Raw genomic sequence first — 118,629 nt, forward strand, 5'->3', positions numbered from 1 at the left:
AATAAATAAATAAAAATTCCTCAACTAACTATTATTCCCTTGATTGCCTCAGCTTCATTCAAAATATCAGCAGCCAAACCCATGCATCACCAAATAAAATAGCCTTATAAAAATTTTCTATGACCACAAAAAATTCAAAACTTTATCAATAAATACGAATATAACTACTCGATTAATTAAAATACGTTTTAAAAATGTTTATTTACATACAAAAATATTAACAAACGTGGATCTCGAACTTTTGTTCTCTTAGTCACCCAGAGACGAAAGGAAGGCTTTCTCGTTTAGCCAACTCGGTGCAACGTTCACTAAGTCCACGACCAAACTCCAACAACACAAGCCCAACAAACATGCATGCGGCTCGACTCGTGTGTGTGCGACTTGTCTAGTCGACTCAACTTCACTTTTAATCGGTATGCAACATGGTTAACGATCAACAGTAAGGCACTCTCTTGTTAATGTCATATATATATATAATACTTCTAGTTAAATTGAGTTAAATAAATCTTTTAAACCAAACCAAAATTTCAAATCGATTGGGTTGGTGACTCGAATAACCCGAATAAAGTCCATATCCTATGTTGTCAAGTTGTTTTTATTTTATTAATTTTTTTAAATTTTTTTTTCTTTTTTGCTTATCCACCATATATATTATATTAATAATTAAATTTTCATAAAATTTAAATATTAAACATGTACAAGTAACAATACATTACTAAAATCCGTTACAAATGTCAAATATTCTTAATTTTTTTAAAAAAAAGTAGAGCAAGGTTGGATTTAAATGTAACTCTATTTTCCGTTAGTCAGACCCAACCAAAAAATATAAACCCAAATCAAATCCAATTTTCGATTTTCAAAAAAAAAAAAAAAAAAAAAAAAAAAAAAAAAAGTCTAACCCAACCTGTATGGTTTGAGCTACATAGTGAGTTGGTCGGGTCATCGAGTCATCTAAATACTTCTAACATTGTTATTTTTAATTACAATTATAATATAATAATTACACATGCAACGTTTATTAACGTTTTGTAGTGATTCTAAATGGTCAAAAACCGATAGTGACTGTGGTAATTTGGTTGATTACACAAATAAACAACAAATTTAATTTAAAATATAAAAGCCTTTTACGTAAAAACTAAAATTGTTTAAAATACTTAATCCAAAACATAGTATTTGGCCCAATATAAAATATAAAAGCCTTTAAACCAATTATTTTATTTTATTTTTTTAATTAAAGTTATAGTTTTAAAAAAAAATATTATCATATGAATTTCATGAATTATATAAAAGTATATTGTATAAAATTGATAGAATTTCAAATAAAAACTAACAGAGTTTTTTTTTTTTCTTTTGTTAAAATAATGAAACTAAAATTTATGATTTTTTTAAAATTTTTTTATTTTTAAAATTGGTAGTCAATTCCAAAAATTAAATAAATAAAAATTAAGTTAAATTAATACAAATATTCTTAAACTTTAAAAAAAATTAAAAGAATACTTATATCATTAATTTTGGACGGTATTATTAAAACGATAAACATTCAAATAAAAAAAATTACTTTTATATTTTCGTTTAACTAATTTCCTTTTAACTTTTGTTATAACTTTTAAATATATATATATATATTTTACACATTACATGAATTTTTTAAATCTATTCCTAAAAAAATTAAATTTATTTATTAAAGGTAAGGGTGTAATCTTATTTTTAAAATTTTATATATATATATATATTTTAAGTTAAAGGTAAAAATATTATTGAAACTTTTTTTAAACTAAAAGATATTAATAAAAAAAATTAAAATCGAAGTATTTTATAGATATTTTTTTAAAAGATAGTAATTAGAGTAAAAATATTTTAAAATATTATTAAAAGTTAAAAAATATTTTTGAAACAAAAAAATTAAAAGAGAAAGTTAAAAATATATATTTTAAAATTGGGTTTCATTTGTTTAAATTAAAAATTAAGGGAGAAAATGTATGGAATGAAAAAATAAAATTATAAAACATTATATTTGGAACTTTGCTAATGTTCGCAGCGGGATCACGAAAAGTTGTACAATTGAACTTCTATTGGACACGTGGCATGATCTTATTTGGTTTTGACTCAGCGGACAAACCGGGAAAATAAAATTTATCGCTACTTTCCATATTCCACTCTTTGACCAAACAATCATTAAAAATAAAAATAATATATAATAAATGTAATCTCAAATTTCCTTTTCTTCTCCAAAAAGGAAAAATAAAAGAAAAAAGAAAAATAAAATCTGAATTTTCTCTCTTTTTTACTTTAAAATTAAATATTTATTCTAATTTCTTATTAATTATATCAGTCAAATATTCTTATGCTAAAGTCTGCACATATTGTATTTTAGATTAGGTTATAAAAAGATCGAATAAATGTTGTAAATTTATGATGTCATAAATGATGTCACATATATTTTCTAATTTTTACACTGAGAGATATTATTAAATTGTAAAATTTAATATTAAATTATTTTAATATTTATCTTTTCCATTATTTTTTATTAATCAAACTTTTTTTTTAATCATATCAAAGTGTGAATATGAGATTGAAGAGAAAAAATAGATATATTAATAAAGGTAAATTAATAAAAAAAATATATAATTGAAGTTTGAAAAATTTTAATAATACCTTTAAATTATTCTAATACATTATTTAAAAATATCCTTTAATTTTCAAAATTTTCATTAAAAAATATTCTTACTGTTGCTATATGAATGAGCCAATGTCATATTTCAAATATAATGAACTTTAAAAAATAATATTAATATTTTTAAATATTCAAAAAAAAAAAAAGTTTAAAGACTATTTACAAGGCGTAGATAGACAATTTCAGTCGGTATATAAATTTTTTAAACTTTTTTTTATAAAGATTATTATAATTTTGTAATATTTTAAAATTTAAAAGTATTTTTTAAAAAAAATTCTTTAAAAGTAAAAGTTTTATTGAATTTAATTAGAGAAATATATTAATTTAGCCTAATAATAATAATAATAATAAAGAGAAAAAAAAAAAGGAATGGAAGGTTGAATGGTGGTTATGATGCATTTCATTTGCATTCGAGTTTCATTTTGGCAAATCCCCCTTTTCACATAAATACCATTTCCATTTCCATTTCATGAAATTTCCCCAGAAAACGAGCTGTAGCTGATGATGATGATGATGATGATGATGATGATGATGATCCCCACCTTTTGAACTTCAACCTTTCTTCTTCCTCGATTCCCCCTGTTTCTAACCTACCTTACCAATTTCCTGCCATTGATTCTCATGCTCTTGCAATCCGATTGAGAAAGCGAGGGATTCTATCTCTCTCTCTCTCTTTCTCTCTCTTTCTCTCTCTCTCTCTCTCTCTCTCTCTCTCTCTCTCTCCCGGAGCGTGGAGAGATCGGTAGCTTCTCGATCGCCTCCCGTCGCAATCTTCGATCTGTAATTGCGGATCTGAAGAGTTCGCAAACACGATGCCGTCTCACGCGGATCTGGACCGTCAGATCGAGCATCTGATGGAGTGTAAGCCGCTGTCGGAGGCTGAGGTTAAGACGCTTTGTGATCACGCGAGGACGATATTGGTGGAGGAATGGAACGTTCAGCCGGTTAAGTGCCCCGTGACCGTATGTGGGGATATTCATGGCCAGTTTTATGATCTCGTCGAACTGTTTCGGATAGGAGGGAATGCTCCTGACACTAATTATCTCTTCATGGGTGATTATGTGGGTGAGTTTTTGACACTGAATGTGCTTATTAGGTCATCTTGCACTCTTTCGTTTCAACTTGTAGTAATATCATTCTGTAGCAGACTACTTTCCCATGAAAACGTTTTCAATGCTGTTTTTATTGTTCTTCCGATATTGGATTTATGATATTTAGTTTTATAACCTTTTTTTTTTAATCTGCTTCCTAACCAATTTATGTTTGCCGATAGGTTAAGTTAACCACCACACATGGTTGATTTTGGGATTTATGTCTAGTCCTTAATTTGTTTGATTTTGTTGACCTTGTTTGTTTTAGATCCTTGGCTGTTTGTTTGACGGATATAGTCTTAGTGGAGGTTTAGTTTGATAGCAGGCTGCATTTGATAGCGCTTTATCGTAGATCATTGTTTCTAAGGTGTAAAACCTCCTTGGAGTCCTAATTGAGGCATGAGTATATGCACAGTATGCATATGTAGATAACGCAGACTCATACAAAATATTCTATTGAAGACTACTTGACTGTTAACTGTAGAACTTATTGTGCATAAAATGGCTACAAATATGAATGAAAGAGAAGGGAAATGATGTTTTCCTACACTGCAAAACATTGGGAGACTGCTTTGAACATGTGCAAGTAGCACTGTTGAACTTTGTAAAAAGGATATTTTTTTTTTATAACTTTACACTTGATGGAAAGAAGTTACAGTGAACTTTTCTTATTGGTAGAGATAGAGAAGGATATACCTCCAATTGTAAATGTGTTTAGCAAATAGAGAGTTGGGGCAGTAATGTTACCGTATAAGTTGTAATGGGGGCTCCTTTGTAACCAACTTAGATAACTGGAAGGGAGTGATCCTAACAAGTAATTGATGTTGAGGGGGAATACCTTTTTGGGTGAGTATGCTGAGAGACGGAAGTTCTCAGGTTGTTTTCCCTCTGATCAAGTGAACTCTATCAGATAATCTATACGCAAGGAGTAAAAAGAGGAAGATAGAATTTGAAAGTATTAACAATTTCTTCCAGAAATGGGGAGTGTCTTTAACCAATAGGAGAAGAAAAAATTGATAGATCAAGTGAGATATTTCTGGGCCTTAATTCTCACAGCTTCACTTTTATGGGCCTAAAGATATTGTGAAAATTCACCTTGAGGTTAGTGGTGGTTTTTTTTTTTTTTTTTTTTTTTTTGGGTGTGAAAGCTTTATTCTCTAATGTATGCGTGGTGCTTGTTGGCATCTCTGGGTTGAAAGGAACAATGGATGATCAACATAAATTTGGGAACTGTTTTGGTTTAGTTAATTTTTTACCCCAAAAACTAGATCTCTAATACGATTTTCTGTGAATATTGGGTTTTACCTTAAGAATGTCACGAGGAAGCATTAATCCTTTATTGTCTTGAGATTGGGTGGCGCCTTACCTCCCTCCCCTGTTGTACACAGTCTTTCTCGTACAAATAAAAGTTTTTCCTAGTATAAGGAAAAGATGAAGAGGGGGCATGAAAAAGATGTGTGTTGGATCAGACGTAAATGTCTATATGATTTTTCTTAGGTCAAGAACGCCACAATAGTTGAACAAGATGTAGGACTCGTCAATAATGTCTGCAAAGGAACTTTCTACCCCCCTCACTTTTTGCCTCCCAGTCCACCCAACATGATCATCTCCACCCCTCCTTTGTAGATACCAAATTTCAAGATTTAGAGAAATTGGTTATTTTTTTCAATTACTTATTTGCAAGTGGATGGATACAAGTAAAACTGTGGATTATACGTCTATCAAAGGTTTGTGGAAACATGGAGTTTCCGCACTTCGTTGGATCATGGCTTAATAAAGTAAAGTGTAACTTTTAGGATGAGTATGAAGATTGGGATACCAAATGGGTTAGGGTTGATATACCAATCTTCATACTCATCCTAAAAGTTTAGGGTTGATAGATATTTATTTCCTGTCAATCAAGGATATTAAATCATTAGCTTATGGTTCTTTTTTTGCCTTTATATATAATCATACTTGGTTGGACTTTTGTTTTATAAATTTCTTTTATCCTCTTTCTCGTATATTTTCTTTCATGTCAATGTTGACTTTGTTTTCCTTAAAAAAGGAAAGGAGATTATACAAGTGAAAATAACTGGTATATAAGTTCCTTGGTTTTCAGTAGAGTTTGTTTCCCTTTGAAGAAATGTATTCTTCACCGTCTTCTATGGAATGAAGTGGCAGGTTGTTGATTTGTTGAATTCTCTCATGCGCAATGCACTTGTATTTTTTTCTTGTTATCATGAATCATTATATAACTGGTGCAGACCGTGGATACTATTCTGTGGAGACTGTTTCACTTCTAGTCGCTCTGAAAGTTCGTTATAGAGATAGAATTACAATCTTGAGGGGAAATCATGAGAGCAGGCAGATAACTCAAGTGTAAGATTATTTATATTCCGCTACTTTCTTACATTATTTAAACTGAAGTTTTTTGTACTCATAAACAGACTGTTACGCCATGCTTGCCATGCTTCCACCAGTGCACTTATTATTTTTTTTTTTTCCATGCTTCCAACAGTCTCCCATTTTAAATGGTTCATGGCTTGCTCTCTCTGTTTCAATTGCATTATATGGACCTTCGAAATTCAAAGCCTTTCAATAGCTTGATTCAGCATGGACAATAAAAATGGTGGTCCTAGTTTCCCAAAATCTGCTTGCAAAGGTTGCACCAGTTTGGTGGTGCAAACCCCACAGCGCTCACATACCTATTATACTAAAATCCTATCAGTTTTCTGACGTCCAAATGTTGTAGGATCTGGGGTTGTGGTTGTCTTGTGAGGTGGAGATAGTGTAGATACATGGAAACTGGCCTGTATGTCCACTCTATTAAATAAGAAAAGAAAAGAAAATGGCGATATGCTCGGGTTTCTACCATATCCTCTTCTTGGAACAAAATTGTCTTATGACATCTGTGAAACCCCATCCTCTCAGTTGTTCTAGGTTGTGTTTAACACCTTTTCCTACTGGTTTCACACGTGCACATGAAAAGCTTATGAAAATTTACATATTTTAAAGTTGGAAAATTGTTATCCTTCCATTTTATATATTCTACTAAGTAACAGGTGTGGCAAGCACATAAGCAATTCTTGGTTCCTCGAGTTTTCTTTTTGTCTGTTTTTATTTATCTGATTTTGTTTCTTTTCAGTTATGGATTCTATGACGAGTGTTTGAGAAAATATGGAAATGCAAATGTCTGGAAGCACTTTACCGACCTCTTTGATTATTTACCTCTTACAGCTCTAATTGAGAGTCAGGTTTGTGTTCCTCATGTCATTAATTCCTTATTTGGATTGTTAGATGGGTTCTAATAGTGTATTATAATTATCCTAGCGTAGGTTTTTTGTTTGCATGGAGGACTTTCGCCATCTTTGGATACCTTGGATAACATCAGATCGTTGGACCGAATTCAAGAGGTATTAATGTGTAATTTTAGTAAGCACGTAAATTAATATTTGACACTCCCCATTCAAGGACTAACTACCATTGGGATATACAATTACAATATTTAAAACTTAAAAGACATGCTGTTTTTGAAAGCAAGACAAGTGTGCCTCGCTTCAATTCTTGAGGCTCACTTGGATGTGTGGCTTGGTGCCTCAAGCCCTATTTTATTTTAGTTTCAGTTTTAGTTTTATAAGTTTGTAAAGAAACAAATAAATACTTCTAAAAGATATTGATTTTTATCCCCAATTTCTAACGAAAGCTCCAAATCCTTTGTTCTTTTTTTGTGCGCCTCATTGTAAAACAACCCCTGTTGTGATTTTAGCTCGTGCTCAAGCTCTAGAGGGCTATTATGCTTTAGTGTGCTTTAAAAAACTCTGATATATTAACAAAGTGTTTACTTCTTTTGTAAATAATGACTGACGAAATAGCTATTTTTAGATTGGCTTTGCAAAATATTTTAGTCAAATGCAAGAAATTACTTGCTTAGTTTTAAAAAAGAAAGGAATGCTTGAGACTAGTATTGTTCATCTAATTCTTGGAACCACCTCGATGATCATGTATTCATCTGGATTTTGTCATTAGAAAGATAGAACCCTCTTGTCTGTTATTTTCGTGGGAGTATTATATTCTTTTTTGGTAGGAAACATAACAAAATATATTCAACAAAGGAGAAGAACAAAGTCTAAAGGCCTTATGGATAGTGGGATCTCTAAGCCTAATTCAGAGGGTTGACAAAGGAAGACCTCCAATTAAGCTAATGAGAAAATGCTGTACACTTGAAGAAGACTTATTTGAGAACACGTTGATCCTTTCTTTCCAATTCAACCCAAGGAGAGCTCTACTAACGTTGCTCCACAAAACCCTTGTCTTCCATCTTTAATACTTTTTGGAGGTCACCAAGCCGTATCAGAATGCTTAATGAGCAACATCCAAACCTTCTAGGCAAATTGACAGTGAACGAAAAGGTGGTTGGTGCTTCAGAGTTTTTTAGCTAATGTTGGAGAGAGAGCCAGCTTCGGGTGTCTTTGGATTCATCCATCATGTTTAGGCTTCCATATGCTACGGACCAAATTAAGATTTTCACCTTCTTTGGTGTGTTTTTTTCCCGTATCATCTTAGTGAGAAATTTTTGTATGGAACTTGGTTAGAAATTGATTCAAATAAGTGGTGTTCCCATGTAATAATTTTGAGGTTGACTTGCTGGAAAAAAAAAAACCCTGAATTGTCTGGAAGCCAGCAAACTTGATCTTCCTCTTCACTTGGCATTTCCCCCTCTAAATTGTGATTAGACTGTTCCATTCTTCCATATCTTCGTCAAGGAGACCCCTTCTAAGAATCCCAATCTTCACCCCCAACAGACCAACAATGGAGGATAGAAAGGCTTTTGGAGTTGGCTATTGCAAAAATGAGGGGAGCTCCTCTCAAAAAGGTCTTGTTGTAATTGATGTCTTCCAAAGAAACCTCTATTTTTACCGATGTGTTTCCAGGGCTGTACTTGGACTTCTTGATTAAATTTGGAAGCCAGCTGCTATGGGTTTGCCCATATCTACTTCTTTTAATCTTTTTCCATAGGACTGTTTCATTTTAGCAAATCTCCATAACTATTTGAGAGCAAAGTAGAATTCGTCTTTTCAAATCTCCTACCACAAACCTCCATAAATCTGTAGGGCCGTAACCTTCTTCCAGCTAACCAACTCGCTGGCTCAATCCTTATTTGCTCCTTCTGGCCTTTCCCAAAGGAAATCTCTTAATGATTTTGTCAACAGAAGAGCTAGCTTTGGAAGGGATCCTATAAATGGATAGGAAACTCGTGGGAGTATTTATGCAACAACTATTCTACGGAAACTATGATAACATCTCTTTTAACTTTGAAAGAGTCAATTGTACAGATCTATGGGCTTGGGTATCTAAGGCCTTTTGAATTATCCTATGGTTCTTATTTTGCTTGACTTGAATCCTTTTATGTTTTTGTTCGACTCTTTTTGGCGTGGACTTGCTGTTTGTATACCCCTCGTGTTCTTCCATTTTTTTTCAATGAAATTTTTGGTTTTCTCATTGAGAAATTAAAGTGCTTAGTCTAGAATAAAATCCATTTGTTTACTCTTTTTGGAATGGACTTGCTCTTTGTATACCCCTCGTGTTCTTCCATTTTTTTTTCAATGAAATTTTTGGTTTTCTCACTGAGAAATTAAAGTGCTTAGTCTAGAATAAAATCCATTTGTTCCATTCGTTTTGGCATGGACTTGCTCTTTGTATACCCCTCGTGTTCTTCTATTTTTTTTTTTCAATGAAATTTTTGGTTTTCTCATTGAAAAATTGAAGTGCTTAGTCTAGAATAAAATCCATTTGTTTACTTATTTTTGAAGTATGAAAGAATTAAAGTGCTCTATTTTTGTTTTTAATTTTTTTTTAAAAGAAACCATCTTACATTTAGTTTTATATCAACAAAATTATGATCATTCTGATAAGATATAAAAATTTAGAGAGCGACAGAAATAATAGGATGCCTGCTTACTAAAGGTATAATCAGTTTGGTTTTGGTCATTAATCAATTCATTTTGTGTTCTAAAACATTTACCAAGATATATATTCTCCTGTCAAGAACTTTCAGGAAACCACCCCACCCCTCCAAAAGAAAAAAAGAAATATTGCAGTTGAATACAGTAATATTGGGCAAATCATGAGATGCTTCTTTCTTCTTAACCCTTGAATTTTCTTTTTTGAATACATTAATAGGTTCCACATGAAGGACCAATGTGTGATCTCTTATGGTCTGATCCTGATGACCGCTGTGGTTGGGGAATATCTCCGCGTGGTGCTGGATATACTTTTGGGCAGGATATTGCCACTCAATTCAACCACACAAATGGCCTTACGCTGATATCAAGAGCCCACCAGCTTGTAATGGAGGGATACAATTGGTGTCAGGTGCGTTAATCCTGGTGGATTGTTTTGCATAATTATTTTATTTCTCTGCAAAGGATGTTGGTACATTATTTTTGCCGGTTCCTTCTTATTTCTCTTTATAGGACAAGAATGTGGTGACTGTTTTTAGTGCTCCAAATTATTGTTATCGGTGTGGGAATATGGCTGCAATCCTTGAGATTGGGGAGAATATGGATCAAAATTTTCTTCAGTTTGACCCCGCACCTAGGCAAATCGAACCAGATACCACTCGCAAGACTCCCGATTATTTTTTGTAAACGCTCTCTGTCCTTCGGCTGCTTGTAATTCCCCTTCTATCTGCCGTGTTACTGTGAATTTGACTCTAAAAGGATCACTCTTTGTTCAAGTTTTCCCCATTCTTTTGTTTCCGAGTTTGTGCTGATGCTGCTCTGTGAAGGTTTGATTGATCAAGAAAAATGACAGAAGGCATCAGAGGGCCTATAATCTTGTATATTTTTTTAAGAAGGAACACGAGCAAGCGGCAATATGACCTTTCTTGTGCTCTGTAATCTTACATTTTCAAAGTAGAGAGATGATTTTTGGAACGCTTTGTAGTATTATTTATGTTTGAGATATCCCAATGGCTAATGAAACTGCAGGAACTGAACTGGTTATTTATTTATCAAAGTTGTATATGTTTCTTGTCACGGCCTTCTTCCATTTCAAATTTATTGTTGGAATCTTCAATGTTATTATTTGGATTCAAACTTTTGTACTTCTTCTCTGGCGTGTCTCTAGAGAATGTTTTTCGGAATTTCAACGATAATTTACGACACCGAGGAATGTGTCTTTTTGACCCTGCTTGATTCAAGATTCTGCTGCTTGTATGGTATGTATCTTTCGACCAACCCCTCGACGCAATGACATGCTTTGACTCAATTAAACTATATTTGTGTCTAATCATCTGGTTGATGGATCGGTTCATTTATTAGCTTGATGTTTATCTTGGTAACACTATAAATGTAGTGTTTGTAATAGCTACAAATGATTTAATGGAGACGTGTGATTTTATATAATTTGACCTTATATGTATTTATGGTGCATAATAACACAACTCCAAATTTGAATAAGATTCAATCAAGTAAAAAGAAAAATGAATGTACTAAATATTTTGACAAAAATTCTATTCAAGTCTCAATAGAAGACTTGAGTAGAGTACCACTAAATTTTTTCTATATCCTTTATTTCAAAAAGTTTTTACCAACCTTGATCTCATATTCGAGATCCAGGGGTGCGAATTGCAGAGATCCAGGGGTGCGAATTGCCTAGGAAAGCCTAGGATTCGAGATCCAGGGGTGCGAATTGCCTAGGAAAGCCTAGGATTCGAGATCCAGGGGTGCGAATTGCCTAGGAAAGCCTAGAAACAACACTCGCACGTGTGGACCGATGGAAGTATGATGGGTCCATGGCGGTGCGAACTGCCTAGGAAACCATATTCGCCGATCAAGGGAACCACATTCGCACGTGTAGATCAAAAGGGAAGTACTACACATCCAATTTTGTCCGAACTGGAGGCCACCCCTATGTTGTTTTTAATTTTAACGTTTATTTATTCATTCACGACTTCGTTGTGTCATTTAAAAAATGTTTTCAAATACGTAAGTTCATGACAGTGTTTTAAGATGAAGTTTTAAATTTTTATTTTCACATATAAATATAGATGATGACGACGATAGCATCTCTAAGCAAGTAGAAATCTATAGTCATTACAAGTACATAGAGTATAAGTTGAATTGTGGAGAGAAGTTCTTTTTATTGTAAGTATTGAGTTGTGTTACATAAAGGTAAGTGAATATAATTGATAATAAGGAAACCTTCTTCCAAATCATATATGTGTGATACAATCTTGTAATCCATATAAATAAGGCTTAAAAACAAATGAGATAGCTTGAAATCCTATGAGTAGGGCCTTAAACAAATTATAAGGTTTTGATACCAAAAATGACTTCTCCACTCGAAGAACACATTAGATATTTACCTAAAACTAATTTTACCCGACTTAAAATTTAAATATTCCACCGACCTAAAGCGAATCTTAAAGTATGCCTTACAGCATATTAGGATGGTTGAATGTCATCTTCCACAGATAAGGCAACCTGTAAACCTATTTTGTAGGAAACCTCGTGGGCACTCACAATTCACAAAGATAATTAAAATTATACACAATCACAAGACTCAAATGAATAACATTGATTGTTCACAAGAATTTGGAAGAAACATGTAATACACAGCTTTTTTTTTTCCTCACTTATTCAAATCGTTCAACACATATACTTGTTCACACATGAAATAAATATTAGCATAAATTACAAAAAGAAAAATAGTCATATATTGGTTCTAGGCATCCTCCATTTGATAATGTGAAAAGGGATTATAATGTCAAACTTTTCAGCAATGGTGCATGGCCGGCCATTAATTATATGGGTGTGGGTGGTAGATGGTCTGCCCTACTTTTGGTTCTAGGCTGTCCAAATTCTTCCCCTTTTGGTATTTTTGACTCATAATTCTTTGGCTTCGGCTAGTAATTCAACAACCTAAAACAGAGGTATGCTTGATTTTATGTTAATACAAACAAAACCATTAGCTCTTTTTTCCAGGAGTGAGACAGAGAAGTGACAAGAAGCAGCCTCAGATTAAAAACAAAAGACGGAGTAAATAGTAAGAAGGATCTTACTGTTTCTGTCAGTTTCACGTGGCAAAGAAGACAGGCTCTGGCAATCACCCATTGTAATCGAAAAGGACCTTCGTGAAGCATGCATGTATGCTCATAAATAGCCCCAAAAGACCTTCTTTCAACCTTGAGGTTAATGCCATGTCTGAGAAGTCATACTTCGCAAGATCCGTCCATAATAACTCTGTCATTCATCGCTTTCGCCTTTCCAGGACCACCCTGATTGAGGAAAGCCTTCAGAAACGGGTAATTTTAGTTCAGAATCTGCAGTTTATTTCACAAATCAACGGTTAAATTCGAGTTCAAATACATACACATTCTTCCGTTAGAAACGATAAAAGATGGAAAGCAAGTTCATGATGTTTTAGGAAATGGGATTTAAATAGACACCATTTGAGGATTGTTGGGAAGGAGTCCCACGTTGGCGGCTAAGTAAGGAAATGATCATGGGAGTCCCACGTTGGTATGAAGACTTTTGGGAGTGGACAATATCATACCAATGTGGAGTGTCGTGATTTCTAACATGGTATCATAGCCATATCCTTAACTTAGTCATGCCAATAGAATTCTCAAATGTTAAACAAAGAAGTTGTGAGCCTCAAAGGTGTAGTCAAAAGTGACTCAAATGTTGGACAAAGGGTGTCATTTTTTCGAGGGCTTCAGAGAAGGAGTCGAGCCTCGATTAAGGGAGAGGCTGTTTGAGGGCTCCATAGGCCTCAAGGGAGGCTCTATGGTGTACTTTGTTCGAGAGGAGGATTGTTGAGAATTGTTGAGAGGGAGTACCACCCTCGTTTATAAGTAAGGAATACATCTCTATTGGAATGAGGCCTTTTGGAGAATCCCAAAACAAAGTCATGAGAGCTTATACTAAATGTGGACAATATTATACTATTGTGGAGAGTCGTGATTCTTAACCGGGGCATGCATACAAATATGCACAAAACAGACTATATTTGGAGATCAAAAATTGAACTTTCGACAATTGCAAAGAATCCAGATATTTAACTACCTGCAGACGAGGTTTGCAGCTATTTGTAAATAGGCACACTGTCATCCTCTTGGATTACAGTCTTCAGTAATCTTTTTGGATACTGTCCCAAGTTCTCTCTAAGATCATTCTCAACGTCAGCCAGCGGATTCATAACTAATCCTCCCTTAGTGTGTGTCCGGAATCTTTGGCTGTTCTGCTTAATTGATTCTTGAACGAAGCCTCTATCAAATGTATGATGCAGATCATTAGGCGATGTGGCATGTGCCATAGAACAGAACTTTGAGCTAGGATACCGTCCTTCTGCTCTCCTCCAGAACTTGGAACTTAAGAACTCTGCACCTGGCAGCTTGCAACATGAGTTCTCAGCAAAACCACTATTCAGTACCCTTCCGCTCGACAAACCCAAGTCGTGAGATATTTCATCTAATGCCATCTCGAGCCCATGTACTCGTTGCTCCAATGAATTCATCCCACTCTGAGAACTCCCAATAAAGCTCTAGATTCATTTGAAAAAGGATAATTTCAAATCAGAACGGTTTGTTTATCATCAAGAAAATATTGGCAAAACATAAGCAACACACGTTTCCCTGCATTGTTGAGTGAAATTAACATCGATGCCTTTTACATTTACGGTAATTCAAAGTCTAAGAATACTCATAAAACTTAAACCCAGACAGTAAACAAAATATGTCCCGCCAACCACCACCACCACCGCCAAACATGACCTGTAACTCACCAAATGTGACCGACAATATGACCTTCAATAAAGACATTTAGTTGAGAAGTCCGACCAACTTAGAATGATTAAATGCCAGGCTTTCAGTCTCTTTTGAGAGAAGAAGATTTGTAATTCAAAATGAAATTCGATATAGAGGAAGCATAGATTAAAACAAAAGTGTAGTTGAGGCATTCATGGTCATAATAATGGTAATTATGCTAAACTCTTGCGGACAAGTCAGTCATGTCATTGTGTATGTGGAACTTTAAAGATGAAAAGTTAAGAAACAGGGGCCAAAAAAGATGCATACCTGCAGAAGGTTTAGAAGGCTAGATTGTTGGTTCTCAATCTGCCGAAGTTGGTCACGAACCAGGGAGATATTGTCAAAATCTTTGTGGCTTCCAAAAGTTTCTTCACTTGAGCTGCCAACAGTAACATCCGAACCTCTATTCTCATGCTCCTGAATATTCTCATACTCCTCAAATGGAACAACGCGAGACCCAGATCTCAAATTGCTCGACTTGTTAACTTTCTCATCATGCACGTTATTATAAAGAACTCGTTTAGCATTGAAAAGGGAATTTCTGCTTGTACCATTTTCTTCGAAATCTATGTTTCCAGAACCACCCCCAGCAGCAGCATTGTTCTTAGAACCAAGTTTTGAAGAGGGGGAGTTTGATACTGTAATTTCAACACTCCAATTGGAAGATTTCTGGCGTTCCAACTTAGATGTGGGTGTACTTGAATTCTTATCTGTGTTCTTTGGACTCATCTTCTTATTATTAGTCACACGTGATACCTCCAATGGAGAGGACCTGCTAGTGGGGACTGTTTTCTTCAATGGTGTTCTTAAACTATGTTCAGGGTGGCATGTGGAAGTGGGAGAAAAGCATCCACCATTGCCATTATCTGGCCCATGGAAGAACAGAACAAAACATGAAAACGTGATATTTGATTAAAGCAAATTCAGCTCAAACAACTCAAAGACGAATTGGGACCATTAACCATCGAATTGGACAACTTTATCACTTTGAGCTTACAGAACTAAATCAAAGATCTTTTGAACCAGATGAACTAGTTCTTCCTTTCACGTCTTTGAATTAAAGACATAAAGCATCCAATTCTCATCATTCTTTCAAAGATGAATATGTATAAACAATGAACAATTCAAAATTGAGATTCAATCGCCATTTATCAGATTGATAATCAAACTAATGCTATGGCAGAAGAAATTACCAGTTGAAACGTCTCCGGAAGCGTCAGGAATATCTTTCCATAACTCCAAAGTTTGGTTCATTGTCTCCCGAACGACCTTGATCTGTAATATAAAGTTGTTCAAGCAGAAACAGGTAAAGAATTGACGCATAATCGTGCAATTGAGTTTCAATTTTAACATTTAAGTCTCCAATTCTTATCCCTGATTTTCCAAGCGTCCAGAAATGAATAACATGTTACCTTATCAAATCTCCGACTATCCAAAGAACTGATGCACAATGTTCTATATTCGGCCGCTAACTCCCTTTCAGCGACGGCCATTCTCCCGAGAGTTTCTGCGGCAGCCTTCCTCACAGCCCAATCGTCATTACTCAAGAATTCAACAATGCACGGCACCAGCCAGTCCATTACGCTCCGATTCATCGCACCTCCAACAGCAATAATACTCCCAATCAGCACAAGCAACGCAGCCTTCGCCTTAAACCCCTCGTTCTTCGCCAATTTCCCTAACCTAGGCAAATTCTTCCGCAGCTGCGACACATCCGGGTCAGGTGCAGCCTCAACCGCAGCCGCTAGACACAGAGCGGAACCAATCTGCGAATTGAGATCCTGCTCGAGTGTGAGCGTCTCCATCAACGGCTTGAGAAAAACCGAGAATGGCGGCTTCGTAATTTGCGACGACATTAAAGCCGTAGCGTCAATGCAAGCAGATCGGATTGTAGAATCCGAATCACGGAGGCGACGAACAACAGTGGAAATCATCTTCGATACAAAAGGAGACAACGCATCTCCATGAGACTGAGAAAGAAGACCGAGAAGGTACACACACTGCTTCCTCACCGGCGATTTCGACGACGCATCAGTATTATGAATGCAAGAGAGAAACAGCGAGAATGACTCACAAGTAAGAGCCCTAGCAATGGATTCCAACTCATTCGCCGCCATAGCAAGAGTATCGCGATCCTCAAGCTTGTTCAGACAGGCAATAACTCGTTGCTTGAGATCGTGATTCGCCGCTCCGGCCGGCTGAGGCGGACTGAGAGACGAACGCTTAGACAGAGACGACATTGCCATTAACATAAAGACAAGAACAAACTCAGCTAACTCAACAGCAACATAATAAACGGCGGCCGGAAAGCTTCGGATTCCGGCGAGAGGGAAAATTTAGCGGCAGAGCAAAGGCGCTGTTTGTCGGTAATTAAGGCGAGCTGTATTAGCGGGTAGGGGTAAATAAGGGAATTTCCTTTGCTGGCAATGAATTTTAATTTTTAATTTTTAATTTTTTTTTCGTACTTAAAAACAAATCGGAAAAATAGAAAATAATTTTGTTTAATGACCAAACATTATAATTTTTTTTTACCCATTTAACCCCTCCCTACTAAACTCTATTCGATTTGCTCGGGTCATCAATTCAACTAAAATTGGTCAGAAAAAATTCTCCAATCTAACCAATTCAACCCTGTCTTCTTCATTTAAAAATAGGTTCGTGCACGAGAGTAATACTTGAGCACGAGCTGAGTTGTCCACTTTGAATGTAAGCTCTCATGGCTTTGCTTTGAGCTCCTCAAAATGTCTCATACCAATGGAGTTAGTATTACTCACTTATAAACCCATGATCATTCCCTAAATTAGCCGATGTGGGATTTCTATCATCCAACAAGTATTTGTAAGAGATCAATGGCCCGACCACACGGTGCTGTGTGGCAACGTTTTGATTCTTTTTTTTTTTAAATATATAAGTGAAAATAATTATATAATTTTGACACTATAAAAATAAAAATGAGTTGAAAATTTATTGGATATTATTTGCATGTGAAGGATGATGAACTGCCAATAAATAAAATAAAATAATTAATTAAAAAAAAAACTGCCACTCACGTGAAACTCAAATCTTACACATCTGAATTTGGGTGGTTTTAGATTCCAAAACTAAGTTTGACCATTCATTACAATACAATGTATTTAAATCTTACCCAATACCCATAGATTATAATAATGACAAAATCATCGGTCTACCCCAATCCCCTTCGCTCGATACTCGGGATTGAGTTGATTACATTAAATTCTAGTTCGGTTTGTGATTACTGGTTGAACGTCTAATTGTCTAAATGCTAATGATACCATCTTGTACCTGAACCGATGGCTCGCTTTTTCAAAATAATGGAGAAAATGACCCGAACATGTCATTATAAGATTTTACTGAGACAAAAATAGGCCGTCAATAATGTAGGAAAATCGAGTGGAAAACTACCCTACAATAGATATTAGACATCTGAGATATATCTGTATTATTTAATATTTTTTATATAAATAACTTTTAAAATAAATTTATTTTATATATTAGGATTGAACATCTTAATTTATAAATATAAAATAAATATATTTAATGGTAAAGGATGATTGGAAATATATATTTGAGACTATAATATAAATTAAATGCTTCATTTTTATTTATATATATATATAATATGTGATGTGCTATGTGAATGATGTAATAATGATATATAAATGATACATTGGGTAATATATTATATATTAACTATATCTGACATACTTACCAAATTTTACGATGTTTCTTTTCATTCACAACAGTCGTATATACGAATATTACATGTAGAATCTGGTGTGTCAAGGTTTTGCTAATCATTCAGGCCTACAATTTTGTAAAATTCTTAATCGATCGATATCTTCTTTTCTAAAATGACCGTTGTTTTCATCATTCAAATTATTGTTCTTTTTAGGGGTGTACATGAGTCGGGTCGGGTTGAGTTATAATTTTTTTTTAGAGTAACCTAAAATTTTGAGTTGATTGAGTTAATGACTCGAGTAATTATAATAGAGTTTATAGTCCAATCCAACTCACCCAACCCACGAGTTGGATTGAGTTGGGTTGTCGAGTTACTTTTTTTAATAATTTTAAAAAAAATTATACTTATCCAAATTACAAATTACATGTTACATTAATAACTAAAATCTCATAAAATTTAAATATCAAATATTTACACGTCACAATATATTACTAATATCAATTACAAACATTAAATATTTTAATTTTTGTTTACAGAATATTTTTGAGTTGTTATGGTAAAAAAAAAAAATAATAATAATAATAATAATAATCATCGAAGTTGTGGAGCCAACTCTATTTTTACTTTTAGTAAAAAATTCATCCAACGGTAAAAATAACTTTTACCCAAAGAAAGAAAGTAAGAAATGATTAGGTACATTATTCATGGCACACCAAACAATGTCCAGCAAATCTCAGCCGTCTGATGTAATACGTTCAACATGATTTGATGGTGATGGCAATCATTTCAGGGTGCTATATGATTAGGTCAATGAGATTGGGCCCACACGAAAAAAGATGGAAAGAGAGCATCTTTGTGGGGACCACTCTTATCCATATCATTTTCCATTTCTATTATTGACTGCCAAAAATAAAAAATAAAAAATAAAAAATATATATATAGTTTTATATTTCCTTCCTTTTTTCTGTTCGCAGAATCTTTGCCTTTTTAAGCCTTGACATTCCACTATTATTTGCTTCTTTTTTAGTTATTTTAACATTCCACTAATTATAATTATTAGCTAACCCACTTATTTATTTATTTATTTTAATTAACCTCTCGACAGTTCGATACTTTACGTGTAAATAAACCGTGAGTAAGTGCGGGTATCTTAAGGTTTTGAACTAGAATTTCTAATCTTTCTCTTGAGATCGAACTCATTTAGGTTATTACTGTTGGATGATGAAGGTCCCACATCGGCTAATTTAGGGAATGATCATGGGTTTATAACCAAATAATACTCTATATTGGGTGAGGCCTTTTAGGAAGCCTAAAGCAAACCCGTGAGAGCTTATGCTCAAAGTGGATAATATCATACCATTGTGGAGAGTCGTGTTCGTCTAACAGTTCCTATAATCATCATGAAGTTGTGAAATTGACCTCAGCCTTGAATCGAGGCTCCCTTTTGGGTTTTGGCCTAAACCCATCTCTCCCGAAGTTCTTAGGTTTAATTGAACGAAACCCTAATTCCTGGTCAACCCTTGACTTATCTAGGTCTGAGCCCAATTTCATCTCTAGTGTCTTGGCTCCATTTGTACTTTGTTTTTGTGTTAGAGAATCGAACCACATTGACTACTAAGACATTTGGCTTAGATTTTATTTATTTTCTACTCGGGTGATTTCTGAATTTTTACTTTATTACACTAAGTTTTTATTGTCGTTATAATAATCGAAATGTTAACTAGACATACTCATTGAACTAAATACTAGTATTCTTTACGGTACGAGACAAGACAAGAAAGTAGACAATTAGATAACAAGAGAAGTGAGTGGACCAAAGAATTTGATAGAATGCACGAGATAAGAAACCTGATAACGTGGGCGAACAAAATTACATTTTAAAATAATATTATTTTTTTCAGCCCACCTTCATTTTGTCCGATCAATTTATTATCTGAACGCACGAGATAAAAACTATTTAGTTCAATCATTACATCAAAGAACCAAAAATATTTAAGGTTCAAGACATAATCATTAAATTTTTGTAACTTTATCGAAAGGAAAAAAATATAATTAAAAAATACTCGATAAAAGGCGAGTTCCTAATTTTATAAAATTTTAATTAAAAGAATAAAGGCAATAAAGGGATATATATATATATATATATTATAGAAAATGACAAATATAAAACAAAAAACCATGTGGGTGTTTGGTTATTATATGGGAAATTTTTTTGGCAGTTTGGAGATGTGAGGTTGCTATCTTTTCTCTCTCTCCATAGCTTTTTATAACGTAGAATTATTTCGAAAATATTCTCGAGATAAATTACAGGTTCAATCTCCGAATTTTTACGTTCGTGTTTATATATGTTCTTGAACTTAAAAAACTGTTGAATTGGACAATTAACTTTCAATTTTAGCGAAGTTTGATAATTATTTTTTTTTACATTTTTCGATTTTTTGTCTAATGAGTCGAGTTTATGTCTCGTAGGTTTCTCATATCTACACTTTACTCTTAGTTTCACAAAGTTTAAATAATATTTTTTTAATTTTTTTTTTTAATATGTTAATCTTTATCATTAGTTTCGGATAAAAACCATTAATGCGTTGTTTGGTATAAATCTTTTTAAGATTTCAAAGTTAAAAAATATTATTACAGTTAATACTGCATTTCAAAAATACCTCGAACATTTAAATAATAATAATTAATATAAATTTTTAAAAGAGGTTAGAAATAGGTCATAAATATAAATTATAATATTATGTTACATACTTTTTTCAATAATACACTTAAATTTATTTATTTTTTAAGTATTTAAAAAATATTCTTATGGAATAGAAATTATTAATATTTTTATTTAAAATACCATTCAACTTTTATTTATATATATATATATATATATATAATTAATTAAAATTTCGGAAAACTATCTATTTCATAAATTTTAACGGTACCACCCATAATAATTTTTTAAATTCTTCTTTAAAAAAATTTAAGAATATTAATATTACTTTTTCAAATTTATAAATATTTTTTAAATATGATATTAAAGTTCCGTCCACGGTAAGATTATTTTTTAATTTTTTAAAAAGTTTTAAAGATATATATTTTTATTTTTTTAAAAGTGTATTAACAAAATTGGTAAAATTTAATTCACGTGACCATAATCACAATTTACCTATGGCTGTTTATAAAACTTAGATTTAGTGTGATGAGAAGTTGTTCTCGTTCTTGGCTCGGTCTCTCGCTACACCATTTTTTGCTTCTAACCACCTTTCTCGTGTGTAGATTTATCGGTGTTAGGTTATCGAGCGCCTTCGTTCTTAGCGCTTTATTTTTCGAGTCGATAATCGTTTTTGTTTGTTGTCGTCCCACTTCCTAGCACCATTGATCTTTCTCCTTCAATCTTCAACCATAGTTTTCAGCTAACGATTCATCCCCTTACTCTTGTTCTAACTATTGCAAGATTAATATAATCGCTCTCCAACGTTTTTCTTGCAAATCTAACTCTTGGGTAGTCACAATTTTTGCCATCAATAGGTCTCCTTGCAGCCGAGGTGTCGTGCAGTTGCTAGGTTTGCGTCATGACTCTCAAAGATTGCACAATAAGGTTCCACAAACTATTGTTGTTTGGTACGGTTGGATCAGTTCTGTTTCAGGTAGGGGTGTACATTCAACCCGGCAACCCGATAATCCGGACAAACCCAACCCAAACTATAAGGGTTCGTTGGGTTAGATTAGCATTTCGGGTAGGGTTGGGTTCATTTTTCTTAACCCGAACTGAATCGGTTCGGTTTCGGGTTCATGGGCAAAACGCTCGAGTTGACCCGAGAAAAATAAAATATATAAAAGTATTAGGAAGATTCTCTTTCATATAAATGGTATGCCAAGTGGTACTAAGGTTAGAATAGATTGATTTGTGTTTGTTTGAGAACTTTTAATATATTTTATCTAAGATTGTATCCGAATTAATTATAGATTGTGGATAAATAAAACTTTAAAAAAAAAATTGACAACCCAACCCGAAAATAGAGGGTTGGGTTGGGTTGGGTTGGGTTACCAATCCAACCAACCCGAACTTTTGGGTTGGGTCAAAAAAATCCCCCAACCCGACCCAACCCAAAATTGACAACCCAACCCGAACCTAACCCGAAAATAGAGGGTTGGGTTGGGTTGGGTTGTGAAAAATTTTGGGTTGGGTCAAAAAAATCCCCCAACCAACCCAACCCGACCCAACTCGGACCATGTACACCCCTAGTTTCAGGTAGGTTTGATTCTTGAGGTTGGTTAAGCTTGATTTCCGATTTATCTACTAGAATTACTTTGCTAGTATTGATTTATGATATTTTTTAGGAATTACTTCTAATTTCATTAAGGTAAGTAATTTTAGGGTTTACGAGCGGATAACCTTAGAAATAAGTTAAATATTTATGTATTTATTTATTTTATGTCGTACGTGATTATTTGATGATTGTGCATGTAGCATTTTTGAAAATAAGACTTTTGTGGTCGTTACACACATCAGTGAATGGATGATTGTATCATTATGGTCGGTTAAATGACTTGCATATCGATTTTTGGTCATAAGTTGGATGGCCAGTGTTTCTGAAACCGAGTAGGGTCCTATGTTGGGTGTCCTTGTTTACGGGACGAATTTTTCTCACAAGCTAAATGACTTGAGTTTTGAAACATATTTTAGATTCCACAATGACACTTGCACGTTGTTATACATATGTGCATATCTAACCTCAGGATGGGCGAGCACGGGAGGGAGAAAGTTTATTTATTGGGTACTTTTAATACTCAACCTCTTTAATTAAGGGCAAGGGCATTTGGGTGCACGATGAAATAGTAGAGTTAATGCTCGTCGTGTTTTAGGTATTTATTGTATACGTACCTATAAACCACACACTTATGTATCATTTAATACAACCGTACTGTTCAAAAGCATATCAAATTTGAAGGGAATGATATTAATGTGCAAATGAGAAACCGAATCTGCTTCAAACCCTAGGAGTAGTAAATTGCTCGACTAGGCTAAGCTTGTCAGATATTTATGTCAATGTGTGTCTGCTTCTCACTCTCTCGTGTTTTATATGGTTCAAGCAAAATACAACATGATTGCGCCCGTAAACTTCCTTTTTTGATACTTATAATCGTGAGTTAAAAGTAATTAACTTTTATGATTTTAAAGATTTTGTATATATCGTGGAAAAATAAAGTTATGTTTCTAGATAATTATCTTAGAATGTTTTTGTAACGATCCGAATTTTTTTACTTAATTTAAGGTCACTGCTGCATACCTATCATAAACATGAATGCGGAAATACTTCATTTAAACTTTCATAAAACATAACATTCAGCTTAAAACCCTGCCAAATTTTGAAATCGGTCAAATTCGTGATAATTTGAAAATTTTGTCGATAACGTCCATTACGGTCGCATCTTTAGGCACATTTTTCATGTTAGCCAAACTTTAGCTAAAATTTTCCTTTTGACTCTATATATTGTCGTATCCTTGGGGGCATCGGGGGTCCTTTTACAACTGATGCACATTAAAACTATATAAATTCTTAATAAAAATAGTTAGCCTTGAGTCAACCCGTACAGCTTGAGTTGGGTTACGAACTTATTTAGATTGAGTTGAGTTTAAATACATGAAAATTTTATGAGTTATGTTGGTTCATGAATTTCCCTAAAACTAGATAGTGTTAGACTCGAACTCGAATTTATAGTTAAGTTAAAAAATACAATTTTTATTATAATACAATTATATATAAAATATTTATTTTATTTCAAAATTATTTTTTGATTATATATATTCGGGAAGGTAATTTTTAAAATATATATTTAAATTGAATTGAACAAAAATTTGAATAAACGACCTTAACCAACCCCACTAAAAAAAAAAATATATGGTTAGGTTGAGTTAAGAGTTGTTTGGGTTGAAACATAGATAACGTAAACAATTGGGTCAGGTCTAAAAATGTCTTAACCCGACCTAACTTGACTCACCAATGCTCTACTCTAACTGAGTGTTATCGACGTTTTCCAAGTAATAAAAGATATAATTCACAATTTCAAGCCTATGAACATAGTAAGTCGAATGGGCCACATTACTTATGCTTGCAAAATCCAACGTCTAAGGCGAACCCAATAGCCCTAGTTAGTTATTTTGACAAACCCAAAATTCGAGTTAAACCATCATAAGTTGAATCAAAATGCACCCAAGCTAGTTCGGTAAAGGTTGTGCACGACCAAAACACATGGATCAAGCTCTAAGGCGGAACAAACATCCCGCTTAGAATAATAAAAAGTCGAATCATGAGTCCCAAGTTGAGAATAGGGTTTCTGTTGTAGGTAAAATCAGACACAACAAAACCCAATGAGACTAGCAAAGAATTAAAAAGAAAAGGTCCAAAAGGGAAGCCGACTAGAGCTAGATCGAGCCATGGGTCGACCAATCTTAGTTCGCTAACGTTCCATTGGGCACGTAAGCTCAAAGGTTGCGTTGGATAGGGGTGTACATGGTCCGGGTTGGGTTGGGTTGAAGGATTTTTTTGACTCAATCCAAAAGTTCGAATTGGTTGGATTGGTAACCCAACCCAATCCAATACTTTTCACAACCCACCCCAACCCAATTCTCTATGGGCTGGGTTGTGATTTTTTTTTTTAAGTTTTATTAATCCATAATTTATAATTATTCGGATTCTAGATAAAATATATTAAAAGTTGACAAAGAAACACAAATTAATCTATAATTATTTATTAAAAAAAAAAACAAATTCAGTAAAAAAAACAAGGAGAGAAAATTTTAACATATTAACATAGTTCAATATTATCGTAAAACTAAATACCTGAAATCCAACTCGGGCGTGGGTCTCACTAGACCGGCCAAAGTACAACTCTAGCAAACCCATTAATACTAAAGGATTCTTAATATAGTTTATATACTTTTATTTTGCTCGGGTCGCTTGGGTCAACTCGAGGATTTTGTCCCACGAACCCAAAATCGAACCGATTCAATTTAGGTTCAGAAAAATGAACTCAACGTTACTCAAAATGCTAATCCAACCCAACCCAAACTTTATTGTTCGGGTTGGATTGATTCGAGTTATTGGGTTGTTGGGTTGAATGTACACCCCCTAATGTTGATAGAATTTAGATGAATCTTTGGCTAGAGAACCAACTAGCCTAAGATTCTAATTTTAAATGAGTTGAAATGTTTGTTATATATATATATATATATTTTTTTTTTTCTTCTATTTGGTTGAATTTTGTATGACATAATGAAAATATTAATTTTTAGTTGGAAAATTATGTAAATTTTGGTAAAGGATATTTTGGTCGCGGTGTAATTAAAGTATATTTTTTATTACTCTGGAGATGTAGGTCCCTTCTACTATTTAAAGTTTGGTTAGGTTGAATTGAGTCGGATCAAAAAAAAATCTTATAGACCAACTCTAAATTTACCCAATTCAACCGTTATTTTTTTAATTATTTAAAAAGTTATGCTTATTTTAAAATCTCAAATACTAAACATTTATCGGTTATGATGTATTATTAACGTTAGTTACAAACGTCAAATATTATGAATTTTCATCTTTTTTTAAGTAGGGTAAAACAACGTTCGATTGTAATTATATTTTCAGGTTGATTAAGTAAGTAAATCCACGCACGGACCCAAATTTTTAGTTTTCAAAAAATTCAATTGGAAACGAATTCCACGACAAAAATTTAACCCAATCAATTTTTATGGTTTGTGTTGGACCGTGAAGGTTGGTTGAGTTAACAGGTCATTTGAACACTCTTCGGTTCGGTTCGGTTCGGTTCGGTCCGGTCCGACCCAAAAAAAACACACTCGACAGAGCCGAACGGTTCGGGCAGATCGGTCCAAAATGGAACCGAATCACAAATAAAATCGCGTCAAGAAAGCGGAAAGCTACAAACGCAGGTCAGCAGCCATAAATATTATCGCGTTGGGTTTGGGTTGTGGAGGATCCATTGGTCGATAGAGAGACGGGGAAGAATCGACTTCTACCCTCTGCCCTAGGCTCCATGCTCGTCGTCCACCCACAGGTATTCCTCTACCTCAACCTCGATTCCATCATTCATTTGGGAGTAGTGGTAGTAGTAGTTAGTCACTGCTGGTTTCGACGAATTCTTGAAGATTAAGACAGATCTCCGCCTGATGCGGCTTCTTTTCTTGTTCGTGGCTGAAACGATTGAATCTTTACGCTCATCTTGGAATCATAGAAAAACTCCCTATAGATTTTAGTCGCTTGAGCAGCTCGCATTAGGGCGTTTGATGTCTGTGTTTTGCGGGATGGACTTCAGGTGGTGTCTGTGGCATTCTGTACTGAGAAGGTGCTTTTAGGATGGCACGAATATCCGCGGGAATGCTTCACTAATTAACATCAGGTGGCGGATTGGAGGATAATCCTAATAAACCTGTTCGTCCCCCTCTGCCCTAAATGCTCTCCCATTTCCTAGATTATACGCTCTTCAAAACTGTGTTGAAAAGCCTTACCATCGTCTTTTGGTGAAGTTCAACTTGGTCAAGTTGTTTTTAAGTTGCTATCTATGATTTCAAATATCTTTACCATACATATGAATCCAATATAGAACATACATTTTGGATTCTGAGGTCTGTTCTGGAGATAAGTAATGGGACTAGGGGGTGAACACCCTTACTTGAATAGGATCTGTTCTATAAGTTTTCAGCTGTGTTCTTTGAGTTCTAAAGATAAATTCTGGGAGTGAGGATGGCGTTTGAGGGTATATTGGCTTTCCAATCCCTATCATGTCGCATGCTTTCTACTTGTTCTGGGAAGCATAAAAGCTGCTTTGTATTTTAAGCCTTCATGCGAGAAATTACTCCCTTGCATTCATCTTACTTCCTATCTTGGCTTCTTTATTTTATGAACTTCATCCACATGCTTTATATCACAAGTTTGTTTTCCTTTAACTATTCATTAGGGTTTAGTTTTATCTAATGATGCATTATTTCTATTTTATTTCCATTGCAGACTTTTCATTTTTAGTCAAATTCAGGTTTCTACCCTGTATATTCTTTGGACATGGTTTCCTCCACAGGACTTCTCCATGAGTATGATGATTCCTTATTTTCACGAGAAAGGCATAAAGTGACAGAGATTCAACATCTAGATCCAGATACATTAAGCTGTGAGTGTAAATATGATTGTTTCCCCGTATCTTCACAGCTTAGCAGAGATGGACGCTCATTCTGCAGGTAATCTATAAGTTTTATCTCACCCCTTTCTCTTCAACATTTATGTAGACACACGTTTATGTTTATGTATAGCTCAAGGCATGTGAAGGCACGATAAATTTTTGTGGAGTCTTGAACATACCTGCAAGTGCAAGGTTAGGTCCATATCATGGATTTTCATATATGGTGTAGCTTTCTTTGGGTAAACAGATTTTTTACAGGATTGGGTTGGATGATCTTCACGACACGATCTATTTGGGTTGGAAATCTAATTTCCAACCTTGCTCTATTTCTACTTCATCTTCTTTCCTCTTTGTTGTTGTGGGGTTGGGATAAGGAGTCTGTAATTTCAGTAAATGAAAAATATAGAAGGGTCATGGGAAAGTAATCTGAATCATCAATAAGCCTGGGTAAGAAAATAAGGATCATATTCTCCTTCCCCAGATCTTACTGAGTATACTTCATCTTTTGATGGAAGATTGGTTTCTCATAAAAAAAAAGTAGTAAACTATGAAGGTCCACCAAGTGACGTTGAAGAGACTTCCAGTCAAAGTATCCTATGTGAAGAAGTATCATGATATCAGGTTCTAGTCTCCCGAAACAGTGCAAACATAAATGGAGTCTTTGTCTTCTTCTCTTCTCCTCCTAAAATCTTTATTTTCTTGATTTGGTCTACCACTTTTCTCCCTCAAGGTTATTAAGTTGACTATAAATTGGGTGGGTAAGTAAGCTGTGTCCGTTAAGGCAGAAGGTACATTGTGCTTTTGGGAGTAGATGTTTGTGAGGGGAGGGGAGGGGAAGGGGATATAGTATGGTCTGGAATTTCAACTTTCATGGAAATTTAAAAGGAGATTGAGGAATAGAAAACAATATACAGGTGTCAGAATATTTGTCTTTGGCAATGGAAGGATGGTAAAGATGGAAAATTAACCTTACTTCTTTCACCTGCAACTTCCTTTTAAAAAAATTTCTTTTTAGATCAGATCTTTTCAAAGACATTCCGCCACTTGTTCCTTTCTTGACAAGTTAATCAATGCCTTTGCAACCCTTTTTAGAGAAGCCCTTTTCAAAAACTTTTCTTGTGGACTTACTTGAGGTAGAAGTACAGGTGGTGAAAATACAAGGAAGGAATCTTCACGCTCCTCTGCACAAAGTAGATGAAGATTGCTAGGCATTTATTTCTTTAATGCTCATTTTGAGATTTTTTTGGGGCTGTTTAAAAATTTCTCATTCAGCTGGACTTTGCTATTGGTAAAAAACAGCTCGATGTCTCTACTTTGTGGATCTACCTTTGAAAGGAAAGATGGTCTTTTTATTTATTTATTTATTTTTATTTAACCCTGTAAGAGTTTCTGTGTGTGAGTGGTTTGGCTGGAGAAAAATAATATAGAACTTTCTAAGACAAATACAAGAAGCCCTCATATCTGTGGGAATATATATATGTTGTAGCGACTTTTTTGGAGCCTATGTTGAACATTTTTTTTGGACGAATCTGCCTACCTATAGTAACTCTAGTTGGAGCTACATCAATGAAGTTTGAGGCAGGACATCTGCTATATGTTGAGCAATATTGAACTGTTAGGATGAGAAGTTCTAGGAGGGAATTGCGGGTTTCAACAGGAGATGGTGTTTATTACTATGATTATTAATGCAGCATAGCATTTAAGCTCCAAGGTTTACAAAATGAAACTATATTCCCTTAACAAAGTATCCGTACTTTTGTAGTTCCTAGCTACGAGGAATTATTCTTCTCTATTTGTGCAGGTGGCTTAGTGATTTTGAAACCAACAAAGTATTAAAAGAAATTCTTCTGAACTAATAACTTCATAAAAAAACCAATCTCCAACTAAAACTAGTTAACTAATTTCATAAAAATGACGGGCAGCAGTTGAAGTGGTTAGAGTTTGAATGGAGATGGTGACTTGTAATAAATTTGTCCAGTAACAATGCCCTCGTAAAACTTCGAAATCATCACTGTTCTGTCTCTTTAATCAATATACCAACAATATTTTGAATCATAAACATGTTTCCAAGTAAACTTTGTATGTGAGGGTACGCCCAATGGTGTAGTAATAAGATAGATGGCTGCATAAACTATTTGGAGATGACTGTTAGAAAACAATGGTATTATAACCACAGACAATTAATGGAATAACCAACATAGAGAATAAAATTTTGCCCTCTTCAATGTGGCATGCATCTTACACAGTGCTGGGGTGGTTCCCTGTTGTCTCTCTCCCAGAGTAAGGTGCTTTGGCTTTGACAGATCTGCATGTTAGACATGCTATCTCAACGATCAGCACGTGTGATAATAGTATGCTTTGTATATTCTTGTAGAACATTTTTCAATCCTCATTTCTTACACATGTCCAACATTTTCTCATTTTCTCACTCCTTTGTTTTAACAAAAACTCAGGTGCAGGGATATTGCTTGCATATCTTCATGTTCCATTGATATTGATGAAAAAAATGGTTCATATTCATCAGTAGATATGAGCTGTCAGTTAAACGGAACTAGCCCTGATCTTCCAGAATGTTGCAGTTCAGACGGCTCCTCATTCCAAGATAAGGGTTTCTCTGGGTATTCTTTGGCTACTTGTGTAAGTGGTTGGATGTATGTTAATGAACAAGGTCAAATGTGTGGCCCTTATATTCAAGAACAGCTTCATGAAGGTTTATCTACTGGTTTCTTGCCAGATGAGCTTCTTGTATATCCTGTTTTAAATGGAGCTTTGACCAATCCTGTGCCACTCAAGTACTTTAAGCAGTTTCCTGATCATGTTGCAACTGGTTTTGCTTATTTGAGTGTGGACAACTCCAACATGGGTACTAATGGGGCTCATTCTGTTCCTTGTAAAAATGATTTAGCTATGCATAGGCAAGAGGGCTTGGTGGAGTATGCGAATTCACAGACTCTTTGTCATGAGTTACAATCTGGCCCTCTAAGTCTTGGATATGAAAATGGTGGCTGTAAACAGGCTTCAAATTCTGAAGTTTTTTGCTTTAGTACTTCAAATCATTCATCGGTAGGCTATCCTTGCATGTTGACTACAAAAAGTTATACATCTTTGCTTTCAGAAGTACTAAAAAACTATTGTACCTCTTCTCTAAACTTTTTAATTTTTTCCAGTCAGTTGAGAGATCATGTTGGTTGATTGAGGATCATACAGGGAGTAAACATGGACCCTATTCGCTTCTACAATTATATTCTTGGCATCAGCATGGATACTTGAAGGACTCAGTTATGGTAAGCTGGAGATCGAAATGGTGCCCCTTGTGCTTAGCGACTTTGCATAAATCTTTGAAACATTTGTTGTAGATTTTGATGCCATCATCCATCCACTTTTGAAAGGGTTCTCTTCTCATATTTTGGCTACAGTGCAAATCTTTTTACATCTCAGTTTAGAGTCTATAGTCTAATTATATTAAAAAATCCAGAAAGGAAAAAAGTAGTACAATGCTAGAAATCCATTCCCATCTCCAATTTCCTTTGGGCGTTGATGAATTGTGTAAGTGATGTACAATGCTAGACTTCAGTTTGATACCCATTTTCGATAACTTCATTGGATTTGCTGATCATGTTTTTTAACCAACCCCCCTCCCCCAAGATACAATAAAAATGAAAACCTAACATATTAGATTACTTATAGAATCAGTATAATTGTAGAAAGCTTTGTTTGGGGAACATTATAACTGACATTGGAACCAAGCCAAATGTGTCATATTTTCCCTATGTTTTACTTTTAGTATTACAAATCCTATTGTTTCTCTTTAGTCGTGGACTCCACGCCAACAGTTTGATTGCAAAAAAAATTTCATTGATAAATGGAGTGAAGCACTAATCAAGTTAAACGATTTCAAGACTTTTTGTGAGAGAGAGAAAAAAAAAAAAAAAAAGAGAACCTCCAACAGCTTCTACACCATTTCATGAAAGGTTTAAAAACACAATTCCAGTAAAACCAACAACCTGGCAAAAAGGGCTCCCAACTAAAGTTAATTACATATAAAGAGTAATTAGGAAAATGACCTGTAAGAGCACCAAAGAGGTTATTTTATTTTAATTTTTCCCCCTTATGTGAAATGCAACTTATTGAACCTATCTATAACTTTTTCCTTTTAGAACTCTTTGGTTCCTTCCAATCTAAATACTCAAGGATTACCTTTACTACATTATCCTTCACTACAAGTTCTTTTGTAACTACATCCTCTTGATGATTATTAGTGATTGGAAGGCTCTTTTAGTGTAGTTCTCTATTTTTGGGGTTGACCTCTACCCCCAGCCCTTGGGCTATTCTTGTTCTCTTTTGGAATATTTTCCTTTTGTTCCCTATAAAAAAATACAGTATCCATAATACACTTCGATTGCATTTAACATTAGTGTAATCATTTTTGCCTTCCTCTGAAGTTATGGCTACAAAGGAACTGTACAATGTTATATCTTTTGACAGACAACACTCATGAAACTTGCATTTGTTCATAATAACCAGCGTTTTCTGTTGTTCCAAAGCTTAGGATTTTCTGATGTTGGAAAAAAAAGTGACAGCGTTTATCTGTTTCTATGCTCATGAGATAGTCCTAAGTGCTTAATTGTTTGTATGAATTCCGTATTTGAGCTAAGTAACTTGGTCAAGAGAGCTAACGGAACTGTGTTTTGCTTCTGTCTGCAAAATTGTTTTCAAGAACTAAAATTGTGTTGCTTGTGAAAACAGTATCCAGCAGCCTGTGCTTTTAGAGGGAAAACCAACTTTTTATTCTAAAAAAGAAGCCATTGAAAATAAACTATAAGAAAATAAGATACATATTTTAAATGTAGCTACCTAAACATGTTTGAATATAACCAGTTGTTTGAATGCATATTTGAATATAACGAGTTGTTCGGTTATTTGATCAATCTTGTTGTCTGCCTTTGTTTGAAGTGTATTACTGAGTGTGATCAATTGTCCAGCATTTGGTTAATCTTGTTCTTATTGTAGATCATTGATCTTTTATGATGTAGATATACCATATTGAAAGCAAATTTAGACCCTTCACATTATTTTCTGCGGTGAATGCATGGAAAGCTGAGATACCTCCCCCTCACTTCTCATCTGATCTCAAAGCCAATGAGAGTAGCCCTTTATTGAAATTTATATCTGAAACTTCTGAAGAAGTTTCATCCCAACTGCATTCTGGAATAATGAAAGCAGCTCGCAAAGTGGTGTTTGATGAGATTGTTGGCAACATCATTGCAGATTATATCACCATGAAGAAAACTGAAAGACAAATAAAGGTTGAACAAAACAACCAAACTACGAAGGCTTGCTCTCTGGACAGCAGAATGGTAATGAATAGTAATTCAAAAAAAAAAAAAAAAAAAAAAAAAAAAAAAAAATCTAAATAAAACAGAAGAGAAGTATATTTTTGTGTTCCTATTTTGCTTTATAGGTAATTATCTTTTATTTTTGCAGTCAGAAGTTACTAGAGGAGGGGATCTTCCTGCTGATTCTATGCCAGAAGCACAAGGCTTCTTTAGTGTTCCCGAGAAAGTTTCTACTGATGCTGTTCCTGTTCAGTCTCTTAAAATGACCGGCGGTGTTGATAATTTTAGAGAGGTGCATGCAGTTATTTGCCGAATGCTTTTTGATTACTCCTTACAGGTAGTTTGGAATGCTGTTTCTTATGATATGGTGGCAGAGTATTCATCTGCATGGCGTAGCAAAAGACTTTGGTCTTATCGTCCTCACTATAATTTAGCTTCTAGTGGGCATAGTGATCGTACCAAGAAGATTGAAAAAATACCTGCTGAAGCTGTAAGTCTCCACACGGTGCCTACTTTTCTGCTATTCTGGTTGCATTTTATGAATATATTTGACACCAGGGAGTGCCTGGGATGAAGTCTAGTCCTGGTGGATATGAGTTAAATTGTTATGACCAATACCCATACAGTTTCTAAATAACTGTCATTTCTTGGGGACGTACAACCATCATGAAACTACTTTTTTGTTCTGATCATTTTCTTGTTGTACAACCTTTATCCGATCAATTCTGATTGGCTAGTTTTTTCTGAAATCTCCTTACTATACAGAGGACCATTTCTTTTTGGACATAGAAATGGAATATTTCTTCTTATCCACTATAGATTATCAAAAGGCATCCTAAATATAATTTGGAAATTTTTTGGCTGATAAATGAGGCTCTCATGGTCCTCCTTGGTTGATGGTTTTGGTGCACTAATTTTTATTTCAAGTCCTGTGGTATTCTGTTAAAGTTTAATGTAATTAGCCTTGAATCAAGCTTCAAGGAGTTCGTACAACATTGAAGTTCATATCCTGAATAGTTTTTTCTGAAGCCAATACTACTATGATGAGTGGCCATGTTATATAGTGAGAGAGTATGTTTTATAAAGAAAGAAATTTTATTCTACAAAATAGATATATATTATTATAACGTATTATTTATTTTGAAGGCTTTATCTTGGAAAACTTCTTTTCAGGGTGTCAATTGCCTATCAGTCGTGGAGTTTAAGAGAGCACCAACAGAAATCTGTGTGCACTCACCTGCTATATCTTTGTCAATTCCTTCTAGGCCAACATCTCATTCTGGTTGTCATAGGCCAAAGGAAAACTTGAAATGGATGGTGGAATGCCTCGAAAAGGAGCTTCATGCCTCTGCAAAGGTATCTTTGTTTGAGTATGTTCGGGATATTCTTGTGGAAGAAGTGATGAGCTCATGTAACTCCTCAACAGATGTCAAATTAAATAAGGTACATTTGACGCTTTAACCCAAACACATAATAAGACATGTTTTAGTTTGGCTCTTTTTGGTGGGGACATTTTTTTTTTGTATGTGGTAATTTTTAACTTCTCAATAAAAGGTTTGGTTTTCTCGTTACAAAAAAAAAAAAAAAAAAAAACCTAACACAGAATTTGGGGGATTTTGTTTGTTCATCAGTTTCCACTTCGGAATTTTTTTGATTTGAAGTTTTTTATTTTTTTGTAATTCTCTCTAGATAATATTCATGCCTATAGGGGTGGGGTATTATTTTACTCCTAAGACCTTCGTTAGAGGAGATACCCTACCTTTCCTTGATTTTATAACTCTATGTCAATGAAATTAAAGAGAATTCTTATGAGTAGAGATGAAAATGACCATCTTTTAATCTTTTCCATCCTGTATATCTAAATAGATTTCTCTTATTATTTCAGGCTGCTCTTGATATGCCTGTTCAATGTTCTAGTATTAACAATAACAAGGACTCCTTTGGTGAACTGCATTGTGATTCAAATGATACACGTGGAGATAGAAATTCATGTGAACTTAAACTATCTCCGTTGGAAGAGGACAATCCGTCCAAAGATGCAGCTCTAAATTCTGCTGCTAATTCATTAAATAGAGTGTTCAAAGAAGTCTGTACAAATGAAGGTTGTGCTTTTAGTGAAGATTTCAATGAATTACCAGCTCCTGGTCTCGAGGAAAATTCTACCTTTCTCATTCCATCTCTTGCTTGTAAATTTCGTCCTTCAAGCTCAAATAAGTGTTCTCCTAAGATTGAGGGGTACATTATGCTTGCAATATGCAGACAGAAACTGCACGATGTTGTTCTTAAGGAATGGACATCATCATACAAAGATGATCTTCTTCGCCAGTTTATTACATCATGGATTGCATCGAAGAAACATTGCAATCCTAATGGAATTGTGGTATGGTTTGATTTGATTTTTGTTCTTGCATCAATATCTCTCAAAAGAGAGCTGCGTCTTCATTTGCATGTCTAGTTAGTTTCTTTGGGTGTTCTGCTGACATATTTGAAATTCCTCTTATTTACATTAGGAAGGAGCATGTGAAGCCTCTAAAGTACCAGACAAATTAAGGGAAGGATCAAAACGCTTCTTGGAATCTTCTCTTGCAGCTGGTAATTATACTTATTACCGGAAGAAATCATCAAAGAAGAAGTTAGGATCTTCAGATTATGCTACTGAGGGTAGCTCTGTTGTACGAAATCAGCCTTCTGAAAATTCGAAGAAAGAAAAAGTTTCTGCTGATTTGTGTGAGACTACAGACACTGAGATTGCTTCTTTGTCACTGAAAAACATTACAAAAAGTAAAAGGCAGAAGGACTTGTCTCGCAATACCACCTGCAAACGGACTTCTGCAGAAGTTACGTTATCCAGTAGCCATTCTTCTGGGAAAACCATATGTGGCACCAAAAAATTAAAAATTTCACCTATAGTTAAAGGTATACCATTTCTGTTAAGATCTTACCTTGCAAATGTTTTTGATGATTCCACTTGCATGATTGCTCACTTGTCCTCTATTTAGATGATAATGTCAACAAGGATTCCATGAAACATGGGAAAGGGAGAATGATAGGTTCGCCTTTGGTGCACAAAAATGTTGATAAGGTTATGAATAAATGTGATCATGGAGTTGGTGCCCGGGAAAGGCTTTGTAAGGGTCTCTCTGAACACTTTGTTTTTATTGATATTATTTTTCTACTTTCATATTTGTTTCTTAGTATCTATTTCATTGTTATTATCTTCTTCGATTCTTTTTTTTTTTATCTCAAGTTCTTTTACTTGTTTGTTTTGTTTGCAGCTGTGAATGTGTCAAAGTTGAAAAGGAAACAGAAGGTTGACGAGTTATCATTCTCTCGTAATAAGGTCTCGGCAATAGCAGGTGATGTTAGCAAGCAAGCAGCAAGTAAGAAGGGTGTAGCTCAAAAGGAAAAGTCTGATAAATCTAGGAAGTTAAACCTCTGTATTAGATCTAATGGTTGTGCCCGCTCATCAATTAATGGATGGGAATGGCGTAGATGGACTCTAAAAGCAAGTCCTGCTGAGAGAGCTCGTAATAGGGGTATTCAATATTTCAATTCTGAGCTATTAGGACCTGATGTCACTACATCTCATTTGTTAAATGGCAAAGGCCTTTCTGCACGAACAAATAGGGTGAAGGTGCGGAATCTTCTTGCTGCTGCAGATGGTGCCGATCTTTTAAAAGCCTCTCAATTAAAGGTATCAAAGAGTTTGTTTGCCATGGAGTACTTCATTCCCCCTTTAAATATTATACCATATTCAAACTTGAAGCATGGGTCTAGCTTATTGATACGTTCTCATAAATTTAGGCAAGAAAAAAACGCCTACGCTTTCAACGTAGTAAGATTCATGACTGGGGTCTAGTTGCCCTAGAGCCAATTGAAGCAGAGGATTTTGTAATTGAATACGTTGGGGAACTAATTCGTCCTCGGGTAAATATCTCTTCTTAATCAGTTATTCTGAGATTTTTTTTTTAATTTTTATTTCTTGATTTGGAAGTGGCTTTATGCTTTGTCATTATGATGAAGTAAATGAATTGATTTGACAGATATCGGATATAAGGGAACGCCAGTATGAGAAGATGGGAATTGGAAGCAGTTATCTTTTTAGACTTGATGATGGTTATGTGGTCAGTATATAACAAATTTGCAACCTTTCCCCCACCTTTCTCCTAATTTATTTATACAGTAAAATCTATAATTATCAAAAAAAAAAAAAAAAAAAAAAAAAACTTGCATCCTGTTTCTATGCTTTTCTAGCACTATTCTACTTTTGGAATCAGTGTAGATGGTTGTTAACAACCTTACTTGAACAGGATCTATACTGTGACATTGAGTTTTGTAAGTGTAGATGTTTGATGATTTCTCTTTCAATGTGATATTCTTTTTGTTCTATGTAATCTGGCCCCTGCCCATCTGCTTTCCTGCAAATCTTGAATGGTGATTTTTCTTTCAATAAATTTTGTTAGGTTGATGCTACAAAGCGTGGGGGTGTTGCACGATTTATAAACCATTCTTGTGATGTAAGTTTGGAACTAATGTGATTTTCCTTTATCAAGAATGCTGTTTTCCTACCTCATGTAGATCTTGTTTGCAGCCTAATTGCTACACCAAAGTTATTACTGTTGAAGGCCAGAAGAAAATTTTCATCTATGCAAAACGACATATATCTGCTGGTGAAGAAATTACGTACAATTACAAATTTCCTTTGGAGGAGAAGAAAATTCCTTGTAATTGCCGTTCAAGGAGGTGGTTTAACAATATGTTTCTTTATTTAAAATTATTATACTGCTATCTGTGTAAATTTGTTGCTTCCAGATAAAAAGGCCCGTGAATTTTCCTATTATAACCTATGCAGAAGTTGTCTTTCCTCGAGTTTTGCAACCATTTTAGAAGCTTCTATTCTGGGCTTGAATGAATTCTTTTAAGTTTCTCATATCTATAATGATTCTACTATATCATGTTTTCTTCCCTTTCTTTTCAGGTGTCGTGGATCACTAAACTAGGAAATTTTGTTGCACTTTCCAGGTATACATCATGGTTATGGTTCATATGGATGTTTTTACTTGATGTCACATGACTCTTTCAATTGCACTCCACTATTTAATGATCTCTCCCTCTCATATTGAAGAAATGTGTGATGTATGTTTTTAGGGTCTTGTTTTACTCTTTTATGTTCTTATTTAGGATGTCTCCATTATAAAGATGCTACATGTTTTGGTTATAATCCTGATGCTTTCTTACTGCTACCATGAAATATTAGAAAGTGGATGTGGCATTATCACCTCCAAGATTTGAGGTCTTACATTTTGCAATTAATTATTGTCCATCAAGATGGCAGGAATGCCTGTTGAATTTCCTTTGTATTAAGTAGGAAAAAGGAGTAATACATGCTAGATTGCTGAACTGAATTGTGACCTCATTACTGGCAAACAAGGATGTTGAATTCTTGTTGTTGGTTTTTTGTCCCAAGGAATTTTGTTCCTTGGGTTTTTGAATGACCTGGCCACATAATGGCATATTTCTGATGACGTTTCTGAGTGCAAGATACATTTCTCAATTGCTTGAGGGTGAGAATTGACATGGTGACATCAACTTAGGGAAGTGAGACGTGCACAAGTAAATTATTAAAACTATATGTAGGAGTAATTTGAAAAGAAGAATCGCATGGTCATTGAACATAGAAATATTAAACATGAATATTTATCCATGAAAAGAAGTGAGGTGTACACAAATAAATTGTTAAAACTATATATTGGAGTAATTTGAAAAGAAGAATAGCATGGTCATTTGACGTAGAAATATTAAACACATATTTATACATGAAAATATATTCTCATGAAAAAAGCTTCATTATCTCTGTCCAGTAGTTGTAACTCACAACTAACATCGAGATAGTTTCTTCCCTCCACTAATCTTTTGTCTATGAAATTTGTGTCGGAGGCTTTTTTCCTTATTGTCTCGGGAGATTCTATTTCATATAACTTTAATTTCTGGTGCCCCTCTTGTATGTGGCCTCTGATTTGTTGTTACTCTATTTTCTGATAAGTTTTTATTGTTGGCTATCGAACAGAGATATGCATCTCTTTCATGCGGCTGTTTTTTTTTTTTTGTTTTTTTGTTTTTTTGTTTCTTTATGTGATTCCCTTGTGAAGGCTGGAATCGCCAAAATGATCAAATTTGTTTTTACTACCGTGTTCCTTCATGGGGATATCAATGACATTGACTGTATTTAGATACATTGAACTTCCATGTTGCTGGGTCATAGTGTTGAGTCTAATGCAAGAATACGTGCTTGATTGGGACTTATCCAAGAGATTTTTGTCATGATGTTGGCTCGTATTAGGTTGTGTCATTTGATGATACAGGGGTTCTCTTTCATCTGCCTTGGTTAAGGGAGGGGCTCTTTCGTATTCATCCTTCTGTCCTGTCTAGAATATTTGGTTTGGATCAGAAAATTTTCTGAAGCAGTGCAAGTCTTTGGAGAGGTGTGTTTTTTAGTTAGACAGCATCCCTCGTTAGGTTTTCTTCTCTGAGGAGTTTTATTACGGGCGCTTTTTGTTGTGTGATTTACTTCTTTGTTGTATGTTATTTTTAAAGAGAAACAAGGACATCTCATTAACGAATGAAGTTAGAAAAGGAGATAGGACTCCTAACCATCATTTGTGGATTGTATTGTCTATTTTGTGTTGATCCTCATTTTGGTCAACCGGCCTTCGAAGCTTTTACTCAAGGGGGTCTTTCCATCTTTCTTTAAAAACACTGACGTAATATGGCTACAACTTTGTTAGTACTTCTTTTCATTTAAATGAAAAGTTTTTTTTTTTAAAAAAAAAAAAAGAGTAGGTAAAATTTAGATGTGAACAAGAAAAAATTTCCCAATATTGAAGTCAAGATCATCGTCATTATTGTCTTAAGTTTTTGGTGGTTGACATTCTTTTTCATTCTATTAAAGTTTAAATGAGAAACTAGGATAATAAGTATTAAAACACAAGGGAGAAACCTTTTTCCCCCTTAAATTGCAAAGACAGGGTAGATTACGTGGTAACATAACAGAGTAGAATCGGAGATAGAAAAATCCTTTTTATTCATGTCTACCTTTTATCTCTGTTTTGTTTAGAAAAAAGAGAAGGATAAAAGGAACGAGTGAAAGAAAGAAGATGGAAAAGTAGGACACAACAATTAAATTAGAAAAAAAGAGAGAGAGAGAGAGAGAGAGATTTGAAAATCAAAGAGCAATGCAGAGAGAGAAATCTGAGAAAAAAAAATCAGTTATATGTCAAAACCTTCAGTTCATGTTCTTGAAGATATCAGCGTTGGTTATGGAGGATGCAAAGTTTGTATATTTGGAGGAGCATCATCTCCTGGTTATGCCTTCACTGAGTTATTTATTTTTTCTGGATGAGAAACAGAATTTAAGTCGTTTTTGTTTGAAATATCTTATCTGCACTCAGCTCATGCCGCTTTTCACAATGGTGATTGCCTCTCCATCTTCTGATCGAATATTTGTAGTATCATTTGTGCTTTCTTTTAATCTTGTGTGATATTGTTTTTTACTTGTATATTTGGTTCAGTTCTTCAGTCACGAATCAGCAATAAGTTTCTTATTCTTATGTAGTGGACATGAAGTCTTGTCAAAATTATGTGGATGAAGAAGCGTGATAAAACTTGGTCCTTTCTGAGGTCTAAATTATCTACCTTTGCCATGCGATGAAGGGTTGCATGTTGCAGCTGCATGCTTTTCAGCGCACTCTGTCATGCTACAAATCTTCCAACTAAAGTTGGTTGAGGTAATTCATTTTTTTTATCGGTACCGATGCCTTGTACTCAATCAATGGTTTTAAATATGAACGATGGATACAGACATGGTTTCTTAGCAAGTCTTTATGGGGGATATTGGAGCTGACTTAAACATCCTGATTGTAGACGACCACCCAATAAAATAAATCGAGTGAAAATATTGAGCTTCTTTATGAATGTGTTTTATATCTTTCAATTGACAAGTCAGTAAAACACTTGGTAGGGAGAGAATAGGAGTGTTATTTCTAGCTGGTCTATCCATGAGGTGGTTGGTCTTGCGATCATTGAAAACTATTTTATCCTCTTGTAAATTTCAAATTTTCATCTTTTTATAATTAAATCACCGTGGTAGAAGTATTTATATCTTTATAAAACTTGTTTGGATATTTTATGTCTCATCCTATTCAGTCACACAATTGTCGGAGTCCAAGTAGAATCCGGTCTTCATTTTTCTTACATGGCAAATTGTTAGTATTTGCTATTGGCAAATTGTTGGAGCAGTTATATCTCGAATGAAATGTACATGAAAATTCATGCTTTTCTTGTGCATATTGCTGAATATTGCTTGATGGCGCTGGGTAATATTGTGAAGAGTGAGACATCGTTGGTTTCATGAATTGTGAGCATTAATGAAATTTCTTTGTGTTTTCAGGCTATTGATTATGATTGTTGGTAGAGGCCGGATGACTGTTACACGGCAGACAATTTTGCCATTCCAGTGATGAATTTCTGACCTTGTTCATTCTTATAGATATCTCTATATTGCAGATGAGTCTCTCCTCTTAGATACTGTAAAGTCAATTTTTGTTTTGCTTACACGATCCTTGGATATTGATTTTTTGTACAAACATGTTTGATTTGTTATTCAATAAAAGATAAAATGAGTATGCTGACCAACCTTGGGAGTGATACCATCGTAAAAGTCAGAGGAAGTTGATATTTACGAAAAATAATTGCCAAGATTCATCCACCCCTCCACAAAAAAAGGAGGATAAATTCCGAGCATCTGATTTTACATTGACCACTGGTTCCATAATCGCAATATACACATTTTTGAACATTCAGAACATGCATATTGTGAGCGGGCAACGTTTTGATTTTTTTTGGCGTCTTCATTATTGTTCTTCTATCGAGACTAGTTTGAAGCTCCTTGTTGGGTTTTCCACAGAAGTTTGTTTCAAGTAAAAGAACACAAGTACTTGTCAATCTTCATGGAAAAACAGTTCTTCAGGAGTATAAAGCCTAGAACTTGTGTTATTGAGACGATTGTGCTCTTTTTGGCAAACTTTCAGATACTTGTGGACGCATGTCATGAAGCTTTGCTTCCAAACAATGATTTTTATCATTAGCAATCTTAGACACACTCGAAATAGTTGAAATTTATTAGTTTTATTTACCATGTCGGATATTAGGTTGAGAAGCATTAAGTTGCAGCTATATTTTTAGTGGATTCTTCTTTTTATGGTTTCTTACCATCGCAGGAATTGATACCCAAAGTGGAACCTTCGCTGCTGAGAGAGCTGGGGTTGGCTTTTGGCTCTCTGGTATGACTTCTCTTCCCTTCAAACCCCAACCCATTCATTTCTTTGGTCTCGGTCTGGTCCTTTTTCACATTTCATCTGTTGGGCGTTGTATCAATAATCCATCCATACCTTAATTAATTGGCATCATCATGGTCAATTTTTTTTATTAATTTATGGGAACATCAATCAACAAATTCTTGATTTATGGTAACCGTGTCATGGGAAGGGAAATTTGCTTGGACACGACCAATATTTCTGTCAATATTTTAAAAAACGGAAGGGTTAGGCATAAATATATGAGAGCAATATATTTTTCCAAAAATAATGATGAAATATGAATATTAGAATCTGACCTTACAATTGTTGGAACTAAATGTGTGTATATTAGAAATGTTAACCATACAAACAATGACCTGCAAGTTATTTTCAGCATTGCCCCTTTTTGTAATTATATGTATCTTCACATCGACATTTCCATTATTTGGGAATTCTATATTTACGGATATATAACCATCTAATCACGGTATAGCCGCCAATGTATTTGGGAGTCCGGTGATGATGAGTCTGATGTGACTTGTCAAGAAATTATAGTCAAGACACAAAAATGTTCAGAATTGTGCTCATCATGAAGCATAGTAATGGACCGACGGCCATGCAGCAATGACTTGTGGACTTGTGCAATTCTGACTACCACGATTGTCATTCACATCTCTTACCTTATTAAATTTTTAAGCATTGCAAAAGCCTGGAAACTTCAGTTACAAATGATTGCCATGGGAACTATAAACATCTGTCCCTCTCCCAATTAAATTGGAGATTATGACGTCAATTTGGTGTAAGGTGGGTTAGAAATTTGGGAAAGAATTTCATTTTCTAAGTTATATCCAAATTCTAAGCTTTGGTGAAGTCTTCATGGAACTAAAGTACATCATTTATATCTCAACGTTCTTTTCAAGTGACATTCAAGGAACCAAAATTTTAAAATTCACTAAAAACAGGGTTTTGTTGCTGTCTTATATCCACTTTCTTTTGTCTTGTTGGTTTGAATTTATTACACTATGTACTATCGCCTGTGGCCTGAAATTTTGTAGAGTTGGAAGTTAGATTATTTAGTTTATTTTCATGTTGTAAGTTAAAGAAATGGCACTCGTTTTGAAAACAAAAACCTCGATAAAACTTCTAGGCCTCCACATGGAACTCAGATCTCAAGAAATGTAAACTTGTGGTTTAGGACAGAAGCCCAAATGGTTACTCAGGCCTTTGGTTTGTTGGCACCTCTCCTTTGCTTCGTCCGAGAAATTTTTGATTTTGGTGATTACTTTCTACTTTTCGTACAGGCTTTGCGAATTGGCTCTGTGGCTGTGGCTGTGGCTGTGGCTGTGGCTGTGGCTGTGACTGTGGCTGTGGCCTTGGTTTGTGTACCTTAAGGTTGTCTCATTTCTATATCTAGTATATATGTGCTTATGTTCTTTATGAACCCTTATGCTTTATATTGTTAGGAGTTGGTATGAATACAAAACTCTTTACTTGCATTGAGATCAAGAAAAAAAAAAAAAAAAAGTAACATTTTATGTTAAGATATTTATAATTAATATAAGTAGCATTTTCCTAGATGCATTACTTTTTTTTATTATATAAAAGAAGTGTTCAATATATATGAAATTGTGATATAGTATGTGAAACTTGAATGATTTAGTAGTTAAGTTGTATTTGAACCTTTTGGTTATAAATACTTTATATTGACGTGATTGAGTGCTCTTACACCAAATTAGGAGTGTGATGAATGACTTCTAAATACTCTATATTGATATGATTGGATGTTCTTGCACAAAATTAGGAGTGTGATGAATGACTTACTTAACTCGAGTTGCAACACGACTATCCTTGGTATAAAGGACTTCGTTTGGTGAAATAAATTAGGTATTGGATTATGTTTTACGTGATTCTATTTTAAAGAATTGGTTTATGTTTTATGTGATTCTATTTTGTTGATGATAACAAGAAAAATGTTATAGGTCATTGTGATACTATGATTTATTTTGTTTGCTTTTCTCAATCGTGTTATTAAGGTAGTGAGACTTCAATGGTCATTGGCATTTGTACTATGAAATTTTACTTGGAAAAAAAAAAAGTTCGGATTCCATTCTTTAATCAAGATCTTGTAGTACTTGATCTGCTATTTATAGATAAATTTGGATTTGTGATTTCATATAAGAGATCCATTTTTATGTATAAAGCATTAACCATCAATAAATTTTAAAAAATTATTGGATTCTAGAAGATAAATTTATTTCGATTAGAGTCTAAAAGAGATCCATTATATTATCAATAAATCAATTATGTCCAAGAAAGGAAATAATATTACCCAATGTTAGAAATAGAGGTGGACAAATAACATGCCTTCTCATGAAGTTACCAAACAAAAATTATATGTAGTATTTAAACTTATATTCAAATTTAGGTTGTAATATTGAAATTTAAGCCTTTGGTTCAACATTTTAATTATATTTTTCTATATAGACAGCCAAGAATTTCTTGTAGCGGTTATATAGCCAATTTGCATTCTTGGATAGATATCCAAACGAAAGACCGACCTTGTTTAAAAGAATTTATTCTATTCGGTTCAACGTGAAAAAAGAGAGAAAGCAATTTATTCTATTCGGTTCAATGTAAAAAAAAGAAAAAAGGAGAGAAAAACGAAAAAAATTCTAAGAGTGATTAGGTGGAGGTTGTAACTTTTGAGCTTTTGGTCGAGATATATATTTGCTGATTGAACTATGCTCAAATTGACTTTATTAATCCGATTACTTTCCTACCTTCTTGATTTATATTAGATTCTTTTTGAGCATCTCAATCTCAACCTTTTATGTGGTTAGTTGGACATTCCATAGGAGCAATGGGAGCATATGCCTCCGTGTGATTCTTCTTCTTGGTTTTCGAGGAATCATGTACAGAAAAAATAAGGGTAATTGTGATTTAAATGGTTATGAAACACGGATTAATAAATATGTAAAATGAATGTGATTTACCATCTCAACCCGTAAAATAATTCAACGAGTTCATCTAACAACATGATCTATAATTTAGACAAGGGTAGTCTAGAACTTAGGAGTCATGCATACCAATGTACTACACCTTATATCTTTGTTGTCACGATCTTCTTTAACGAGAATCACAGAAATTAAACTTATTTTAAAGTTGAAAAATATGTTGAGTGAGAACTCAAACTTTCGTTCTCTTCATATACGTGTCGTCGCAAGTTGAGCTGCCGCTAACAAGTTTACTTTGTATTTCAGAGAAAGAAATATAGTTGGTTTATGAATTTTCTATATTTATGCTTCTAATTTTGATGTATTAATATAAGGGCAACTATATTTTTAAGTTTACATCATTCTAGAGTAAATACTTTTTTGTTAGCATGATGTATAACTGTTTAGTAAAGTTTTGAATATTCTCTGTTTGTAATAATTTTGTTTCTCAATCTAACAACTTTCTCGACTTATTACATTCAGACATTTAGAACTTCTAGATTATATTACGTACCAAAAATTTGTACATATGGGTTAAGGTGAATATTGCTTCTTTGACCGCCCTTTATCAACACTTGAATAAAAATATTACTTGACAGCTAAGTTGAATCACAACATATCAACTTAAAAGATTACTCGAGGCATCCAAACTTGCCCGACCTGTATAAGGAGCTTGAAGATTGAGGGTTTTTTGGAGGAGATACAGTAGAATAAGGTCGGATTTGAAAAAGAAAATAAGATTAGATAAAGCTAGTTCGATAAGAATTTTGTTGATCGACCTAAACTAATATGGACGCAGAAAGGGATAGATAGTGCTTCGAAAAAATGAGGGTTTCTATGATGACCTGTGAGATGAAAGAAGCAGCTTTCCCGAGGTTCAGGAGAAAAGCAGCTTTACCTCGTTCAAGAACTTAGTAATTAGTCTACATCTTCCCTTAAAAATGTGTCATTTTTCTTCCAAGGGCATTCTCTTGACCCTACCAAGCTAAGTGGATTAGAGTTCCACATGGAGCATCCCATTAATATAGGACACCAAAAGAAGTATCTTTTCTTATGTTTATCTCTTAAGAGTCCAAAAGTCATATCAATGTCTTAAGGGACATCTTGTGTGCACTTGTTTGTGGTGGGGAAGAAATCTTTGTCCTCATTAATTTCTCTCTTACTACGGTTGCTTCTAAGCGTTTCTTTCATCTATAAAACTCTAATCTTCTTCATACTCGTTGATGTTAGGATTGCACAACAACGCACACACTTGATCTAGATGAACACAAAGAACATGATAAAAAAAATTCAAGGAGAATATTGACTAAAGGTTTTGTATTGATGACTTCGTATATGTACTGTAAGAGAGAATACAGAGAATACACATTTTCAAACTCTGCCTGATATATATACTATACCTTTTTACTACATATAGCTATTTACTATTACGATAATTTACTCTCTCATTTATCAAATATAGTTTTTAGCTTTACTGTGTATAACCGTTGACTGAGCTATAAATAAGTAGCCGGCTCCATAACCTAACAATTGAATCATCTCTAGTTTTTTAACTCTAAGATGATGGGTTAGGAAAATTTCAACTTTTTTTTCAATATTTTTTCATTTCCATTTCCATTAGGTTCGGGTTTTGTTTAGAAAGAGAAATGTGTAAGGTATAAAAATGGATATTTTTGCTAGATTTCTCCGACGTTTCATTTAACGTCATCAGTATCTTCAAGACCTTTGACCCATTTGTTCTTTCTTTACTATCATTGGTTGGTTATCGTCTACTCTGACAGTTTGAATAAACCATCACACTTCATCGCCTATTTCACCTCAGTTGTGACCAATTTAAAGTTCTTGGTTGTTTATTTTGAGGTTATCTCTGTTAGACGAACACGACTCTCCACAATGGTTGGTTGTTTATTTTGAGGTTATCTCTGTTAGACGAACACGACTCTCCACAATGGTTGGTTGTTTATTTTGAGGTTATCTCTGTTAGACGAACACGACTCTCCACAATGGTTGGTTGTTTATTTTGAGGTTATCTCTGTTAGACGAACACGACTCTCCACAATGGTTGGTTGTTTATTTTGAGGTTATCTCTGTTAGACGAACATGACTCTCCACAATGGTATGATATTGTCCACTTCGAGCATAAGCTCTCATGGCTTTGTTTTGGGTTTCCCCAAAAGGCCTCAAACCAATGGAGTTAGTATTCCTCACTTATAAACCCATGATCATTCCCTAAATTAGTCGATGTGGGACTTTCATCATCCAATAATCTCCACTATTCCCATGGTTGCTACTAGCCAAATCATGATAAGATTTTGGGTTATCCTGTTCTTCATTTTTCGGTCGGTTACCTTTCTTCTCATCTCTGACTTACCATTGTTGGTATCGAAAGATACATGTCTAGGAGGAAGGAGAAAGCATTGTGAACAGTACGTACTAGTAAGAGTTTCGATCTGATCTAATTATGTTGGACTTAGTTTAGTTTTATCTAGCTTTAGGATTATTTTGATTTACATATTTCAAAGCGTCCAAAGTTTTCGTGAAATATAGAGAAAACGAACATGTTATTTCTACATCCTAAACTTCTTTGAAATAAGCGTGGTCCGAATGTTGAATGTGAATAAATAATGTGACACATGAACGTCTACTATTTTGCATAAGCCTGATTTATATAAATGATCGAGAATGAAATGTTATAGTATGTTATATGAGATTATTATGTATGTTGTAAGTAAAAATATGTTTAAATGATTGTATATATAATTCGTCCCTCCGTGCATATGTTATATGGTTAAGTGGCGCTTCATATTCATGTTAATTTGTAACACGGAATATTAAAAGGTCACCAACTAATTTTTAGAAGTGATATTTCTAGATTGACAGGGTCCACATTGTATCTCAGTAGCTAGCATTATTAGATTGCTATGTGCGGACTATTAGAGGGTTGCCAATTAACCTCTAGTAGTAAACTATCTCGATTGACCGAGTCTAGTGTCACAATCGCACTTTTAATGGCAGCGGACTTGCGATTGTGCGGCACTCACTTTTCAACAACAAGTGAGCTAAGCTAATTCATTCTTACGTCGCCTACGGCCAAGCGACGTATGCTCGAGCCTCTGGCCTCGGTTTTAAGAGAAGGTTTTAGAAAACGAGGGCATAGAGAGATTTTCGAAAGAGAGATTTTTGAAAGAGATGTTATATAAGCAAGCAAGAGAGAAATAACAACGGCTCACAGTATATAACCTTGAGTAGGGAGAAGTTGACAACTAGTTGTACCCCCTATAGTACATTTTGAGGCATTTCATGTCTGACAGGCCTAGACATGATATTTTTGAAACGTCATACTTTCTAGAAATACAAAAGTCAAAGACTAGAATATGAAAAGAAATGAAGGGTTGGGATCGTCCGTACAGGTCTTCCTATCTTCCTAACTCTGTCGGCTAGGATCTCCTCTATTTCTTTGCTGTCTCTTTGTTTCAGATTGATGCTCGGTCTCGTGGTTACATTTCGCTGGTCGTCGTCCAGGTCAGGATGAAAGGGCTTCAAGTTGCTCACATGAATTACTGGGTTGATTTTCATCCATGTGGGTAGCGCAACTCTGTAGGAGGTAGCCCCGATCTTTTTAAGGACTTCAACCGGGACTTCATATTTTCGAACTAGTCTCTGGTCCTTTCGACTGCGAAATCTGATCTGTTCTGGTCTCAACTTGATGAGGACTTGATCTTCTCCTTGGAATTGGAGGGGGCGACGCTTCTTGTCCGCCCACTTCTTCATATGCTTGGAAGCTTTCTCTAAATATGCCCGAGCTATATCTGTTGTCTGCTTCCATTCTCTTGTGAAGTTGTGAGCTTGAGGGTTTTTTCCTGCATAAGGATGATCAATAATATGAGGCAAGGCCAGTTGTCGTCCACTTACAATTTCAAAGGGACTCTTCCCGGTAGACGAGCTCGTTTGACAATTGAAACAGAATTGAGCGACATCTAGCAGTTATATCCAGTTCTTATGGCGAGCGTCGACGAAGTGATGTAAGTATTCTTTGAGCAAGCAGTTGAACCGTTCCGTCTGTCCATCGGTTTGAGGATGATAGCTCGAGGAGATGTTTAAAGTCGTTCCCAAGAAGGCAAATAGTTTGGTCCAGAATGTGCCAATGAATCTACCATCCCTATCACTGATGATGCTCGACGGAATGCCCTATAGCTTGACAACGTGTTTGAAAAATAGTTGGGCTATTAGTTCAGCCGAGCATAATTTGGGAGTGGGGACGAACGTGTTGCGTATTTTGAGAACCGGTCTACGATAACTAAGATGGCGTCATATTCCCCGACTTTTGGGAGGTGTGTTATGAAGTCTAGAGATACACTTTCCCAAGGCCTTGTTGGCATAGGTAGAGGTTCCAAGAGTCCCAAGACTTTGGCTTTTTCGACTTTGTCTTGTTGGCAGATGAGACACGTCTTGGTGTACTGCATGATGTCGTCCCGCATATTCAGCCAGAAGTACCCCTTTTTTATTAGGGCATATGTTCTTTGCCACCCAGGGTGTCCGGCCCATAAGGTATCATGACATTCCTGAATGAGCTTCTTTCTCAGTTCTCCCGTTCTTGGGACGTATAATTTGTTTCCTTTAGTCATTAGAAGGTCTCCCTCGACCCAAAATTGTGGTGTCTTCCCGGCTTTAGCTAGCTCAACGATGGCTTTGACCGATGGGTCTTTGTGTAAATGTTCTTTGACGATGTCGCGCATCGATCCATCGATCTTACTTGAATGAATATGGGCTAACATGCACAGGGCCGCATGTTCGCCCTTCCGACTCAGCATCGCTGCTTGATTACTCTTCCCTGCCTTGTGTTCGAATTTAAAGTCGAATTTCGCCAACGACTCCTGCTATCGGGCTTATTTTGCCGTCAATTTTGGTTGATCGAAGAAGTGGCAGATGGCGCTGTTATCCGTCTTCACTATGAACTGTGATCCCAAGAGATATTGTCTCCAGACTCGTAGGCAATGGACTACAGCCAACATTTCTTTTTCGGAGACAGTGTATCTCCGTTCGACATCATTGAGCTTTCGACTTTCATAAGCGATGGGGTGGCCTTCTTGAATAAGGACACCGCCTAGGGCAAAGTCGGAAGCATCTGTTTCTATTTCAAATGGCTTTGTAACATTTACTAACCCGAGGACAGGACCCCTCGTCATGGTTGCTTTCAGATCTTCAAAGACCATTTGACATTTATTTGACCACGACCAAGGGTGGTCTTTCTTCAGGAGCTCCGTTAAGGGGGCGGCTTGTCGTGAAAACCCTTCGACGAACCGCCTATAGTAGTTTGCTAATCCTAAGGACCGCACATTGGATACGGAAGTAGGGACTTTCCACTCTTGGATAGCTTTTATCTTATCGCTATCCATCTCGATTTGTCCACAACTGATGACATGTCCAAGGAAGTTGATGCATGTTTGTGCAAAGACACATTTTTCTTTCTTGACGTACAACTGATTCTACTGCAGCTTGTCAAATACCAGCTTCAAGTGCACCTTGTGCTCCTTTAGGGTTGTGCTGTATACAACTATGTCGTTGAGGTATACTATGACGAACTGTTCCAAGTATTCATAGAAAACCTGGTTCATTAACATGCAAAACGTAGTTGGGGCGTTTGTCAAGCCAAAAGGCATTACCAAGAACTCGAAGGCCCCATATCTAGTTACACACGTTGTCTTGGACTCGTCCCCCTCGGCGATACGTACTTGGTAGTACCCTGATCGTAAGTCCAACTACGTGAAGTATTTGATCCCGTGAAGTTGGTCGAACAAGTCGGATATTATCGGCAGTGGGTATTTATTGCGTACCGTCACCTTGTTTAAGGCTCTATAATCTATGCACAGACGGAACTTCCCATCCTTCATTTTCTTAAATAGTACGGGGGCTCCGTAAGGTGCCTTTGCCGGGCGGAAGAATCCTGCCATCAACAACTCATCTAGTTGTTTCCTCAATTCGGCAAGCTCAGGGGGAGCCATTCGGTATGCGTTCTTCGCTGGGGGTTTAACTCCGAGAAGGAGTTCAATTTCGTGATCAATGCCTCGACGAGGTGGTAATGTTTATGGTAAGCTCTCTGGCATTATGTCAGCATAACTGTTTAGTACCTCCTTGATTCGTTTGGGATAGTTTCTTCAGTGGTCACTTCTTCCATCAGTGGTATAGCCATAAATGTAGGTTCCTCTCGTGCGAGTCCTCTTTTCAATTGTATGGCCGAGATCATTCTAAGATTACTTGGCTGCTTGATGCTTGCAGGTATTACTGTGGGGTTGCGGTCGGTGATCACCAAGCATTTCGCCAGTGGCATTGGGATAACTTTGTTCTAGGAGAAACTTCATCCCAAGTACCACGTCAAAGTCGTCCAAGCAGACTACGACAAGGTCCAGCTCTTCTGTCCAAGCCCCTAATTTGAAGGGGACTCTTTTGGAAACTCCCACAATAGGCAAGGCCTCGGAGTTGACAGCTTTCATTTTTCAAGAGTCTTTTTCTATGGTGAGTCCCAATCTTCGTGGTTCTTGATCGGCGATGAAGTTGTGAGTCGCTCCTGAGTCTATCAAGATGCTCTTGCTCGATTGAGAGTTTATTGTCGCATCCACAAACATAAGCCCTTTCTCTATTATCTCCTTCGGGTCGACCTTCCGTTGGAGGGCTGACAAGAATTTGAGCGCGCCCATTCGGGGGTTGTCTTGATCTTCCTTCTTGTCTAGCATAGTCTCGACTCTTGTGTCGTTGCTCTCTTGAATGGACACTTGGAGTGCAGTGAGGGAGGCTCGATGAGGACAGTAGGACACTTTGTGGGGGCCTTTACACAATATGCATTGTAAAGGTGTCGTCGGGTGGTTCCTTTGAGGGTAAGGTCCTCGAGATGTCCCCGCTTGGTTGTTCTGAGGAGGTCTATCTGTCCACTCGCTTGGTCTGTCGTTACTTCCTTTTGGCCTGTTGGGGCTTCTATTTCGATGACCTGGCGGCTTATATGTTTTGTCCCCAGTGTTTGGGGCCTGTGTTGTTTTTCTTTGGTATCCCGCTTCGTTCCCATAGTCTAGGACTCTCTCGGTGCTGGCAATTGCGGTAGCTAGGTCTTGGACCTTTTTCTCGTGTACTTTTGTTTTGGCCCACGATTGTAACCCATTTATAAAGAAGAACACCTTGTCCTTTCTGATGTGCCCCTATCTAGCATCAGGGTCGAAAATTGTCTGACATAGTCCCTTATGCTTCCAGTTTGCTTTAGGGCTATTAGTTTTTCCATTGCTAGATGGTCTACGTTTTCGAGGAGGAATTGGTCCCTCAATTCTCTCTTGAGGTCTTTCCACGAGTCTATGGTGCACAATCCATCCTCGATGTTTTACACCTTCGTACGTCACCAAAGTTTGGCGTCGTCTATGAGATACATCGAGGCTACTATCACCTTTATGTCGTCGGTACAAGCCGGTGTGGCTTTGAAGTACTGTTCGACATCAAAGATGAAGTTCTCCAACTCTTTGGCATCCCGGTTCCCTTTGAAAGATCTAGGGTCTCGGAACTTTAGTTTGTTGGAGCCTGTATTAGTTTGCCCAGCCGAGACATTCTCCATGGCTTTCATGGTTACCTCAATTTGGGTGCTCATGGCAGACATCTTTTCTTGGATGTCATCGATCGTTGTTCTGAATTCGTCAGCTAATCCATTGAACAAACTCATCATTGTAGTTTGTAGCACGTCGAACTCTTCGCCACGTCCCTGTTTGTACACAACAGAGCTATCAGGGCTACCAAACGGTCTTGGGCTGCTCGTAGGAGTAACTTTTTCTTCGAGTGAGGTCACTCGAAACATCAGTTCTGCGATTGGCAACCCATCCAGGCGGTTACCCATTGCGTCGATCTCTACGACTTTTCCACTCAATTCTTTCACCCGTGCTTCCAGGAAGCGGATGGTGTCAGGGACTTCTTTGAGGAATAGCATTTCCTCCTCTATTAAAGTAAGTCGGTCGGCTTGTGATTTGGGTGTCGACTTTGTCGTCGACATGTTTTCGGTCTTTGCTATTTCACGGAGCTTACAAAGCTCTGATACCACTTGTCACAATCGCACTTTTAATGGCAGCGGACTCGCGATTGTGCGGCACTCACTTTCCAACGACAAGTGAGCTAAGCCAATTCGTTCTTACGTCGCCTATGGCCAAGCGACGTATGCTCGAACCTCTGACCTCAGTTTTAAGAGAAGGTTTTAGAAAACGAGGGCAGAGAGAGATTTTTGAAAGAGACGTTATATAAGCAAGTAAGAGAGAAATAACAACGGCTCACAGTATATAACCTTGGGTAGGGAGAAGTTGACAATTAGTCGTATCCCCCTATAGTACATTTTGAGGCATTTCATGTCTGACAGGTCTAGACATGATATTTCTGAAACGTCATACTTCCTAGAAATATAAAAGTAAAACACTAGAATATGCAAAGACATGAAGGGTTGGGTTTGTCATGGGCATGTGGCCATGGGCAACATGCCTTGGACGAGCATGACCGTGACATCCAGCACAGGTCACTCCCCTCATTTTAGGTTATCAGGTTACTTTGTGGAGAATATTAAAGTGTCATTAATGATTCTTCCATAGTAAATTGTTGGTTCACATTTTATCTCAATAATTCGTTGAGCTATGAGGTCACACCCCATATGTTCGGTATGATTCTCATGTGGTAACATGGTGTTACACCCATTACATGCCTAGATTGATTTAGGCTAAGTCCGATATCGGTCTAGATTGATTAGGCCAAATAAAAATCCATAATTCTGAAACTTTTAAAATTATGCATACACTCACAAAATAATTAAATAAATAAACAGTAAAGATAATTAATTATTCTCTTTAATCAATCAATTTTCATTCATCACTCCATAATAAACTTAGAGTGCACTCTTATACGTGTATAAAATAAGTTGTGTACATGGATATAATTATTATAAACAAGTTGATTTTTCACAAGTTGTTCGTAATTACATTTGGGTCAAAAGTTATTTTACGCTTGTAATTACATCTTTCACTTGAAGTACCATTAATTCTCTAATTAACCATTTGTTTGTGATCCAATCATAAACCAAGTCTTTCTCTGGTCAGGGAGAAGGTGATGACACTTAAAAGAAACTAAGTCTCTTATGGGAATGAGTGAATTTCATCTCGTGAAATTATATTATCAGCTCCCTATTTGGTCAAGTCCTAAAATGGTAGGCATATTGAATCGGCTACAAAAGTCATTCTTACACATGCAAATCAAAGAACAAACCTTCATATGTAGAAGTTTATAACTCACTCAATATTAAGACCGAGTCACGTACGATTATTAAATAATTTTATTTATATGTGAGTGGTAAGTCTTTGGTTTAAATATCCTATTTATGACATTTGTATGGGAATTTGAAATTGTTTAATTATATTGAAAAAGAATTACAAACCCATTAATTAGAGGTGTTCAGGGTTGAGTAGGGTTGAAATATTTTTAGATCAAATTCAATGGTTCGGTTTTTAATTTTTTTCAATCCAAACAACCTTATTAAATAATAAACCCGACTCTGAATTGGTTTAAGTTATTCCGATCATGTGTTCAACTTTTTTAATGAAGTAAAATGTTAATTCTTAAAATATATATTTATTTATTTTTAAATATTTAGTTGCAGTGGTCGTAAACTAACTTAATCTATAAAAATTTCATTTATTTGAACGTGACTCAACTCAAATTAGTTCGTACCTAACTCAAATTGTACAGGTTGAGTTGAGTCGGGAGGATTAGATTTTTGGATATTAGATTTTTTTCGAATACCACTAAATTAATTATATAATAATTGAAATAAAATGACACTAATTATAAAATAATTGAAACATAATGATATTAATTATAAAGTAATTCAAATAAAATATAGTAAATGAGGGAATTAAATGAGAGTTTTGCATCACAAAAATATGGTATAAAATATAAAATAATAATATATTTAATTTGTTATTGATTATTATTATTATCATTAAGAGTTACGAGACCTAGCCTTTCTGAGCTGGAGATAATGATTGGGTTCACCATGATTTAAATAATCTAGCTATCCGTGGTATATTTTTACATATATAGTGTAACGGCTCAAGCTCACCGCTAGTAGATATTGTCATTTTTAAGCTTTCCCTTTTGGGCTCCTCCTCAACCAATGTGCGATATCACAATCCACCCCTTTAGGGCCCAACGTCATCGCTGACACTTGTTTCTTTCTCCTATCAATGTGGGACCCTCACCAAATCCACCCTCTTCAAGGTCCAATGTCCTTACTAGCACACCGCCTTGTTCTACCCCCCTTTGGGGATCAGCCTCCTCGCTGGCACTCGCCCGATGTCTAGCTCTAATACCATTTGTAACGGCTCAGGCCTATCGCTAGCAGATATTGTTCTCTTTGCGCTTTCTCTTTCGGGCTTCCCCTTAAGACTTTAAAACGTGTTTGGTAGGGAAAGGTTTTCACACCCTTATAAAGGGTGTTTCGTTTTTCTCCCCAACCAATGTGGGATATCACATATAGACTCTATCACACGAGACATATCATTACAAAAAGATTAGTTACCAACTCTCTAACAATCCCCATAAAGTCATAATCGCGTTAGAGGGACTCCTATGCTCAATATTATACGGACCATTAACCCTCGATATAGGTTCATTGCTAGAGGACAGTTGAAGATCCTTTGAACAGTCTCCACATAATAACCCGATGACACTATGTATCACATGTATTTAGTGGACCTATATCATCCAATCTATTTGATATAAACGTAGACAATGTTTACCGAGAAAACTCACTATTAAAGGTTAACAAACGACCTTTAATATCCCCGACAATATATAATCGTAGTCCGAGTGACCCAGATAATTTTCTTATTAGAGATTAGTTAAATAACTCTAACAACTCCCACGTAATAACCTAATAACAAAGCTTATAAACGTGTATCATAGCTAGGATATCGTAAATTACATATCCAAACAACCTATCATACTTCCAATTGCGTAAATTCACATGGCAACGAATGAAACTCAAGCATTTTCTCGTGCTCTTAATCACTAACATGCTTCAATAAGGCGAACTTAATCCGTTCAATTACATTTCACGCATACGCTTAAAAATTAGCCAAATTAAATTCATCTTGCAAGTCAAAGTTTTAAATGAAGTTCCGAACAACTACTTGTTGTGATTATGTTATAAAACTCGTCCTTAATTATTTAATTTTTAATAATAATTTTGATTATTTTATTTACAATTTAATATTATTATGTTGTATGAAAAATCCAATGTTACTATTGTAATCTTTAACCGTATGTGGTTGACATATATGAGTATCATGTTCAAGTAATAACGTCATGTTGCAATGACTAGTCCTCCAAGACGCTCTCATATAGTAGACAGTAGCGATGTAGCGTTGTGACGGTGAAACAAAAAATGAAGATGGAACTTGAAATAAACTGAAGCGGAGATCAAAATCCAAATCTAAAAATCGAAATCAAAAGGATACTCATAGAGACATTGACTTACCTATGGACGATCCTTGGTGTTGAGTGCAGCCCCTTGTGTGCGATTGATGAGTAGATATGAACGATGATGTACGGCATGCAGTAAAAACACAAAAACGAGTGCATGAGGAAACATGGGGATAAGAAACGTTCTCAAACCCTAAATCAACCATGGTGTAACCAGATGTGAGGACCTGAAACAATCCCAAGCCCACTGCTAGCAGATATTGTCCTCTTTGTGTTTTCCTTCTTGGGTTTTCCTCCCTTTTGAGCTTCCCCTCAAGAAACGTGTCCGCTAAGGAGAAGGAGAGGTTAGGTTTTCACTTATAAAGAATGTTTTGTTTCCCTCTCCAATCTATGTGAAATCTCACAATCCACCTCCCTTTGAGAACCAGCATCCTCGCTAGCAGTTGTTCCCCTCTCCGATCGATGTGGGATCTCACAATCTACCCCCCTTCGGGGCCCAGCATCCTCGCTAGCACTTGTTCCCCTCTCCGATCGATGTGAGATCTCACAATTTACCCCTCTTCGAGGCCCAGCGTTCTCGCTGACACTCGTTCCTCTTTCTAATCGATGTGGGATCTCACAATCCACCCTCTTCGGGGCTCAGCGTCCTTGCTGGCACACCGCCCATTGTTTGGCTCTAATACCATTTGTAACAGCTCAAATCCACCGCTAGAAGATATTATCCTTTTTGGGTTTTTCCTTTCGGCCATCCCCTCAAGTTTTTTAAAACGCGTCTACTATAGAGAAGTTTCCACACCCTTATAAAGAATGTTTCGTTCCTCTCTCCTGGATTTGGGATCTCACAATCCACTCTCCTTCCCTGCCTAACATTCTCACAGACACTTCTTTCCCTCTCCAATCGATGCGGAATCTCACAAGACCCCTACTATACGTGCTACATGAACGAAATCAAAAAGCAACATACTCGAGACAAATCAATTAACGCAAATGCAAAAGCTAATGAAACTAAAAGAAATATCTAAGTAACAAAAAAAAAAAATAAATAAATAAATTAATTAAAAGAGAATCTTAATCCTCTAAACCATGAAATATTCGTTGCACCCATTTTGCTCGAGTAAAAAACGATCCAGTCCAACTAGCAGACAACTATTTTTCTGTAAATAAATAAAATTTCAACAAATATTAAAATTACACAAAAAGACAAAAAGGGCAATTTAGTCATTATCCAAGGCTTAATAAAATAGGTAGAGGATCCAAAGAATCATACAAATTTTCTTAAATTTTTTTCTTTTTGCATAATAATTTTGTCTCCAAATTTCACCCAAAACTTATTTATTATTATTACTTTTCTGTTCATTTATTTATTTAATAAATTATTCAACAAATACGTCATCCCATATGTTTTTGTTCATTTATTAATTACATATTACATAAAAATTTTAAAAATAAATAATTTAATAATCCACATTTAAAACTATATAATATAACTGTGACAGACAATAGAGTCAACAACAATGTAACATCACTAAAGATAAAGAGAATAAAATCTCCAAAAATTCAAAATTATTCAATGAGCTGTCACAATGTCGCTGTTTCTTAATAATTATTTAAGGTTGTTTTAAAATACATTTTTCTCAACCCGAATTAATTTATTTTAATAATATAAATTTGAAACATTTTTTATACGAATTTTCGATTTTTTACTATTAAAAAGTAAAATAAATATTAAAAATGAAAAATGAACATTTATTTATTTATTTTTTCTAGAAAAATCAAAATAGCTGTGAACCTACTTTTTAAAAGGTTAACTTTTGAGCTAAAAAAATAATAATTAATTAATTAATTAATTAATATAAAAAATGGCTATAAAATTCTCTTCCTCCCTGCCGTTCTGTTTGCCCTCCAGCCAAAACGCCGGCCACGATTAGTCACTTTCTCCATTTTTGTTTCCTCTATTCTCGCCGGAGAAAAGCTGCTGAATGGACCGACGGCGTTCTGCCCGACCGCCGCGTCCGACCGCCGTTCAGGGCGGACCCAGCTGTACCTTCAATCGGAACGAAGAAAACGCATCGGCGGCCGACCATCAACACTCGAAAGCCCCGTCGCCAAAAGCATCTGATGCGCTTCCCCTTCCTCTGTACCTGACCAACACAATCTTCTTCACTCTGTTCTTCTCGGTCGCTTATTATCTTCTTCACCGATGGCGCGATAAGATCCGAAACTCTACGCCTCTTCATGTCGTTACGCTTTCTGAAATCGCTGCCATTGTATCTCTCATGGCTTCCTTTATCTATCTTCTTGGATTTTTCGGTATCGACTTCGTTCAATCTTTCATAGCGCGTTCTTCTCCCGATGCGTGGGATCTTGACGATGAAATTGATCAAACCCTTCTCATCGACAATAATCGCTATGCTGCACCTCCTTGTGCTTCTGCTGTCGCTTTGACGTCCAAGGTTGCCGCCGCCGCCGCCGCCGCTGCCGCTGCCGAGCCGTTGAATACAACTCCATTGCCGGAGGAGGACGAAGAGGTTGTGAAAATGGTTGTGAATGGTTCTGTTCCGTCGTACTCTTTGGAATCGAAACTTGGGGATCCGAAAAGAGCCGCTTCCATTCGCCGTGAAGCACTGCAGAGGGTGACTGGAAGGTCGATCCAAGGGCTTCCGTTTGAAGGATTTGATTATGAGTCTATTTTAGGGCAGTGCTGTGAAATGCCGGTTGGGTATGTTCAGATTCCGGTGGGTATAGCGGGGCCTTTATTGCTGGATGGGTTCGAGTACACCATACCGATGGCTACGACCGAGGGTTGCTTGGTAGCCAGTACCAATAGAGGTTGCAAAGCGATCTATGCATCTGGTGGAGCAACGAGCATGTTGTTGAAAGATGGAATGACCAGAGCGCCTGTTGTAAGGTTTGGGAGCGCCAAAAGGGCATCTGAATTGAAGTTTTTCTTGGAGGATCCCGATAATTTCGATACCTTGGCCGTCATTTTCAATAGGTAAAACTTCGTCATATCTTGCCTTCGACCCTTTCAACTTTATCAATTGGTGATTTTCTTCATTTGGTTCCAACTTCTTATGATCCTTAAGATTCTCATTGTTTTCCCATCTTTTCTGCGTTCTTTTTGGTTTTCCCATTCAAATTTGATTCCTGAATTTGTATTTGTTTTGTCGATGAATCCAAAATTCAACTTATGGAAGAATCTGGAAAGAGTTGAGGTTTCAAAATGGCAAAGTTTCATCTTATCACGATATGCCAATACAACTGCACTTGTTTCCAATTTTGCAGGTCTAGTAGATTTGCCAGGCTTCAAAGTATCCGGTGCTCTATTGCTGGGAAGAATCTTTACGTAAGATTTTGTTGCAGCACAGGCGACGCCATGGGAATGAATATGGTATCTAAAGGGGTTCAGAATGTTCTTGATTTTCTTCAACATGATTTCTCAGATATGGAAATCATTGGTATCTCTGGTTAGTTCTTCTCGTACCCATCCATTTTTCTATTGCTATCCTTACCTTTCAATTTCAATTTCTTCTTACTTGCAATGGAATGATCGATTATAGGAGGAAACATACTGGAAATTATGTTAAATTATCTCGTTTAGGAGTATTGATTGAAATTTAAGACACATTTTGATGTGAAATAGAAGAATATGATCAGTGGTACTGTAAGCTTATGAATTAAGTTAAAGAATAAGAATCTAATGAAATAGTTTTTTCCTTCATCTCTCTGCCCTTCACATCGCAGTCCACATTTATAATTGTAGATTCAGACTAATTTGACTACACCTTCAAGCAAAGAAAAGCTTACACATTCTCCTTCTCCCCTGTCATATATACTTGTAGCTGCAAACTTACATCTTGAAGTAATGAAATGTTTACAGTACTTGCCTTGAAAGTATTAGTTCTTAAAGTACTGCGTTGGGTCGCATGGATTTGTTATTAGTTTCTATACCATCTTTCATCTGATGGGTAGCCATAGTTTTGGGAATAATTTGGTTATCTTGTCCAGATCCCACATCGATCGGAGATAATTTGGTTATCTTGTCCAGATCCCACATTGATTGGAGAGGAGAACGAAACATTCTTTATAAGGGTGTGGAAATCTCTCCCTAGCAGATGCGTTTTAAAATTTTTGAAGGGAAGTCCGAAAGGGAAAGCATAAAGAGGACAATATCTGCTAGCGGTAGGCTTTTGTGTCATGCGTTGGGGCATGGATTTCTCAACATATATGAGTTGTTTTATGCCGCTGACATGAATTTTCTTCGATTTTCTCAACTGGTTCTGGTTTTGGTTCTCGATTAAAATTCGATGAGGCTGTATATAGTTTATGCTAATTGACTGGCCTCTTCATTTGGCAGGAAACTTTTGTGCTGACAAGAAACCAGCTGCTGTAAATTGGATTGAAGGACGAGGAAAGTCTGTGGTTTGTGAGGCAATAATAAAGGAGGAGGTGGTGAGGAAGGTGTTGAAAACCAGTGTTGCGAGTCTAGTAGAGCTCAACATGCTTAAGAATCTAACTGGATCAGCAATGGCTGGCGCCCTTGGTGGTTTCAATGCTCATTCCAGTAATATTGTATCTGCAGTTTTCTTAGCAACTGGCCAAGATCCAGCACAAAATGTAGAGAGTTCTCACTGCATCACTATGATGGAAGCAGTAAACAACGGAAGAGATTTGCACGTCTCGGTCACGATGCCTTCCATTGAGGTCACTAATACATTACATTCGTCGTTTTCACATATAATCCTTATATCTCACACTCAAATCATTATACTTTCTTGCTTATTCACTTCAGGTTGGTACTGTTGGAGGTGGAACTCAACTCGCGTCTCAGTCCGCGTGTTTGAATCTTCTCGGTGTGAAGGGTGCTAACAAAGAATCTCCAGGAGCAAACTCGAGGCTTTTAGCCACCGTTGTGGCTGGTTCTGTTCTTGCAGGCGAGCTATCCCTCATGTCTGCCATAGCAGCTGGACAACTGGTAAGGAGTCATATGAAATACAATAGATCTAGCAGAGACGTATCGAAACTCGAATCTTAAACAGGGTGGTAGTAGATCAAGAAAGGGTGGGATCTAGTAGAGATAGAAATAAAAGGGGAAAAGATTTGGATCTTTCTAGTGGAAGTAGCAAAAGCAAAACACAAGGCTTCTGGTTGGTTTGCATGTGATAACCAGAGGTCGGCCTAGCTGGGAGGTCCCCATTGAGGAAGACATGTAACATGGTTGGATAAAGACTCAATTCTGTGGTTGTTCTTGAGATATGGTGTGTGCCCGTGCCCCCCCACCCCCCACGAAGATATTCGGTGTGTTGTCTGTCGTGTTTATTTAGCTTCCCGATGATTCGATTGATTCCGATTCGATGCGTTTCTGTTGGTCGACTTGTAGTAGCCGAGGGGGGGTCGGGGTAATTATGTTTGTTTTTACTTATTTATTATGTATGGTGGTGCTTATAACTTACTTGGTTGTTATGGTGTAAAAACTGGAGAATTTGATTGTGGTTCTAAATCTCAGTGTATTTCAATGCTGTATGTCTTTGTCTGTATCGATGGTGTGTTAGGACTGAAAACGATGCTGAGCCACCGGCAGCTTGCTTTCCTATTTTAACGTTTTCATTGTTTTTGTTGTCTTCTTCTTGGCACGGCACTTACCCAGTTTAGCCGCTTAACCCAACCCAACCCAACTCATCCTTACTTTTTCCGGTTGAGTTAGGTTAGATTACTCTTTTTTTTTTTAATTATTTAAAAAATTAGGGTTGAGTTAGGTTAGATTGCTCTGTTTTTTTTAAATTATTTAAAAAATTACTTTTTCGGGTTGAGTTAGGTTAGATTGCTCTTTTTGTTTTTAAATTATTTAAAAAATCATATTTAATCCCAGTACATGTTGATTTAATATCAAATATTTACCGGTCACAAGTTAAGTTTTTTTTAATTTAATCCTTTTAGAAGAATGGTAAGATTGAGTTGAATTGTAACTTTATTTTTGAACCATTTTTGGGTTGGTCCAGTTGAACCACGTGAATGGAACAATAACACTCAGACGTGATATTATTTTATCTAAAAAATGGTATAAAATATGTGGAAAAATAATTAGCTTTTAATAAATAAAAAAGAAAAATAGTTAACTTATTTTCAGGAAAAAAATAAATAAATAATTAACTTATTGGCAGATCACACGTGTTCGCACATAAATCACTTAAAAATAATAATAAAGTAAAAAAGAACTTAAAAATAAAAAAAATAAAAAAAATCACGTGATTGCACATGATTGGAATCTTAAATTATTAGAATCTATTCTGTAGAATCAATTCCTTTTACTAACAATTTTATACATAAATAAGTTCACATATACTTGATTTTTTCCCTCCAGTTACTTACTATCAAATAATTATATATATATATATATATGCTCGTGTATATATATATATATATATGAAAGCATCAAAATGACTCTATGTCGTGGCACAGATGGTTAACTCTTCAAAATTGTGGAGACTTTGATGTGCATTTAAACAGTAGGGCAGTTTGACTACGGCAGTTCGACGAGTTGATCCTTATAGTCGACTTAGAGTTCTCCCATGGTTTATGTAATCAATAATTGATACACCTTTCTATTGCTTGGAATTGGCTCCGTCAAAGCTCGAGATCGGTATACCAATTAGAAGCACTTTTTTTTTTTAATATTCGAAAAAAATTGCTTAACTAGTAGATCTCCTCTCACACCAACATTTTTGTATGTCTCGAGATTACCTTATATGGCAACCTTGGGTAGAGATGTCCATGAAACGAATCTGGGTTGGGAAGCCTTCCCCATCCCAATCCTCACCACCTATTTTATTCTTCATCTCCGCGAAATTTTCCATTTATTTTTGCGGGAATCAGGACGGAAATTTCCAGCAAAAAATTTACGAGTATCGGATTTTCCATGAATATTTTTTTTTCCATTTTTATTATTAAAATTTCCATTTTTCAATATAATTTTTATTAAAAATTGATAAAAAAAAATCATAATAAATCAATATATTTGTGAAGTAAACCTATAAACTTTAAATTTTAATATTAGAACCGAGTTATTAACCACTAAAATTTTAGTCTGTAATTATAGTCTCAAAATTAATTCATTTATTTTTTTTAATATAGCGAAAAAATATATTTATATATAATTTTTTTAATATGTATTGAAAATATATTTATATTAAACCGACGACGGAGAATATAATCCCGTCTTCAACCCATTTATTTAACTGAAGAAAATGTTCTCTAATCTCTTTCTATTCCTCGTCTAAATGGACATAAGGTGGAAAATGTGATACAGTAATTTTTTAGTGGTCTAATTAAACATACTTTATTCTATAAGCGTCTCTTGAAATTTTGAATATAATATTTCGTTTCTAGATATCACAACCCAATTGCTATAACGCTCATTTAGCTAAAAATGAAACTTATGAGTACTGAAAATACACCGTAAGACGTTCTTGTGTCGGAGTTAGATATTCATACATATATATGGTAACATATCACAGGGACAATTTTTTTTTTAAAAAATGGTCACTCGCTCGTGACTTGTCCTAGATTAGGGTCGTCTAGCTTGATCTAACCAAAACATAGAAACCCTGATCAACTAGTCTATCTGCTTGAGATCAGTTTTAAAAAGTTATGGACCATCGTTATGTAACCAAAATCAAAATTTTGATCCCCGAAACCCAGGAAATAAAATATTGTCTCACTCGGTATGGTAACATCGATCACTCTTTTCGATGACTTTAATGACTAATTACCCAATTATACCACGTGTAAGTGCCGAAAATTATTTTATGACAAGATAAATCAATCACATTATACACGTTTAACTGAAAAACCAAAAGCATTTATCACCGAACAAGATTGTTCTTTACCTAATTTCAAATACAAGCAAGCTCAAAATCTCCCTTTAGTTAGAAGTTACTTGCCAAATAGCTAAATCCATGAAATTCCCACTTTGAATAAGAGGAATGGAGACATACTAACCTTGGAAATTGAACTAAGTAAGCAAAAGCGGTTGGATGGAATCGATCTAATTGAATCCGATCAAACCGAACTAAAAAATTTGGACCGATCCAACAAACCCACTACTAAATCAAGAACCATCGAGCGTCTTGTTCTATGAACCTCTACGACAATCTCCTCTAATTTGAGTCTTGATTGCACACAAGAAATTTGGTGATGAAGTTCACATCTCTAGTGAATATAGTAAGAGACCAAAATGAGAAACGAGTTTTTCTAAACGTCTCGATGGGTGCTCGTTCAAGAAAAAAAAAAGTTACCAATGGTACCTCTATGAAAAATGGCCCGAACACAACCCAAAAGCATGATAATATATGAAGCCAGATTGATGAGACTGAGTAACCAAATCCTTATATTTTTAGGTTCGGTTGGATTGAGATGTGGAGGAAGTATATTACCCCTATACTAGGCCAAGTTATTCGGTTCAACCTTTTCTCTACTCGGGCCAAGATCTCTCATGTACAATGTCACATCTTAACTTGTCATCTTGGTTCCAAGCTAACACGACCAACATATCTTGATGTCATCCCAACTCCCTAATGTCATCAACCATTGAAGCCCACTCGGTCATGCCCCTCGAGAATGACCCCATATGTCATTCGTAATGTCGGGACATCCCAACACCTCCATCCATCCAGATTCTATCGAGACATTGGACCCTCTCGTGTCCGTGTCATATCATTTATGGATTTCATACTAGATAGCGAGTGCATATACAAACCTCTAACACATGGGCAAGGGTGCAATGCCGACACACTTGCATTGTCCGACACTGTCCTTGAAAGACTCATTTCAAAAGAAGTTATTCGAGACACTCGTCTAGTAACGATCTCCCTCACTATGACACATATATGTGCCATTAGGGTAGCTCGCTTAGGTCATACGATCCAAGGGTGGTGGAAAGCTTACACCATGTCTCCTGTAAGATACATTTTGAGACATTTTCAATCTTCTTGGAGTAGGATTGATTTTGGTGAATGGTCATACGGCCTAGTAAGAGCATCTGTCTGATATTTGATTGACACCAAATTTAGCGAGCATTCATATTTCATATATGCAAACTTAACCCTAGAGCCTCATGCCCGAATTTCCTCTAAAACTTCAACTTTCAAGGTTAAGGCCCGGGGCGCTACCCAACCCTTTATCAAGCCTATCTTTTTCCTTCTTGTATACTCGCTACCTCCATCTTACTTATGTCTCACCTTAACTTCAATGCATATTTTATATGATTTGTTGGATGGTGCACCGTCATCTTCAGCTACATCATGGTACTTAGCTACCTCGGTCTCGCTTGGTTGGTTGGACTCCACTTTCGTATTACCACCTTGTTTTTCTGCATGTGAGGATCACAACCTACTCTCTTCCTAGTATAGTTGTGACACGAGCACCCAGGGATGACTAAGCTCTCCAGGGCTTTGGCAGTGTGAACAATGTTACTAAAGTCTCCGCCCCTATCTTCTCTTGTACCCCGTAGTCTTATTAGTGACCTAGGTTGGGCCCAATTGTGTTCTTGCCAAGTAGCAGGTTTATAGGAGCGGTATCATCGAGTTAGGCTTAGGCCAAATAGGGTAGCGCATCGAGGCGACTAGACGTCATCACCTAATGGAAATGGCTAGTGAAGGGAATGAACTCTTCATCTACGTAGTGGAAGCATTGGGAACAGTTTTGATTTTATGCCCTAAAACCTCGTAATTAATTATTTAGTTTTTAACAATAATTTATATTATTTTATTTGTAATTTAATTGTTGTCCATTGTATGAAAATCCAAAGTTATTAATGTAATCTTGAACAATATGTGGTTGACATACAAAAGGATCGTGTTCAAGTAATAACCTAAAGAGTCAATAGTATATGGATAAGGTTGGGTGCCTTATCCTGGTAACACTATTGATATGGCCCATTCTGAAATTGTTACAAATGATTTGATCCAAATCATTCATGTGGAGATATGTAAGTGGGATATCCTATACAATGAGTTTGTATAAGACTGGACCAAGAAATATTTAATCTCTCTTTATACATCCGTTAATGGAGAAGATTAATATTTCACATGATGATCATATGTGACTCGATTTTAATCCTGAGTGAGTTATGAACTCGTGCTTGTGAGGGCTTGTCCTTTAATTTACATGAGTGAGAATGACTTTTTTACCCGATTCAATATACCTACTATTTTGGGGACTTAGACCAAGGAGGGAGTTGGGAACATAATATTATGAGATGGGATTCACTCATTTCCATATAAGGAGAGTAGACGAGTTGTTCTCTTTAAGTACTGATTTCGGGACTTAAACAATGGGGCCCTACCTTCTCATTGGCCCAAGCAGGACTTGGTTTATGATTGGATCGTAAACAAATTGTTCATTAGAGAATCAGTGGTACTTAAAGTGAAAGAGTTAATTATAGGGGTAAAACGAACTTTTGCCCAGCTGTAATTATGAACAACTCGTGAAGGATCGACTTGCTTGTAATGATTATATCGATGGACATAACTTGTCCTACAGTGCATAAGAGTGCAACTCTAGGTCTATGACCTATAGTTAATGAATGAAAATTGATTAATTAAAGAGTTTAATTAATTAATTTTGTATCATTGGAGCTTCTAATATGTAGGTCCATAAAGTCCCATCGCTAGCTCACAGTAACACTAAAAGGTTCAATTTATTTGAAAGGAAATTTGAAATGTTCAAATTCATATTTGATATATTAGATATATTAAATATTCAAGAAGAAAATAAATTTAATTTGAAATGTCAAATGAATATTTAATAAATAGAGAAAATATATTTAATTTAAAGGGTTCAAATTAATATTTAATATATTAGATATGTTAAATATAAATGATATTAATTTGAAGGTTCAAATTAATATTTAATGTATTAGATATATTAAAAAGGAAAAATATATTTATGGTTTTTGATACAATTAAATATTAAATCAATTAATGTATTTTGATACATTAAATAAAAATATATTTAAAATTTGAATGAGATTCAAATTAATTAAATATATATTAGAATATTTTATAATATCTAAATATGATTTATATAAGGTATAATATCTTAATATATTAAATATGCAAATATATTATTTGGTAAATATTCTCCGAGAGTCTCTATAAATAAGACCCTCGAGTTGAGCCAAAGATATATCTATCTCTCCCCCTTTCTCTCGAGAATGAAATTATATCTCCATAGAATTCTCGAAACTCTTTCCCCAATTCCTTTGGGATTTTCTTTCAAGAGGCTCCCACAAGCCTTGACCTCATGTTCGAGTTATAGTAAGGAAGATCTTGTGGAATGTTGAAGAACTTCTGCATGGTTGGAATACTCTGAGAAGTCTTGCAAGCTAAGGTTTCTACAAAGGTAGAGTTCTTACTTTTCTATTTATTGCTTTGTTTTAATTCTTAATAAAAATCAAAATGATTCCCAATGCATCCGCTACGTGGATGAAGAGTTCATTCCCTTCACTTGCCAAGTAGCAGGTTTATAGGAGCGGTATCATCGAGTTAGGCTTAGGCCAAATAGGGTAGCGCATCGAGGCGACTAGACGTCATCACCTAGTGGAAATGGCTAGTGAAGGGAATGAACTCTTCATCCACGTAGTGGAAGCATTGGGAACCGTTTCTATTTTATTATGAATTAAAAGAAAAGCAATAAATACGAGAGTAAGAACTCTATCTTTGTAGAAACCCTAACTTGCAAGACTCCTGGGAGTATTCTAACCATGCAGAAGTTCTTCAACATTCCACAAGGTCTTCCTTGCTATGACTCGAACACAAAGCCAAGGCTTGTGGGACTCTCTTGAAAGAAAATCCTAAAAGGATTGGAGAAGAAAAGAGTTTTGAGAATTCTCTCGAGATGTAATTTCATTCAGTTTCGTTCTCTATAAAAAGTGGGGGAGATTGATATATCTTTGACTCAACACGAGGATCCTATTTATAGGGACTTTTGATGAATATTTGTCAAATAATATATTTGCATATTTAATATCCAGAATATATTATAAGATATCCTAATTTATATTTAACTAATTTGAATCTCATTCAAATTTTAAATATATTTTTATTTAAATACATTAATTGATTTAATATTTAATGGTATAAATACAATAAATATATTTTTATTTAATATATCTAATATATTAAATATTAATTTAAACTCTTCAAATTAAATATATTTTCTCTATTTATTTAATGTATCTAATATATTAAATATTAATTTGATATTTTAAATTAAATTGATCTTTTCTTTATATTTAATATATCTAATATATTACCTATTAATTTGAACACTTCAAATTTTCTTTTAAATAAATTGAATCTTATTACGATGAGCGAGTAAGGGGGCCTTATGGACCTATGGATTATAAGCTCCAATGATATAAAATTCATTAATTAAACTCTTTAATTAAGCAATTTCCATTCATTAACCATAGGTCACTCCACTATAGACTTAGAGTTGCACTCTTATGCACTGTAGGATAAGTTATGTCCATTGATATAACTATTACAAGCAAGTCGGAGTTGTTCATAATTATAGCTGGGTCAAAAGTCCGTTTTACCCCTGTAATTACGTCTTTCATCTTAAGTACCACTGTTCTCTTATGAAACATTTGTCTATGATCCAATCATAAACCAAATCCCTCTCAGGCCAAGGAGAGGGTGGGCCCCATTGTTCAAGTCCCGAAATCAGTACTTAACAACTCATCTACTTTCCTTATATGGAAAGGGGTGAATTGATATTATGTTCCCAACTCTAGCCCTCACAGTCAGAAGTTCATAACTCACTCAAGATTAATATCGAGTCGCATATGATCATCATGTGAAATATTAATCTTCTCAATTAACGAATTTATAAAGAGAGATTAAATATTTCTTGGTCCAATTTTATACAAATTCATTGTATAGGATACCCCCACTTACATGTCTCCACATGAATGATTTGGATCAAATCATTTGTAACAATTACAAAGTGGGTCATATCAATAGTGTTATCAAAATAAGACATCCAACCTTATCCATATACTATAGACTCTTTAGGTTATTACTTGAACACGATCCGGTTGTATGTCAACCATATACTGTTCAATATACTGTTCAAGATTACATTACTAACCTTGGATTTTCATACAATGGATAACAATTAAATTACAAAGAAAATAATAAAAATTATTGTTAAAAACTAAATAATTAATTACGAGGATTTAGGACATAAATCCCAAGAGCTATGGGGTTTCCTAAAGAGTCTTTGTGTTATAAACTTGGTCTTGTGAGGGGTGTGAGACCACACAGGTTGACATAGTAGCTCGCCAGTACACAGGATCGCTCCCTAGATTTAGTGTGACTTTATGGTTGTGTGGAAGAGTCCGCCCGTAAATCTTCCACATGTTATGTTCAGATAAGTAGATGTCATACTGTTCTATCATAATTTATTCAGATAAAGCTTCAACCTAGAACATTAGTCCTTCACCCAAGGAAAAGCAAGCTACTTGAGTCAAAGAACAAAAAGCTTGAACAACCTGCCCAAACCCTAAGGGGTAAGTATTAGACAAGAGCACGGTTAAGAACTTCGAGACCTTCCCAAATGCTTAGATATTTATATAAATTTAGGCACGACCTTTTTAGAGCCTAGAGAACATCTCGTGATAATTTACGACGATAAAGATATAATGAGACCCTACAACTAGGTTACTTACCGAGTATTTTATACTCACCCCATTCTACATTTCTTTTTTAGGGATCGTTGACCATTGGTCAAGGGTAAGGAGTGCGTAGTCATAGAGGAGGTACAAATCATTAATTTACTTTTTTCCTATCTTGTTTCGTCACGGTCCAAGATCGAAGCCTAAAAAATCGAGTCGTAGCAATACACAAGTACATATCATCATGCATGTAATTCTCACGTTACTCTTCCACATTGACCTATATCATCAAATACGTTTTTGTATGGCGATTAGAGAAGGTTGAGTTACACTTTTACACGTGGCAAACACGACCTTGTTCCCATTAGTATACCCAATTGATCGGATAGTAATATTCATATTCTTAAATTGATACGTACATAACCTCTTTTATTTTTTTTTTATCACAAATTAAGTTAATGATTGTATTTTAACACATAGAAGTTATGTCAGTTTAGGAGTATAACATTCTCCGAAATTTAGGGTTAAAAAAACTTCAACTTTTTACCTCATAAATTTTTTAACAGAGGAGTTTCGTATTTCAAACCCTAAACCCTAAAACAGCGATCGTCGCGTTTCGTATTTCAAACCCTAAACCCTAAAACAGCGATCGTCGCGACAAACCGTGCCGGTTACGCAAGAATATTCATAAAATTCCTTAATAAATTCAGTTGAAATTTCTTCTTTAAAAAAAATGATGGAAAAAAAAAAAGAAAAAGAAATGAGGAAAATTCGAAAAGTGTGTTAAAAGGAAATGGTAACGAAATGAGATGGGCGCCACGCGTAGACCGCCTCTCGAGCTGTCCGTTGAGAACTTTCCTTTAGAATTTTTTATTTTATTTAATAAAAATTTCACCATCTGCTGATATTATTTACTTTGATTCATATTCTTTTAAGACAGTGGAAACCTCTTTCTTAATAGACATGTTTTAAAATTGGGAGGATAACGACGAAACGAAACGTATTGAGTCAAAACGGATAATATCTGTTAATAGTGAGTTTGGACTATTACAAATAAACACCAGACACGTTCGTCGTCAAATGGTAGGATTTGAACGAGATAGCGGTAGTAGTCGAGATGTGTTGTAGACTATGAGTGATGAGTGGATCCACTATGTTGATATGAAATGAGACGGGATTTTGTCTATTTTGAATAGAATGACGTAATAAAACATTTAATTTATGAAAGAAAAAAAGGGAGAAAAGTGTGGAGTATCTGAGTGGAAATCCCGTAAAGCTCGAGGAGGGTCCGTCGTCAATCAAACAAAAGAAAGCAGGAAGTACTAACAACAGCGATGAAAAAGGAAATTCTAAACCCTTTCCTTCTTCTTTCCTTTCCCTTTTCCTTGTTTTCCTCCTCCGCCGCCGCCTCCCCCTCCCCTTTCTCTCCGCGGCCGCCGTCTCCTCCTCCTCCGTCTCCACCACCCTTCAATTACTATGATCTTAATACTCCTCCTTCCAGATTCCCTTTTCCGATTCCCACTTTTTCCCACTAAAAATCCACCCTCTTCCTCTTCCAACCGTCCCTAGATCTCTTTATCTCCCCTCATCACCGACCTTCTCTTCCCCTTAGCCCTGTTCCTCGTTGGCCCATCTCATCCCCCAATTCATTTCTAGGGTTTCCCGTTCTAATTATGATCACTGTTATTGGGATTCATCATTCCTCTTCTGCCTTCTTTTCCCTTTTTCTACTTTCTCTTTATCATTCCTCTCCTACCCTTTTCTTCCCTTTCCAATCCCTTTCAATTTCCTCCTGATTTTCTCTGTAAATCCTCCCAATTCATAAGGGTTTTCCTAGGGGTTTGATTTTTCTATGTGGGTTCCTCTCTAATCCTCCTCTAATCTTCCACTTGATCGAATCTCACTTACCCTTTGTGTGTCTGTTTATATTGTATATTGGGTGTTCACTTATTTCTCTCTTCTTCCTTCGGTTCTTAAGTTTCTCCATTAATAATGGCTTATCAGCATGGTCGGGGTCCTAGTTCCATATCTGGATCAAGTTCGAGTTCTAGTTTCTTGAACTCTCCCTTTGGTGATACCACTTACTCCAAGGTCTTTGTTGGTGGGTTGGCTTGGGAGACTCAGAGTGAGACTATGAGGCGCTACTTTGAGCAGTTTGGGGAGATTCTTGAGGCTGTTGTCATAACGGATAAGAATACAGGGAGATCTAAAGGATATGGTTTCGTGAGTATTAATGGCTTTTACTTTAACGGGTTTTTGTTAACTTTGTACTTTTGTTTCTACTTTCTTAAAGTAACAGCCTTAGAACATTCGTTTTGACCATTTTTTTGTAACAGCTAGTCGAATCTAATTGCTTGCTCATTAATATCTATATTGTCCACACTTGGAATGACCTGAACGTTTGTTCCTGTTTACATGGAGGGTTTTAGGTGACTTTCCGGGATCCAGAGTCTGCTAGAAGAGCTTGCGTAGATCCTACTCCAGTTATTGATGGCAGGCGAGCTAACTGTAATCTGGCCTCACTTGGCCGGCCTCGGCCACCTATATCTTATGGTATTGTTTGCTTATTTCGTCTTTATTGTTTAGCAAATCGTGTTGTTTGTTCATGTCATGTGTATATGTATGATCAAGAGACTTTTCCTGGTTTATACAAAGGAAATGACGGTCAGAAATTCCTTGAAACGCTCGATTGATCGGTCTTTACTTCTACACTGTTGTTTCTTACAGGACGCTTAAGACCGCCTGCAGTGTATGTTGGTGGCATGCAACCCAATAGGGGGAATTATATTGGAAATTTTGGCTATCAACAACCGGTTTCTTATGCTTATCAGCAGGGACCTGCATATCCTCCTTACAGGTGTGTCCCCGAGGTTCCTCTTTGTGCATCCAAGCGTGGCGATATATCAAATTTAATTATTTTGTTAAACCTCGATATCTTCCATTTTGCTTTATCACAACCTTTACATCTTGTAGTATGACTCTGTGGGGCTTGGTTTGCTTTAAAAAAATCGAACTTATGCTTTCCGGTTTGGTATTTCATTTTAAGTACCACAACCATGCGTGTTCTTTGAATGGACCTTTAGTTTTCTTGGTTTCTTAAAATGGTTTATAGACATTACTTGCTTGGTATTCATCCTCTGCAATGCCCTCTTAACGTTAGTATGTATCTTTAAAGACACTAGAGGCATAATATCAATCACTACATGCAACATTCCTTAGGATATGCTTCTTTGTCACCTCCTAGTAACCAGGATTGATACCTGGTCAGTCATGTGGCACATTGTGATTGGTAATTTTAGGAATACCATAGAATTTATTTGAAGATATGTGCCAAGACTAATGTAATTGAGCTAGAAGAAGCATGGCTAGTATTATTGGAGAAGTTTTATTTCTTGCTTTCACTTGCATTCGTAGTTTATATGAGAAGTCAAGTTAGTAGGATTTGATCACTCTGGTCTCTAGTGAATTGGGATACCAAATACTTGTCTTCCGATATCGCAATGGACTGTGGGTTATATAGTGATTCCGCCTGCTAAGTCTGCACCGCTTCAATTTATTCTACTATCTAGATTTCTGCTTTCATATTCTTATGTTTTAGAATATTTATAATATTTTCCCTCTTTCGTTTTTTATGCAGTTATGCTACTTATGGACCGGAGTATGTCTACCCGCAGGTATAGCTATAGCTTTATGTAATTGTGTCTGCAATTCTGTGTTTGGAGGGTGGAAGTAGGGAAGGGCGATACGTAGGCTATCTTGAGAAGTTTCTTAAGGTTTTCGATTGTTTAACATTATATGCTTGTCGGTTTTGATTTTTTGTGTCTTGTATTCTTTGCATAGGGTGGATATAACCCTTTTGTGGGTCAGCAATACCTGCAGATTTATGGGGTGCCGGGGTCAGCGAGCCCTGCTATTTATCATTATGGACAATTAGGTCAAACAGTCCCCGGTGGTCATGGATATGGAGCAGTACATGGATACGCAATGCCAAGTCCTCAGATCGTGCAGTTTGGTGGACCTAATGTCAACCCGTTAACATCTTCTCCAATGCCTACTATTCAGGCACCCTATCCTTCAGGTATTTTGCGTCGTATGCATATACTCCGTGCTGTTATTATATGAAGATCACTCTTGATTGCAACATCGCGTAATATGAGTTTTGACTTGTCTTTTTAGGTATTTTTCTTTGAATTTGTATTTTTATTGTCATCAATTGGATCTTTTTTGTGTAATTGTGTAGTCTTTTCTGGATTCTCCTTCAGTTTGGTCCTTCGGTCTTTTTCTCGAGGCCATTTTTTTTGTTTCTTCATTTATTTTTCAGCAATGCCTTATCTTAAAAATCTAGAGGAAGTGTGTTCGTCAATTCGTGTTCAATCATTGCATTGACTTAGTTATGTGATGAACAACAGGACAAGGGTCCATGCGGGTCAATGAGGAGAATAAGTTTGTTTTACTATAGAACAAAGAAGATATAATGTATCGAGACGTCTTCGTTGTTTGATACTATTTAGGTCACATTTCTGTATGTTTTACTTGTACCGTGTTCTTGATCATCTGAAGAGGAATAAAGGAAAATGAAAATAATATGCTTTTGCATGTTTGATATGCTTGATTAGGAAAATGTGTTTGTTTATTTCATCAGGGATCCCAGCACCTGTTGCAGCACAACCACAGTTCATTGTCCATTCTCCTTCTCAGTTTGTACAAGGTAGCAGTTCTGACCAGACATCTGGGTGAGGAGTTGATCAGGTAAACTCCAAATTTTGCTGTTAATATTTGAAATTGCCCTTCCTATCTTTATCACCAACAGTCTCTTACGGCCTACAATTTGACTACGTTCATAGGTATCAATAGATTGCAGCAGGACTTAGAGCAGCGGAACTGCTACTTGTGTGGCAGGCTTCGGATCTAGCCTTGCAAATAATTTATCATGCATTCTAGAGGTAGTCTTATGTCGCTGCATCGCTTTTTCAACAATTTTCATATGTGATCAGGATAACAACTATTTGAAAAGCATGTGGTAAAATCTTTGCTGTCATATCTTATTTCATATAGGATTATAGCAGAATGGTATGGTGAGTTCTGGAATATGAGCCCATGACATAGGGAACAACTAATCTGTGGGGGGTTTAAGGTTGTTAGAATTGATGATGTGTTTGGATACTCATAGGGGAACGCGTGTGTAGGATGTCTAAACCGTGTAAACTGCCATGAATTGGCCTAGTGGTCGATAAAGATTATGTAAATAATAAAGGGTTCGGAGGGAATAGGTTCAAGACATTGGTGGCAACTTCGCATATAAATATCTTTGACTACTAAATGTAATAGGGTCGGGCAGTTGTCTCGTGAGAATAGTCATAGGTGCATCTTTCATTTCCACTTGCATTCGATTTTAAAAGTTCTCTTACTTAACTGCAGTTCACAGTCATGCTCACCAGAGAAGTCGGATGGTGTCGAGTCGCTCCAATTGGTGGAGAAAGCATATGGAAGAGGTGCAGGGCTGCTCTTTCTCTAATACCTTTGTTCTTCCCCAGTGTTTATAAACTCTTATACACTGCCAATGCTCTGGAGAGCGGCAGGTCGTCATGGATTAATTGATGGGTGCTCAAATCGGTTTTAAGCATCCATTTAGGAATAAAAACGTGTAAAAAAGAAGTCGAAAATAGAATCAACATATGATTCTTTTATAGTGAACTCCCAGCATTTTGGGTGTTGTATAGGAAGTGTGTCTCTGGTGGCTTTATGTGGTCATGGGTCTATCATCATCATCATCTTGGTACTCATATATGATATCCTTTAAGTTCATGTGCATATTAGTTGGGATTTCTTTTGAGACCTGACTCACTGACTGACTTCATAACAACGAAGCAGCTTCAGGTTCTATCAGGAAAAGATCAAATTGCTGATTTTTCGTTTTAATATCCATCCATCCCGCACTGCCATATGTCGGATTGGGATTGGCTGCATCTGCCTGCATCAGAGGATGTAAAGTTTCTAGTTCTTCTTCCTTCACAATGTTTAGAACATTCTGTTTATTCATTGTGTTTGTTGTGGGATCATCATTTTTTTCTTTGTTCTTTTTCCCCTAAAGGGGATTTGTCGATGGATTCGAAACATTGGATGGAAGCGTTAGGATTTATCGAACCGTTATTGTGATATGATGCCATGTTAGGTCCATAGAAATGACTTCTTTGGTGCAATGTTTTGGCATTGCTCTTGGCTTTTCATGGCGATTCGTTCTTTAATCATTCTTTTTCGGCTGTGATTCGTTAGTCTGTTCTTCCTCTTAGCACTCATTTGGATGAGGAACGAAGAACGAGTAACGAGTAACAATCATCTATCTCTTGTTTGGAACAATTTTATTTACCTCCAAAAGATGTGGGTTTTTTGGATTGATATTTTGTTTCATATATTCATTTTTCAATAATTATAATGGATTGTTTATTATCCATTAATTTATTTCTGTTAGAAATTGATTTTAATTAATTCATTGAATTATGTGCTAAATCATTTTTATGGATTTGTTAATAATTTATCATAATTATATAAGATCGTGGGTTTTTTGTATGGTCTACTTTAAGAAAAATGTTAAATTATGTTTATTATAAATTTATTAATGAATGAAGATTAAATTAGTTGAACTATTTTAATAATTAAATTAATTAACAACAATAACTATCTAAAATTAATTAATCTAGTATTCGGATTTGTCATTATCAAACAAAGATAGGACTCCTTGCGGGCACTGTTTCTATCTACTATTATCTCAAAATAATCAAGTTATTAATGACGGGACAAGACCAAGAAATAACATCTCACGTGCGAAATTATAGAAGATCTCCTTTAAGATCAAACACCTCACTTCAGCTCCTCTCTTCTCGAGAATCTATACATCCCTTATTAGTATATGGACAGCTATTCTCGACACAGGTTTAGGTTCGGCCTCAATAGAAAAATAAAATGGAGCCCTAACAATATATCTTTGCAGATCAAGAACTACAAGATCGCCCCTTTCATTCTGGGGCGACAGTGGGCTCGTATCAACATGGGAACAAATAACGTTATGTATTTAGATTTTATGATTGACAGAAAAGTGACATCTCAATAGCTTTACCTTTTGACAATGGCTTCCCGACCTGTAAATTCAAATGAATAAAGTAATGAAGAAGATACCTACACAAAATTTTCCATATTACCCTCATCTGCAACCATCTCAACCTCCAACTAACCCTACTACATGGGGGGCAGACATGACATTTCACCATGGAAAAAAAAACATTCTTACTTTGCTTTAAAGCCAAGAAGAGAAGTTGATGCAAAGTTGGAGGGTTTATTCCCACAAACATTTTCCTTTTTGACAGAAAACTCTCCCTTTTACCTACTGTTCTCTCTCACCACAAACATTCAACATTGTTGTTCTTGTCTTGGTTTTGTGGTTGAATGAGCTGAAAGTTATGGGTTCATAGTCAAAAGTGACCAAGTTTCAGAATGGCATTTCTTGTAGCAGGAGTATTAATTAAGCTTCTGCAGAGTATGAACACCAATGTGAAGGTCAGAGGAGAGCATAGATCAGTGCTATTACAACTTATCAGTATTGTACCTGCTTTAAATGGTTCAGAATTGTGGCCTAATCAAGGCTTCTTTCTAAAAGTTTCAGATTCTTCACATTCTACTTATGTCTCATTGTCCAAGCAAGATCATGAGTTGATCTTGAACAACATCTTACAACTAGGCCAATTCTTCTATGTTGATAAGATGGAAGCTGGAACTCCAGTTCCAGTTCTTGTTGGGATTCGACCGGTTCCTGGACGACAACCTTTCGTTGGGACTCCGAAGGATCTTATGCAAATGATGGAGCCATCAGTGAGCCTAGTCCAAGATTATCAGGAAGGAAAGAGTGGAGGTAAATCGAATGAGAGAATGAGACATAAATTCATGATCAAAGAGGAGAAGATAAACGTTTCGTCGCGGTATATGCAAGGTGTTTCGTCGTTGAATTCTAGAAGTGGTCAGGTACAAGTATATATCACACTAACCATGACATTCATTTTAGGCTCAATCTAAGAATTAGAATAATAATGTAACGGCCTAAGCTTCCTACGGGTAGATATTGTCCTCTTTGGCTTTTATCTTTCGGGCTTCCCCTCAAGGTTTTTAAAATACATCTGGTAGGGAAAGATTTCCCACACCTTTGTAAACGATGGTGTTTCGTTCTCCTCCCCAACCGATGTGGGATATCACAATTCACCCCTCTTTGGGGCCAGCGTCCTCGCTGACACTCATTCCTTTCTCCAATCGATGTTAGACCCCCACCAAATCCACCCCCCTTCGAGGCCCAGCGTCCTTGTTGGCACATCGCCTCATGTCCACCCCCCTTCGAGGCTCAGTCTTCTCACTAGCACATCACACAGTATCTGGCTTTGATACCATTTCTAACGGCCCAAGCCCACCGCTATCAGATATTATCCTCTTTGGGCTTTACCTTTCAGGTTTCCCCTCAAAGTTTTTAAAACGCGTCTACTAGGGAGAGGTTTCCACACTCTTGTAAAGGGTGTTTTGTTCTCCTCTCTAACCGATGTTGGATCTCACAAATAACTTCAGTCCCATTTTTTCGGTTTAAAGAATGAACTAAAAATGTGATTAGAACACCATCTTACTTGGTTGATGTGCTTTACTGATAGGTGCAAGCAGTAAACCTGCAAAGCCGGCTTGATGAGGCTTCTTCAAAGGCAGAAGCCCTTCAGTTCAGTGTCAAGGAGGCTGCTGCATCGTCTAAGAACATTCCTGCAAAAGGCACTTCAAACAAACAGGAAACTTCTAATGCAAATCGCTTACCTTACAGAAAAGATAAAACTCATTCATCAGAGACTGTCAAAGTATTATGCATTTCCTTCTCTCATTCCTTTTCTCTTCTCTTTCCATGTTCTTAGCCTTTCCATTTCTGTGTGAACTTTTGATTTTTCAAGAGGATTCTTAGAAGGAAAAACATAGCTTCTATGGTAGCAATGGAGGCTCAAAAAGAGGCAATGGCTGCAGCATCCTTGGCCAAATGTCTCAGGTAAGTTTTCAGGATATAAATTTGAGTCCATTTCTTACAAGGTAATCTTATTTCCATCATGTTTTTTTCAGTGTGTTTGCTGATCTGTGTTCATCAGCCTCACCTAAGAATCCCCAACTCCCTCTCACCAAATTCTTCACACTGCAGCAGCTAATCTCCGAAGCGAATTCGAACGATGCAGTGAAGGAAAACTCACTTCTTTTGACTATGAACTCATCTCTACCAGAAGCAAATAAGTCCACAAAAGTTTCCTCTTTATTCCTGTCAAAGAGTGCTTCACCAAAGTCTGCAAAGGCAGCTATTGAATTAAGAGAGGATGAAAAACAAGAATGGGCCAGAGGAGATGGTGCAAAGGAGATCAAATTACTAAGAGATGTTTTGCTGAAGGAATCAACATCATGGTTTTTGAATTTCTTGGAGGAAGCATTGGATGCCGGGTTTCGTGTCGGAAAACAGGACAAGAAGGGTCGGAACAATGCAGGGCAACAAACGGAGTCGGGCAACCATATTGCTGTTGCCTTATCACAGCTCAAGCAAGCCAATGAATGGTTGGAGAAGTTAAAAGGAAATTTGAGTTCAGGAGATAATGACTCAAGGGAAACCATTGACAGGATAAAGCAGAAAGTCTATTCCTGTTTGCTTGTACATGTGGAGTCTGCTGCATCAGTTCTAGAGAATAGATTTGACCGTTGTTAATCCAGAACAGCAAATTCAAACTCTGTAAATTGTTGATACAATAAATTATCAAGAGTTTGGTCATTCTTATCGACAACAGGTCAAACATATAGATGGTTAACACACTTCAGTCCTCTACATTCTAACTCAGCATGCAGATAAATTAAACCTATACTAAATCCCATCAGAAGTGTTCAAAGTTCAAACAATCTAATGAGAGTGAGATCCCACATCGGTTGGGGAGGAGAATGAAACATTCTTTATAGGGCCGTGGAAACCTCTCCCTAGTAGACGTATTTTAAAAACCTTGAGAAGAAGCCCGAAAGAGAAAGCCCAAAGAGGACAATATCTTCTCGTAGTGAGTTTGGGCTGTTACAAATGGTATAGAACCAGCACTGAGCGATGTGCCAACGAGGAGGTTGAGCCCCGAAGGGGTGTGGATTAGGGGGTTCCATATCGATTGGAGAAGGGAACGAGTGTCAGCAAGGACGACGGGCACCGAAGGGGGTGGATTGTGAGATCCCACATCGGTTGGGGAGGAGAACGAAACATTCTTTATAAAGGTGTAGAAACTTCTCCTTAGCAGACGTGTTTTAAAAACCTTGAGGGGAAGCCCGAAAGGGAAAACCCAAAGAGGACAATATCTACTAGCAATGGGCTTGAGCTGTTACAAATGATATCAGAGCCAGACACCGGGCGATGTCCCTGCGAAGAGGCTGAGCCCTAAAGGGGAGTGGATTGGGGGGTCCCACGTTGATTGGAGAAGGGAACGAGTGCCAGCAAGGACGTTGGGCCCTAAAGGGGGTGGATTGGTGGGTCCCATGTTGATTGGAGAAGGGAATGAGTGCCCGCCAGGACGCTGGGCCCCGAAGGAGGGTGGATTGTGAGATCCCACATCAGTTGGGAAGGAAAACGAGACATTCTTTATAAGGGTGTGTAATTCTCTCCCTAGTAGAGGCGTTTTAAAAACCTTAAGAAGAAGCCTAAAAGGGAAAGCCCAAAGAAGACAATATCTACTAGCGGTGTGTTTGGGCTGTTACAATTATACTAACCGAGTCATCAATTACACCGCAAACCCAACCAACGAACACAATGCAGTACCAAACCCCAATTTCCTATCTTCTAGAGAAGCAATGATTTTCAGCATGAGATATATCAAGGTGAAATAAACACTTAACCGAACACCAGCTAAAGTATTCAAGTCAAAACAAAGAAGAAATAGAACACAGTTACCCTTTATTAGAAGTAGAGGCAAGCTTAAGTTTTCAAAGTTGTTGTCAAAAGGAAGAGAATCCAAGTTGGAGAAAAAGGGCACACGCTAAGACCTCCCATCTTTCTCGTAAACAATCTAGCATGTGCCCTGCCTCTCCAACATGGCTCACTCTCCCTATCTCCTACTAGTGCCTATAGAATGGAGCTAACTCATATTCTGGTCTCCTAGGCATTTTAACAAACAGGTTATGAGCATATAAAAAGAACAGCAAGAACACACATATTTAAACACCAATGTGAGCGAACAAACAATTGGGCACCCAAGAAAAGGAGTAAATATAATATTGGGTGTTAATTTAAAACTTCTTACAGCCAACAAAAAGCATTGTTGATGAGAATGGGAAGCATGTTACGGGTAGGCGAGTGGGTCGCCTTGTTTTGTTTAGCGAATAATTCAAAACCCATGAGTGGATCTAGCTGCCAGCGACGGGTGGGGAAGAAAAGAAAAGAAATGGAGAAAGCTTCAATGGCTGCCAAACTGGCAAGTTCATGTAGATATGAATTTTTTACCAAATGCCACCAACCTTGGACTGGTAGATCTGAAAATGCCCACACTTCTTAGCTGGAAAAGGATAAATAATCCTTTCTTATAACCTTAAATTTAAAATTTTGGCTTGATTGGCATGTGTTTTTGAATGTAATGTCAATTTTTTTTCATGTATTGAACGTATTGACGAGGGTTTATATGACTTGATAACTCGAGCAATTTGAACTATTTTGATTACAGGGGTTGAAATTACTGAACTTACTTATGTTTTCGAGTGCTTTTTTAGTCGAGATTTTCTTGACTTCTTAGACATATGAGGAATTGGGCTAACATTTTTTCGATCGAAATTCCAATCAAAGACAAGTTCTACCAATGCCAAGATCTAAAAGAGAAGATTCATTCTCCGGAATTTTGAGTGAGATGATTCATTCCTTCTTCAGCTAAAGTGGAATGATTGAATGATTGAAGTCTTCTTCAAGTTCAGTCGAAGATATCGAAACGAAGTCATCAATTCAAAATATGCAATGAATTGAATAAAGAGGGCCGACAAGGTAAAGATAGAGCTCCACACATAGTTTCGAGTTCAGCTCAAAGTCCAAACCGAGTTGGGTTGAGTTAGATTTTTTTTCCAATTTGAGTTGGGTTAAATTTTTCAAAAACCAAAAGTCGGGTTCGATTTACCATTTGAAACTTTTTTGGTCACGTGAACCCAACCAATTCAAAAATATGGTTCACGACCCAATCTAACCTTACTTTAAAGATTATTGTGAAAATTAAAAATATTTGATGTTGGTAACAAACATTGTAATGTGTTATTTTATGAGATATTAGTTATTAATGTAAGTAAAATGAACGACGTGCTACCTAAGCTGACCTAAAAATGAGTTGGATTGTGAAATTTATTCGAGTCATCTAAATTACCAACCCAACAAACTCAAAATTTGTGTTGGTTCAAAAAAATTTCTCGTGTATCGAAATTTGATAACATTTTTTACAAATTTCTCGTGTATCGAAATTTGATAACATTTTTTAAAGGCTTAGGCATGTGAAATGAAATAACATTAAAATTGGTTAAATAGGAGAATAAAGTCAAATTATTTATGTTCATAATGGTTAGATACTATATTTTAGTTTAGTCTTTTAAGAAGATATAATATTTTAAATTGAGAAAGAAAACAGAATTAAATATTTAAATGAGAACAGAGCGATCCACTCATAAATAATTTTAAATATTGTCTACAAAAATATTGATAGCAAATAATAAATTTAAAAAATAGAATGACAAGTACTTAAAATCCTCAAGAAAAAAACTATGTAAAAAGTGAAATAATAATATTAATAAATCGATCATTTTTATTTCTCCAATTCTTCATTTTCACCTCTCCATAGATCTTCATGAAAATAAAAATAAGAGTAAAAGTAAAAATAAAAATAAAAATAAAAATAGAAACATAATTTTCAATACAATTTTCTACGATGAAGTAGAGTTTTAATACGACAAATTATAAATTAAAAGACATAAAAAATTGGATATTCAAATAATAATAAAGTCAAATGATAGGCTAATTCAAAAAAAAATTGGACAACTATACAGCACGATTCGATTTGGTTTGGTTTGGTTTAGTGTTTGGCAAAACCATGGACTGAATCGAACATATCCATTTTAAAAATTTATAAACTAAAAAAATTAAAATGCATCATATTTCCATATATAATAACTAATTTCATTTTACAATATAAGGTGAGATTTCTCCTAATTCTTCCTGGTATAATCATGCTCTGAACGACTTCATGTCAATATAATCCTGAACAAAGATGGTGAACTTCAAAGGTGTAGTCAAAAAGTGACTAAAGTGTCGAACAAAGGGAGTACTTTGTTCGAGGACTCCAGAGGAAGGAGTCGAGTCTCAATTAAAGGGAGGCTGTTCGAGAGCTCCATAAGCCTCAAGGGAGGCTTATAGTGTACTTTGTTCGAGGAGAGGATTGTTGGGAGTGAGTCTCAGATTGGCTAATTTAAGAAATGATCATGAGTTTATAAACAAAATGAGACCTTTTGAGAAGTCCAAAAGTCATGAGAGTTTATGGTCAAAGTGAACAATATCTTGGTGACAATTTTCTGACGAGAGTAGTGACAATTTTCTAATATGTAGAGCCCTTAGTTTAGAATTTAGCAAATTTATATTTATTAGATGGACGGTGTAGCGACACTAAGTGGAGGGTGAGGGAGAGAGAAACAAGAGGGGGAGATAAATATAATTTTTTATTTTTTATATTTATATTTATATTTTATTATTAACAACAAAAAAAAAAATGAAATTAATAATTAAAAAATATATATAAAAAATTATCCCATCAACCTTTCATAATAAAAAGTTAGAGAACAATAATTTATTTTTCTCTTAAAAAACTATTAATGAGCATAAATAATTCAAAGTTTTAAATTTATTTAAAAAAATGTGACAGGTTTATTAGCTAATTTAAATCTTGATTATAAATATTTTTATTTATATAATAGATTACAAAAAAAAATCATCGACATTAATATTTTACCGATATTTTCTTCGACATTTCTCGGGTTTTTTTTTTTTTTTTTTTTGAAGCAAATATTAAGGAAAGCAAAGAGGGAAAACTTGAACCACATAACTGTAGTGGAAGCCAGTTCTGTGGGATCATCAAATGAAAGTGAAGGAATTGACAACCTACAAAGCCAACATTCAGAGGAACTTTGAGAATAGATTATATGAAAATTAAGAGCACGAGTTTGGGATATCTCTCCCACTAACCTTCTTAATTTCGGAACTAAACTTCTCTGAATCTTCATCTCCATACTGTACAACACATCAAACCAATTATCAAAACAAAACAAAGATTTCCTACCATCTTATTTTCGTTCCTAACTTTTATATCGGTTGACTTTCGGTTTTTTTAGTCCTTCAACTTCTAAGTGTATCGTTTTAGTAGCTCGATCTAAAAACCGTTCTAGTTCTTGCTGTCAATTATCAATCTAGATAAAATTACAAATTGGATAAACAGACACAACAAAAATGTTCATCTAGCATTAGAACACTATTGCTAAATATATCAAATTTGTTATCATAAAATGGATATGTCATCACATGAAGTGTTTTAATGCTAGATGAACATTTTTTTTGTTTGTCTGTTTACCCAATTTGTAATTTTATCTAGATGGATATTATATTTAAAGTCTCATGTAGAAAAACATAAGACATTTCAATAGTTTTTGTCGAATGATTGATAATTAACCGCAAGAACTAGAACGGTTTTTAGATCAAGCTACTAAAACAATACATTTAGAAGTCGAACGAGTAAGTGTATTGATAGAGATTATGAGCAACCTACCTGTCCCGTTACGGTGTAAAGTCTGTTGTACCAACCATTGGATGCCATCCCAATTGCGGAGTATAAATGGTTGCGGCCTTCACCTGGATTCTGCAGCGTGTACTCTATGTAATATATCCCTGCCATTATTTCTTTTCAAATCAAACCTCATTGTATTGTGACGAGAAGGAACTATGTAATTTTAGAAACATACTACAGAAGGCATAGTAGATTCATCAGGAACTGCTATATAATAAAAACGATAGAACAAGATAATGATTATCAACCCTCCATATATCTCCACATTCGTATAGGACGTTGGAGGGAGTTCCACATGGACTAATTTAGGGAAGGATCATGGGCTTATAAGTAAGGAATATATCTCTATTGGTATGAGGATTTTTGAGGAAGTACAAAGCAAAGCCATAAGAGCTTATGCTCAAAGTGGACAATAGCATACCATTGTAGGAAATGGTTGTTCCTAACGTAATATTATGTATTTTGTTCATAAATTTTCATCGCTCCACTTTTGTTTTCAATCAAAAGACCTTATCCTCACTTAATATACCATGAATCTCTCCCTTCTACGACTAATGTGGAACTTTATTCACACCTAATAGAATAAAACAACCTGTGGTGGGCATAATTCTTTAAGTAAGTTCCATGTTTACAATGTTTTGTAAACAATTTTCCTTTTAAGTTTCATTTCAGCTAAGATTCTGAGTTAACTGGTTGTACATGTGCCACATACCTTTAGATGATCTACAGTCTATAAGTTTCGCCGCCACACCTGGTGGCCTTTTCCAGCTTCTGTCCAGTCCGCTCACCTGAAAGAGATATCAAGAAAAGAGGAAAATCCAGATTTAGGCTATCTATTTCCATTCAAGAACAGCAAAGAACGAGACCCCATTTTGGATTCAATTTTGGCTGTCGTTTTCTATTTAAGAAACTTCAAGAAAAGAGTACCAGTTTTGGTTTTCTTGTTTGGTTCAAAAACAGCAAAAGGAAATCCACTTTTTTCATTTCAAAAACTGCTAATTGATATGAACGTCATACCAGAGTATCAGCAAATTCTTCAACCTTGCCAAAGGATTCCATTCTCGTGAAATCAGGACCAAGCCCCGAGATTACAACACTGACTGAACCAAATTTCAGTCGATCAAGCTATTCAAAATCGAACCGAGGGAGAGAAAAGGAGAAAAGATCTAACAATACCATTGGAACTCAAAGTTTCTTTAGGAAAAAAAGCCGTAACCAACTTGAATCCATTCGGTTCACCATTACCGACTTGCCAATCTGCATAAATCACACAAGTTTCAAGTAATTAATACAGTTTAATCTCTAATTCTCAAGACAAAAAGCTCAGCCAATGGAGCCAAGCCATACACCTTGAGGAATCACCAATCTGAACTTATTCGCTTCATCTATGTACGTCCGATAATCCTCAGCAACAACTATCACCCGTAAACTGAACGCATTCAATCTTCAAATAAAAACAATACCAAAGAGGGATAATGTAATTTCAGAGAACACGCTCAAGGTAAAATCGGTACCACTCTCGGCTAGGGCAATAGAAACAACTTCTTGGAAAGAAAACGCAGTCAATCCCATTCCTAGCACAATTTCTCGTCTATTAACTCCGCTCGTCCAACAACTAAGAACCAACAGAAGGAACAAGCATTTGAATTTACGGACTCCAACGAAGCAACAATAGAATTGAAATGAATAACAAGCAAAGAGAAAGAGAGGCCAATTTACCAGGGTTTTTGATCGGGAATGTCGATGTTCTTGCCAGAGCAGAAAACACGGAGCCTTGTGCGGATAGGAATGGCGATTCCTGAAATGTCAAGAAGGAAAATGATAAGAGTTAACAATGGCGCATGAAGTGAAAGGCGAGGAAGATTACCATTGGAGAGTGATGATGGTGTGAAGCGCCATGAGCGAGGGCGCTGGATTACAGCGCTGGGTGAAGGAAGGGACGCCATGCTTTTAGTCCACTGCTGGGATTAGATATGGATTTTATTTGTTCAATGTGTGACACTTGTCCTCTTCCGATTTGTTTTCTAGTTATTTGAAGCGGTTTTTCATGTTTATTTTCACATTATCTAATAAAAAAAATTAAATATTTGTTTTGATTCCCTGGTTGGTATTTTTTTGGTCGAGTCAACTCGACTAATTCGAAAATAGGGTTACAACCTGACCCTACCTTACTTTCAAATGGATTAAAAAGTACGAATACGAACCGTGAAAGCGTGGCCTATCGATCCTTTAGACCTTCGGAATTTGAAGCTAGAGATGTTAGAAAAGTTACCACAGGGATAACTGGCTAAACGTTCATAACGACGTTGCTTTTTTATCCTTTGATATCGACTCTTTACCCACCGATAGGGAACGTGAGCTGGGTTTAGACCGTTATGAGACAGGTTAGTTTTATCCTACTGATGACAGTGTTGAACGTTTGTAATGGATATTAGTGATGTGTTGTGACCGGTAAATGTTTACTATTTGAACTTTATAAGATTTTAGTTATTAATATAATAAACACAACTCTATTCAGGTTGTTCAGGTCACCGACCCATGTTCACTCCTACTATTCAGCTCACGATTACTCGGGACTGAAAAACTTTTTCTCTTTGTGTTTCTTTACTCCAATGCTCGGAGTTCTATAGTACTTCATTTCTTCGCTCTCATACACGTTGTTTCAATTTTCGATCGTTCACTCGAGATACATGCTCTCTCTTCTCCACTTTTCCTCAACTTTTACCTCTAGGTCATGGTTTTCTCTCTCTCATGCACGACGCTTTCACTTCTCCACCTTACTCCCGAGTTTTGGGTTCGTTCTCTCTTCTCTTTCATTCTTCTGAAACCCTAACCTCTTGATTTGCTGGTTTTTGGAGCCTTCTAGTTTAACCCTTGTCGATCTCTTGTTGGATTGCCATGTCGTATTTTGTATACTTTCTTCTTCGTTGAATGTTGATAATGTTAAACAAATCATAAAACACATATAGATGAATGTTGAGGACGTAAAACTCGTCGAGTGTGTAGCGACTTAAGTTTAGGGGTGTATAGTAATTAGATAACGAGATGTTCCAGCTCGGTTATTTGCAACAACTGGAGCGATCAATGAATGAGAAAATACTAGGTTGCGATATCAAAGCGACACCCAGATAGATTATTGGGTGAAAAGCCACAAGAAAACATATACAACCATCGTAAAAGATGTTGGGACCATTTTGCAGCGATTTCGACTCGAACAAGAAATTCAAATATATCAAGGTTGAGAAGAAAATCAATCAATGCTAAAGGGGTGCGGAACAAGCCTTTTCAATATTATAATAATTTGACGTATATTTTCCAAGAGGATCGAGAAAATAGGACAAATTTCGAGATGCCTATTGACATGGCATCGAACACATAAGAGATTATTAAATTCCAAATCAGTTGGTCTTTCACACCACATAGGTGATGTTGTGAACGTGAGATCCCACATTGGTTAGAGAAGATAACAAAACATTCCTTATAAGAGTGTAAAAACCTCTCCCAAGCTGCATTTTAAAATAGTGAAGTTAACGACGATACGTAACGAGCTAAAGCAGACAATATCTGCTAGCAGTGGGCTTAGAGGAATTGATAGGTATTAGAAACAACGAACCGTCACATTTGTATGAGGCAAAAACGTTCTCACTATCACCCTAAAATGGTATACATAGTCCAAGCCAAACGAGTATACACATTGCTCGTATGGAGAAAATCGAAAAATGGGCGAAAGAGAAGTATGATGTGAAAGTACCTCGACAATAATTTAAACTAAAATTTTAGATATATATATAGTTTTATACCATGTGATTTATAGATTTTAAAAAATAATTTATTTTAAAAAGTTGAAATGTGATTTTATTATATATAAAAAATCAAGTTGAAATCCAATCAAAATTTTTAATTATATTTAAAGAATTAATAATTTAAAGTGAGTTTAATATAATTTGTGATTAAAAATTAGAAGCATTTTTAAAAAAATTAAACGTAAAATTCAGATGTATTTTTTATTTTCTACTAATTTCATGAAAAATAATAATTTCGAGACTAAATTAAAAATAAAAAAATAAAAAAATAAAAAAATAAAAAAATAAAAAAATAAAAAAGTCATTAATGGGTCCCACCTTCCCAACTACACTTTGAAATACACGACGCCTGTATTGCACTTTTTACCTGCTCCTTTTTTTTTTTTTCTTTTTCTTTTTCTTTTTCTTTTTATTTTATTTTATTTTATATTATCAGCCGTAAAAGAAAAGTAATCCCTAATTATTAAAATAAATATTTTAATAATTAAAACCACAAATCATTCCATAATTAAAAAATATATTTATTATTTTTTCCAAAAATCCCTTTTTGAACTAACCCTTCGTTTTCCCTTCCAAACCCCTAATTTTTCTCTCTTCTCATTATCACTCTCCGCTATTTTCCCTATTTTTCTGGTAAGTTTTTGGTAATTTCCCCCTTTTTTTTTCTCAATTTTTCTTCAATTTTTTTCATTAATAAAATTAATAAAATTCATTTTTTTTCTTCAATTTTCATTTTTTTTTTTTTTTTTTTTACTTTCTATTATTAGGATTTAATTTTCTCATGTTTGCGTGATCTGTTCTGTTCATTAGCTAAAATGTTCTTGGGATTTCGTTGGATTTTTTGTTTCGAAATTTGACGAACGGTTGGAGTTTTGGGATTAGGGTTTCTTTTAATTCTTGTAAACCTTAGTTAATCATCTTCTAGGTTTTGTTTTTGTTCGATCTTTGTTTGATTAAGTTGTTTACGTACTAAATACATTTCGAAATCTCTGCATTAGTGTGTTAGATCTTGTTTCCTATTGCGCTTTTGAATTTGATCGGACTAGACATTATGGCTGATGATCGAGATCAAGATTCAAAATCACGTAGATTTTCTTCGCGTATTTGCAGTTTTGATTTCCAGGCTTTAGATACAGTTTTGATTCAAGCTGTAGGAGAAAAGAGAGAAGAAAAATGTCGGGATCTGAAGCTGGTGTGATGACCAGTAGAGACTCCTTCAATGTCGCCGTTCAAAATAGTTCGTTACAGTCGCAGCCGGCGGCCCAAAATATGCGATTATCCTTCAGTGCCGATGGCACAGCCGTCTACAAACCTGTGACTGTGACTCCGACTCCGACTCCGACTCCGACACCTTCAACTTTACCGTCCTACCAATCCTCCATGGCCGGAGTTTCTGGTAATGCCGGTAAGGAGGGATCGGCTGGTGGAGGGTCGATACTGCCTCATGATTTGAATATAAACTCGGTGGGCAGTGAGCAAATAAAGAGGAAGAGGGGAAGGCCAAGGAAGTATGGACCAGATGGCTCCATGGCATTAGCTTTGGGTTCTGGGCAGCCATCAAGAAGTGGAGCTTCTGAAGGAGGATTGGGCTCACCAAATTCATTGAAAAAAAGTAAAGGCAGGCCATCTGGTTCTAAGAAAAAGCGACAATTGGAAGCTTTGGGTAACTATTATAAGCGCCTTGTCCAATACTCCTCTTCCTTGGTGAGATCCAGTTGGGTCTCTGGATTTTGTGCTTGACTTGACTGCCTAATTTCTTATGCTTTTAGCTTTAATATCATTGATTGACTAGCAGTTTCGAGTTGACTAGCTAGATTGGATTAAATATTTGCACTCTTTTGTCTTACATTTGAAACTATGAATCTTAGTTGTTATTTCCCTTCCCTTCCCTTCTTGATTTTGATCAATTTGCCATGGAAAACTAGATATTGTTAAGAACTGCATCCTATGTTGAATCATTAGCTAATCAAACATACCTTTTCTGGTGGCATAGAGATTGTTTACTTGTCTACTACAGTTCTTTCCCTTGCCTTTTTTTGTGTTCTTTTTCTGTGCAAGATAGGAATCGTAGTGTTAACTGTAAGAACAACACAGGAACAGGAGAAAAAGAAAGGGAATCTCACTTTGTTTGGTTGACTATTAGTGTCCAAGAAATGCTATTGTTTATATTCTAAACCATTGTGTTATAATTATTTTATCTTGTAGCTTTGTTGAAAACTGAGTTTCTTATAGAGGAATCAATTGCAGGACCGGCTGGTTTTGGATTCACTCCACATGTTATCGATGTGAAAGCTGGAGAGGTTCTAATTTTAAATTCTTTCACCAATGTTATTAGCATCTTGAATGATTAAACAATACATGTTCTTGCATATTCAATTGTCAAATAATAACTGTAGATTATTGTTACCTTGAATGTATTTTGGATGCGTGGGTGGCATTTAGGGGTCCTTTTTTTTTATAAAGATTATCCTCGAAGGGACTGCTTACTTCCCAAATAGATCCTCCTACCTTTATATAAACGTTGATTTATCAAGAATATGCAAGAAAAACACTTTGGATTGTTGATTCATCGCTAGAGATGGCTTAGAACCAATAGTTCATTATCTAATGGGTTTTTCCGAGAGTTCTGTTTCTTACCAAGATTATCTTTTTTCTTTTGGAATGGATATATTAACACTCTTTATAAGATCTGTACATGTGGTAGATGACCTTAAGATCTTGCTGCAACCTTCGGCGAGACATGTGCATTTATGAAATCACCCACTCCCCCTAACAAAACAATAGTAGTAATAATAACAAGAAGTAGAGAGAGAGAGAGAGAGGAATGTAGATTTTCATATGCATTCCGGACTTCCACTGTGCTTTCATTTCATTTTTACAGCCCCTTTGCTGACCAAGCAACAATAATTTGATTTGCACATGGTTTTACAGGATATATCGTCAAAAATAATGTCCTTTTCTCAGAATGGCCCCAGGGCTATTTGTATCCTTTCAGCAAATGGAGCAATATCAAATGTGACTTTACGTCAACCTGCTACATCTGGTGGAACTGTCACTTATGAGGTTTCTGATTTTTTGCCTCGTATATAGTTCTAATAGAGATAAACTGTGTGTGTTTGGTATTATTTGCATTGGTTTAAGGATAATTGTTTTACTTATAGTACAACTTTATGATGCTCTGTATTTGTCTCCATGCAGGGGCGGTTTGAAATTTTGTCACTTTCAGGTTCATTTCTCCTCTCCGACAATGGTGGTCAGAGGAGCAGAGCTGGTGGTTTGAGTGTGTCTTTGTCCGGTCCAGATGGCCGAGTTTTAGGTGGCGGAGTTGCGGGTCTTCTTACAGCTTCATCTCCTGTTCAGGTGAATTAGCTTTTTGCCCATATACCATAGACAGAATCTCGTTGGATTTATGTAATGGCTCAAAGCCCACCACTAGTCGATATTGTCCTCTTTGGGCTTTCTCTTTTGGGATTTCCCTTAAGAGTTTTAAAGATATTGTCCGCTTTGGGCTTTCTCTTCTGGGCTTTCCCTTAAGATTTTTAAAACGCATCTGCTAGGGAGGGGTTTTCACATCCTTATAAAGGGTGTTTCGTTCTCCTCCCCCACCGATGTGGCTCCCTTTGGGGCCAGCGTCCTTGCTGGCACTTATTCCTTTGTCCAATCGATGTGGGACCCCCACCAAATCTACCCCTCTTCGGGGCCCACCATCCTTGCTGTCACATCGTCTCATGTCCACCCCCTTTGGGGCTCAATCTTCTCACTGACACATTGCTCGGTGTCTGGTTCTGATACCATTTGTAACGGCCCAAGCCCACCGCTAGTAGATATTGTCCTGTTTGGACTTTCCTTGAAGGTTTTTAAAATGCCTCTGTTAGGGAGAAGTTTCCACACCCTTATAAAGAGTGTTTCGTTCTCCTCCTCAACTGATGTGGGTTCTCACAATTTCGGAAGAACTTCGAATTGGAAAAAAACTGTTTAACTTGATGACTTCTACAATAACCAATTAGAAAAGCGGTCAACTATCTGATCCGATTGCTATACTCCACAGAAAATTTTGCCAGTTTCTGATTGCTATGTCCAATTTTACAACTTTTCACTTGATACTGTTTCTCCCTTTTGTGATCAAATATACAGGTGGTAGTGGGAAGTTTCATAGCCGACAGCAATAAGGAACCAAAGCCATCCCGCCAAACTGAACCCACAACAGCCTCGCCAATGCTAAACCAAGTCGCCTTTGGTCACTTGACCGGAGGAGCCAGTAGTCCATCGCACGGGACGCTGAGCGAGTCTTCCGGTGGCGGACCTGGCAGCCCCCTCAACAACAGCTCAGGAGCCTGCAACAACAGCATCCATCCACAGACAATGTCCGGCATGCCATGGAAGTAAGTATCCTAGCAATTGAATCTTGTTTCGATCTGATGGGTCGAGTCGATAATCTAATTTCCATGACGGGTGTCTGTCTGAAGTTGTATTTCTAATGTCTTTTGATCTGTCAAGAGCAAACTAATTTTTGGTAAAAAAATGTTGTCTTGTCGTGAGTGATACTAGCAAGATCAAGTAAAGGAGAGGTTCAATTTGTAATGTTTTGTTCGTCAAAGGGCTTGGCTGATTGTTACATTGAGTGAGTCATGTGGTTTAGAAGAAGGGCTGGGTTTATAGTTAGGCTGTTAGTTTTTGTAACGACAATATTAACTTCAATCAATTGCTTTCCTGCTTTATGTACTCTCACTTAACTCCAATTACCAAGTAGTGATTATGTCTTTAATCCAATTCAAACTCGTACACACCCTAATTTTCGGCTTCGATGATATTGTCAAGATACTTCCTTATTCATCGTGACAGAATTATTAATTCTTTTTTTAGCGTTGATGCATTGAAGGTGAGAAAAATTACCATGACCACTCCTTTTGTTCCTGCCAAAATCTCTTTCTCTTTCACCTTCTCTTTCTCGAGATGATGAAGACTTTACTTGCTTACATCCTTTCTAGTATGATAGTTTCTTTTACCTCAACCGTTGCATCTTCCACCAGAGTCGCCTTTGAATGAAATTTACGTACGATGAAAAAGTTTTTCGGAAGAGTAACGTCATGTTGATATAATCTTTCATTAAGCTATTTTTAGAACATATAGATAAGACTTATTTGTTCTTCCATTGCAACAATATGCTTATTAGATAAGTTTTATTTTTATTCTTCAGGTTTCTTTCATCGGGATGGAATCAAATTCAAATCAAATATCCTGTAGTCTTGCCATATCCCACCTCTTAAGTCTGGGAAGCTGCACAAACAAATTGCTTGGTAACTATACTAAACTAATAAGGGTACGTTGTGAGCTATAGACTTAGTTATCCTTTTATCATCTTTGATATTTCTCTTAAATTATTAGTCAAGCTGCTTCGCTCCTTTACTTTAGAGTCGATCGAATCAATGAATAATAGCCGTTAAAAAAATTCTTTTAAAGATTCGTTTATAACAACTTGATAAACAAATAATAAAGCATTCTTGTATTTATTAGAGTTTTCTCTCAATTCAACAAGTTATTGATATATGAGTCCGTTTTCGATTCTCAACTTCACTGCATCGCCGGAAAATTTTCACAAATCATTTTCTTTTGAATACTTCATTGTAATTCTTCCTACTAAACTTAGGAAATTGGAGTTGCAACATGAAACTTGTTGCCATTTTTTATTCCAGCTTGATACCACTTTTTGAAAACGTGACTCTTACAATAAACTCGAGAGACAAGAGAAGAAAATTATTATCTTACTCACACTGTTTAGTTGAAACGTGTGTTTAGATTAATTCTAATCGGGAGGACTGATTGCAAAGCCCTAGGTCACCACAGGCTTCTCTTCAAATGTTCACCATCATCGACAATTTTACCTTTACTCGAAGCAGTAACATCATCGCTTGCGATCTGTAATCGACATATTAAAAAACGTATCTTAATATTTTTTTTTACTGAAAAAAAAAAACTCTTTTTGTCTATAGGTGTAACACCCGCTCATCGTCAACGCGATTCACAGGAGTTACTACTGACCTCGATAATAAACTCCGACAACCAATGATAAATTTCAAAAAAAAATGTTTCCAAAAACATCAAGTAAAACATTTAAAACGAGTGCTATTTAAACTTAAAACAACCGAAGTAGATTCTTGACAGAAAAGCATAAGTACACAAAACAGACACAGACATGGATTCCCAAATAGTTCCTAGCCCGCTGGTCTCGCCCTCGTCCTCGGTTGGCCTGCATCAACTAAATCTGGAAAGAAAAGTTAAAAATAATTTTGATGAGTAATTAAATTACCCAGTAAGTAGCCAACTTTATCTTTCATGAATTCATAACTAATCTTTCCAGGTGTTTTTAAATTTTATTCGTCATTGACTCCTAGTTTCTCTTACTAGGGTCATCTGTTCGTTAATGAGGTATCTCAGCTACCTCCAGCTAGGTTACTGACTCTCTCTCGATATGCTTATCTAGAATTTTCGGACTCGTATGTAAGACTCGCTCTCGGTCAAATACGGCCCGGCTACTAATTGCTCTGGCGGCCTGTTTATCTCATATACCAACGGTCAGGAGTACTCATGCTCCCTGACTTAGCACACAGCGCGTTGGCCAGGAACTCCGCGGGAATTAGTAGACTATCATACTCATATAAATAAGCCATAGCTCAACAACCAATAAGCATATCTTAGAGTCATAACCTTTCTATTAACATGCATAACATACTCACAGTTACTGCATGTTTTTCATACATGTATCATGTTCAACACATAGAACATTCTGACAATCATTTATATCATGCTTACATCACAGGCAAGCAGTCACAATATACAATAAACACTCAATATCACCAAAGCTCATCATAACATATTAAGCTCTTAATCAGGTAAACAACATACTCACATGTTGTAAAACAAGTTAAGAACTAGTTCAAAGGTCGATACGCTACTTACCTGGTTTCGAATCCCTTTCTCTCTTGATTGTACATTTAATAGGGTATTTCAACACAATTCCTTCCAATTAGACCTATATTTCACAATTTTCAAGGTAAGTATAGGTCAATCTAGGTAGAACAGGTCAAAACAAATCGAACGGGACAAACCGGGAACCCAAAATGATGCTTCACGCGCCCTCACGCGCCCTCACATCCTCGGTGTGTCTGTCCCACGCGCCAGGAGCACGCCCAGTCGCACACCCAGTCGCGGCCCCTCACGCGCCTGCGTGTAGTGCACGCGCTCCTTCTTCTTCCTTGCGTTTTCTGAAATTTTCCCATCTTTTCTGTTAATACCGACTATATCCGAAGCCATATCCTCCTTCTACGATTCGAATTTCATCCTGATTCCTTCTACAAATTTATAGATCTCCTTATTACGATTCTAACAAGCCCTATTTCATAACTCATTATACAATATGAACCAAGATATCGCGATTTAAAGGTTCGGTGATATGGGTTTTTCGTTACCTTTGCGACAACCGCTTAAATCAGCTTAGTTCAGAGCTTCAATGGCTGAAAAGCCTTCACAATCGTCTCCCCATCCTCAGGTTTGCACGTTGTCACAACAAACGCCAAAGAACCTTAAGGTTTTGCCGGAAAACACGGATTATAACATTCTCTGTTTTCTGTTTCCCTCTTCCTCTGTTTCTTCGATAATATTTGGTGCTTCCTCGTCGGCCTTGCCAACGCCAACCACCACCACCATCCATAACACTAACACAAAATAAAACCACCCTTCTTCATCCCACACCTCCATCTTCCTCTCTTTTCTTTCTTTTCCCTTCAATCCACCTGTCCATTCTTCCGTTCTCCATGGCAGCAGCTTCAAGCTGCTGCTGTCTTTTTCTTTTCTTTTCTTTTCTTTCTTTTTTTTTTTTTTTTTTTTTTTTTTTTTTTTTTTTTTTTTTAATTAATTAATTTATTTTTATTTTTATTTAATTTATTTATTTATTATTTTCGGGTTATTACAATTCTACCCTCCTTTTAAAAACTTTCGTCCTCGAAAGTTCCTAACTCTAGGAACAAATGTCAATATTCGAGTTTTAACTCTTCTTGTTCCCAAGTAGCTTTCCAAAATTATTGCTTCTTTCATAAAACTTTAACGGAGGTAATGTCTCTACTACACAAAAATTTCATCTCCCGTGTCAAAATCTTAATAGTCTGTTCTCCATAGCTTAGATTCTCTTCCACGGTAAATCTTTATAACGAAGAACATACATAGGATCTTCAGTATATTTACTTAACATCGAAACATAAAAAGCATTATGTACAGCTTCTAATGCTAGTATGTAGGCTACTGGCCCAACTCTTTCGAGAATCACAAAAGGTCCAATAAAACGTTGGCTAAGTTCTCCCCTCTTACCATATTAAACTCTAGATTTCAAGAATAGGTGCGATCTTCAGGAACACGTGGTCCCCCACGTCAAACTCTAGGTCCTTCCTTCTAACATCAGCATAACTCTTCTGACGACTTTGAACGATCAGAATTCTTTTCCTAATCTTCTGTATCGCCTCATGGGCCATTCGTAACAAGTTTGGACCCAACTACTATTTTCTACCTACCTCATTCAAATAAATCGGAGTTCGACACTTCCATCCATAACATGTCTAAAAAAGAATCATCGGAATGGTTGCCTGAGAACTATTGTTATGGGCAAATTCAACCAGATATAGGTAGGTGCCACAACCGCCAGCAAAATCATGTACACATGTCCTCAAGAATTTGATTTAATCTCTCAGTATGTCCATCTGTTTGAGGATGGAACGTTGTACTAAACTTCAATTGTGTACCTTTTGTCAACTGAATACGTAGACTTCCCTCATATAAAGTGAAGAGTCTTAATTAATCTAAGAGGTTTCTGTCTAGGTGCCTTAACTTGTTGACAAGGTAAACACCTACTCACACATTCAGCAACGTCTTTCTTCATCCCAGGCTACCAAAAGCATGTCTTTAGATCCTGATTTATCTTAGTGACACCGGAATGTACAGTATCGAGAGACTCATGTGCCTCACATAGAATCTTTCTCTTGATCTCTACATCGCTTGGCACACATGTTCAATTTCGCCATTTCAAACATCCATCACCTGTTATCAAGAAATCCGTGATTTGTTCAGTCTCAAGTTGCTTCACAACTTTTGAAAAATAAGGGTCCCTCTGCTGACCTTGAATAATTTGTTGCTGCAACGTCAGACAGATAGTCATAAGAGCTAGCTGAGCTGTCGCTTCCCCAACTAACACAGCTATCTGAGCTCGTTCAAACTCCATCTGAATTGTTGGGTTGGCTCATCAACATTGTAGATGAGTGAGCTGTCTTACGACTCAAGGCATCAACTACCACATTAGCTTTACCAGGGTGATGTAGGATCTCCAAATCATAATTTTTCACTATCCCAACCATCTATGCTACCCCATGTTAAGCTCTTTCTGTGTCAATAGATATTTGAGACTCTTATAATCTGTATATGCTTGTATTCACTATACAGATGATGTCTCCATATTTTTAGGGCAAACATCACAACAGCTAATTCTAAATCATGAGTTGGATATGCGTTCATCATCCCTCAACTGTCGAGAGGTATAAGCGATAGCTTTCTTGTTCTACACAAGTACGTAGAGGCATCACTAAAAATTACTAGATTCGCGATACTGTCGGGTACATTGGGCATCAGGGTTGACGCTAGTCTTTCCTTGAGTTCCTAAAAGCTATTTTCACAAGCTCGGCTTCAATTAAATTTCTTTCCCTTTCGGGTTAACTGAGTCAAAGGCGTTGTAACCTTTGCGAAGTCTTTAGTAAAGGGCCTGTAATATCCGGCTAAACCCAGGAAACTTCTCACCTCAATAACTGTAGTTGGTTGCGCCCAACCTATAACTGTCTCCACCTTTGCTGGATTGACAGCTTTACCATCCTTGGATACCACATGACCAAGGAATACTACCTTCTGAAACCAAAATTGACATTTCGAGAATTTGGCATATTGTCTTTGTTCACGTAGAACTAACAAAACTTTCCTCACATATTCTACATGTTCATCATTTGTCTTGGAATAAACTAAGATATCATCAATGAACACGATGACAAAAGAATCCAGAAAATCCTGGAATACACGATTTATCAGCTCCATAAACACTGCGGTGGCATTAATCAAGCCAAAGGACATCACGACAAACTCATAATGCCCATACCGAGTACGAAAAGCCGTCTTCGGTATGTCCTCTTCTTTGACTCTTATCTGGTGATAACCAAAACGAAGATCAAGCTTCGAAAATACCGCTGCCCCTTGAAGCTGGTCAAATAAGTCATCAATTCGCGGCAAGGGATACTTATTTTTTAATGGTCACCGTATTCAGCTCCCTATAATCAATACAGAGACGGAGTGTACCGTCCTTCTTCTTCATAAACAACACTAGAGCTCCCCATGGTGACACACTAGGTCGTATGAATCCCTGGTTCAACAATTCCTGTAATTGCAACTTCAACTCTTTCAATTCCGCGGGAGCCATCCTATAAGGAGCTTTATAGATAGGTGTCATCCCCGGGTTCAAGTTCAATGTCAAAGTTGACTTCCCACTCTGGTAGCAAACCAGGTAACTCATCAGGGAAGACATCCAGGAACTCATTCATCACAGGTACAGCTAATACATCTGTATCAACTCGTCTCACTTTTGCCACACTAGCCAGGAATGCCACAGCATCATGACTAATCAACTTCCTAGCCTTTAGAGGAATTATTGTCTAGGGAACACTTCCCGGCTTCGTAACCTGAAACCAGAAGCTCTTTCCCATCGGGAGATGAAAACTATCTTCTTCTTATAACAATCGATACTAGCATGATGAACAGATAGTCAATCCATGCCCGAAATAATGTCATAATCATAGATATCTAGCACCATTAACAACACATCTAATGGTTGACCAGATACTTCTAATTTATCTCATTTCACCTTTTCACGAGTCATCAATGATTCCTGAAGGTGTAGAGACCAGAACCTCATAACCTAAAGGCTCTACTTGAATTCGGGCTTAACGAACAACGATAACAATATAAAAGGAATGCGTTGAGCCCGAATCAAATATAGAATAAGAAAAGTAGCTATAAATAGGTAAAATACCTATCGCCACCGAGCTGGCATTCTCCGCTGCCTTGCTCGTCGTGGCAAAGGCTTTACCTCGAGACTGAGGCTATCCTCCAGCACTCGACTGACCTCCTTCTCCTCCTAGAGCGGCCTCTCGCACATACCACACTAGGATTCTTTGCATTACGACACACTCTGGCAAGATGGTCGCTCTTACCACAATTATAACATGTCTTGTTTACGGCAGTACAGGGTCCCTCATGCATCAACCCACATTTTCCACATACTGCCTTCCTATCACCTAAAGAAGACCGATGATCTACTTGTCGTAGTACTGCCTGCTGTTGCAAACTTGAGAATATCTAAGTGAATTTTTGCTTACTACTTGGTCGTTCCTTACCATTGGAACCCAAATTACTCTCCAGGGTGGCAACATTTAATTCCACAGTAGCATTATAAGCAATAACAAATGTTAAAAAGCATGGGCAGACACTAATCCTTCCATCTCTGTCCTCAAACCAAGGATAAAGAGATCTGTCTTTTCTTTCTCAGTAGCATCCATATGAGGAACAAACCTGAATAATCGTGTGAACTCCACTTCATACTCCTCTATTGACATATTACCCTGCTCCAGCTGCATAAAGACCTTTCGGTTTCATAATTTTACTAGAGCAGGATAGTATTTCTCACAAAATTCATGTTTAAATGCCGCCCATGAAATTGGGACTCCACTGGCCTCCATCTTTGGCTTCTTTGGTTTCACCAAAAATGGGCTGGTCCCTCCAACATATACATGGCGCACAGCATCTTATGACTCTCTGGGCAGTTGAAGGATATAATTTTGTTTCAGTACATTCCAGCCAACATTCAGCCGCTTACCGATCAGTCCCCTTCCTCCAAGAGTTGGAGGGATAAGTTTCATAAAATCTCATATGTATTCACTTTCCTTCATCATACATCATCGCCCATAGGTTACTACCCGCGGTGGTGCCTCTGTCACTACCGCTGTACTAGGTAGCTCCTTCGAAATTATTGGAGGTATCGCTGCCTGAACACCTTCTTGTGCTTCAGACACTAGAGTCACATGGCTAGGTACAGGTGTTGTCGGAGCCACCCACCTTCCAAAACCAGCAAAAGCTATCAGTACCGCCTAATCCACTCGGCTCTGCATCGCTTGATTCACTTAACTTTGAATCAGCGATTGCAAGGCCTCCAGAGTAATAACAACAGTCGGCTGATCTCTAGATGCCGACTGAGAAGCAGGCTCCGGAACCGCCACTGCTGGAGCAGTTCCTTCTACAGGCTGCCCCTCAATCCCCAGGTCCACATTGGACATTCTAGGGTCTAAACATTTTAACACTACCATATCTGGTACACACATAATTAAGTATTCATAATCAATTCTTTTAAACTTTCATACTATTCTTTCATACAATTTAGTCATGCATCACTTACCTGACCGAGGTGAGATACCGCTGAGCTGGACTAAAGGAATCCATACTATCTATTCTAGACTGTCTACAGAACCTATAACCTAGGCTCTGATACCAACTTGTAACACCCGCTCATCGTCAACGCGATTCACAGGAGTTACTACTGACCTCGATAATAAACTCCGACAACCAATGATAAATTTCAAAAAAAAATGTTTCCAAAAACATCAAGTAAAACATTTAAAACGAGTGCTATTTAAACTTAAAACAACCGAAGTAGATTCTTGACAGAAAAGCATAAGTACACAAAACAGACACAGACATGGATTCCCAAATAGTTCCTAGCCCGCTGGTCTCGCCCTCGTCCTCGGTTGGCCTGCATCAACTAAATCTGGAAAGAAAAGTTAAAAATAATTTTGATGAGTAATTAAATTACCCAGTAAGTAGCCAACTTTATCTTTCATGAATTCATAACTAATCTTTCCAGGTGTTTTTAAATTTTATTCGTCATTGACTCCTAGTTTCTCTTACTAGGGTCATCTGTTCGTTAATGAGGTATCTCAGCTACCTCCAGCTAGGTTACTGACTCTCTCTCGATATGCTTATCTAGAATTTTCGGACTCGTATGTAAGACTCGCTCTCGGTCAAATACGGCCCGGCTACTAATTGCTCTGGCGGCCTGTTTATCTCATATACCAACGGTCAGGAGTACTCATGCTCCCTGACTTAGCACACAGCGCGTTGGCCAGGAACTCCGCGGGAATTAGTAGACTATCATACTCATATAAATAAGCCATAGCTCAACAACCAATAAGCATATCTTAGAGTCATAACCTTTCTATTAACATGCATAACATACTCACAGTTACTGCATGTTTTTCATACATGTATCATGTTCAACACATAGAACATTCTGACAATCATTTATATCATGCTTACATCACAGGCAAGCAGTCACAATATACAATAAACACTCAATATCACCAAAGCTCATCATAACATATTAAGCTCTTAATCAGGTAAACAACATACTCACATGTTGTAAAACAAGTTAAGAACTAGTTCAAAGGTCGATACGCTACTTACCTGGTTTCGAATCCCTTTCTCTCTTGATTGTACATTTAATAGGGTATTTCAACACAATTCCTTCCAATTAGACCTATATTTCACAATTTTCAAGGTAAGTATAGGTCAATCTAGGTAGAACAGGTCAAAACAAATCGAACGGGACAAACCGGGAACCCAAAATGATGCTTCACGCGCCCTCACGCGCCCTCACATCCTCGGTGTGTCTGTCCCACGCGCCAGGAGCACGCCCAGTCGCACACCCAGTCGCGGCCCCTCACGCGCCTGCGTGTAGTGCACGCGCTCCTTCTTCTTCCTTGCGTTTTCTGAAATTTTCCCATCTTTTCTGTTAATACCGACTATATCCGAAGCCATATCCTCCTTCTACGATTCGAATTTCATCCTGATTCCTTCTACAAATTTATAGATCTCCTTATTACGATTCTAACAAGCCCTATTTCATAACTCATTATACAATATGAACCAAGATATCGCGATTTAAAGGTTCGGTGATATGGGTTTTTCGTTACCTTTGCGACAACCGCTTAAATCAGCTTAGTTCAGAGCTTCAATGGCTGAAAAGCCTTCACAATCGTCTCCCCATCCTCAGGTTTGCACGTTGTCACAACAAACGCCAAAGAACCTTAAGGTTTTGCCGGAAAACACGGATTATAACATTCTCTGTTTTCTGTTTCCCTCTTCCTCTGTTTCTTCGATAATATTTGGTGCTTCCTCGTCGGCCTTGCCAACGCCAACCACCACCACCATCCATAACACTAACACAAAATAAAACCACCCTTCTTCATCCCACACCTCCATCTTCCTCTCTTTTCTTTCTTTTCCCTTCAATCCACCTGTCCATTCTTCCGTTCTCCATGGCAGCAGCTTCAAGCTGCTGCTGTCTTTTTCTTTTCTTTTCTTTTCTTTCTTTCTTTTTTTTTTTTTTTTTTTTTTTTTTAATTAATTAATTTATTTTTATTTTTATTTAATTTATTTATTTATTATTTTCGGGTTATTACAATAGGTTTTGTGTATAATTTTCATTTGATCCACAAATTTCAAATATTACGCTTTTACTCCTAAATTTTGACTTTAATTCTATTTGATCTATAGTTTCAAAATTTATACTTTTACCCTTAGTTTTACACGAACCACTCTTTTTTTTTTGTTTTTTTTTTTATTATTTATCATTGTTGTAATTTTTTTTTTTTTAAGTTTTATTTATCCACTATTTATATTTATCTGGATACAGTCTTAGATAAAATATATTAAAAGTTCACCAACAAACAAAAATGGATATATAATTATTTACATAAAAAAATCAATAAAAAACAATTAACATAGTTCAACATTGTCATAAAACTAAAGACAGCTAATACCGACATTTCTTGAAAATGGGTTGAAACAAGAAAAATATAAGATCATCAAATTAAATAAACAATTAAAATGATTAGTTTAAAGAAGTTGTATATAAAAAAATAAAAACACTATACAATATTTTAATTGCAATATGGCCCAAACTAAACAAAATATGGGTATCCTATACATATTTTTATTTGACTCAGGTCAACCCAAGGTTTTATGCACGAACCCGAAATTGAACCGATTCCGTTCGAGTTCAGAAAAAATGAACCTAACCCTACTCAAAATGCTAATTCAACTCAATCCAACCCTTATAGTTCGGGTTGAGTTGGTCCGGATTGTCGAATTGAATATACACCTAGTTATAATTTCATTTTAAAAAATTAAATTAATTTTTCATTAATTTTCTATCGGTATTAAAGTTAATTATAAATTTAGTTATGTAAGATCCTCGCACACAAATAGTCTCAAGAAGACAGTTAAATAATAATTGATATATATTTTTATTTTTTGAATGAAAGTTAAAGAAATAATAATAATAAAAAAAAAAAAAATCTCAAGCTCATAGTGTTAGAGTTAGAGTTAGCTTAGGTTGAGAGTTCGAACCTCACTGGCTCCAAAAAGTTATTTTCAATTTTTTCATCTCCCCGCCTGCAGCTCCAGGTACTGTCTCTGGTCATTGCCGTTCGGTTTTAATTCTCTTTTGCCCATCATTTCAACACCTCCTTTTGTGATTCTCCGTCTTGGTTTCCTTTCTCGTCGCTTGAGAATGTGATCTGTAACTTTTGCTCATCATAATTTGTATGATCAATCCTTCTGTTTGATGTTCTTTATTGGATTTCTTGTTATTCGATTTTTCTCCGGTTCCAACGTTCATTTATTGTGTGCAGATTCTTCATATCGCTGGACTTGGTGGAATTACGAAATTTGTATTTTCCCGTTTTGTTTCACTGGTTCGGTGTTGTGTATGGGGGGAAAAGCATTAGGTAACGAAATTGTCATCCTCTTCTTACAAACTTTTCCATCTGGTTGATGTTCGTACTTTTGGTTGGTTGATTTGTAGATTCTAATGCTTTTCTCTTTGATTTAGAGTGCGTCTACGTGAATTTACGAACTTCAGTTTTGTCTCGTGTTTGGTTTAGAAACTCTCAATGATTTAACCCTATACTCGAATAGGCTTTGAAATTAGTGCTTCTTAGACGTATTTAGAATTGCTTGAAGGTAATTTATATAATGCATTAAGTTCAACCAAAAAACTTCCAAAATCATGTCACAGAATGTCTAAGTCCATCTATATGATTGTTTTGTTCTTCTTTTGGATATCATGGAACGTTGGGCCAATTTGCACCTGTCTCAACAATCTGATTAGATAAAAAAGTGCCCAAACTCATACCATAAGCCTGAATTGTTTTGAAATCATACAACACAACCATTGTGACTATTAGTACTGAAATAATAGCATTTTCCAGCCCAAAGTACCCACATCTGGTCATCAATCATATAAAAATGACCTCAATGCATGAAGGTATTAGTTTCTTGACTGGAGGATTTGATGAAATTTAAACGTGCACTTAATGAACTGTTCTCCAAAATCAATAAGATTACCTACTTTGATTCTTTGGTGTTTAGAAATACAAGCCTGACTAGCCAACTTTCTTTGCCTTGCCACCATAGGTTGATTTTTATGCTCTAGGTTCACAATTTATCCATGGTAATTGAAACATCTTCCTTATTTAAGAGCTTAATTTCTTCCATTAAACTAGCCAACTTTCTTTCAAATATGTCTTTGAGATCATTCTGTCCATAAGATGAGAAGAGTGTGGCGAAGACAACTTCTAGACAATATTTAATATTCAGTATCCATTTGTTTATTTTTAGTTTTACAAGTTCAGGTGGGATAATAATTTCTTCCTTGTCCCCCTCTGCTATTGGCCTTGGATTTGTTTGCTGATTCTTTTTATTAAATGCATGATTTTGCGCCTAGATATTACTGGTTATCCTATTGTGTTCAATCTTGTTGATCCATATGTTGGAAAACGTAAAATTTTGATGGCAATATCTGGGGTTTAGACACCTCTTCATCTGTCATTGAGTTGCTTTATTACTGAAAGGTTTGAACTGCAATCACCTCCTAAAGATTTATGAATATTAACACCATTAGGTTGATTAGGCTAAGTTACTTTGTTTAAAAAATATCCCCTAACCTTCAAAAGCTTCAATAATACCCTTACCATTAGTTTGGATATAAACCGTTGGTATTTTATTTAAAAAATACGTTTAAACTTTCAAAGTTTCAATAATATCCTTAAATTTTCGAAAAAAGTTAAAAATACCCTTACTGTTAATATATTAACAGAAATTGTGAACTTTCAAAAGTTGCATTAGTACCCTTTAACCTTTTTATTTTATTTTATTTATTTTTTAAAAAAGCTCTTATCATCCGTATGATAAATTTTTTTGAAGTTATCTTGAGTTGGGAAAGAATCAATTTGAAAACAAGTCATATAGATATCTACTTTTTCTTTTTCCTTACAGATATTTCAGTTAAAGCATAAAATTCCACAACATCTCACAAAGTTACAATATCAAAATCTCTCTTCAAAGCTTAGTGATAAATCACTGAATAAAAAAAGGTCGAGAAGGGAATATCATTTTCAATCATGGGGAACCTTTTTAATTGATCCCAACAAATAGACTAATTTGAACTCCAAAAAGGATCAATAATTTCTTCTTCACTACAAATTTGGTAATGTACATATTTTCTTTCTTTAACCTCCTATGGGTTGTCCTCAAAATTTTGACCAAAATTCTGAACACATCTCTTTTTATGTGTATAAACACAAACAACGTATTAACACACACTTATCTACTAACATACAATCTTGTTAAAACATTTAAGCTCTGAAGTCCCTTGGTGGTTCCATTATTCTCTTTCTTCTTGCCATAACCTATGTACCTTAATTGAAAGGGGTAAACTTAGAGATTGGAGAATGGAAGGAATAGAGTAAGAGCTTATTGAAGAAGAGAGGAAAAATAGAAAAAGAAAAAGAAAAATAAGGAAGTGTTAGGACATAAAATGAAACAGAGGAGAGAAAGGAAATGGAAGGGGGAGGTGATGGGAGTGTAGATGAACAGTTTCTGTTCATGTGCTAAAAGCAATGGAATTTTTAACCATTTTTTGAAAGGTTAAGGGTACTAATGTAACTTTTGAGAATTCAGAAGTATTTTTGAAATGTACTAATTGTTTCTGTCCATACACTAACGGTAAAAGTTTTTTTTTTTTTTTTTTTTTTTTTTTTTTTTTTTTTTTTTTTTTTTTTTTTTTTTTTTTTTTTGTAAGGTTAAAAGTATTATTGAAAATTTTGAAAGTTAAAAGGAGTATTTTTGAAACAAATTACTAATGGTATCCATCCAAACTAACAGTAAAACTATCTTTGAACTTTTTTTTTGAAAGTTTTAAGGGTATTATTATTGAAAAATTTGAAATTTTAAAGATATTTTTGGCACAAAGTACAAGTTTAGGGGTATTTTCTATCGTTTAGCAGCCTATTGATTATGTATGTGAAGAATAAGTGAAAAGTTCCTTGCATTGAGTTCAATATCTTTGTGGTGTTGTCTGCCACACAGTCATTTGACCCCAGAGTGTAGAAGGTGACATCAATATCATAGTCAAATCCCTAATTGTTGATTTGTTATTTCACCGCACAGGCATTGGGATATGGACATGACCGTTCTTTCTGAATTGAGATTATGCATCAGGTATGTAGATTCCTATTTCTGTGATTATCATATTGACACCAGCAGGTTCATAGCCTGTTTTGGTCAACTGGTATGAGTTATTCTGTGGTTGAGCTTTGATTTGCCGTTTATGTTTTCAACCAGCATACATTACCATGAAAACAGAGTTCGTTGTGCTGTTGTTCAAATCACTGTAGTGAATACAGATCTCTAATTTGATGGTAGCTTGATTTTAGGTCAATTTTGGAATAGATTCATGATCTTAGTAGCTCATCTAATGGTTCCTTGATTGTCGGGATGAGAAATTTGTTGGAAATTGTCATGTTGTTCAAATCACTGTAGTGAACACAGATCTCCACTCATCATCTTTCTTTTTAATCATCTAAACAAGGCTCGAATAGAGGCTTATGGTCAATTGTATGATGCTTGATGTCAACTTGATCTCATTTTTCTGGGCGTGTGGGTATCGATATGGTCGCACATTAACCAGGGGTATGCCCTATACCAAATGAATACGATGGTCAATATCTCTATGTTCTTAAAGGCAACCAAAAACACTTTCATACTCATTCAACTTTTGTTGTAGGATTGTAGGAATTTGTTTTGTTTGTAGGACTAGTGTCTGAGCCTCAGAATGAGTGGCTCTTCCAAAGTTCTGAGTTTGTCAAGGTACCTGATCACTTCCTATGATTTCGGATTGTAGGAAATTGTTCTGTTTGTAGGACTAGTGTCTGAGCTTGACAAAGTACCTGATCACCTCCTACGATTTCATCACCTTCTTTAAAGTGACCTTGGCTTTAGTTAAAGTGGGATCAACCTTCATGGTCACTTGAGCTTGGCCCTTGCCTACTGTCATATCGACGATTTCCAATATCTTTTCATCATGCTGGAAGTGTGGAGCTATTGTATTGCGAGTAGGACTTCAAATCTCCCCAATTCAAGTGGAAGGAAGTTCTCAATCCCCAATGTTGACTTTCTGCTTTACAGACCTCTTCCCTTTCATGGCTACCCCTGTTTTCATGATCATTCCATAATGTGTCGTATTTGTTATGGATAGTTTTAGTTCTTCAACTACTTTTTTGAGCAATAAAGTTGTGAGTTGCACCACTTTCCATCAACACTCTCATCTTTCCTTAGTCTAGCTTGCCATTAATTTTGATCGTTCTCGGTGTCGTAAATCCTATGAGTGAATTTAATGATAATTCGACGACATCCCTACTTCCATCACCGGAAGAGCAACTGGTTTTGCTATCGTTTCCATCTCTCATCAGTAATTTCCATTTCTGTATTGTTTTCGTTCACTACCAGTACTCTCATGCTCCTTAGTTCCTTACTTGCATCAGTACCCTACGGTAAATTTTTCATCACACTTGAAGCAAAGGCCTCTCTTTTCTTGTTTGGAACTCTGTGTCTGAAAGTCTTTAGCAATTGTGTCACAAGGTTTCGTTGGAGTTGGGAGATTTATCAGCATAATCATCCACATGGGGTAAGTTTAAACAGCTTGAGGTCATCTTTTTCCATTGTTGAAGTTGGCTTAGGTTTATTGCTTGGGCCGTATTTTTAAGGCTTTCTGTTTTCTTCGACCCAACACGAACGAGTTCCCTATCATGTACAAGTTGGGCTGTCTTCATCATTTATTCTAGTCCAAGTGGCCTCCAACCTCGATCTTTGTCCTAAGCACCGGATCCAACCGATTGTGAAACATATTTTCAGTACTTTGTTCGTTAGGTGAGACAACGGTGCTACTAGGGTTTCAAAGGTATTACAGTACTCTACTGTCGTTCCCTGCCTGACTGTTGTGAACCTCCCACACACATTCCCTTCCTTTGATGTGCCAAAACAATTGAGTAGACTGATTAACAAATTGTTCCACACTTAGAAGGGTTCTCGTTCTTCCTCCCCTTGGTACCAACTTAATGCTATCCATACCTTCTGAACTTACTATAGCCACAATTAAAATTTTCAGAATATGTTCGTTTACGAAATGGAAGTACTTGTTGTCTTGAAAGAGCCATGAATCGGGGTCACTACCTCCAAACAACGTCATCGCTATCTTCTTGAATTTACTTTGATAGCTGGATTCTTTCTGTTTTCTTTGGAGTCTCTTTCACTTGTCTAGATATCTCGTCAGACTCTTCTGCTTACTTTTGCTTTGAACTCGACCCCTTGACAAATGCTGTCTCGTAAGCCAAAGAGGTTAATGTCTTGGTCAATGTTGGTAAACTCTCATCTAATGTCTTTATCTTTCGATCTGTCACACCATACGCTCTTCTGATCACTTTTGAATCATTTTTCTCAATTTTCTTAGGATGAATTGATTTGGAACCAATATGTAAGGTTTCTCCCTTACAATATGGAAAGGTCAGTGCCCTCTGGCAATACAAAACTCCCCCATCCAATTCGAGAGAGCTGATAATATCTCTCGTTCCTTTGAGAATTTCAATTGACAAAAATCATAAAAGGAAGTAACGTTACCCCCTCGTAGCGAATACGTATCGGATCCTAACACCATTGTTAAGTGTATTTAGTACTGCCATAAAGGGGGATTAAGGCTACTGAGTAGTATTTACACGGTTCAACTTTGAATTTAGGATCGATACATCTTTTGTAATATTTTGTTTGCGAGTTATAGGGAAGGGTTTTGATGTAGCTGCATCACCTTATACACGTTTATTTTCCTGTCAATTATAGCAATTGGTTCACATCTTTTTTGTATTACACTCTTCGATATTTTTCAATTTGTACACATCTTTAAAAAGGTTCCCTTGATCATCGTGGATAAAAAATTTCAAGTTCTTGTATCCCCACTGAGATCTGTTCATCTCATTAACAGGTGAGTTGAAAACATCAGGAAAATAGTCTAGGAAGTGCCATAAGTGGAGCATGGAAATGGAAGGCCATGGCGATCAGACGAGGCTCAAACCATCAGTTATTTTAACTGGAACAGCCAATGAAGGTAGCTCCGGCCCTCCTATTGGTCTTGTTGATATTGGCGTGAGTGAAGGTGCATACCTCTTCCGCGTTGCAATGCCTGGTGTACGAAAGGATCCAAGTAAGCTCCTTGTTTTGCCTTATTTTTCTATCATTCTAACATTTGCATAGATCCCATCCTGATTATACCTCTGAAATGTTAATCCCGGACCGATCCATTTAGAGCAATAACTCGTTAGTCAAATCTCTAGGTAAGGTAAAATTTGAGATCAAAAGGGATGGTAAGGTTCAGATTGAAGGAGTGATGGCAGGTCCAGGCCTCTTAAAAGAATCATCAGCTATGTACGAGATGAAAGTCCAGCAACTGTGTCCTCCGGGACCTCTTACGGTTTCTTTTAAGCTGCCTGGACCAGTCGATCCACGGTTGTCGTCTCCTAGTTTCCGGGCTGATGGCATTCTGGAAGTGGTGGTTATGAAGTCTAAAGCACCTCCAACAGTGTCCGATTCCTACCCACCATTGTGAGGAGTATGATGGAGAGAGGTATCTGGTTTTGCTGTCTCCTTTTGTTCTTCATTACTAGGCACTTGAATTACCCAAATACACAAAAATGATGATGAAAAAGTTTCACTAAGAATAGTGTATTTAGAGTTTTCTATGTTAACTATTTCTTATCATATGAAGTAGGGTTTTTAAATCACTTGCAATGTAATTTAATCCATAGTTTTGCCCATTTAAAGTCTACTCTTTTTTACTTGATAGTAGCTTTTATCCTGTTATTTTACTTTCAATTGTGTCTAATAAACCATTTTAAATGGTATAATTTTAATGATTGCATGACATGTTGAATGTATTAATTATGGTTTATTTGATGTTAGTATTAGATGGCTATAGGTAGACTAAGTTTCTAATAGCCCAAGTTCACCGCCAGCAGATATTGTTCTTTTTGTCTCCAACCGATGTGGAATTTTATAATCCAATGAATTTTCTGCATATGTATTTAAGACATGTTTGTGGTGACATCATTAATTTATGGCAAAAAAATTAGGAGCGTTACAAATTTTAAGCATTAATCGTAAACTAATACATCTGAAAAAATGAAAATATGGTTATCTTAGTTATAAAAGTATTTTTTATTGTCAATTTGAGTATAACTCAACTTATCAAGCTACCGTCTCGTTTAAATAATGTTAGGAAAAAAAATAAAAAAGAATATGAAAGAAGATATTAGTGAGAATGGTACTAGGCATTAGGGTTGCACATCATGTGTCAATTTTGAACTTAGGGACATTGAAAATTGATCATTCCATTATAGTCCCTAGGAGATGGATGGTTTTGGAATCTTGGATGGGACGGAGAAACCTTGCTACTGCTAGAAATATCCAGTTCATTTATAGAGTCGGGATCCTATAGAGACACACCTGGAACGAAATGAGAAATGAGTAGGGAGAGATTTTTTTCCGTAAGATAAACGGAGTCAGGGACGGAGATTATATTTTTTGTTTCTAACCCCACCGATATCTCTGCCCCTCATTACAAATGAAATATTAGAAAAAATTACAAATGATATAAGAATGGTACATCTTCTAGTAAGATATAGTTCAAGGACGAAAACTAGTGGACATATAACACCCGAGTAAAGAAAGTATATATAAATGAACAGAGACCACATTCGAATGAGAGTGGACATGAGGATAGATGGCTGAGAAATACTTGAAGAATTGAAAATCATTATCTATACCAACAAGGTGTACTTTTCGCTCAACTGTAAGAATTCTATGGTTAAACATGCTTTATTTGAAACAGTTTGATGTCGGGTGACGTCTTGGAAATTTTCCTAGGAGATATTTGAACATCATAATACTATGTGTACTCCATTCCCTTCGTGGTATATTGGCAGTCGAAGGCCTAGGAATTTGTGGTATATTGGGTGACCTCACTAGTCGAAGGTCTCACTCCATTCCCATCATAATACTAGGAGAAATTTTCCTACATTAGTCGAAGGCCAGGTCTAGGGGTACATATATGAGTGAGTGTACGCTAGTCGAAGACCAGGTCCAGAAGGTATGTATATGAGCTTGCGTGGGTTCATCTGCATGTATGTAGGCTATGTGTTGTTTGTGCTTGCATATCTTGACCGTAGCAGTGGAGTTACTTACTGAGTATTTTTAAATACGTAAGCCATATGCTACTTTTTAGGTAAATGTAAGACACTCCTACACGAATGACGTCGGTGTGAAATCCATGATGATAGATGGCTAAGAAAAGACGAAAAAGAATTGAAAGTCACTATCTATACCAACAAGGTGCACCTATGAATGTTCTTAAGAATCATGTGAGTGAGGACAAAACATGCTGAAAGAACCTGTGTTAGTCGTGGGGATATTATTCACTCTTAAAACTAAAGAGTCAATAAAGTGATCATGTCGCATGATATACAGGGAAATACCGAGGCACACAGATGTCAAATCTTGATCTGAATCATGAGTACGAGTCGATAATAATAAAAATTGAAATAAAATAGGTTAAGACTCAATTGCTATAATAAAAAAAGGGAAGTTATTGCTATAAGAGAAGAATCTATTGCCGATCTAGCCTTTCCCATCTAATCATTGAAAACCTCTATCATTGGATCCTAATGGATCTCCTTGTCCCTATGTATTTGTTTCTCTCTCTTAATTTTTTTTTTTTTCTTTTCTCTTCTATGTTCTTCATCGAGAACGGAAGAGTCGGGATATAATGCACCGTGTCAAAGTTTCAGATAAAATTCGAATTCGATACCTAATGATTTTGGCATTCTCGTACATCTTTTGAAACATGATCATGTTACCTACTTGTCTCGAACTGTTTTTAAGAGTGAAAATGTGAAATATCACATTGGTTGGAGAGAGGAACGGAACATTTTTTTATAAGGGTGTGGAAACATCTTTTTAGTAGACGCGTTTTAGAACTGTGAGGCTGACGACGATACATAACATGCTAAAATGGATAATATCTACTAACGGTGGACTTGATATGTTACAAATGGTATTAGAGTAAGGTTACGGGGCGGTGTGCCAACGAGGACGTTGGCTCCAAGGGGAGTGGATTGGAGAGGGAAACGAAACATTTTTTTTATAAGGGTGTGGAAACTTCTCCCTAGTAGACACGTTTTAAAACCGTGAGGCTGACGACGATACGTAACAGACTAAGACGAATAATATCTACTAGCGGTGGACTTGATCTGTTACAAATGGTATTAGAGTAAGGTTACGGGGCGGTGTGCCAGCGAGGACGTTGACTCCAAGGGGAGTGAATTGGAGATAGGAACGAAACATTTTTTTTATAAGGGTGTGAAAACCTCTCCCTAGTAGACGCGTTTTAAAACAGTGAAGCTGACGACGATACGTAACAGGCTAAAACGGATAATGATCTGTTACAAATGGTATTAGAGTTAGGTTACTGGGCGGTGTACCAACGAGTACGCTGGCTCCAAGGGGAGTGGATTACGAGATCCCACATTGGTTCGAGAGGAAAACGAAACATTTCTTATAAGAGTGTGGAAACCTCTCTCTAGTAGACACGTTTTAAAACCGTGAGACTGACGACGATACGCAACGGACCAAAACGAATAATATCTGCTAGCAATGGCATTGGGCTGTAACAGAAAACTATTCATACAAACCGTAAAAAATCATATTATTATTTACGTCTCGGTCTCGATTAATTGATTTAATTGAAGTGTGACATTAAATATCTAATATTGCGGTGCCTATCTGGAAAGCTAAGAATTTTATGTTTTTGTGAGCATTTCCTTTTATTTTGATGCCTAAGTGTTGAAATTTTTTCTCTTCTCTTTAATTCTTTTGTTCGTACAATATAATAAATAATATCTCATAATATCTAGTCCACGCTTAAGGAAGACTACAAATATTTAAAATATCATGGTCCACAATAATAAAGAAAAAAAAAAAAACCCGAACATGTAGTTGTGATTAGTCGGCAATAACAGCTCGTTCGTTTTGGCTCGTTACATATCGTCGTCAACCTCACAGTTTTAAAACGCGTTTACTAGGGAGAGGTTTCCACACCCTTCTGTTATGTATCACCGTCAATCTCACGGTTTTAAAATGCGTCTACTAAAGAAAGGTTTATACCTCCTTCTGTTACGTCAATCTCATGGTTTTAAAGCATAGAGTTTTCCCCACCCTTATAAGGAATATTTTATTCCGCTCACCAATCCATCCCCCTTCGGAGCCCAACGTTCTTGTGTCTGGCTTTAATACTAGTTGTAACCGCCCAAGCTCACCGCTAACCGATATTGTCCACTTTGACCCATTACATATCGCCGTGACTCACAATTTTAAAACGCGTCTACTAAAGAGAGGGTTCCACACCCTTATAAATAATGTTTTGTTCACCTCTCCAATCGATACGAGATCTTACAATCCACTCCCTTGGAGGCCAGCATTCTCATTGACACACCACTCGATGTCTAGCTCTGATACCATTTGTAACAGTCAAAGCCTATCACTAGTAGATATTATCCGCTTTGGCCTGTTACATATCACCGTCAATTTCATGATTCTAAAGCGCATCTAATAGGGAGAAGCTTCCACACCCTTGTAAGAAATATTTCGTTTCCTCCTCTAATCAATGCAGGATCTCACATAAACGCTCAATAAGTTCTAGAAATGGCTGGAAGCTAACTAATGAAAAATGCAACACTTGATCCAACGATACATTCATCATATCTTCGAGACGAAGTAAAACAAGCTCGACAGAAGTTGGAGGTGCTACAAGCGTTCAAATAGTGTGATTCCGAGTAAAAGAGGTAAAAAATCAATCGAGCATCAAAATTCAAAAATTTCAAAAATCGAACATTGCCACGTCACTTTTCAATTAATTTTTCTTTTTGTTGGGGTGGGATTTCCATCGCATTGAAGGCTTTGTTCTTGTTTGTAGACTTAATTTGGCTCTTAAAAAACATTCAAAATATAACTGAAATTGAGTTGCAAATTTTAATTCAACGTTTAAAAATAAATAAAAATCTGTAATTTAAGTATTAACATTTTACTTTTATTAAAAATAAATGACCCAAACAATTCAAATAATAATCCAAATATTTTTTAGCTGAGTTCATTGCTCGGGTGGAAAGAAATTACAACTCGAACAACTGGGTTGGGTCTAAAATGATTTTAACAAATACTTATTATGTAACGGCCCAAGCCCACCGCTAGTAAATATTGTCCACCTTGAATTTTCCCTTCCAGGGGAGATTTCCACACAGTTATAAAGAATGTTTCGTCCCTCTCTCCAACCGACGTAGATCTCACAATCCACTCCCAGGACTCAGCGTCCTCACTGACATTCGTTTCTCTCTCCAATCGATGTGAGATCTAACACATTAGATTAGGGTTTTACTCAGACTCTAAGTACCAACTTCTAAATAAAACAACTGTATTAGCTCACAACTCGACCTATAAAGCTTAAGAACGTAAATCAAATTTTCCCGTTCTTCATTGAATACGAACCTTATCGAGTCGAAAAAAAAGCGATAATCGAAAGTGCCCATAACCTAATAAGAACTCAGATGAGAATTGTAATAGTGAATGAGGAGGAGGAGGAGGCAAGAAAGAAAAGAGTAGATTGGTAGGCAGTCCATGGTCTATGGTGCCCTACACATAATGGGCCTTCTTGGTTCTTATTATGATCATATGATGCTCCTGAACACAAGAATCCAAGGCTTTTCCACTTATCACAGTCAATCTGACCACGTTTTCTCTATTATTTTTCATAGCCTAATTGAGGTCGGTCATAGCCTTCGCTTTCTAATCAATTATATGGTCTCCTAATTCAAACTTTTCAATTTATTTTAAGCTCAGACCAAAGCCCCACAGCTCTTCTTCTTCTTTACTACTACCTACCGTTCATGTCGCTCGTGTCGATCACGATTCTAGCTATGTCGGTCACCGTTGCCGTTTTCCGTTTTGTTCTTCTTTCTTCTCCTTCGCTTTTTAGCTCTTGGAAATATCTTCTGATTTGAATTTTGGTCGTTCGTGTGAAATGAAAGAAAGAGTTAATGAATTTTAGTATTAGTTAAGAGTTCGCCCCCACGTGATGTTTGATGCACCCACTACATTTGGAAAAGAGAAATTTATGGACGAGTTAAATCCGTATACTGTTAAAAAGTGACCATTTTAATCTTTTGTTTCGTTCTTAAAAACCCATGTGGTTAGTTTTTGAAAATCAGATGAAAATAGACGTTTGAAACGTATAAATATCAAAACGAATCATAATTGAAAGTGTTAAAGACTAAAATGAAAATTTTGAACTATATGAACTAAAATTTATGACTCGAGCTTCTTTCTCCCGAACAAACCGACATTTGCACATGAAATTGAAAGATATAAAAACCCTTTTGGATGATTGCTATTAATATGAGATTTTATTTTTTAACTGAGAATATTTTTATAGGTCCAACGTAATTTTTATTCATTTTCTAACGAAGTCAACTTAGAGGTTAATTTTTTTTATGGGGTATGCCATACTTCGCTCGTTGAGACGATAAGCTCCGTGTGTACTATGGAATCTATTGTCGAATTCCTATCCTAACGAAATTTAACTTTATTTACGGGCATAGCTTATATAGGACAAGAAAAGTTATACTCTTTACCCAAGACTTTATTGTCTAGCTTTATGAAGGTATGATAGGTAATATGCAAAAACGGATGGGACTGATAGTAATTTCATGCTAAACGGACATATGAATACTTATATCGTACCTAATGACTCTAATATTTTTTTTGCATTCCTTACTACCTGGACACGACACCATAGATACAAAATTAAGTTGTTTGAAAACTATTCAGTGTTGTGCCCATGATAGCGTGCCTAGGTCCCAAGGGATGTAGAGAAATACCGAAGCTATTTGGTGTTAAATCTGGATTTCAAATCTTGGTCCAAATCCTAGATTTGAGACATTATAGATGATAAAGATGGCTCTATTACACGTCTTGAGATTGTTCGATAAATGGTATAACCAGATTTGATTTGTTTATAACTTAAGATTACTCGATGCATAGTATAACTAAAGATTTCTCTATTGCACGTATTTAAATTACTTTTTGTTAGTATGACCATAGATTTACGTACTGGAGTAGTGATGATTTACGTACCATAGATTCAATTCTAGGTTTAGTAGGGTAATCTGGATCGAAACATGAATTAGTGTAACATTTGAAACGCACGGTTAGCAGATATTGTCCGTTTTAGCCCATTACATATTGCCTTCAGCCTCACAGTTTTAAAATACATGTGTTAGGGGGAGGTTTCCACACCCTTATAAAAAATGTTTTATTTTCCTCTCCAATTGACGTGGGATCTCACAATCTACTGCCTTTGAGCCAGCGTCCTCGCTGGCACACCACTCGGTGTCTGGCTTTGATACCATTTGTAATAGCTCAAGCCCACTGCTAGCAGATATTGTCCACTTTGACCCATTACGTATCACCGTCAACCTCATTCTCCTCTCCGACCGATGTGGAATCTCACAATCCACCCCCTTTGGGCCTAGCGTCCTCGCTGGTACACCACTCGGTGTCTGACTTTGATACCATTTGTAACAACCCAAATCCCACAACTAGCAAATATTGTCCACTTTAGCCTATTATGTATCGCCATCAACCTCACGGTTTAAAAACGCATCTACTAAAGACAGATTTCCATACTCTTATAAGGAATACTTCGTTTCCCTCTACAACCAATGTGAGATCTCACAATCCACTCCCCTTGAGGCCCAACAGGCACACCACTCACTGTCTAGCTTTGATACCATTTGTAATAACCCAAGCTCCATAACTAGCAAATATTATCCACTTTAGACCGTTACATATCACCATCAGCCACACGATTTTAAAACATATCTATTAGGAAGATGTTTCCACACCCTTATAAAAAATGCAACGTGGGATCTCACAATTAGTATACCACATCATCAAATTCACATATCTGTTTTTTCAAATCATTAACTTATTTACAAACGACATATATCTCAATCACTCGAGCTATACTTAAATCACTAAAACGAGTACGA

General features: G+C 36.2%; 9 protein-coding genes and 2 long non-coding RNA genes across 20 annotated transcripts; 7 read left to right on the forward strand and 4 right to left on the reverse strand.

Moving 5' to 3' along the window:
- Positions 1 to 3,136: 3,136 nt before the first annotated feature.
- Positions 3,137 to 10,784, forward strand: LOC111805280 (serine/threonine-protein phosphatase PP2A-2 catalytic subunit). Its single transcript, XM_023690273.2, has 6 exons — positions 3,137 to 3,739; positions 6,012 to 6,126; positions 6,893 to 7,001; positions 7,083 to 7,160; positions 9,928 to 10,119; positions 10,221 to 10,784. The coding sequence occupies exons 1-6, from the start codon at positions 3,487 to 3,489 to the stop codon at positions 10,392 to 10,394; spliced, it is 921 nt and encodes a 306-aa protein (XP_023546041.2). The 5' UTR covers positions 3,137 to 3,486; the 3' UTR covers positions 10,395 to 10,784.
- A 1,490-nt stretch (positions 10,785 to 12,274) lies between these two features.
- LOC111805273 (TORTIFOLIA1-like protein 4) lies at positions 12,275 to 16,862 on the reverse strand. 4 transcript variants are annotated; one of them, XR_002816646.2, is made up of 6 exons: positions 15,973 to 16,862; positions 15,754 to 15,835; positions 14,828 to 15,426; positions 13,818 to 14,295; positions 12,812 to 13,072; positions 12,275 to 12,671 (listed from the first exon to the last, which is right to left on the reverse strand). XR_002816646.2 is itself a non-coding variant. In XM_023690265.2 (5 exons), the coding sequence occupies exons 1-4, from the start codon at positions 16,810 to 16,812 to the stop codon at positions 13,837 to 13,839; spliced, it is 1,980 nt and encodes a 659-aa protein (XP_023546033.2). In that variant the 5' UTR covers positions 16,813 to 16,862; the 3' UTR covers positions 12,275 to 13,027; positions 13,818 to 13,836. The 4 variants fall into 4 exon arrangements, 3 of the variants coding, with proteins under 3 accessions (XP_023546033.2, XP_023546032.2, XP_023546031.2); XM_023690265.2 differs by having other exon boundaries at positions 12,275 to 13,027; XM_023690264.2 differs by having other exon boundaries at positions 12,275 to 13,042.
- A 9,323-nt stretch (positions 16,863 to 26,185) lies between these two features.
- On the forward strand, positions 26,186 to 42,968 carry SDG25 (SET domain protein 25). Of its 6 annotated transcripts, none has more exons than XR_002816641.2 (18): positions 26,186 to 26,318; positions 27,269 to 27,492; positions 29,888 to 30,497; positions 30,602 to 30,718; positions 32,468 to 32,791; positions 32,919 to 33,260; positions 33,944 to 34,213; positions 34,656 to 35,150; positions 35,281 to 35,686; positions 35,770 to 35,898; positions 36,046 to 36,464; positions 36,575 to 36,697; positions 36,814 to 36,894; positions 37,234 to 37,287; positions 37,362 to 37,513; positions 37,749 to 37,792; positions 40,383 to 40,554; positions 41,217 to 42,968. XR_002816641.2 is itself a non-coding variant. In XM_023690249.2 (17 exons), exons 2-16 carry the CDS (start codon positions 27,320 to 27,322, stop codon positions 37,768 to 37,770), a joined length of 3,717 nt encoding a protein of 1,238 aa, XP_023546017.2. In that variant the 5' UTR covers positions 26,186 to 26,318; positions 27,269 to 27,319; the 3' UTR covers positions 37,771 to 37,792; positions 41,217 to 42,968. The 6 variants fall into 6 exon arrangements, 1 of the variants encoding a protein (XP_023546017.2); XR_015422840.1 differs by having other exon boundaries at positions 40,481 to 40,554; XR_002816643.2 differs by having other exon boundaries at positions 26,195 to 26,318; positions 27,294 to 27,492.
- A 15,520-nt stretch (positions 42,969 to 58,488) lies between these two features.
- On the forward strand, positions 58,489 to 62,126 carry HMG1 (hydroxy methylglutaryl CoA reductase 1). The gene is made up of 4 exons (XM_023690266.2): positions 58,489 to 59,598; positions 59,889 to 60,070; positions 60,961 to 61,307; positions 61,396 to 62,126. Exons 1-4 carry the CDS (start codon positions 58,583 to 58,585, stop codon positions 61,636 to 61,638), a joined length of 1,788 nt encoding a protein of 595 aa, XP_023546034.2. The 5' UTR covers positions 58,489 to 58,582; the 3' UTR covers positions 61,639 to 62,126.
- Positions 62,127 to 71,577: 9,451 nt separating this feature from the next.
- Positions 71,578 to 76,508, forward strand: LOC111805283 (RNA-binding (RRM/RBD/RNP motifs) family protein). The gene is made up of 8 exons (XM_023690276.2): positions 71,578 to 72,504; positions 72,711 to 72,834; positions 73,009 to 73,138; positions 73,919 to 73,955; positions 74,122 to 74,359; positions 74,924 to 75,030; positions 75,126 to 75,224; positions 75,700 to 76,508. The coding sequence occupies exons 1-6, from the start codon at positions 72,274 to 72,276 to the stop codon at positions 75,016 to 75,018; spliced, it is 855 nt and encodes a 284-aa protein (XP_023546044.2). The 5' UTR covers positions 71,578 to 72,273; the 3' UTR covers positions 75,019 to 75,030; positions 75,126 to 75,224; positions 75,700 to 76,508.
- A 1,261-nt stretch (positions 76,509 to 77,769) lies between these two features.
- Positions 77,770 to 80,098, forward strand: LOC111805541 (protein CORTICAL MICROTUBULE DISORDERING 1). Its single transcript, XM_087128282.1, has 4 exons — positions 77,770 to 78,294; positions 78,963 to 79,157; positions 79,248 to 79,339; positions 79,411 to 80,098. Exons 1-4 carry the CDS (start codon positions 77,770 to 77,772, stop codon positions 80,033 to 80,035), a joined length of 1,437 nt encoding a protein of 478 aa, XP_086984408.1. The 3' UTR covers positions 80,036 to 80,098.
- Positions 80,099 to 84,257: 4,159 nt separating this feature from the next.
- On the reverse strand, positions 84,258 to 87,159 carry LOC111805285 (Photosystem II reaction center PsbP family protein). Its single transcript, XM_023690278.2, has 10 exons — positions 87,019 to 87,159; positions 86,871 to 86,949; positions 86,666 to 86,766; positions 86,501 to 86,566; positions 86,328 to 86,408; positions 86,169 to 86,251; positions 85,864 to 85,939; positions 85,134 to 85,252; positions 84,557 to 84,601; positions 84,258 to 84,472 (listed from the first exon to the last, which is right to left on the reverse strand). The coding sequence occupies exons 1-10, from the start codon at positions 87,095 to 87,097 to the stop codon at positions 84,446 to 84,448; spliced, it is 756 nt and encodes a 251-aa protein (XP_023546046.2). The 5' UTR covers positions 87,098 to 87,159; the 3' UTR covers positions 84,258 to 84,445.
- Positions 87,160 to 89,431: 2,272 nt separating this feature from the next.
- LOC111805278 (AT-hook motif nuclear-localized protein 10) lies at positions 89,432 to 93,678 on the forward strand. Its single transcript, XM_087128283.1, has 6 exons — positions 89,432 to 89,587; positions 90,065 to 90,617; positions 91,202 to 91,254; positions 91,886 to 92,017; positions 92,153 to 92,314; positions 93,089 to 93,678. The coding sequence occupies exons 2-6, from the start codon at positions 90,128 to 90,130 to the stop codon at positions 93,338 to 93,340; spliced, it is 1,089 nt and encodes a 362-aa protein (XP_086984409.1). The 5' UTR covers positions 89,432 to 89,587; positions 90,065 to 90,127; the 3' UTR covers positions 93,341 to 93,678.
- Positions 93,679 to 95,102: 1,424 nt separating this feature from the next.
- Positions 95,103 to 99,364, reverse strand: LOC147790395 (uncharacterized). Its single transcript, XR_015422897.1, has 5 exons — positions 98,117 to 99,364; positions 96,421 to 98,038; positions 96,061 to 96,216; positions 95,912 to 95,984; positions 95,103 to 95,216 (listed from the first exon to the last, which is right to left on the reverse strand). It is a non-coding gene; the product is annotated as an uncharacterized LOC147790395 (long non-coding RNA).
- A 2,373-nt stretch (positions 99,365 to 101,737) lies between these two features.
- LOC147790396 (uncharacterized) lies at positions 101,738 to 103,447 on the reverse strand. The gene is made up of 4 exons (XR_015422898.1): positions 103,057 to 103,447; positions 102,697 to 102,852; positions 102,548 to 102,620; positions 101,738 to 101,852 (listed from the first exon to the last, which is right to left on the reverse strand). It is a non-coding gene; the product is annotated as an uncharacterized LOC147790396 (long non-coding RNA).
- A 1,016-nt stretch (positions 103,448 to 104,463) lies between these two features.
- LOC111805289 (increased DNA methylation 3) lies at positions 104,464 to 111,299 on the forward strand. 2 transcript variants are annotated; one of them, XM_023690282.2, is made up of 5 exons: positions 104,464 to 104,551; positions 104,779 to 104,874; positions 107,597 to 107,647; positions 110,460 to 110,678; positions 110,809 to 111,299. In XM_023690282.2, exons 4-5 carry the CDS (start codon positions 110,510 to 110,512, stop codon positions 111,078 to 111,080), a joined length of 441 nt encoding a protein of 146 aa, XP_023546050.1. In that variant the 5' UTR covers positions 104,464 to 104,551; positions 104,779 to 104,874; positions 107,597 to 107,647; positions 110,460 to 110,509; the 3' UTR covers positions 111,081 to 111,299. The 2 variants fall into 2 exon arrangements, with proteins under 2 accessions (XP_023546050.1, XP_023546049.1); XM_023690281.2 differs by having other exon boundaries at positions 104,549 to 104,689.
- Positions 111,300 to 118,629: the final 7,330 nt, after the last annotated feature.

Source organism: Cucurbita pepo, chromosome 11 (genome assembly GCF_057944985.1).
Source record: "Cucurbita pepo subsp. pepo isolate OVF chromosome 11, ASM5794498v1, whole genome shotgun sequence".
NCBI classification, from domain to species: Eukaryota; Viridiplantae; Streptophyta; class Magnoliopsida; order Cucurbitales; family Cucurbitaceae; genus Cucurbita; species Cucurbita pepo.

Bases quoted from the DNA above. Each gene is read 5' to 3' on its own strand.
- LOC111805280 (XM_023690273.2), top strand. From the start codon at position 3,487: ATGCCGTCTCACGCGGATCTGGACCGTCAGATCGAGCATCTGATGGAG. The intron at 6,127-6,892 runs GTAAGATTATTT...GTTTCTTTTCAG, and splicing joins AGCAGGCAGATAACTCAAGT to TTATGGATTCTATGACGAGT. The intron at 7,161-9,927 runs GTATTAATGTGT...ATACATTAATAG, and splicing joins CGTTGGACCGAATTCAAGAG to GTTCCACATGAAGGACCAAT.
- LOC111805273 (XM_023690265.2), bottom strand. From the start codon at position 16,812: ATGTTAATGGCAATGTCGTCTCTGTCTAAGCGTTCGTCTCTCAGTCCG. The intron at 15,427-15,753 runs GTAATTTCTTCT...TCCATGGGCCAG, and splicing joins TTCCGGAGACGTTTCAACTG to ATAATGGCAATGGTGGATGC. The intron at 14,296-14,827 runs GTATGCATCTTT...AAATGAATCTAG, and splicing joins GCCTTCTAAACCTTCTGCAG to AGCTTTATTGGGAGTTCTCA.
- SDG25 (XM_023690249.2), top strand. From the start codon at position 27,320: ATGGTTTCCTCCACAGGACTTCTCCATGAGTATGATGATTCCTTATTT. The intron at 30,498-30,601 runs GTAGGCTATCCT...AATTTTTTCCAG, and splicing joins GTACTTCAAATCATTCATCG to TCAGTTGAGAGATCATGTTG. The intron at 33,261-33,943 runs GTAAGTCTCCAC...ACTTCTTTTCAG, and splicing joins AAAAAATACCTGCTGAAGCT to GGTGTCAATTGCCTATCAGT.
- HMG1 (XM_023690266.2), top strand. From the start codon at position 58,583: ATGGACCGACGGCGTTCTGCCCGACCGCCGCGTCCGACCGCCGTTCAG. The intron at 60,071-60,960 runs GTTAGTTCTTCT...TTCATTTGGCAG, and splicing joins GGAAATCATTGGTATCTCTG to GAAACTTTTGTGCTGACAAG. The intron at 61,308-61,395 runs GTCACTAATACA...TATTCACTTCAG, and splicing joins TCACGATGCCTTCCATTGAG to GTTGGTACTGTTGGAGGTGG.
- LOC111805283 (XM_023690276.2), top strand. From the start codon at position 72,274: ATGGCTTATCAGCATGGTCGGGGTCCTAGTTCCATATCTGGATCAAGT. The intron at 72,505-72,710 runs GTGAGTATTAAT...GGAGGGTTTTAG, and splicing joins GATCTAAAGGATATGGTTTC to GTGACTTTCCGGGATCCAGA. The intron at 73,956-74,121 runs GTATAGCTATAG...TTCTTTGCATAG, and splicing joins CGGAGTATGTCTACCCGCAG to GGTGGATATAACCCTTTTGT.
- LOC111805541 (XM_087128282.1), top strand. From the start codon at position 77,770: ATGGCATTTCTTGTAGCAGGAGTATTAATTAAGCTTCTGCAGAGTATG. The intron at 78,295-78,962 runs GTACAAGTATAT...CTTTACTGATAG, and splicing joins TGAATTCTAGAAGTGGTCAG to GTGCAAGCAGTAAACCTGCA. The intron at 79,158-79,247 runs GTATTATGCATT...TGATTTTTCAAG, and splicing joins ATTCATCAGAGACTGTCAAA to AGGATTCTTAGAAGGAAAAA.
- LOC111805285 (XM_023690278.2), bottom strand. From the start codon at position 87,097: ATGGCGTCCCTTCCTTCACCCAGCGCTGTAATCCAGCGCCCTCGCTCA. The intron at 86,409-86,500 runs GTGTATGGCTTG...TGATTTATGCAG, and splicing joins CAGATTGGTGATTCCTCAAG to ATTGGCAAGTCGGTAATGGT. The intron at 85,253-85,863 runs GTATGTGGCACA...AAATAATGGCAG, and splicing joins AGACTGTAGATCATCTAAAG to GGATATATTACATAGAGTAC.
- LOC111805278 (XM_087128283.1), top strand. From the start codon at position 90,128: ATGTCGGGATCTGAAGCTGGTGTGATGACCAGTAGAGACTCCTTCAAT. The intron at 90,618-91,201 runs GTAACTATTATA...AATCAATTGCAG, and splicing joins GCGACAATTGGAAGCTTTGG to GACCGGCTGGTTTTGGATTC. The intron at 91,255-91,885 runs GTTCTAATTTTA...ATGGTTTTACAG, and splicing joins TCGATGTGAAAGCTGGAGAG to GATATATCGTCAAAAATAAT.
- LOC111805289 (XM_023690282.2), top strand. From the start codon at position 110,510: ATGGAAATGGAAGGCCATGGCGATCAGACGAGGCTCAAACCATCAGTT. The intron at 110,679-110,808 runs GTAAGCTCCTTG...TCAAATCTCTAG, and splicing joins TGGTGTACGAAAGGATCCAA to GTAAGGTAAAATTTGAGATC.